This window comes from Lithobates pipiens, unplaced genomic scaffold (assembly GCF_037356315.1).
Source record: "Lithobates pipiens isolate NorthernLeopardFrog02 unplaced genomic scaffold, aLitPip1_a1.2 Scaffold_28, whole genome shotgun sequence".
NCBI lineage: Eukaryota > Metazoa > Chordata > Amphibia > Anura > Ranidae > Lithobates > Lithobates pipiens.
In genome coordinates, this window is record NW_027507789.1 from 125695339 (window position 1) to 125839517 (window position 144179).

Here is a 144179-nt window from a genome sequence, read left to right on the forward strand (position 1 = left end):
GGGAAAAGCGGTCAGTGCACCTTTTTCAGATATTCAACGTGAACAACATGGGAGCTAGGCATATGTTCCGTAATTGGGGCATATGAAGGGCAGTGGAAGGCCAAAGCATATAGCAAGGAATGACCGGGGCTATAATATTCATTTCCATTTCTGACCATCTATTTGGGGCCTTCCGGGAGGTCCAGGAGGTAAGAACTCTCAGGTGCGAGGCATAATAGTATTTAATGAAATCTGGGCCTCCCAGACCCCCTCTACTCCTCCGAGCCAGGACCACCATCCCTGCCAACCTGTGGGATGTGTTATTCCAAATAAAACGGAGGCTTCTCCTTTGAAGGGATTTCAACTGTGATATAGGGATCGCCACAGGTAAAGTTTCAAACAAATATAATAACTTAGGGAGGATAGACATTTTAAAGACGTTGATTCGGCCCAACAGGGATAGGGGGAGAGATGTCCAGTGTTTCAGCAAACAATTAATTTCCGAAAACGGGGGGAATTGGCCTTATATAAAGTATCATAGGAAGCAGTAAGGTGAACCCCCAGGTATTTAAGTGAGTGAGGACACCAGTGGTAATTATACTTACTTTGGAGCGAAGATAAAAGGGCTGGGGTTATGTTTACAGATAATGCTTTGGTTTTAGTATCATTAATTTTGAAACCCGAGAGGCTACTAAAAGTGGATAGTATGTGGTGAAGGTGTGGTAGGGATGTGTGCGGGTGGGGGAGAGTTAGGAGGACATCATCCGCGAATAAGGATAGTTTATATTCTGCGTTGCAGAGGCAAACTCCTTTAATATCTGGACATTCCCGTATAGCCGCAGCTAGGGGTTCCAGACTGAGAATAAAGAGCAATGGTGATAGAGGGCAACCCTGTCTCGTACCGTTGCTAAGGGAAAATGGATGGGACAGATGGGAGGAGAGTTGTACCTGTGAAGTGGGCTTCGAGTATAGGGCTCGGAGGGCGTGAATAAAGGGGCCTGAAAATCCAAAGCGGTTTAGTATCACAAACATAAATGGCCAGCTAAGGCGATCAAATGCGGAGGAGCGTTGCTCTGGTGATAGTTTTGGGAGGTGAATAGATGATAGGAAGGAGTCTAATCTGTCTTGTGGGAACTGATCTTGTGTGCCCGTGTTCAAGCAGTTGTAAAGGTTGTTATAATATTCTCTGAATACTCCGAACATGGTCTGAGGGCAGTGTGTTGGCGTGCCGTCTGATTGCAGTATATAATCAGGAATGGATAAAAAGGGCCGGGGCTTAAGTTTGTGGACAAGCATCCTATGTGGCTTGTCTGCAAACTCATAGAACCTTTGCTTAGACCATAACATTGACTTTGAAATTTTGTCTGTGTCTATAGCCTTAATGCGGTTGCGAATAGTAGTTACTGCACGCAAGCGTTCCACCGTAGAGGAGCAGAGTAACCTCGCCTCCGCCTCCTGCAGCTGGGCCACAAGCTCCACCCTCAGCCCGACAGAGTCCCGCTTCAGGCGTGAGCCGGCTGAGATGCACACCCCCTAAAAACTGCCTTGTGGGCTTCCCACGCAGTAGATATATCTGAAATGGAGCCTACATTGAGATGAAAAAACGCCTCCAATCTCTTGAGTAGTCTATCTTTGGTTTCAGCATGTCGCAATAGAGACTCATTCAGTCTCTAGTGGCAAGTTTTGGGTGATGCGGTATGGAGCGTCACATTGAGAGTAATGGGGGCGTGATCAGACCACATGATAGGCTCTATTTCAGAGGATATTATGCTGGGAAACAAGGGTGCAGTTATTAGAAAGTGGTCCAGTCGAGAATATAATTTATGCGGGGGGGGTGAAAACGGTATATTGGCGATGGGTGGGATGTTTTACTCTCCATGCATCAAAGAGATTGTGGGAGCGGATTAGTTTGCGAAAGGAGGTGGACAGTTTAAGAGTTTGGAGAGACGGGGTTTGTTGAAATAGTGATAATCTATCCCTACTAGGGGACACATATTGAAGTCCCAGCCTATGATTGCAAAAGGCTGAGAAAAGGAACACAGCCGATCCAATACTCTGGTGAGAAAGCCAATTTGTCCCGTATTAGGAGCATAAATATTAGTTAAGGTAAAGGAGGTGTTCAGAACAGTTCAGGAGTATAAACCGACCTCGGGGTCTAGGGTCGAAGCTAGGATCCGTATAGGGCATGATTGTTTAATCAAAATGGCTACTCCAGCCTTCCAAGACGGGTCGAAGGCCATAAAAACGGTAGGGTACAGCTTGGAGGCAAATTTAAATGAGCCCTCTGGGTGGAAGTGCGTCTCCTGAACCATTATCACATTTGAATTCCCGCAAGGCTAGCCAGCGTTTCATATGACGTCCTCCCAGAATTCCGCTCTCGCACGCCCCCTGGGGTGTGCACTCGAGAGCATCCGTGACCGCCGGGTCCACCTGGTGCATCACGGATCACGGTAAACGGCCGTTTATCGCGGTCGTTTACCACGTGATCGCTCCGTCAAATGACGGAGTGATCACTTGTAAACAAACCGGCGTTGATTCCTCCCTCCCCCTCTCTGTACCGATCGGTACAGCAGAGGGGGAAGAGATCGGTGTCAGCAGCGCTATGGGCTGCATCTGCAGTGCCCACATTGCTGCTCACCGAAAATTAACCCCTCAATTCCCTGCCATTACTCTGCAATACTCTGCATTACTCTGCAATACTCTGCATTACTCTGCATTACTCTGCAATACTCTGCAATACCCTGCAACACTGCAATACCCTGCAACACTCTGCAATACCCTGCAACGCTCTGCAACACCCGCCAATACCCTGCAACACTCTGAAACACCCGTCAATACCCTGCAACACTCTGCAAAGCTCTGCAAAGCTCTGCAACACCCTGCAACACTCTGCAATACCCTGCAACACTCTGCAACACCCGCCAATACCCTGCAACACTCTGCAACACCCGCTAATACCCTGCAACACTCTGCAATGCTCTGCAACACCCGCCAATACCCTGCAACACTCTGCAATGCTCTGCAACACCCGCCAATACCCTGCAACACCCGCCAATACCCTGCAACACTCTGCAATGCTCTGCAACACCTGCCAATACCCTGCAACACTCTGCAATGCTCTGCAACACCCGCCAATACCCTGCAACACTCTGCAATGCTCTGCAACACCCGCCAATACCCTGCAACACTCTGCAATGCTCTTCAACACCCGCCAATACCCTGCAACACTCTGCAATGCTCTGCAACACCCGCCAATACCCTGCAACACTCTGCAATGCTCTGCAACACCTGCCAATACCCTGCAACACTCTGCAATGCTCTGCAACACCCGCCAATACCCTGCAACACTCTGCAATGCTCTGCAACACCCGCCAATATCCTGCAATGCTCTGCAACGCAATACTCTGCAATGCCATACTCTGAGATACCCAGCCATACTCGGAGATACTCAGCCATGCCCAGCCATAGTCGGTGATACCCTGCAATACCCAGCCATAGACATCCCCCCCCTCCCGCCACCCTCCGGTGCTTCTACCGACTCGCCAATATGATCAAAGCCAGAATCTTTTTTTTTTTTCAGGCTTCCCAGCTTAGAGGTGAGATGCAGGGTCTTATTGACCCCATATCTCACTGTAAAGAGGACCTGTCATGCCATATTCCTATTACAAGGGATGTTTACATTGTGATCACAAGTGATCAAATCATTTATTTTTGGGGAAAAAAATGTCAAACTAAAATAAATAAAGTAAAATGAACAATAAATTTTTTTTTTTTAAAAGCGCCCCTGTCCCCATGTGCTCACATGCAGAAGCGAACGCATACGTAAGTCCCGCCCACATATGAAAACTGTGTTCAAACCACACATGTGAGGTATCGCTGCGAACGTTAGAGCGAGAGCAATAATTCTAGCCCTAGACCTCCTCTGTAACTCAAAACATATAACCAGTAAAAAAAATAAAATCGTCGCCTATGGGGATTTTTAAGTAGCGACGTTTGGCGCCATTCCACGAGCGTGTGCAATTTTGAAGAGTGACATGTTAGGTATCTATTTACTCAGTGTAACTTCATATTTCACATTATGCAAAAATTGGGCTAACTTTACTGTGTTTTTTTTTTTAAGCACAAAACAGTTTTTTTCCCAAAAAAAAGCATTTGAAAAATTGCTGCGCAAATACCATGCGAGGTAAAAAGTTGCAATGACCACCATTGTATTCTCCAGGGTGTTTGCTAAAAAAACATATATAATGTTTTGGGATTCTATGTAATTTTCTAGCAAATAAATGATGATTTTTACATGTAGGAGAGAAATGTCAGAATTGTCCTGGGTGCTCCAAAAAGCCTGATGGCGCTCCCTGCATGTTGGGCCTCTGTATGTGGCCACACTGTGTAAAAGTCTGACACATGTGGTATCGCCATACTCGGGAGTAATAGCAGAATGTGTTTTGGGGTGTAATTTGTGGTATGCATATGCTGTGTGTGAGAAATAAACTGATAATATGACAATTTTGTGAAAAAAAAAGTAAAAAAAATCTTGATTTTGCAAAGAATTGTGGGAAAAAATGACAACTTCAAAAAACTCACCATGCCTCTTACTAAATACCTTGGAATGTCTTCTTTCCAAAAAGGGGTCATTTGGGGGGTATTTGTACTTTTCGGGCATGTTAGGGTCTCAAGAATTGAAATAGGCCATCAGTACCTCAGGTGTGATCAATTTTCAGATATTGGCACCATAGCTTGTGGACTCTATAACTTTCACAAAGACCAAATAATATCCACCAATTTGTACTTATTTTTACCAAAGATATGTAGTAGTATACATTTTGGCCAAAATTTATGAAGAAAAAATTACTAATCTGCTAAATTTTATAACAGAAACAAAGAAAAATTAATTTTTTTTACAGAATTTTCGGTATTTTTTCTTTTATAGCGCAAAAAAAAAAAAAAACGAGCGGTGAATAAATACCACCAAAAGAAAGCTCCATTTGTGTGAAAAAAAGGACAAAAATTTTATATAGGTCCAGTATTGCATGACTGAGTAATTGTCATTCAAAATGTGAGAGCACCGAAATCTGAAAATTGGTCTGGTTATTAAGGGTGTTTAAGTGCCCAGTGGTCAAGTGGTTAAGATATTCAAGCCCTTAACATTACACAAAAATACTTTTAGAGCCATAATACATTCATGGAATAATTAGCAGATGATATTTGAACCTGGTACATGTGGTTGGAGTGCTCTGATCTAAGTAGGTCTGGAAGAGGCCTATACAGCATTTCCTAGTAACATAACATTGTATGTCAAGTTTACAACCTGCAGCGACATGAAAGAACCAGGACAGGTCAAAAAAGGACCTGGCAAAAACTTAATATTTTCATATTTCCGACTTTTCTAATTAACACATTTGTCTAAATTTGTTAAAAAAAACTCATTTGGATAAAAAAAATTCAAAGGCTAATATGACATTTATATCAGTCTCTGCCCTCAAGGAGCTTACAATCTAAGGTTCCTAACTCACATTCACAATAGGGCCAATTTACCTACAAATATGCATTTTTAGTGTGGGAGGAAATGAGAGTGCCTAGAGGAAATCCATGCAAGTACGATGAGAACAAGTAAACTCCATGCTGGTATATTCATGGTTGGGAGTTGGACCTATGCCCCTAGTTCTGTCAGGTAGAAGTGCAAACAGCTAAGCCTTTCTGCCTTATTCACACTATTTTCCCCTTGCTTCTTAGCCCTTGTACACACGGTCGGAGATTCTGTGTGTGGTCTGCATCAGACTGTTTCCATCGGAGTATCCGACGGACCAACTTTTCCAACTTGCCGGTAAAATTTTCCGACAAAATGCTCCGATCGGACATACTCCGATCATGTGTAGCCTACTCTGATGGACAAGGTGCCATGCGTGCTCACAATCAAAAGCGCTCGCTCAGGTAAAACTACTGCTCGTAATCGATATAGCACATTTGTCACACTGCAATGTTAAAAATTCTTTCATGAAGCGCATTCTCTTGTTCTTTACAATGCTGCAAGAATGAACTTCTTTTGATGCTCATAGTCACACACTTCTCCTTTATTCTTTTTACTCATTTCAGCAATACAATATTTTAAATCGTCACATCTACACATTTTTTTTTGGGGGGGGGGGGAATTTTGTGGTTGTTTTTTTTCATCAACATCTCCTTTTTTGACAGTTTGCTCATCTTTGCATTTTTTGGGGTGTGTTTTGTGTGTCAACTTACCACAACAACATTGTTATCTTTTTTGTATTTTCTTTTTCTTTTTTAATCTACAGGAGGTTGTTTAGTGTTGGTGCCCCTTGCTATTCATTTCACTTTGTTTTTTTGAAATGTACCTGCCTGCTCATAAAAAAACTGTCTTTTTTTAAGTCAAACACATACACAAGTATTTCTTCAAACAAAAAAAACTTTATTTAGGTGTCAGTAACAGATAAAGATGGAGGCAGCGATGGAGAAACTGGGGAGATTAGCGAAGCCTTTGGACCCCAGGGCACACATCAACTATTTAACCGCAAAAATTGGTGGCCTGAGGAGTACATGTCTGAGGGAGAGAAGTCTGGTCCTGAAGTCCAAGAAACCCGGAACAGCAGCAGATGACATCTATGTTCCCAGGCTGTGGTACTACAAGAGGCTGCATCTTCTGTCAGACCAGACTGAATCCAGGTAATCACACTTTGGTCTTCCTTCCACGCTTCCTTCCAGGCTGTGGCTGTGGTGCTGGAGGTGTGGCAGAAGGAGGAGGAGGAGGAGGGGCATGGGCCAAATCACACAAGTGTGTTGCTTGTGTGATTTGGCCCAACACACCCTTGTTGAGAGTGTGTATAATTAGCTCCTCACACAAGAGCTTTTGCCCCTCCTCCATTTTCTCCAGTTTGCACACAGCCAAGGCGGCAAAGGCCTCTTGATAGGTGGGGTTGGCTTTGAGGGCCGCTGAAGCCTCCCCGATCAGCCTCAGAGCCGACTCTTCCACATTCCCCCCCTTTCTCGCCCTTTTGCGTGGAAGGCGGAGGGGAGGGACCTGCCATTCTGTCAGGCTCCTCTGCCCACCCACCGCCTGGCTGCCGCTTACCCCTGCCTCCTCCTGGCTGCCACTTTCCACAGCCACCTCCTGGCTGCTGCAATCCACACCCTCCTCCTGGCTGATGTCTTCCTTTGTATGAAAAAGGGACATAGTTTTAGTTTTTGGTTCATCAAACACACACACAATTTTCACATCAAGACTGTTGCAAATTGTTAACCAATAGAAAAGACTATGATTCCGAGCCCAGCATTTTTCATTCTTGTCCCAAAGATTTTGGCCACTACTGTCTATTGATATGTGAAACACTTTCTAAAATCAGCAATTAGTGAGCACAAATCAAGTTAACATCATTCATTTTAACTCCCAAAATATGTAGAACAATACTATACCTGGCTCAAGCTGGGCTCCTCCGGTTCTTCCTGAGTGGAAAGCCCAGGTTGGGCGTCGGAAGACTCAGCGGGTGTGGAATGTAGCATAGGACGCGTGGAAGGAAGGGTAGAGAGGGATTCTCTGACCTCAGCCTGGTCTGACAGAAAATGCATCCTGTTATAATACCACAGCCTGGGGACATAAACGTCATCTGCTGCAGCTCCAGATTGCATGGACTTCAGCACCTTCTTCTTCTCCTTCAGATATGTACTCCTCAGGCCACCGATTTTCACTTTTAAATAGTGGATGTCTGCCCTGGGGACCACCGGCTTCACAAACTCAACCAGTTTCTCCATCGCTGCCTGCCTCTTTAGTCTGTTACTGTAATGAGGGTGCGTCGCTTGCCACAGGCAGGGCAGCTCCCTGTATTTATCGATGAACAGAGGGAGGAAACTGTGATCATTGAAACCGTCCATAATCTCTGCAAGACACAACACAAGACAAACCCTAATGTCAGGCTAAACTCCACGAATGCAGGCCTCAATCTAGAAGCAATATAGGCTAGTGATGTACCAAGTTCAAAGTTTTACCTTCATTTGCACGATCGTCGTGTCAGCTTCTCCCTCTGTTCACAGATCGTACGTACGACACCCATGTGTTGCGTTTTATATACAGTGCGCATGCGTGAAACTCCGCCCACCCCTGACGTTCTTTCTAGGCTATTCCCCACCCCTTCGCTTTCGGCGCAGTGGGGAGAGCACATGGTGGAAAGAACGCAGGTGCGCAATCAGAGTTCCACTAACGAGGAGGAGGGCGAGGAAAGCCCGGAGCCTGAAACGTCACGATCCTGGAGGAGAAGATTTAAGGCCTCAAATATGTCTTTTGGAGAGATGTTGGAGATGGTCGAAATATTGAAGAGGACCGACTATGATGGGAAGTATGGACCTTACCCAAACTCAAATATCAGAAAGGCCAAGATCATGACTAAAGTTGTGAAGAGTCTTCTTAAGAATTTTGGGGTACGCCGATCCAAGGATCAACTGAGAAAACGCTGGTCAGACCTGAAACTGAGGGAGCACGATCAATACAGAAGGATCAAGCGTGTTCTTCAAAAAATTAAGTAGTTGTCGTGTGTTCATATGATTATTCTTGCTTCCATACATGCTCCATGTGCTTTGATTTCATGTTGTGCAGTTTAAAATGGCCACTTTCAAGTTCATGGTTTCATTCGTTCGTAAGAAACATCGTTCTGCAGGTAAGCATTCCAGCTTTCGAAAGTGTCCACAATAATGTTCTCACCTTTGAACTAGGCCAAAAAAAACAATTGTACAACACTTCCAAGCAATGTTTCATATTCCTATTTCTGCCCTCTGTGTGCTAATTAATCTTTGTTTACATTCTCATAGGGGAGAGAAGACTCGGGAAGTCTGAGGACACCAGGGACCCCACCCCTCCCAAAGAAGGCGAAATTCCAACACCAGAAGCAGAGGAGCAGGAGGAGGAGGAAGGAGAGATCGTTGAAGTTGGACAAATTGTCACCACAACAGGTGAGTGTCGGAGACCACAGCTTCCGGTAAGCTCATCAATGTATGTCGGCATATTTATAATACATGGTGTGTTTTTTTGATTTTTTTTGTAGGTGACGTGGAAGAAGAATCACATTTTACCAGTGAAAGTGAAAGTCCTGATTGGGGAGATAATGGGGTGCAATCGGGATTTAGATAATATACAGCAAAACATCAATGATGTTCAAAATAAAATGAAGAACATCATTGATGTTTTGGGGAGAGTGTGAAACACCCCAAACTAGCTAGGGTTTTATTTTTGTGTTTTTAGACAAAAAATGTTGTCTTTTACAAAAATCCAAAATTGGAAGATGCACACAGTGTGTCAACATGCGCTATCTCCCATCATGGGGGGATCAATGTACGTGTTTTGTGGAAAGTGGCTGAGTTAAAGGGGTTGCAGCCCCAAAACATGTACATTGATCCCCCATGATGGGAGATAGCACATGTTGACACACTGTGTGCATCTTCCAAATTTGGCTTTTCCAGGGGTGACACCCCATGTGATGATGGCAATATCAGCCCAGTTTGTACATACTCATGTCTGATATTGTCTTCACTTTTCAAAGTTGAACTTTGTAAGTTCCTGTGTTCTGTATGTTACGCTTTGATACATGCCTGTTTACACAAAAACACCAAGTTACCCAAAAATGACCTAAAATAATGTTTTTGATACACAAAATATTTTGGTTTGTTGTAAAACCCTTTTCTAAACGCACATGTGAATGTGCTTTGATTAAAAAGTGAAATTATCAACAATGTGTGGCTTCCTTTTTCAATGCGCAATAGCAGTATTTGGAGTAAAACTGTTGTTTTGGGTGACAATGGGTGTTATTTACTAAAGGCAACTCCACTTTGCACTCCAAGTGCAGTTTCAGGTGTACTTTTTCAGTGCACTTGTAGTGCATAGAGGATGTGCCTTTAGTAAATAACACCCACAGTGATGTTTTAATTTTCAGAATCATGCCATTTTCCTGACCCCACATATTTCTGTCATGGTGCTGAAAATGAGCAAGATTTTGGTCAGTAATGCACTACATACATTAGTTAACAAAAACAAGGTGTGTGTGTGTAGCAGACCCACAACATAATAAGATTATCTGAAGAAGAGACTGTCCCCTCATCTCACTCTGAACTTGGGATTGCACTGTTGTAGAAAAAGGCACAACAACAAAAATCTAAAATTTACCTAGGAGACACCTAAAACCAAGCCAAGCAGTAAATGAAAACAAAGATTATTGTACTTTCCAAGAAAAATGTATTAAAAAAATGCCTCTCAGACATTGTCTGGCATATCAATGGCCCCCCTACCCACAAAGTACTCCATGTATTGGGTTCGGACCTCACGGGCGCTTTGGGGGGGGCAAGCCAGGACGAGCAGCTTCAAGGGCCGTGAGGTTCTCGTTTTCAAGCAAGTCTGCATCTTGGCCAACTGAGACTGCATAGTTTGCTAAATGTCTTTTTAAGAAATTGTGCAGAACACAGCAGGCAAGCACTATGTGATTTATTTTATATTCCACCATGTGGATAGGCGTTAAAAAAAGGCGGAAGCGGCTGGCCAGTATTCCAAAAGTGTTCTCCACCACTCTTCTGGCTCTGGCCAGCCGGAAATGAAAAATCCTCTGGTCCAGGGTGAGGGTCCTCATCGGGAAAGGCTGCATCAGATGGTTTGCCAGGGCAAACGCCTCATTCGCGACGAAGACGAACGGGAGTCCTTCCTGATTCTCCTCTGGGGGTGGCAAGCCCAGACTGCCACTCTGGAGACGCCAGTAGAATTCCATCCATGCGAACACTCCACCATCCGACATCCGCCCATTTTGCCCCACATCCACATACAAGAAGTCATAGGTCGCAGACACCACCGACAACATCACAATACTATTAAATCCCTTGTAGTTAAAATAGTAGGACCCCGAGTTGGGGGGTGGGACGATGCGGACATGTTTCCCATCAATTGCACCTCCACAATTGGGAAAGTCCCAAAGACTGGCAAAGTGGGAGGCCACAGTCTGCCATTCCTGTGGCGTTGAAGGAAACTGTGGAGTGAAACAAGACAAAAAATTTGTAATTTTGCAAATTACCATTGCAAGCAGAGTAGACATCCAACATTTTTGGCCAAGATCAGTATAACATTTTGGGAAATGAGTATTTAAATCCTAAAGTATAAGGTCCCCTTATCAGAGTAATCACCCCTACATCCCCCCTATCTGATGGGCCCTTGCTAAAAATGAGGGGGGGGATGTTTTGGACAGGTAACCCTCTCCACTTGATTGAGAGCTGAATGCCTAAATAATGCGTGATACTTTGGGAAGCCCCTCCTTACTTACACTATTGGCAGCCCACCGGACACGTAAGAAGTGTCATAATACCAACATTTTTAAAAAATGTAAGCACATTTTGACATTCTGCTATTATATATCAAGATAATAATAGGGGGGAAAAAAATTATAGCATTTGAAAGTATTGAGACAGGCCCTTGCACTACATGCTTTGGTGAACTCGTCCATAAATGTGACCATCAAAAAGGTAGGTAGAGTGTGTATTGGGTTTGGTAAAGTCACTCTGCATGAATTGAAGCACACACATAACATTTGTAGACATTTTAGGGGGTGTTTAGGGGAAAACAATACTATGGAGCTGACAAAAGACATTGGTAAGTGACTAGACTATAGTTTTATGGGTCCAGAAGAGCATGGTGGGGAAGTTAGTGAGGCAAATATGCATGAGGACAAAGGGGCAGAGCATATGAATTAGAGCATATTGCAATGATGGTAATTAGGGAATGAGGAAAGAAATACAAGACATTAGCAATCATTAAATACATAGAATGTGATTTTAAAGGATAAAACTTACCTTCATATAGTCCTTCTGCAGGACCTGAATGATGGCAGAACAGGTCTCTGGAATAATGATCCCCAGAGCCTGGGGGGAAATGCCTGTGGAGAACTTGAGGTCCTGAAGGCTTCTCCCTTTCACCAAGTAGCGCAACGTGGTGATGAGCCTCTGCTCCGGAGTGATGGCTTGCCGCATGCAGGTATCCTGCCTGGTGATATAAGGGGACAGCAAAGCCAGCAGATGGTGAAAAATGGGGTCCATCATCCGGAGATAATTCCTGAAATCATCAGGATTATTCTCCCGGATCTCACAGAGTAAAGGCATGTGCGAGAACTGGCCACGCTGGCGCAACCAATTGTTGGTCCACAAACGCCTCCCCTCCCTGTTCATGGACCGGGCTTGTGTCAAAGTAAGAACCCCAACACCAAGCCCCTGCACAGCACAAACCCTACGACGAGTACGTACACGAAAACGGTCGGCTAGTCAGAACAACAGAAAGCACTGATAAACAGCAATGCCTGAAAGAACGACCTGAATAGCAGAAGCAAGCAGACAATAAGCAATGCAAATCAAAGCGTATTATACCAAGATATAGTCCACAATGAGAAACAAATGCTTACTGACTACACGCACTGATTATCAGATACGCAAAGACAAGCAGAAACTAAAGAGCAGTACCGAACTGAAGCACAAATCTGAAAAGCGCGAATCGTCTCTCACCGAATTTCTACTAACACGCGATAGACACGAGATCATCAGAAGGAGCCCAAAGGGTGCCGGACGTGGTGCTGAACTTCCTTTTTCTAGTCCCGTCGTACGCGGCTTACGTCACCGCGTTTTTGGCAACCGGAAATTCCGACAACTTGGTCCAACCGTGTGTATGCAACATCACTTCTGGACCTCTTCCGGAATTAATCCGTCGGAATAACTCCGACGGATTTGGTTGTCGGAATCTCCGACTGTGTGTACAAGGGCTTAGAATTCCATTCTTTTTCCTCCAGTGCCTCAACTATTTGCCCATTTTCTCTCTCACCACTCTACTCTTTCTATTGGCTGTGTCACATTCTGCGCCCCCTTGCAGCTCTCATATACAATTGCTTTAACCACTCGTTTTGAGATTTTGGTGTTTACATGCTTAAAACATTTGTTTTGCTAGAAAATTATTTAGAACCCCAAACATTATTGTTTTTTTTCTAACACCCTAGAGAATAAAATGGCGGTCATTTCAATACTTTATTTCACACTGTATTTGCAAAGCGGTCTTACAAGCGCACTTTTTTAATAAAAAATAAGATAACAGGTAAATTAGCCCAATTTATTTTTATATTGTGAAAGATAATGTTATGCCGAGTAAGTTGATACCCAACATGTCAAGCGTAAAAATTGTGCCCGCGGAGGGTGTGGCCTGCGTGCAAACCGGATGGTCGCATAGATCAGGAGCTCTTGAGATTATTTGGCATCAGCGGCTCAAATCATCCCAACGGGACACGAAATTGCTCTCCCCAATAAGCAACTTACCTACAGACTACTCCCGCAGCATGTAAAGGAAGAGAAAGGAGCAGCGCAAGCCTCAGCACCTGACGGGCTTCTTTCCCCACAAGCAGCATGATAGTAGGCAAAATGGCCACCGGCCATTGTCTTCCCCGGAAGATAGAATAGCCAGCAATCCACCTAAGGCAAATTCAGGAAGCCACAATAACAGCTCCCCTGTCAGCACACAGCAGTTTTCTCCATCCCCCATATCTGGCAGCCCAGCTAAGGCTAAATTCAGAATGGATGGAGAGGGATACAGCAATCAGATCAGCCATGCCACTGACTCAGGGGAGACACATGAGCTGCCTGACTCGATTGAATCATTTCCAACCATGCATCAGCCTGTAGTTGATACTGTCTTGAAAGACATGCTGTTATCATTGAGAAGCTCACTGCAATCAGACATGGCCAAATGTATGCACAAATGTAATCAAGACATTCAGGCAGTGGAAGCACGTGTTGATCACATTGAGCACAATATGGGTGACTTTGCTGACACTATAAATGATTTGGTGGATCCACATGAAGAGAGGGAGGGTGACACAGAATGGATCAAGGCAAAGCTCGCAGATTTTGAGGACAGGAATGGGAGGAACAATTTAAAAATCAGGGGGATCCTTGAATCGATTCAGCAAGCTGATTTACGTGACTATGCCTTCTCACTGTTCAGAGCACTTATCCCTAATCTCTCTTACCTGGAACTAACCATTGAAAGAATTCACCGCCTACCTAAGCCATCCTTTCCTTCAGACCAAGTTCCCAGGGATGTAATATTACGCCTTCACTTTTATCATGCTAAGGAACAATTGATGACGGTAATGCGCAAAGGTGAGTCGATCCCTGCAAAATATCAAAAGCTACAGTTCTACGCAGACTTGTCTCAATATACCCTTCAAAAGAGGTAAAATCTGGGGAGCGGAGCCGGCGCAAGGAGTATTGACGTGGGAGTCCTTAGCTCCTCGCCACACAGGATAATCCTGCAGCTTTTACAGCGACTTTGAGCAAGAGTGGATGGCGGATTACACACCTGGGGCACCCGGGAGAGAGACCGATCATGTCACGGAGGAGAAGGGAGAGACCGCAGCCCGGTAAGATGACAGATTTTTTCAGCCACTCGGGCCTCTCGGACGGCCAAAATGCCGCTGTCGGCACACAGGGCTACCAGCACAACTACAGACAGCGCGGCGGATGGATGGGAGACAGTAAACAGACACAAGAACAGGCATAAACCACCACACACTGTATCCCAGTCCTCATCCAGCATGAATAGCCCTGTTAAAGTTAAACCAAAGCTTGCACAAGCAGATGAAGGAGACAGGGACATTGCTGCATTTCCAGCTTTAGATGACACACTAGAGTTCCAGGACGCCATTGCCGCATTTCCCAGTAACAACCAGCCTGTTATGGACTCCACTCTGAAAGACATGTTGGTCTCTCTTAGAAGTGCCATCCATACAGATATGCTACAACTCATGACACAGTGCAAAACGGAGGTGTCGGCAGTCAGCGATAGAGTTACCCATATAGAGAATAAAATGGGGGAATTTACAGATACATTTAACAACATGGTAGATGCTCATAATGAACATGATGATGACATATCGTGGCTCAAGGCAAAAGTTGCAGACCTGGAAGACCGTTCCAGAAGGAACAATATAAAAATAAGAGGTATTCCCGAGACGGTCAAACCCCAGGATCTGATGGTGTATCTAACCAACGTAATGCAGGAAATTTTGCCGGATGTATCTCTGGAGGAGTTAACTATTGATCGTATACACAGGCTACCAAAGCTGCCACATATTTCGGCTAAGCTCCCTAGGGACACCATAGCCAGGATACATTACTATAGAGTAAAAGAAAAGCTGATGCACTCTATAAGACGGGCAGAACAACCCCCTGACTGCCTACAAGGCCTGACATTCTTCCCTGACCTATCAGCCCACACTATGCAGAGGAGGCGTAACCTTCTGACCATCACTAAATCCCTCAGGAATAGTGATGGCCGAACGGTTCGCCCGGCGGTCGTTTCGCGGTGAATTTCGGCTGTTCGCGATTCGTCCGATCGGCGGACTATTGCCGCCATTCGCCCGGCGGACTTCCGTGTTTTCTGTGTAAAAGAACTTTGACCTATGATGACACATCCATCATGGGGTACAGGACAGCCAATTGAGACATTACAGCACATGGACACTTGGACATTCCCCCTAACTTATAAATACACCCGATCCGGCGGCCATTTTACATTCTTTCTTCTGTCACTATAGGGAGAGGTTGCTGTGTGGAGCAGGGAGAGATTGCAGTGACCCAAATCGCTAGCTATTTGGTACACAAAAGTTCTTTTCAGGACTGGTATAGGTGTTAGGTGTATATAGGTTTGCTGTGCTACTGATTGTTGCAGCAACCTGAGTATCTTTTGTCAGTTTAGAGAAAGGGACAGGACGGTGTGTCTGCTGTAGGGACAGTCAGTTTAGTCATTAGCTGTTACTATCAGGTCCACAAAAGTGCTATTCCAGTTATTGTTCCAGTAGCCTCTGTTTTGTCAGTTTATATAAGGACAGGCAGGAAGCAGTGTGTGAGGCAGTGAGGGTCAGTTTAATCAGTAGCTGTTACTATATTAGGTCCACAAAGGTTCGTTTCAGGACTGGTATCAGTGGTATGGTAATAGGCTTGTACACGTATAATATTCTTTCTTCCAAATATAGAAAGAATATTATACTTGACTGCTGCCCTTCTGCTGCAGTCTGCTAATCATTCACAACCTACTTGTTCCACAAAGGTCCTTATAAGGACTGGTAAGTTAATAACCTGGTGTAGGGTGCTATAGTACATAGGGTTGAGTGAGGTACAGTCTGCTATTCTATAAGGACTGGTATAGGTCCACAATACATAGGGTTGAGATGCACTACTGCTGACCGCTGCCCTATACTGCAGCAGTCCTTCATTGGTATAGGGACTGACGTACAGTCTGCTAATCAGTCACACCCTACTTGTTCCACAAAGGTCCTTATAAGGACTGGTAAGGTAATAACCTGGTGTAGGGTGCTATAGTACATAGGGTTGAGTGAGGTACAGTCTGCTATTCTATAAGGACTGGTATAGGTCCACAATACATAGGGTTGAGGTGCACTACTGCTGACCGCTGCCCTATACTGCAGCAGTCCTTCATCGGTATAGGGACTGACGTACAGTCTGCTAATCAGTCACACACAACCTACTTGTTCCACAAAGGTCCTTATAAGGACTGGTAAGGTATAGGGTACTACAGTACATAGGGTTGAGTGAGGTACAGTCTGCCATTCTATAAGGACTGGTATAGGTCCACAATACATAGGGTTGAGGTGCACTACTGCTGACCGCTGTCCTATACTGCAGCAGTCCTTCATCGGTATAGGGACTGACGTACAGTCTGCTAATCCGTCACACACAACCTACTTGTTCCACAAAGGTCCTTATAAGGACTTGTAAGGTATAGGGTACTACAGTACATAGGGTTGAGTGAGGTACAGTCTGCCATTCTATAAGGACTGGTATAGGTCCACAATACATAGGGTTGAGGTGCACTACTGCTGACCGCTGCCCTATACTGCAGCAGTCCTTCATCGGTATAGGGACTGACGTACAGTCTGCTAATCAGTCACACACAACCTACTTGTTCCACAAAGGTCCTTATAAGGACTGGTAAGGTATAGGGTACTACAGTACATAGGGTTGAGTGAGGTACAGTCTGCCATTCTATAAGGACTGGTATAGGTCCACAATACATAGGGTTGAGGTGCACTACTGCTGACCACTGCCCTATACTGCAGCAGTCCTTCATCGGTATAGGGACTGACGTACAGTCTGCTAATCAGTCACACACAACCTACTTGTTCCACAAAGGTCCTTATAAGGACTGGTAAGGTATAGGGTACTACAGTACATAGGGTTGAGTGAGGTACAGTCTGCCATTCCATAAGGGCTGGTATAGGTCCACAATACATAGGGTTGAGGTGCACTACTGCTGACCGCTGCCCTATACTGCAGCAGTCCTTCATCGGTATAGGGACTGAGAGTTTTGTCAAAGGGTCATTTAAAAAATGACAGGCAGAGGAAGAGGCAGGCCCTTCCGCAGGGTTGGTAGGGGTAGGGCAGCAGCAACAGGCTTGAGCCAAAGTGGGTAGTTGCAGAAGGTGCGTTCAATTACTTTAAAGGACGCACCAGACTTGGTTGAGTGGCTCACTCAGCCTTACTCTTCTGCACCCTCCTCATCCTCTCGATTTGCACCCTCTTCTTCACTCTCTGCTATGTGCACCCCCAAAGACACTACCACCAACAACACCACCACCACCACATACCTTCCACTTGAGTCACAGGAATTATTTTCCGATTTATATCAAGACATTTCTGATGCGCAGCCACTCTTGGTATTGGATCAGGAAGAGGAGGTAGCAACAACCGCTACTCAGCAGTCTGACGACAGTACCCAGATCAGCCCAAGGAGCCTGGTCTGCCAGTCAGACGTCTTATTTGCGATTGCCCGACGCAATGGAACTCAACCTTCTATATGCTTGATAGGCTGCTCCAGCAGAAACGTGCAGTTAACGTCTACCTGTATGAACTCTGTGGCAAAACAGGTTCTGGGGAGCTGGGGGTTTTTTCACCACGCCAGTGGCTGCTCATGCGCGACGCATGCAGACTTCTGCGCCCATTTGGGGAGATCACCAAACTGGTCAGTCGCAGCCATGGCACCATTAGTGACATGGTACCTTATGCCTTCTTTATGGAGCGTGCATTGCGTCGTGTCATTGATCAAGCTGTGGAGGAGCAGGAGCGGGAAGATGAGGAAGTCGCAATGCTGGATGAATTCCCGGGGGGGCTACTCTATTTGAGACAAGTCAACAACAGGAGTCTGAAGAGGAGTCAGAGGAGGATGGTGCCGGGGCGGATGAGGAGGAGCAAGAAGAACATGCTTTAAACCTTTCTGGGATCCCTGTTGTGCGTGGATGGGGAGAGGAGAATGAAGAGGACGACATTATCCTGGATGATGAGCAGGAGCCAGGCCATCGCACCACTTCCAGTTTAGTGCAAATGGGGGCCTTCATGCTCCAGTGTTTTAATAGGGACTCCTGTAAAAAGGGTCAAGGACCAGTACTGGGTGGCAACGTACTTAGACCCCCGGTACAAACACAAAATGGCGGAAATGTTACCGCCGTCACAGAGGGCTGGCAGAATGGAGCACTTCCAGGCCTTGCTTCGAGAATTGCTGCATTCTGCCTTTGCGTGCGCTGGCAGAGGAGCAATTCCCACTCCCAGAGAAGGAGTTGCGGGTACCAATCCAACAGCGCCTGCAAGAAGAGGCCGGTTTGAAGATGTGTTGGTGACTTCGGATATGAGGTCATTCTTTTAGCCGACCCATCGACAGGTGTCATCCGGATCCAGCATCAGGGAACGCCTAGACCGTCAGGTGTCCGACTACAGCGGGTTAACGGCCGATGTGGACGCTCTGAGGAGTGATAAACCCCTGGACTACTGGGTGGGCAGGCTTGACCTCTGGCCAGAGCTTGCCCAATTTGCAATCAAACTGTTGGCTTGCCCCTCATCCAGTGTCCTGTCCGAAAAGGACGTTCAGCGCAGCAGGGGGGATCGTGACCGTTAAGCGTACTCGCCTAGCTCACGACAGTGTTAACTACCTCACATTTCTAAAAATGAATGAGGCATGGATCTCGGAGGAATTCAACACATGTGACCAGTAGACCATGTATATGTCTATAAACAATTTTTTTAAACGAGCACAAAGACCTTCTTTCTTCATTTGGCTCACTTCCTTGTCCAAAAAAAGCAAACCGTACTATATGCCCGTACCCTCCTCTTTGAAGAGGTTGAGCAGTGTCATATTTCTACTGGGGCTGCTTATTATGAGGGGCTCCCACTCTCCCTGTGCTGTGCTGACATCCTCCTGGGGCTGTACCTCTGCTGTGCATATTATGCGGGGCTCCCACCATCCCTGTGCTGTGCTGACTTCCTCCTGGGGCTGTACCTCTGCTGTGCATATTTTGAGGTGCTCCCACCATCCCTGTGCTATGCTCATTATGAGGGGCTCCCACCATCCCTGTGCTGTGCTGACTTCCTCCTGGGGCTGCTTATTATGAGGGGCTCCCACCATCCCTGTGCTATGCTGACATCCTCCTGGGGCTGCTTATTATGAGGGGCTCCCACCATCCCTGTGCTGTGCTGACTTCCTCCTGGGGCTATACCTCTGCTGTGCATATTATGAGGGGCTCCCACCATCCCTGTGCTATGCTCATTATGAGGGGCTCCCACCATCCCTGTGCTATGCTCATTATGAGGGACTCCCACCATCCCTGTGCTATGCTCATTATGAGGGGCTCCCACCATCCCTGTGCTATGCTGACTTCCTCCTGGGGCTGCTTACAGTGCAGGTGTCAGTGCTGTATATCACGGTGCTGATGTCAGTACTCTCTATCACGGTGCTGCTGTCAGTGCTGTATATCACGTGCTGGTGTTAGTGCTTTATGTCACGCTGCTGATGTCAGTGCTCTCTATCACGGTGCTGGTGTCAGATGACTCTATCACGGTGCAGGTGTCATTGCTGTATGTCACGCTGCTGATGTCAGTGCTCTCTATCACGGTGCTGCTGTCAGTGCTGTATATCAGGGTGCTGGTGTTAGTGCTTTATGTCACGCTGCTGATGTCAGTGCTCTCTATCACAGTGCTGCTGTCAGTGCTGTATATCACGGTGCTGGTGTTAGTGCTTTATGTCACGCTGCTGATGTCAGTGCTCTCTATCACGGTGCTGTTGTCAGATGACTCTATCACGGTGCAGGTGTCATTGCTGTATGTCACGCTGCTGGTGATCATCTCCTGCACCCTCTTCTTTGCCTACCCTGGTCCCTGACCTTCCCTCTCCTCCATTGCCTTCATGTGCTCCACAGTCCTGAATTGTCACAACAATTTCCCATATAAAAAAAGAATGCTTGTAGTTGTCGATCCCAGATTCACCTCATACATGTGTTATGTCATTGGCCATGTGGTGGGACTATGTTTGCACAGCTATTAATTATTTTGTGGCTGTAAATTTGACCTGTAGGTTTGCGAAGTTTGCCTCCCATTGAAGTCAATGGGGCCCGCCGCGAACGTTCCGGTTCCCGAACTATCAGCCGCGTTCGCGGTCCGCGTTCGCGAAACGTCCCGTCGGAAGTTCGTCCATCACTACTCAGGAACCATAACATTCCTTATAGGTGGAACCACCCAGCAACGTTGGTGATTACCAAGGGCGAACAGGCGTTCCGCATAAATACATTGGAGGAAGGTTTGCGTCTGCTGGAGAAATGGAGGATCATTGTTCAGGACCCAACTAACTCAAAGACCCACCAGGACTTACCAGGAGTCCCCTACTGGCTGACATAAATCTTGGTACATTTTTGACAAAGGATAACTCTGCAACAACGCATTGTCTGCATCCTTTGGGTGCGGTTTTGTAAAGTGTTAACATTTCCTTTCTTTTGACAGCTTTCCAACGTGTGTAAGTGCGCAACTCCTATGAGTACGGTCAATACAGGTCCCAGTGTCACCAGCCCTCTGAGAATCCGAAACACTTGTTTATTGTCAGCAGGGTAAGGACAAGCCATTTATACTAGAGGGCGAAATTATCCCATAAACACAGTATAAGGTTAACTATCCCTAAATATGTCATTTAAGATATCCTCCCTAAATGTTAATGGCCTGAATAGTCCACAAAAGAGACACATGCTATGGAGGGAAGCCCATGCGCAGAGGTGTGACATCCTTTTTTTGCAGGAGACTCACTTTAAGGAAGGCAATCATCCAAAATTACCCCACAACCAATTTCCCAATTTCCCAATGTCTCTCTGTCAAATTCACCGACCAAAAAATGGAGAGTGGCTATTTTGATTTAAAGCAAACAGTTTTGTTTAAATATCTGGCCCATCAACAGGATACGGAAGGGAGGTATCTAACACTTACATGTGAAATCAACAATGTGAAATAGAACATAATTAACACTTATGCCCCTAACGCCAGACAAATTTGCTTCCTTAACAAGCTTGGGAAAAAAGTGCAAAAATTGTGCAATGGACATATCATTCTATGTGGGGACCTAAATGCAGTCCCTGACACACATTTAGATGTTTCCAGTTCTACGCCCAGAATGACTGGCAGACCTACTATAGCCAACTTTGCTAGCTCGGCTGGTTTATATGACGTGTGTAGGTGCCAGCATTCCACAGAAAGAGATTTCTCGTTCTTTTCGCAAGTTCATTTATCGTATTCCAGAATAGACTTATTTTTGGTGGACAAATTTCTACTACAACACATATCCCAGTCAGAGATTGGGACTATAACATTTACTGACCATGGGACTATAACATTTACTGACCATGCCCCTGTTTCGGGTGTGATCCCCAATTGTTTAAGGATCCTGTAATAGTGAAGGAGGTTGCCTCCTCATTGCAAGAATTTTTTGAGGTTAATGATACTGAGGATGTAAATCCATTTACTTTATGGAATGCGCATAAGGCATTCATTAGGGGTCTGTTAATCAAAAAAAGTGTAGGGCTGAGGAGGATGAGGAGGCAGCATATGGATGATATTCTGAAGGAGATAGCAGATTTAGAAGCCTTGAACAAAAAAATACCCTCACTGATCACTAGCAACAAACTTGTAGCGGCGCGAAATGAGTTGCGCACCATGCTACTGGCCCAACTCTCATGAAACATCCACAAACTTAAAGCCAATTTCTACACTAGGGATGAGCCGAACACCCCCCGGACTGAAAGTTTGCACAAATGTTAGAACCTTATTAATTACAATGGACTTGAACGTTCAAAATCTAAAGTGCTAATTATAACAACCAATATGCATGTTATTAGCCGAAAAAGGGTTTGGGGACCCGGGACCTGCCCCAGGGGACATGTATCAATGCAAAAAGAAGTTTTAAAAACTGAGGTTTTTTCTGGAGCAGTCATTTTAATGATGCATAAAGTGAAAAAAAAGTGAAATATTACTTTAAATATCGTACCTGGGGGGTGTCTAAAGTATGCCTGTGAAGTGGCACGTGTTTCCCATGTTTAGAACAGTCCCTGCACAAAATTACATTTGTAAAGGGAAAAAAAAGCCATTTAAAACTGCTTGCGGCTATTAAAGTATTAATTAAGTAATTATTAAGTAATGTCTTGTCCTGGCAATATGGAGGAAAATCTTTGAGAAAAATGGCATGGCTACCCCATCACCCCCCTACCCCAGCCCATTACCAGCCCCTTTTGGTCTTGTATGGATATTAAGGGGAACCCCGCACCCAAAATATGTTATGTTAATGTTAGGCAGATGCCTGTGTTGCACAAATGAACTACACAACACCAGCAATGAGGGGGAGTAGATTCAGGTGTATGCTGTGCAGGAGGCACACTATACCCAATGTAACAGCGCTAGGTTAGGAAGCAAAGCAAAGCTGACACTGTCCCTGCCTATCCTGCTCTCTCCCTGAACACTACACTCACTGTAACAGTGCTATCTAAAGAAGTAAAGCACAGCTGACACTGTCCCTGTCTATCCTTCTCTCTATGACCGCCGCAACACACTACACAAGACCGCTGCGCTGGCAGTCTTATATAGTGTGGGGCGTGTACTAAACCCCCTGAGCTATAATTGGCCACAGGCATCCAACCTATGGCCAATTATGGCTCTCCTCGCTGCCGGCGCTGTGATTGGCCAAGCATGCGGGGTCACAGTGCATGCTTGGCCAATCATCAGCCAGCAATGCACTGCAGCTGGCGCAGTGCATTGTGGGCCATTCGTATCACACGAATTTGATGCAAACGGCCCACAAAGTTCTGTTTTCGACGAACGGACGAACGGCCGATGTTCGATTCAAACATGGGTTTGAATCGAACACCGGGCTCATCCCTATTCTACACACATGGCAATAAGGCAGGGAGGCTTTTAGTCAACCAAATTAAAGACAGAGTACTCAAACAAAAAATACCTTACATATTCCACCAACAGAACAGCTCCAGACTCACCAACCCCAAAGAGATTTCTGATGCATTTAGTTTATATTACAGCAGCCTTTACAGTGGGGATCGAAATTTTGGGCACTCCAGGCAAAAATGTGCATTAATGTGCATAACGAAGCCAAGGAAAGATGGAAAAATCTACAAATGGCATCAAATTACAGATTAGACATTCTTATAATATGTCAAAAAAAGTTAGATTTTATTTCCATCATTTACACTTTCAAAATGACAGAAAACAAAAAAATAGCATGTGCAAAAGTTTGGGCACCCTGCAGAATTTATAGCATGCACTGCCCCCTTTGCAAAGCTAAAACCTGCCAGTGTCATGGATTGTTCTCAATCATCATCTGGGAAGACCAGGTGATGTCAATCTCAAAGGTTTTAAATGGCCAGACTCATCTGACCTTGCCCCAACAATCAGCACCATGGGTTCTTCTAAGCAGTTGTGTAGAAAACTGAAACTGAAAATAGTTGACGCTCACAAAGCTGGAGAAGGCTATAAGAAGATAGCAAAGCGTTTTCAGATGTCAATATCCTCTGTTCGGAATGTAATTAAGAAATGGCAGTCATCAGGAACAGTGGAGGTTAAAGCAAGATCTGGAAGACCAAGAAAAATATCAGACAGAACAGCTCGCGGGATTGTGAGAAAAGCAATTCAAATCCACGTTTGACTGCACGATCCCTCCAGAAAGATCTGGCAGACACTGGAGTTGTGGTACACTATTCCACTATAAAGAGATATAAAGAAATATTTGTACAAATATGGTCTTCATGGAAGAGTCATCAGAAGAAAACCTCTTCTACGTCCTCACCACAAAAATCAGTGTTTGAACTTTGCAAATGAACATCTAGACAAGCCTGAGGCATTTTGGAAACAAGTTCTGTGGACCGATGAGGTTAAAATAGAACTTTTTGGCCGGAATGAGCAAAGGTACATTTGGAGAAGAAAGGGCAGAGAATTTAATGAAAAGAACCACTGTCCAACTGTTAAGCATGGGGGTGGATCAATCATGCTTTGGGGTTGTATTGCAGCCAGTGGCACAGGGAACATTTCACGAGTAGAAAGAAAAATGGATTCAATAAAATTTCAGCAAATTTTGCATGGTAACTTGATGCCATCTGTGAAAAAGCTGAAGTTGAAGAGAGGATGGCTTCTACAAATGGATAATGATCCTAAACACACTTCAAAATCCACGGGGACTACATCAAGGCGTAAACTGAAGGTTTTGCCATGGCCTTCACAATCTCCTGACCTCAACGTGATTGAAAATCTATGGATAGACCTTAAAAGAGCAGTGGGTGACAGACAGCCCAGAAATCTCAAAGAACTGGAACACTTTTGTAAGGAAGAATGGGCAAAGATACCTCAAACAAGAATTGAAAGACTCTTGGCTGGCTACAAAAAGCTTTTACAAGCTATGATACTTGTAAAAGGGGGCAGTACAAGATATTAACTCTACAGGGTGCCCAAACTTTTGCAGAGGCAATTTTTTAGTTTTCTGTAATTTTGAAAGTGTAAATGATGGAAATAAAATCTGACTTTTTTTTGACATATTATAAGAATGTCTAATCTGTAATTTGATGCCATTTGGAGATTTTTCCATCTTTCCTTGGCTTCGTTATGCACATTAATATACATTTTTACCTGGGGTGCCCAAACTTTCGATCCCCACTGTACAACTTACAAGAGGACAACACTAACACCCAACCAACTTCTGAAGCAATAGAGAAGTTCCTTCAGAAAATGTAATTACCTACATTACAGCAAACACAACTAGAGGCGCTAAACGCTCCATTCTCACAACTGGAAATCCAAAAAACAGTAGAAACCTTACCCAAGAATAGGTAACCTGGCTGCGATGGGTACTCTTCGGAGTACTATCGGAGCTTCTCACATATCTTAGTTCCATTTATGCTAAGGGTGTTCCATGCAGCTGCCTCCTCTGCCTTATTTCCGCCCGAAATGTTGCTAGCGACTATAATTACCCTACCCAAACCGGGGGAAATAACCAGATAGAGTACAGAACTTCAGGCCCATATCAATGTGGACATGAAGGTGTATGCTAAACTATTGGCTAACAGGTTGGCTAAGCTCCTACCGAAGTTGGTGCAACCAGACCAGGTTGGGTTTGTTATGGTTAGGCAAGCAACAGATGCTACCAGGGGAGTGTTGAACCTGCTTCACTCGGCATCCGGTGGCAGACAGCCAGCGGTTCTCCTGTCACTGGATACAGAGAAAGCCTTCGACAAGATTCATTGGGGCTATCTCTCGGCGGTCCTGTCAAGGTTTGGATTTTCAGGCCAGATCTTCTCCGCCATTTCTGCTCTATACTCTAGCCCCTCGGCACATGTGTTCGCGAAGGGACTGTTTTCAAAACAGTTCCATATCACCAATGGGACAAAACAGGGGTGCCTGTTGTCACCCTGATCTTCACCCTCATGATGGAGCCACTGGGGGAGAGGATTAGGACCCACCCTCACATTGATGGTATTAATACCTGAAGAACTAAACATACCATAACTTTGTATGCAGATGATGTTATATTCTCTCTCACGAATACAGAACAATCCTTAAAAAACAATATATGAAGTATTGGAAAGTTTTAACAAAATTTCTTACTATAAAATTAATGCATCAAAGTCCAGCATATTGAGCATAGAGGTTCCACCTGATTTACAGAGTCGGATTCAAAATTCTCTACCATATGTGTGGTCAGACGGGACGATACAATATTTAGGAGTGAAGCTGTCTAGTTCCCTTTCACAACTCTACAAAAACTATTTTGATTGTTTTCATGTTTTGAGGGGGAGCTGTCCAGACTCAAGAAATATTATCTCTCATGGTCAGAAAGATTGGCAGCATATAAAATGTTTTTACTTTCCAAGTTGCTTTATCTTTTTAGAGCGCTTCCAATCCTCCTACCAGCAACATTCTATTATGCCGCGTACACACGATCAAACAATCCGGTGGAAAAGTCCGGCAAACTCAAGTCCGCCAAACAATCCCCCCGTGTGTAGCCTCCGGCATACTTTTTTGACCCGAAAGTACGGCGGACTTAGAATGCCGTGTTGCACTCCAATCTTCCCGCCGGACTCGCATTTCGGCGGACATTCCGGCCGTGTGTGTGCTAGTCCGCAGTACTTTTGAAATGAGCGGACTTTTCCCGCCCGGAGAAAAGTCCGCTCATTTCGAGCGGGTCTCCAGGTAGGCGGGGCCTACGAAGGAGACGTTGCGGGCCCCGCCACCTGGTATGAACTTAAAGGGGAACCCCAACGCCGAAAAAAAATCGGCGTGGGGGTCCCCCCAAGTCCACAACAGACCCTTGTCCGAGCACGCTACCCGGCCGGCCAGGAAAGGGGGGGCGAGCGAGCGCCCCCCCTCCTGAGCCGTACCAGGCTCCCTACCCATTCACCTGTAAAATAAAAGTACAAAAAAAACACAACACACAAAATAAAATACTTTATTGCACAGCTCCGGGGGTCTTCCGTCTTCGGGGGTCTTCTCGCCGGACTCCTCCGCTATCTTCTTGTAGCTCTTTTACTAGCAGAGGAGCCCAGCTTTCTTCCTCGCCGCCGGCCTCTTCTTCCGACTTCGGGGGTCTTGTCCCCCTCTTCGGTTCTTCTGCCGGGCCACCGCGCCTTCTTATAGCTCTTTTACAGGCGGTGGCCCGGTCTTCTGTCGCCGCTGTCGCCGCCTTCCGTTCTTCTTCTCCAGGAGATGTTGACTCGACGATCTCTCCGGCCGCAATGCCAGGGACGCCCTGCACTGCCACTTATATAGGGACAAGGGGCGGTGTCACATGGGTTTATGTCACATGGGTTGGTCACATGGGTTGATGTCACATGGCGACAGTCCCAGCATCCTCCGGGACTGTGACATTGTAAGGGGGCGGGGTCACCATGTGACACCAACCCATGTGACATAAACCCATGTGACACCGCCCCTTGTCCCTATATAAGTGGCAGCGCAGCGCGTCCCTGGCATTGCGGCCGGAGAGATCGTCGAGTCAACATCTCCTGGAGAAGAAGAAGAAGAACGGAAGGCGGCGACGGCGGCGACAGAAGACCGGGCCACCGCCTGTAAAAGAGCTATAAGAAGGCGCGGTGGTCCGGCAGAAGAACCGAAGAGGGGGACAAGACCCCCGAAGTCGGAAGAAGAGGCCGGCGGCGAGGAAGAAAGCCGGGCTCCTCCGCTAGTAAAAGAGCTACAAGAAGATAGCGGAGGAGTCCGGCGAGAAGACCCCCGAAGACGGAAGACCCCTGGAGCTGTGCAATAAAGTATTTTATCTTGTGTATTGTGTTTTTTTTGTACTTTTATTTTACAGGTGAATGGGTAGGGGTACATTGTACCCCATACTCATTCACATAGGGTGGGGGGCCGGTATCCGGGGGCCCCCTTATTAAAGGGGGCTCCCGGATTCCGATAAGCCCCCCGCCCGCAGACCCCGAAAGCAACGGCCAGAGTTGTCGGGAAGAGGCCCTTGTCCTCATCAACATGGGGACAAGGTGCTTTGGGGTGGGGGGGGCGCGCGGCCCCCCCTTCCCCAAGGCACCCCCCATGTTGAGGGCACACGGCCTGGTATGGCTCAGGAGGGGGGGGCGCTCGCTCGCCCCCCCTTTCCTGGCCGGCCGGGTAGCATGCTCGGACAAGGGTCTGTTGTGGACTTGGGGGGGACCCCCACGCCGATTTTTTTCGGCGTTGGGGTTCCCCTTTAAGTCCATACCAGGCGGCGGGGCCAGCGACGTCTCCTTCGCGGACTCCGCCTACCTGAAGACGCGCTCGAAATGAGCGGACTTTCCTCCGCGTGTGTGGGCGAGTCCGTTCATTTCAAAAGTAGGGCGGATAGTACAGCGGACTTAGTACGCCGTATTAGTCCGCTCAAAAAGTGCCGTGTGTGGGCAAGTAGCCCGTTCGGAAAGTCCGACGGACAGTCTGGCGGGAAGTCCGCCAGACTAAGTACGTCGGACATACCGACGTACTTTATGCCGCGTACACACGATCAAACAATCCGGTGGAAAAGTCCGGCAAACTCAAGTCCGCCAAACAATCCCCCCATGTGTAGCCTCCGGCATACTTTTTTGACCAGAAAGTACGGCGGACTTAGAATGCCGTGTTGCACTCCAATCTTCCCGGCGGACTCGCATTTCGGCGGACAATCCGGCCGTGTGTATGCCAGTCCGACGTACTTTTGAAATGAGCGGACTTTTCCCACCCTGAGAAAAGTCCGCTCATTTCGAGCGGGTCTGCAGGTAGGCGGGGCCCGCGAAGAAGACGTCGCTGGCCCCGCCGCCTGGTATGGACTTAAAGGGGAACCCCAACGCCGAAAAAAACCGGCGTGGGGGTCCCCCCAAGTCCACAACAGACCCTTGTCTGAGCACGCTACCCGGCCAGCCAGGAAAGAAACCCCTCCTGAGCCGTACCAGGCCGCATGCCCTCAACATGGGGGGTGCCTTGGGGAAGGGGGGCCGCGCAGCCCCCCCACCCCAAAGCACCTTGTCCCCATGTTGATGAGGACAAGGGCCTCTTCCCGACAACCCTGGCCGTTGGTTGTCGGGGTCTGCGGGCGGGGGGCTTATCGGAATCCGGGAGCCCCCTTTAATAAAGGGGCCCCCGGATACCGGCCCCCCACCCTATGTGAATGAGTATGGGGTACAATGTACCCCTACCCATTCACCTGTAAAATAAAAGTACAAAAAAAAACACAACACACGAGATAAAATACTTTATTGCCCAGCTCCGGGGGTCTTCCGTCTTCGGGGGTCTTCTCGCCGGACTCCTCCGCTATCTTCTTGTAGCTCTTTTACTAGCGGAGGAGCCCGGCTTTCTTCCTTGCCGCCGGCCTCTTCTTCCGACTTCGGGGGTCTTGTCCCCCTCTTCGGTTCTTCTGCCGGGCCACCGCGCCTTCTTATAGCTCTTTTACAAGCGGTGGCCCGGTCTTCTGTCGCCGCCACCACCGCCACCGCCTTCCGTTCTTCTTCTTCTTCTTCTTCTTCTCCAGGAGATGTTGACTCGACGATCTCTCCGGCCGCAATGCCAGGGACGCGCTGCACTGCCACTTATATAGGGACAAGGGGCGGTGTCACATGGGTTTATGTCACATGGGTTGATGTCACATGGCGACAGTCCCAGCATCCTCCGGGACTGTGACATCGTAAGGGGACGGGGTCACCATGTGACACCAACACATGTGACACCGCCCCTTGTCCCTATATAAGTGGCAGCACAGCGCGTCCCTGGCATTGCGGCCGGAGAGATCGTCGAGTCAACATCTCCTGGAGAAGAAGAAGAAGAAGAAGAACGGAAGGCGGCGGTGGCGGCGACAGAAGACCGGGCCACCGCCTGTAAAAGAGCTAGAAAAGGGCGCGGTGGCCCGGCAGAAGAACCGAAGAGGGGGACAAGACCCCCGAAGTCGGAAGAAGAGGTCGGCGGCGAAGAAGAATGCCTGGCTCCTCCTCTAGTAAAAGAGCTACAAGAAGATAGCGGAGGAGTCCGGCGAGAAGACCCCCGAAGACGGAAGACCCCCGGAGCTGTGCAATAAAATATTTTATCTCGTGTGTTGTGTTTTTTTTTGTACTTTTATTTTACAGGTGAATGGGTAGGGGTACATTGTACCCCATACTCATTCACATAGGGTGGGGGGCCGGTATCCGGGGGCCCCCTTATTAAAGGGGGCTCCCGCATTCCGATAAGCCCGCCGCCCGCAGACCCCGACAACCAACGGCCAGGGTTGTCGGGAAGAGGCCCTTGTCCTCATCAACATGGGGACAAGGTGCTTTGGGGTGGGGGGGCCGCATGGCCCCCCCCTTCCCCAAGGCACCCCCCATGTTGAGGGCACACGGCCCCTTTCCTGGCCGGCCGGGTAGCGTGCTCGGACAAGGGTCTGTTGTGGACTTGGGGGGACCCTCACGCCGATTTTTTTCGGCGTTGGGGTTCCCCTTTAAGTTCATACCAGGCAGCGGGGCCAGCGACGTCTCCTTCGCGGGCTCCGCCTACCTGGAGACGCGCTCGAAATGAGCGGACTTTCCTCCGCGTGTGTGGGAGAGTCCGTTCATTTCAAAAGTAGGGCGGATAGTACGGCGGACTTAGTCCGCCGTATTAGTCCGCTCAAAAAGTGCCGTGTGTGGGCAAGTAGCCCGTTCGGAAAGTCCGACGTACAATCTGGCGGGAAGTCCGCCAGACTAAGTACGTCGGACATACCGCTACGTGTGTACGTGGCTTAAGACTATGCAGCGCCAATTGGTTAAATTGATTTGGGAAGGTAAACCAGCAAGGTGTAACCTCAGCATTCTTATTAAACACAGACAGGTGGGGGGAATGGGGGTTCCGGAACTCAGAGACTATCACATGGCGGCAATCCTGGACCAACTCCGATTTTGGTTCCTCTTCCCAGAACAGAAATATTGGCACACTTGTGAGCAAGAACAAGTGAGACAGGGGGACTTAGCTGGGCTACTATATGCAACAGTAGTGGGTAATCCCAAACAGTATAGACAACATCCTGCCATCGAAGCTACCTTACAAGTCTGGTCCTATCAGAACAAAAATGGGTATAAACATACCAAGCTTAAAAAACTACCTATACCATTAACAACATTGACGTTTCTTACTCCAGACCTAAAAGTGAAACATTGGGGGAAGTATGGACTTGAATTTTTACACCAATTGACAGACGAGGGGAAAATGCATACGTTTGAGACACTACAAACTAACATATCCCTTCCAAAGACAGAATTCATGACCTATGCCAGAATAGCAAGTTTACTAACTAATGTGCAATCACATCATTTCCTACTTCCCAAGCATTTATGGGAATTGTGGCAGCTACAATCTGAGCATAAAAAAAGGAATAACAGGCATTTACAATATTCTCCATGGTAAATTACAGTTTGATATCTCAAAGCAATTGACTAAATGAGATGAGGAATTAAATGTAAAAATCTCCCCAGCCCAAAGGGTAAGAGCAGTCAAGTGTAATTATAAACATTCTAGATGCTCAAACTTTAGAGAGGCTGCACAGAAGATACATTTGAGATGGTATAGGACACCTTATACGATGGCAAAATATGTAGGCGGGGGCTCGAACACTTGCTGGAGAGGTTGTGGATAGGTAGGAAATTTAGCACACATTTTCTGGTTTTGTATCTCACTATGCAGCTTCTGGATAGAAATGGGCAAGTTGATAGCAAAGGTGAGGGGGATCCTAAATCCACTTAAATCAGAACAGGCCCTCTTGGGTGTAGATATGGACGTATACCCTCCTTTCTGACGCACTCTGGTGATACATGTCATATATGCGGCTAGATTAAGCATTGCACGTAAATGGAAATCTAATATCTCTCCATCAATAACGGAAGTGATCACTTTAGTTGATGACTCGTACTCTTACGAAAAAACTATTGCATATCAGGAAGGTAAACTGATGGTTTTCTGAAAAAGGTGGGCCTTATGGGACAAATTTCATAAGAAATATAAAGGTTACTGCCAGTAGGTTAAAAAATTAAATTATCATTAACTTGCTTTGTAACAATACTCAGGAGACACATCTTCATTCTTTATACTTGCTAAGGAAAATTATGCAAATAATTTTGCAAAACGGTAAGGAGACGGGAGTCTGCCTACTCCCATTAGTAATGCTTTCTCTTTTCTTGAGACCTGTTGTTTTTTTTTCGTTTCTTTGTCCATGCTATACATTGTCGTATTTAAGCCACTTCCAATATGGTGACCCAGATGCCTGATGAAGGAGCACGCATGCTCCGAACGCGTGCAACATAAACCATAACGAACGTCATCGCAGTGCGCCCCCAACGTACCAACGAATGGACCTCCCTGACGCTGCTACACAGGGCCGTGCGACGCTGGGAACCACCGGCGCCACCGGACGAGAGACACAGCCGAATGAGAAACCGCTTCTCCTCGGGAGCCCTGCGATGTCCCCCAGAGACCTTTCTAAAAACATGATGTGCCTGAAACTTTCTGGTAGAGAGTGAGTGTATAACTTTACAAATTAAATGTCTGTGAACTAAAAATACTGCACTTAGATTGGCGCTGTTTTTCTTCTGTTTATGGGCCTTGTGCTTTGTTTGCTCTTGGCCCAGCATGTAATTTCTCCTCATGCATTACATTGTTTTGTTTTTCTTCTTTTGTTCCTATTTTTTTCCTTTTCTTGTCCACAAAAGGCTCTCAATCTGGAGATTTGTGACCTGTGGAGCGGATCACTATACAGGAAGATCATTTAACATGGTTCACCGGGATTAGGGCATCAACTGCTTCAATAGTGAGTACATTCATGATTGTCTCATATTCACCTATTTTACAACATGCAATTCCAAAAGAGTGCCACAAGATGGTGCTATTTCCTCAAAAATGATTACCAACCAAATATTACAAACAGCTGTCTACCCTCCTAAAAATGGGTATAAAAATAATTTCCATTAACTCAAAAGGCCTTAATCATCCAGCAAAAAGGAGATCTTTATGGACTGAAGCCCTTTCTAACAAAGCTGATATAGTGTGTGCTCAGGAGACGCACTTCTCTGCAACAGCACCTCCAGCATGTTTCCATAAAAAATTTCCGTGTGTGTATACAGCCAATGCCCCTAATAAAACCAAAGGAGTGCTAATAATAATAAAGGACTCTGTTACTTTTACTCTCCATGAGCTAGTCAAAGATATCAAAGGCCGTTAAGTCATTCTTGTATGCGATATTGATTCCATCACATATACCATTGTTAATGTGTATTCGCCCCAACCAACATCAGATCTGCTTCTTTCACAAATTGATGAGAAAGACGAGGTCGCACCAAAAAGGGATGCTAATTACCGCTATATGCGGGGACTTTAACATAACCCTTGACCTGGTCGCGGACTCCCCTTCAGGGGTGAGGCGTTCAGGGTCATCTCTTTTACCCTCCATTCATAAGCAAGATCTGTTTAACGCTTGGAGGTGCCTGCATGCAGGAGAATGAGACTTTACCTTTTTTCATCGCATCATAAGGCATACTCACACATTGATTTGTTCTTGGTGGACCAGGGCACCCTGGTCAATGTGTCATCTGCAGACATCAATACTATTACATGGTCAGACCATGCATCCATCACGCTGACTCTGGGTGACACAGGGACCAGTGAAGTATCACCATTGTGGAGGTTAAACTCCTCTCTTTTACAACGGGCGGATCAATAATAGCAATGAGGTTGACAGAATTCTTTAAGCACAATGAATCCTCTGCGCAGGATGAATTTTTATTATGGAATGTCCACAAAGCATTCATACGGGGAATTCTCATTCAACTGGGAGTGAAAGCTAAGAGGCAGCAGCGCAAAAAAATAAAAGACCTAACAGATAAAATCTGAAACCAATAACAAATGAAAACCCTCTCCCACACTTTCTACCCAAATCAATCACTAAGATATGACCTGAGACTCCTCCTACTGGAAAACTTTGAAAAGGCATCCCAAAAACTAAAAATGACATATTATGCTACAGGGAACAAAGCCGGTAAAAATGTATCATGCCAAATTGAAGGCTTAAGACAAAAAACTAAGATCCCATACATAGTACAACCTATCACTAAAGACAAATTATAACATCTCTCAGGATCAACTTCTGGCCCTAAACCAACCATTCAGTACTAGTGAGATCTTGAAGGATATTGAATAGCTACCTCTCAACAAGTCTCCGGGTCCTGATGTATTTTCTGGAGACTATTATAAAACATTCACACAGATTCTGACTCCAAATTTGGAGCGAATCTTTAAGCCCTTGTACACACGGTTGGATATTCCGATGGACAATGTCCGATAGGACCGTGTTGTTGGATAATCCATCTGACTGTTTCCATCGGAACATCTGACGGACCAAGTTTTACAGCTTGGCTATAACATTTTCCGACAACATGATCCAATCGCGTCAGTTTCCGATCGTGTGTAGCCTAGTCCGACGGACAAGGTGCCACACATGCTCACAATAAAATTCGGAGACGGAATCGCTCACTCAGGTAAAACTACCGCTCATAATCGATATAGCACATTCGTCACGCTGCAATGTTAAAAATTCTTTCATGCAGCGCATTCTCTTTTTCTTTACAATGCTGTAAGAAGTTGTTTTGCCTTTCAGCAAAACAATATTTTAATTTGTCACATCTCCCCAATCATTTTTATTTTTTTCTTTAATTTTGTGGTTGTTTTTTTTATCACCATCTCCTTTTTTGACAGTTTGCTCATCTTTGCATTTTTTGGGGTGTGTTTTGTGTGTCAACTTACCAAAACACCATTATTATCTTTTTAATTTATTGTTTTCTTTTTTAATCTACAGGAGGATGTTTGGTGTTGGTGCCCCTTGTTATTTATTTGACTTTGTATTTTTGAAATGTACCTACCTACTCACAAATAAACTGTCCTTTTTGAAGTAAAACACATACGCAAGTATTTCTTCAACCAAAAAAACCTTTATTTAGGTGTCAAACAAATAAACAGGAAGGCAACGCTGGAGAAACAGGTCAATTTGGCGAAGCCTTTGGCCCCCAGGGCAGATATGAACTAATTTGAAAATGCAAAATTGGTGACCTGAGGAGTACATATCTCAGGGAGAGCAGTCTGGTCCAGAAGTCCTAGAGATCAGGAAGAGCAGATGCCATCTATGTCCCCAGGCTGTGGTCCTACAAGAGGTTGCATCTTCTGTCAGACCAGACTGAACCCAGGCCATCACTCTCTGGTCTTCCTTGGGCACTTCCCTCCAGGCTTCCTTCCAGGCTCCTGTAGTTGTGGCAGGAGGAGGAGAAGGAGGGCGATGGTCCACCTCCCGGCTGCCACTTGCCACAGCCTCCTCCCGGCTGAGGTCTTCCTGTATATGAAAATGGGACATAGTTTTAGTTTTTTGGTCATCAGTCACACAATTTTGTGCTCATGACTGTTGCAAATTGAATGTTGCCAAATAGAACAGACTATCATTCTGAGCCCAGCATTTTTCATTCTTGTCCCAAACATTTTTGGTCACTACTGTCTATTGATATGTAAACCACTTTGTTAAATCACAACTTACTGATCAATAATAACATCTAGCTAACATCATTAAATGTACGACAATAAATGTGTTCAACAATGCTATACCTGTCTCAAGCTGGGCCCCTCCACATGTTGCTGCCTGTAAGGCCCAGGTTGGACATCGGAAGCCTCAGCTGGGGGTGAAGGAAGCCTTGAAGGAAGACTGTAGAGTGGTGGCGTGTGTTCCCCCTTGCCTACCAGAAAATGCAGCCTCTCGTAGTACACCATCCTGGGGACATAAATGGCATCTGGATATCCTGATCTCAGGGAATCCTGGTGCTTCTTTCGCTCCCTGAGATACATACTCTTCAGGGCACCAATTTTAAACATCACATAGGTCATGTCTGCCGTGGGGACCATGATCTTCACCAAAGCAAGAAGTTTCTCCAGCGCTGCCTTCCTCTTTCTTCGGTTATTATAAAAGGGGTTGTTCTTCTGCCACAGGCAGGGCAGCTCCCTGAGCAGATCAATGAATAGCCCCATAAAATTTGAGTTCTTGAAGGGATCCATCTTGTCTGCAAGACACAACACAAGACAAACCCTAATAATAATAATGCCATGCTAGACTCTCCTAATCTTGTCCCAGCATAGGCCTATATAGAAGCAGTATAGGCTAGTGATGTACCAAGTTAAAAATTGTACCTTTGTTTGCATGATTGGCTCATCAGCTCCTCACTCTGCTCACAGATCGTACGCACGACGCACGCGTGTTGCGTTTTATATACAGTGCGCATGCGTGAAACTCCGCCCGCCCCTGACGTTCTTTCTAGACTATTCCCCGCCCCTTCTCTTTTGGCGCAGTGGGGAGAGCACATGGCGGAGAGAATGCAGGTGCGCAATCAGAGTTCCACTAACGAGGAGGAGGACGAGGAAAGCCCGGAGCCTGAAACGTACCAATCCTGGAGAAGAAAATTTAAGGCCTCAAATATGTCTTTTGGAGAGATGTTGGAGATGGTGGACATATTGAAGAGGACCGACTATGATGGGAAGTATGGACCTTACCCAAACCCAAATATCAGAAAGGCCAAGATCATGGTTAAAGTTGTGAAGAGTCTTCAGAAGAATTTTGGGGTACGACGATCCAAGGATCAACTGAGAAAACGCTGGTCAGACCTAAAACTGAGGGAGCACGAACAGTACAGAAGGATCAAGCGAGTTTTTCAAAAAAGTAAATAGTTGTCGTGTGTTCATATTATTATTATTGCTTGCATAATGCTCCATGTGCTTTGATTTATTGTTGTACGGTTTAAAATGGCCACTTTCAAGTTCATGGGTTCAATCATTCATACTAAACATCGTTCGCTAGCCCACTCCCAAAACTATGTTTTCCCAAATTACACTTCACTACATTTGTCCACACTGCAGGTAAGTATTCCAGCTTTAGAAGGTGTCCAAAATAATGTTCTCACCTTTGAACTCGGCCAAAAAACACAATTGTACCACACTTCCAAGCAATATTTCATATTCCTATTTCTGCCCTCTGTGTGCTAAGTATTCCTTTTTTACATTCTCATAGGGGAGAGAAGACTCGGGTCGTCTGAGGACACCAGGGACCCCACACCTCCCAAAGAAGGCGAAATTCCAACAGAAGCAGAGGAGGAGGAGGAGGAAGGAGAGATTGTTGAAGTTGGACAAATTGTCACCACAACAGGTGAGTGTCGGACACCACAGCTTCCAGTAAGCTAATCAATGTATGTTGGCATATTTATAATACACCGTGTGTTTATTTTTTTTTAGGTAATGTGGAAGAAGAATCACATTTTACCAGTGAAAGTGCCCAGATCCTCATTGGGGAGATAATGGGGTGCAATCGTGATTTCGAAAATATACAGAAAAACATCAATGATGTTCAACAGAAAATGAAGAACATCATTGATGTTTTGGGGAGAGTCTGAAACACCCCAAACTAGCTAGCTTTTTTTTTTAACAAAAAACTTTTGTATTTTCCAAAAAGCCAAATTTGGAAGATGCGCACAGTGTGTTAACATGTACTATCTCCCATCATGGGGGATCAATGTACGTGTTTTGTGGAAAGTGGCTGAGATGAAGTGGTTGCATCCCCAAAACATGTACATTGATACCCCATGATGGGAGATAGCACATGTTGACATTAGGCATGGGACCAGGAGGAAAATGGCCACTTTTGTATTGTGTGTGTATCTTCCTAGTTTGTACAAACTCATGTCTGATATTTTCTTCACTTTTCAAAGTTGAACTTTGTAAGTTCCTGTGTTCTGTATGTTATGCTTTGATACATGCCTGTTTACACAAAAACGCCAAGTTATAAAAATGTTACCCAAAATAATGTTTTCTATACACCAAATATGTTGGTTTGTTGTAAAACCCTTTTCTAAACGGACATGTGAATGTGCTTTGATTAAAAAGTTAAATGATCAACAATGTGTGGCTTCCTTTTTCAATGCGCAAAAGCAAAAGCAGTATTTGGAGTAAAGTTGTTGTTTTCTGTAGCAATGGGTGTTATTTACTAAAGGCAAATCCACTTTGCACTCCAAGTGCAGTTTCAGGTGCACTTTTGAAGTGCACTTGTAGTGCATAGTGGATGTGCCTGTAAATAACACCCACAGTGATGTTTACATTTCCCCAATCACGCCGTTTTCCTGACCCCCACATATTTCTGCCATGGTGCTGAAATTGAGCAATATTTTTGTCAGTAATGCACTACATACATTAGCAACAAAAACAAGGTGTGTGTTTAGCAGACCCACAACATAATAAGATTATCTGAAGAAGAGACTGTCACCCCATCTCGCTCAGAACTTGGGTTTGCACTGTTGTAGAAAAAGGCCCAAAAAAAAAAGCAAAAATACCTAGGAGACACCTTAAACAAAGCCAAGCAGTAAATAAAAACAAAGATTATTGTAGTTTCAAAGAAAAATTTATAAAAAAAATGCCTCTCAGACATTGTCTGGCAATCAATGCCCCCCCTACCCACAAAGTACTCCATGTATTGGGTTCTGACCTCGTGGGCGCTTTGGGGGGGGGGGGGCAAGTCAGGACAAGCAGCTTCAAGGGACGTGAGATTCTCATTTTCAGGCAAGTCTGCATCTGGACCAACTGAGACCACATAGTTAGCTGCATGTTTTTTCAAAAAATTGTGCAGAACACAGCAGGCAAGCACTATGTGATTTCGTTTATATTCCGCCATGTGGATTGGCGTCAAAAATAGGCAGAACCGGGCTGGCCAGTATTCCAAAAGTGTTCTCCAGGACTCTTCTGGCTCTGGCCAGCCAGAAATTAAAGATCCTCTGATCCGGGGTGAGGGTCCTCATCGGGAAAGGCCGCATCAGGTGGTTTGCCAGGGCAAATGCCTCATCCACGACAAAAACGAACGGGAGTTCTTCTACATTCTTCTCTGGGGGTGGCAAGCCCAGACTGCCACTCTGGAGACGCCAGTAGAATTCCGTCCGTGCGAACACTCCACCATCCGACACCCGCCCATTTTGCCCCACGTCCACATAAAGGAAGTCATAGGTCGCTGACACCACCGCCAACATCACGATACTATTAAACCCCTTGTAATTATAATAGTACGATCACGAGTTGGGGGGTGGGACAATGCGGACATGTTTCCCATCAATTGCACCTCCACAATTGGGAAAGTCCCAAAAATTAAAAAATGGAAGCACATTTTTACATTCTGCTATTACCTATCAAGATAATAATAGGAGAAAAAAAAACTAGAAACTGTAGCATTTGAAAGTATAGAGGCAGGCCCTTGCACTACATGCTTTGGTGAATTTGTCCATAAATCTGACCAGAAAAAAGGTAGGTAGAGTGGGTATTGGGTTTGGCAAAGTCAGCAGATAGAGGATTGCTATCAGCTGGCCTGGCAGTTGGGGGGGGGGGGGGGGGTTCCTAATGAGTTTGACCCAACCAAAAAAAATGGCACTCTGCATCAATTTAAGCACACACATAACATTTGTACACATTTTAGGGGGTGTTTAGGGGAAAGCAATACTATGGAGCTGACAAAATACATTGCTAAGTGACTAGACTATAGGTTTATGGCTCAAGAAGGGCATGCTGGGGAGGTTAGTAAAGGCAAATATGCATGAAGGACAAAAAAGGAACTTGAAAAGCTTCCAGCATGCATGAGGACAAAGGGGCACAGCATATCAATTAGAGCATATTGCAATCATGGTAATTAGGGAATGAAGAAAGAAATACAAGACATTAGCAATCATTAAATACATAGAATGTGATGTTAAAGGAGAAAACTTACCTTCATATAGTCCTTCTGCAGGACCTGAATGGCAGAACAGGAATAATGATTCCCAGAGCCTGGGGGGAGATACCTGTGGAGAACTTTAGGTCCTGAAGGCTTCTCCCTGTCGCCAAGTAGCGCAACGTGGTGATGAGCCTCTGTTCCGGAGTGATGGCTTGCCGCATGCAGGTATCCTGCCTGGTGATATAAGGGGACAGCAAAGCCAGAAGATGGTGAAAAACGGGGCCCGTCACCCGGAGATAATTCCTGAAATCATCAGGATTATTCTCCAAGATCTCACAGAGCAAAGGCATGTGCAAGAACTGGTCACGCTGGCGCAACCAATTCTTGGTCCACAAACTCCTCCTCGCCCTGTTCATGGACCGGGCTTGTGTCAAAGCTAAAAGCCCAACACCAAGCCCCTGCACAGCACAAACTCTACGACGAGTACGTACACGAAACATGGTTTAAAACGGTCGGCTGGTCAGAAGGGACAACAGAAAGCACCGATAAACAGCAATGCCTGAAAGAACAACCTGAAAAGCAGTAACAAGCAGACAATAAACAATGCAAATCAAAATGTACTATACCAAGATATAGTCCACAATGAGCAACAAATGCTTACTGACTACACGCACTGATAGTCAGATACGCACCGACAAGTACAAACTGAAGAGCATTAACAAACTGAAGCACAAATCTGAAAAGCGCGAATCGTCTCTCACCAAACTTCTACTGTCACATGATAAACACGAGATCAGCAGAAGGAGCCCAAAGGGTGCCGGACGTGGTGCTGAACTTTCCTTTTCTAGTCCCGTCGTATGCGGCGTACGTCACCGCGTTCTTTGCAACCGGAACTTCCGACAACTTAGTCCGACCATGTGTATGCGACACCACTTCCGGACCACTTCCGGACTAAATGCGTCGGAATTTATCCGACGGATTTGGTTGCCGGAATGTCCGACCGTGTGTACGGGGGCTAACAGTGCTGCTGCCTCGGCCTCCTTCCCTTCTGAAATGCTGAATGCTATAATTGTGATGTTACCGAAGCCAGGGAAGGATTCCATCTCACCCTCAAATTTTAGACCCATATCACTTCTAAATATTGATTTAAAAATATATGCCAAGATTGTTGCCTCTCGTTTGTTAGACATACTTCCCCTTATCATTAATCTAGACCAAATGGGCTTTGCTAAAAGACGGCAAACATCCGATGCTATCCGCAGAGTGACATCATTCATCTAGCTAGGGTGCACAAGAGGACTTCTCTGCTGCTGGCCTTTCGACCGCATACATTGGCAGTACCTCACCCAGGTCTTGCAGAGGTTTGGTTTCTCGGGTAATATCTTACATGCAATTCTAGCTCTATACTCCAATCCCTCTGCCCATGTCTTCACTTCTGGTGTACTATCTAAGCCCTTTAACATAACAAACAGCATAAGACAGGGGTGCCCGTTGTCCCCCCTATTCTTCAATCTCTTAATGGAACCCCTAGCCATTTATATTTGTACGCATCCTCAGATCACAGGATTTCCCATGCCCAACCATAACCACACAATCAATTTATTTTCAGATGATATTATAATGATTCTAACAGATGTGGAGACTTCCCTGGCTTTGGTTCACTAAACCTGTGTTTCTCAACTCCAGTCCTCAAGGCACCCCAACAGGCCATGTTTTCACCATTTTCCTCAGATGAAACAGCTGTTGTAATTACTAAGGCAGTGAAATTGATTAAATTATCTGTGCAAAATAATGGAAATCCTGAAAACATGACCTGTTGGGGCACTTTGAGACCTAGAGTTGAGAAACACTGCACTAGACTATTGAAATGTTCAGTAGGCTATCCTACTATAAGGTTAATGAAAGTACCCCGTAAGTCGTACATAATGGGACTTAGATAGATGCATCTGTGCAAGCTAGACTCAGTACAAGGTATCCATACATCTGGAAACAAGACAGGTTAAAATACCTAGCGGCACAAACTGTGGACTTTTTTGCAGCTAACTACACACTTTTCCTAGGCTTATTGAATAATAAGCTACAGAACTGTCTTGGACAGGTCGCTTAGCGGCATTTAAAATGATGATACTTCCTCAGCTGCTCTATTTATTCAGATCATTACCGATTCCAATTAGCAACTCTTTTTTTTTGTCAAAGCCCAGTCAATATTAAATAAATACCTCTGGCAGGGTAAAAAGGCAAGGTGCGCCTTTAAAAAATGTATTAAGTCCAAGGGTGCAGGTTGAATCGGCCACGTTATACTGAAGGATTACCACTCAACTGCAATCCTAGCACAAACCAGGGCGTGGTTCTCTCAAATACAAGGTCCCAGATGGTTAGAACTAGAACAGTCACAGATTCCTGGTAATAGTATGGATGACTTACTCCTATCTTGCAAACTCTTTCCACAGGACCCTCCACATCTATCACCCACAATTAAAGCTACCTTACACACATGGAAAAATGTCACTTCCCTAAACTTCTCAGACCACACTTTAAGACCTATACATCTTCCTGTTTCCAGACTATCTCTACTCACCCCCGACTTATACATAACTCACTGGCGGAACAAAGGCATTAAAACAGTAAATGATTTAATGTTAGGCCCATCTCCTAAAACATTTAGGATACTGCAATTAGAATTCCCTTTAGATGATAGTGACTATTACAGATACCTCCAAATAGTTCACTTCCTCCAAAAAACTCCTACATATGTAACAGCATTACCTTGGCGAGCTACACTTTACCTCACAAGCCATACCACTAATATCAAAAGAGTCTCACTGTTCTATTCCTTCATCAATGCTAAAAATACATTTGAAAAGTCATCTAGCATTAGGGCATGGGAACAGGACTTGAATGCTAGCTTTCTGAGGCCCAGTGGCAAAAAGCCCTACAAACCATCCTCAATGCGACTAAAAGTGCCAACTTATGGGAAACAACACACAAAATAATGTTGCGGTGGTATTTAACCCCTCACAAACTTTCAAAATGTAATTTACAAAACTCACCATATGAGTACGCTGCACCATGTCTTTTGGGAGTGCCCTTGTTATGGTCTAAAATATCCAACTATATCCAACTTTACCGGGGCAATTATCATCCCAACTGCAGCCATGGCGCTATTGTCAATAGGTATAGAAAACATCCCACCCTGCACTAGAACCATAATAACAAATATTCTTCTTGGCACGAGACTGGTAATCTTACGCCATTAGTTGGACGCTACACCCCCTAACTTTAGAGAAGTAATAGAAGCAATCAACACACATGCCACCTATGAGGTGATGTTTGCAGCAACTCAGGGTATCTACCCAAAAATAAACTTACAGTGGGCGAGTTGGAACACTTGGTACTCATCTGTGAAGTATTCACCTTGACTTGACTAGACTAGGTACTACTGATCCTCTTGTTTCTGCACCTTTTTATGTTGTTTATTACTTGTTTCCGTGTTTATATGTTATATGATGGTATATCTGTGACATGTATGAACCATTATGCAACACTTGAACTTGTATCACTTTGCATTCTGGAATGTCTAATGTATGACTTCATTTTATACCAATAAAAATGTATTGAAGTTAAAAATTGTGCCCGCTTGTGGAATGGCGACAAATGTTTATCCTTAACAATCTTCATGGATGACGTTTAAAAAAATTCTACAGGTTGCATATTTTGATCGAGGTAATACCTCACATGTGTGGTTTGAACACAGCTTTCATATGTGGGCGCTACTCATGTATGCGTCTGCTTCTGCGTGCGAAATCGCTTCTGCCCAGCAATTGTATGGAGACAGGTGTTGGCCATCTTCCCCTCACTTGTCTCCATACTGAGCTATCAAGAGGACGCAATCGCCTCCACCTCTGCCGACATCTACGGTAAGTGGCAGAAGGCACCGGATCGAGGCAGGAGGGGGTCCCTCTCCCACCACCGATAAAAGTGATCTTGTGGGAAATCCGCTGCAGGGACCACTTTTCACTTTTAGCGGACCGCCCGCTCAAGAAGGGGATACCAGGGTTATGGCAGCTAGCTGTTGCCATAACAACAATATCCTCCTTCAAACAGCCACCATAAAACTGTGGCGGGTGGTCAGTAAGTGGTTAAAGTCATATTAAGCCCATAACCAAATGCAATATATTGAAGCTTATCAGTCATTAGATGTGGTGGCTGCAATAGTTTCTTTGGCTTTTTAGGCTTTTTTTCCCTTTTTTTTACCTGGTGATCTGGTCAGTAACACACCTCCTGTATTAGTGTCCTACTCTGGATGAATGAGCATGGGGAGCACAGCAGACAGCAGCATGGTCAATCTGGGGGAGGGGAGTGTTAAATGTACTAGCAGATTTAAATACATTAACACATTGAAGCCAAACTCCAGCTAACACTTTATAATCAGTTATATCATTTTTTTCCTTTTGGGGATGAAGGTTTTACATAAAAAAACTGACCATTGCAAGCGCCTCTGTCAGTGGTAAGTGGTTTGTCTCATCCCTGTAACTTTATACATCTGCAGTATATACTTACCGGCTAGTTCAGCAGATGAAAATAAAGAAAAGAAAGCCTAAAAAAGTAATCAAAAATATAGATAGTGGCGCTAGAGGGATGTATTACAAAGCAAAGATGCTGACTCTGTACAGTGGAAATAGGAACAGAGGGGCACCAGGCTAAGTGCAGAATTAAAATCAATGGTTTAATAACGCTGGTTATGGAATCAATTTGCTATTTTTCTATTTTTTTAATTTTCTAATTTTCACATTTTCATATTTCTGAATTTTCTGATTTTTATATTTTAAAATGTTCATATTTTCTCATTTTCTATTTTTTTAATTCTTTAATTTCCAATTTTTAAAATTTTCTTATTTCCAAATTTTCTAGTTTTCTCATTTTCATTTTTGTGGATTTTAAAATTTTCGAATTTCTGGATTTTCTAATTTTTACATTTTCATACTTCCAAATTTTCATATTTTATAATTTTCTATTTTTTAATTTTCTAATTTTTACATTTTCTAATTTTCATATTTTCTAACTTTCATATTTCCGATTTTTTTAATTTTCTTATTTTCATATTTTCTCATTTTTTGAATTCTCTAGGTTTCATATTTCCGATTTTCCTAATTTTCATATTTTAGAATTTCCTCATTTTCATATTTTTTAGGTTTCTAATTTTCACATTTTCTAATTTTCACATTTTCATATTTCTGAATTTTCAAATTTTTATATTTTAAAATGTTAATTTTTTCAAATTTTCTATTTTTTTTAATTGTCATATTTTCTAGTTTTTTTATTTACTAGTTTTCATATTTATTAATTCTCTAATTTTCACATTTCTGAATTTTCTCATTTTCACATTTCCGAATTTTATCATTTTCTAATTTTCATATTTTCTTTTTTTTTTTAATTCTCTAGTTTTCATGTTTACGATTTTTCTAACTTTCATATTTTTGAATTTTCATATTTTCTAATTTTAAATTTTTTCGATTTTCTAATTTTCACATTTTCTAATTTTCACATTTTCTAATTTTCACATTTTCTAATTTTCATATTTTCTAACTTTCATATTTCCGATTTTTTTAATTTTCTAATTTTCATATTTTAGAATTTTTTAATTCTCTAGTTTTCATATTTCCAATTTTTCTAATTTTCATATTTTAGAATTTTCTCATTTTCATATTTTTTAGTTTTCTAATTTTCACATTTTCATATTTCTGAATCTTCTCATTTTTATATTTTAAAATGTAAAGTTTTTCAAATTTTCTATTTATTTTTACAATGTACCCCTACCCATTCACCTGTGAAAAAAAATGTACAAAAAAAACACAACACACAAGGGTTAAAATAGTTTATTGCACAGCTCCGGGGTCTTCCGTCTTCGGGGGTCTTCTCGCCAGACTCCTCCGCTATCTTCTGCTCTTTTGCTAGCTCTTTCAATAGCGGAGGAGCCCGGCTTTCTTCTTCGCCGCTGCCTGGGGGTCTTCTTCCAACTTCAGGGGTCTTGTTCCAGTGGCGCAGTGGCCCGGCAAGAAGAACCGAAGAGGGGGACAAGACCCCTGAAGTCGGAAGAAGACCCCCGGGCGGCGGAGAAGAAGAAAGCCGGGCTCCTCCGCTAGTGAAAGAGCTAGCAAAAGAGCAGAAGATAGCGGAGGAGTCCGGTGAGAAGACCCCCGAAGACGGAAGAAGGAAGGAGCTGTGCAATAAACTATTTTAACCCTTGTGTGTTGTGGTTTTTTTGTACATTTTTTTTCACAGGTGAATGGGTAGGGGTACATTGTCTTATTAAAGGCGGCTCCCGGATTCTGATAAGCCCCCCGCCCGCAGCCCCCGACAACCAACAGCCAGGGTTGTCGGGAAGAGGCCCTTGTTCTCATCAACATGAGGGCACGCGGCTCAGGAGGGGGGGCGCTCGCTCATCCCCACCCCCTTTCCTGGCCGGCCGGGTAGCATGCTCGGATAAGGGTCTGGTGTGGATCTGGGGGGGACCCCCACGCCGTTTTTTCGGCGTAGGGGGTTCCCCTTAGAATCCATACCAGACCTAAGGACCTGGTATGCTCTCGGAGGGGGAACCCACGCCAATTTTTTTTCATAAATTTGGCGTGGAGTTCCCTCTTCAGAGCTGATAATTCCGTGAGAGTCGCCTCCGTATAGACGGAGATCCGACTTGGAGGCGACCTCCATTGAAATCAATGGGTGCCAGTCGCCTACAAGTCAGATTGAAGTAGTAGAGGAACCTTTTCTGAAGTCGGAGCGACTTCAGTAGTGTGCATTAAGACGGCTCTCATTCACTTACATTGATTTTTACATGTTGTCCGACCTGAGGCGACTAGGGGCGACCTGAAGTCGGATCGCAGTCGCCCCTGTGTGAACTGGCTCTTAAGGAGTTTACAATCTAAGGTTCCTAACTCACATTCACAATAGGGACAATTTACTAATTACTTTTCCAATGTAGTAATGAGTTACTAACGCAATTACTTTTTGGGAGAAGTAATTTGTAACTTAACTAATTACTTTTTTAAAGTAAGATGACCAACACTGGTGTGCCAGGTATGCCTGGGCACACCCTAATCACTGTAGATTCCCCCTGTTTAGACCCCTGATATTTCACGAAAGCAGTGGCATAACTAGAACCTTCAGGGCCCCGATGCAAGAAACCATGAAGGGCCCCCCTGACAGGGCCCTTTACTCTGAGTTTGGTTGCGGAACAACAGGGCCCGGTTGCAAGTGGGTGGCTGCGTGTAAAGGAGCCAAGTTCTCCATTTCCCGCCGCTTCTCCACCTCTCCCTCCCATGGGCATTCAGCGGCTGCAGGAGGAAAATGGAGAGATGGGTTCCTCTATGTCGGTGTTTCTCAATCTTTTTCCAGTCAGGGCACCCTTGAAGTATACCCCTTGGTGAATGGGGCTGCACTCCAACCACCCTGCAACTATGTGCATTGCATGCAGTTGCAGCATAGTGATGATGCATTTAAGGGGTTGTAAACCCTCATGTTTTTTCACCTTAATCCATCCTATGCATTAAGGTGAAAAAACACCTGGCAGTCACCGGAACCCCCCCGTTTTACTTACCTGAGCCCTGGAACTTCACCAGGTGGAGATGCGCTCTTCCTTTGCCCGGGGTTCTCGTCTCCTGATTGGATAGATTGATAGCAGCTCAGCCATTGGCTCCCACTGCTATTAATCAAATCGAATGATGCGGACGTCGGGGGCGCCTGCAAGGTAACCCCCCCGGGAGAGTGCTTCTCCTAGGGGGTTGTCTGATAACAGGAGGAGCCACGAGAGCCTCCGAGGGACTCCAGAAGACGAAGTTCGGGGTCACTCTGTGCAAAACGAGCTGCACAGTGAAGGTAAGGTACTTTGAACAAGCAAGAAAAAAAAACAGTTCTGATTGTACACATATGGGGAAGGGCTGGGAAAAAAATCTATTTGAATCTTGAATCGAGTTGAGAGGTCAAATCAATAAAAATTTTCAGCAAATAGTTTTTTTTTTATTTTCTTTTTTTCACCAGGATCAGTGCTGACACAGCACAGCAGAATCGGATCGCATGGGTGTTCACACCATGCGATCCGATTCCTATCCGAGTTTGCAGATCGCACTGCGATATGCGAACTGATCTGGGGGTGTCATTAACATTTCACTGACACTCCCAGCAGTTCGCATAGGGCAGTGTGATGCGGGAACCCGCCGCGGATTCGTGGCGTTCCCGCATCGCTCCAGTGTGAACCCAGCCTAATAAGCGATCGTTTTTCTGATCGCTGTATTAGTGTCACTGAAAGACATTTTGTGCTCTACAAACTATTATTACCTTGTTTCTTCCCATAATTATCTAATTTATAAAACCCTACTAAGCACACTGATATAAAGTTACTTATGGAAACACACACATTGCTGCTAGTAAAACACTATCTTATTTATTTCCCAAGAAATTAGGAAAGCTAACATAAAGTAGTAAAAGGACATTACAATATCACGCAGCTTACAATCAGAACATATAATACAAGAATATGAAAGATACTTATCACAAGGTCCTCCTGCTGCATCGGCTAGGCTCAGACCAGGAGAGGGCCTTCACCATGAGGTTTAGGCCGGAGCCATCTCCCAAAGTAGGCCGAGTCACCACATGGCATGGTCTTACAGCAAACAGAGAAACATTGTCTGTGTGTGAGCCTTTTCATACAAACATACACACCCACTCGTAGCCACCCCCATTTGCCTTCCATCCAATAGATGTCGCCAAGAGGCATTCCTTCACATGTATGTTCATTCTTCAGGAAACATGCTGTATTGTCCACTATTGATCAGTGTCCCCAACGATGAGCCACCCAGCTTACTTTTACTCCCTTTGAAGCCTGCAACCACACACACATCACAGCAGGGGGGGGTCCGAGTCAAGCCATTGTTCTTCTGATTACAAAGCTTTCATGTGCTTCATTCATTTGAGGCTAAGTGGCTACCTCAACCATGAACAAATACCAGAAGTATTATATGAATTCAATCCAACATATTCCGCCTGAAAGGCCCATACCACCCCTCTTCAGACACGGTTCCTATTAAACAATCCATAACTGTCCTAACGTGTGTGGCTCCCCAACATGTGTTTCTGAACCAGTACCTATGGAACAGTCCTTAGCTGTGTAATGTGTTGTGGTTTTCAACATGTGCTTCAGAAACAGCTCCCGTGGAACAGTCCATAATGGTCTTACCGTATTGTGTTTTTCAACATGTGCAGAAACAGGTTCTATGGAGCAGTCCATAATTGTTTTACCGTGTGGTGCTTCCCAACACGTGCCGCTTTGCCACTGAGTGATACACCACCATCATTCTTCAGCGACAGCTTCCATGCCACCATTCTGGATATTCGGTATCTTCAGGACGGCAATACGGGCAGGGGGTGTCCATTCACTCACCAGCACACATTCAGAGTAACAGATCAACCAGCTTTCAAATACCGAGGAGGGCCTTTCTTGCCCATATTACTAGCCTACAATACCCATAGGTCACACTCTACCACAAAAATAAATCAACTTATTGCAATAATATATACATATGTATGTATTACGCACCCCGCTCCCAACCTCCTATAACCTTTTACTGTAAATACGGGTCGGGATTAGGCAGGCTTGCTCGCAGCGGCGTTGCAGGGCTCTGACTTGGCAGCAACGTCTCCAATTTGTACACAGAGAGCTCACCGTCAAATCGTCCCTCAACTTGCGTAGACAAATGGGAGACCCTTCTAGATAAATATCGCTTAACTACACATATAAGTTTACAACAATTACCAAACCCACACAATTCCACCCCTGTGCCTGGATTTCAGAGATCATGCCCATTGTATACCATGCACCTATACCTACGGTTAGGTTCAAGGAACCCTCTAGTTCCATGACTAACACTACACTGGTATTCTTTAGGACAAAGAAACAAACTCGCCTATGTCCTAAATAATACCTGGGTGCCTTCTTCCCAGCAATGATCTCTCCATCCAGAACACAGAGAGAAATAACTTCCCAACATTATTCGTTCATCCCCATGTATTGACCTGGCCTACAAAGGACATCATGGTCATGCTTCCGACAAAGGGAAATATCAACCTGCCTCCAGCGTTCATCTTCTCTGATCACATGTGTGATATAGCCTCAAATGCAACAAGATAGAATCCCCAGTCAGTAAGCTCATTGATGCCACCAAATATACAGACCAAGTCTGCACTTCTGTATATGAGAACATACAGCATAACACCTTTCACAATCCAACTTAGCACCACCCATACAGGCATTCGACCACTACTTTGGATTAGTGTAAGCAACGTGTTTTGGCAAAATCTTACTGAGCGGTGATGCTAACTCATCAGGCCACTGCCCCTCATACAGAGACGGTACAATCAGCTTGATGTTGGCTGATATTTCCACCTGCCACAGAGTGCGCGCCAGAGCCAATGACAGGTTTCTGTCCTCTCTACCAACCTTTCAACGTGGTTGACAAAATCCGGAGCCATTCTAATCTGAGTGTTTCTGTGACTTCATTGAATGTTATCAAGGATGCCACCAATCTCCCGGGGGAACAAAGTCACACTCCTTCTCTGAAGCTATGGCTGTGAGTTTGTTCCTCAGGAGGCTGATGTCCCCTCCATTAATAACACCCATCCCAGCTATTGTTCCCCCCCAATATAGTGCTGAATACATCCCTCCTCTTTCGGGTTACTCCTCAGAAATAAGCAACCTGCATTGACTTGATCGCATCTCTGGGAGTAAGTCACTGGTACAATAACCGCACTTGATTCAGTGTATACTCAGCACATATAGGGTGATAGGTTTTTGTCAACCACCGTGAGATGTTGCAGCACCATGTGGTGAAGTCCTACGGTACCCTGGTAGCCAGCGTTTGTTCCCTTTATTTTAACGGAGCATGCTCCTGTGTGTATTTACTGGCATTATCTGTGCAGGGTTTCAACTTCTCAGGTGAGACATCAACCAGGCGTATCTTCCCCATGTCTAGTTCTGGTGTCCCGCATGTCCAGTAACCGAAAGCTTCTCTCTAGGACCGCTAGGATTGAGACACCACCCCTACGAGGAAGTTTTCACCCCATTGATGTGTCACCTGGCACCCTTTAGTCTGACCAACAGCTACCTTATTATGCATAAGTGCCGGCGTGCCTCCTAGGTACCTGCACCATATTAACTCCGTTACATCAATACATGTCATACATTAAAACCTTTCTTCTTTCAATTCCTCCTTCCAACAAAAAAAACACATATTTTACATTTTCATGTTTTGACGGATTGGATGTGTCATAATTCTTCCCCAACCTCCAACCCATTGCACATGTATAAATAACATGTTTGCATTCATCAGGAGAGACTTCAGCAAAAATATTTCACAAGTTCTCTTGCTAGGCACAGTCTTTCAGATTCAGCATTAGCACCAAATTGTCCATACCAAAAAAAAACAGGTATTAATCTGAATCTTTCAAGTTTTTCCTTTTTTCCTCTCCTGATGTTTATCAGAACAAATTTGTGGTGTGGTGTGGCACAGACAAACTGCCAACCAGATGATCATCTGTGATCCATGTTCCAGAAGCCTCTCCAATTCTCGCTCCACCAGGATTCTGGAAGTGAAAAACAAGAGCAGTATCAAATTCTTATCCACAATATCTGCTCGCTTACCATGTTTACTTATAGTTCCCTCCTTGGAGCCCAGGACCTCAGTATTCCTGGCTTCTGCAACTCTGACCAAACTATCCAAACAACCATGACCTCTTTAGGCTAAACCCACTGTAAAATGGATCCCCATGGTATGATCAAAAATGTTTAAAACTGAACGTCAGTGTTGCTTATCAAAAACTTCAAATTTTACAAGCTACAAAGACAATGCATCTATCTGTATCTTTACGATATATGCACTACCCCCTTTCAGGTGACTGGTTCTAACTGAGGGCATTGTCAATTCCCCCCCTTTCAGGTGGACTAGACCTACTACTTTTCCACCTGAATAAAAATATAACTAAAATAGACGACTAAACCAATATCAAACAAAAAAAAAAATGTAGAGAAAAAAAAATAAAAAAAAATGTAGAAAAAATTAAAAATCTGGCCATGATCACACAAATAGCATGACAAGACAACCATCATACGACAAGACAACCATCATACAACAAAGACAAACACTCAACTTTTAGTTGACAACATCCATGGACTTTTCTCCTGAGGAGCGTGCTCATTCCAATCTGAAATACAATTAGTTAATGGGGAAAACGAAAAACAAAAACAAAACAAAGCATATGTATCTCATCACAACACTGTAGCTTCATTTATATCCTTTTTAGTACTATTTATTTTTCATTGTTTGCAAACAATTACTAACTAATGAGCTCATGGTACCATATGATAATCGATTATGCATTTACAATAACCTAACCCATGTTCTGCTATATTTTACCACTGTTGTTCTCACTTTGACAGACCTGCAAACAAACGCAAATGTTAGTATCTAAAGCCGTTTAACTTCTTCCTTGGTCTGTGGAAAAAAAAAACACAACGACAGTGATTACACACAATTATCATGACAATTGACTTTTTAAGTCCCCAAAGCCTTTCCCATTAATGCAATATAGTTGCCATACCTTTCTATACTACGCAGTGGTATTGGAAATCTTTGCCATATTACTCAAGAAAAATGTCAATGCCATTTGCGTCCAATTACATACAAGCCAAAATGGTAGATTAGCCCAGGGCGCAAATATTGGAATGTTCATCCAGTCTTGTTGCTGGCTGTGCTTAGGGTGTGGATTGTCATTTCTTATCTCTCCTTCAGCACTGTGTAATCTGTCCTGGCTGCTATCTCTCATATCAGGCCTTTGAGTTACGCTGTCCCTGTCCTGGGTGGGGGTTTTCATTGTAGATACCTGTACTTCTGGGGTTTCCTGTTCCATGCTAGCAATTTTAAGGGCTTTATGAAATCTATGTCTATGCCTATTCCATTTACTATGTCTGAACTTTCTCTGCCTTCCTGTACCTCTGCTTATTACGGATACATCTGCCTTTGACCCATACTCCCTTTCCCTGGACTCTTGACAGAAGTCTCTGAGAATATTGACAAAATTTTGGTAGGATCTAGCATTCCTCAGAGCCATTCTAGTGGGATAGCTTACATAACACTTATTGGCCATTGAGTATATGAAACTTGCATCGTCCTCCAATAAGTCAGGACAGTTGAACACTTTCATATACAATGCAAAATACTCACTGCAGAACAAAATTGGGTCATCTTCTCTCCTAAATTTAATTTGTTGCAAATCACTCATACCATTATCACGACTGTCCACAATACGCTGCAACTCTTTCCTCCGCACCTCTGCATCTGCTACGTTATCATTAACTTGTGCCGATAACTGACCTACCAAAGGTCCTGGTAGCCATGCTTTCAGAAGAGAGCATGCATCCTCATTACTCAAATGGAATTTAACTACTAGAGCTTCAAATTTATTGGACAGACTCATTGGTGATTCCAGGGCATTAAATTCACCCAAAATCTGGCACAAAGTAAGTCTCTCTTGGATTGTAATCAAACTCTCATTCTGCCTTGAAGCTATAGGTGCCATAGCAGACTGTGTTTCATCACGGCCCTTCTCCTCATTGATCGTGCAGATATCGGCCAATTGGCATGTTCCTTTGTGCTCATTGAGCGATACCATAACTTTCTCTGTAGTAAGAAGCTGGGAGCGTACATTTGCTAATTCTCTTTCTAAAGACATAACCAACTCTTCCATCTCTGACAGCTTCATTCGCAATGACTCTAAAACTTTGCTCTTCATATTACAGTCCATCCTGTAACTGTGGAGCTGTTCTTGTAGTTCACCGTTTCTCTCTGACAAATCTCCTGCTTTTGCCCGCAATTCATCCATCTCATCACTGGAGGCTGTTGCAATCTTTAGAAGGTTTTCACTGACTTTCGCTATGTCCTCACCCAGATGCCTCCTCTCTACTTCCCACTTCCCCCCCATTTGCTCAGATATAACTTTAATTCTGAGCAAAACCGCAATTTCATTAGCCAACTTTTCTTTCTTAACTTTTTTTAGCTGTTTGCCCGATAATCTGCTATTATGTTGCTGACACTGAGATAATATAACCTTATACTGGCTTTCAAGAGTTTCATCTGCACATGAATGGTAACTGGCAGAGGCATACTTTTTAACATATGTATACACAAGTTCCATTTCACAACCATACAATCCACACAATACACACTTCTATTTGTACTAACGTACCAACACTGCATTGAGTACTAAATCAAACTCAATTATCGTTAGCTCTTACAACTCACAAAAAACAAAAACAAATCGCTCTTCTAGCATTCACTATTCTTAATTCATTACCACTTTTACCTGATATCATTCAAAACAATTCAATTTTTGCCTATCCATAGTACAGACTCACCACACTTAATGTGGCATTATCAGTTGCCTTGTACCTGAGCACTTCTGTCCTGTAAGTTCTATGCAGCTTTTAGGATTGCCACATGTTATCTGGGGGGCCAAATGAAAGACATTTTGTGCTCTACAAACTATTATTACCTTGTTTCTTCCCATAATTATCTAATTTATAAAACCCTACTAAGCACACTGATATAAAGTTACTTTTGGAAACACACACATTGCTGCTAGTAAAACACTATCTTATTTATTTCCCAAGAAATTAGGAAAGCTAACATAAAGTAGTAAAAGGACATTACAATATCACGCAGCTTACAATCAGAACATATAATACAAGAATATGAAAGATACTTATCACAAGGTCCTCCTGCTGCATCGGCTAGGCTCAGACCAGGAGAGGGCCTTCACCATGAGGTTTAGGCCGGAGCCATCTCCCAAAGTAGGCCGAGTCACCACATGGCATGGTCTTACAGCAAACAGAGAAACATTGTCTGTGTGTGAGCCTTTTCATACAAACATACACACCCACTCGTAGCCACCCCCATTTGCCTTCCATCCAATAGATGTCGCCAAGAGGCATTCCTTCACATGTATGTTCATTCTTCAGGAAACATGCTGTATTGTCCACTATTGATCAGTGTCCCCAACGATGAGCCACCCAGCTTGCTTTTACTCCCTTTGAAGCCTGCAACCACACACACATCACAGCAGGGGGGGTCCGAGTCCAGCCATTGTTCTTCTGATTACAAAGCTTTCATGTGCTTCATTCATTTGAGGCTAAGTGGCTACCTCAACCATGAACAAATACCAGAAGTATTATATGAATTCAATCCAACAGTCACAGGTGACGCTAGTTAGGCAGGTAGGTATTTAGGTTCGCCGCAGCTTTTTATAGCACCAGGGACCCCCATATACTACCGCATAAAGCCCCCTAGTTAACCCTTTCACCAGTGATCACCATATAACTGTTACAGGTGACGCTGGTTGGTTAGTTATTTTTTTATAGTTTCAGGGCACCCGCCATTTATTACCTATTAAAGGTTTAACCCCCTGATCACCCGGCGGGTGATATAAGTTTGAGGGTCAGATAAGGTCTGCGTCGCCCCAGGCAGCGTCAGGTTAGTGCCAGTACCGCTAACACCCACGCACAAAGCATACACCTCCCTTAGTAATATAGTATCTGATCAGATCTATATTAGCGTCGCCAGCAGTTTAGGTTTCCCAAAACGCATTGTTAGCGGGATCAGCCAAGATACCTGCTAGCACCTGCGTTTAGCCCCTCCGCCAAGCCCAGCCCAGCCCACCCAAGTGCAGTATCAATCGATCACTGTCACTTACAAAACACAACACACATAACTGCAGCGTTCGCAGAGTCAGGCCTGATCCCTGCGATCGCTAACAGTTTTTTTTGTAGCGTTTTGATACAGTCGCTGACAGCCTAGGTGCTTTTTTACCTGTGAGTCTCACTAGTGTACCCCTAAATTTAGGGGTGTCTACTTTCCAAAATGGGGTCATTTGGGGGGGGGGGGGGTTTGTGCCATCTTGGCATTTTATGGCCTTCAAAACTGCGATAGGTAGTGAGGAGTAAAATCAAAAATTTACACCCTTAGAAATCCTGAAGGCAGTGCTTGGTTTTCGGGGCCCCGTACGTGGCTAGGCTCCCAAAAAATCCCACACATGTGGTATCCCCGTACTCAGGAGAAGCAGCAGAGTTTATTTTGGGGTGTCATTTCACATATGCCCATAGCATGTGTGAGCAATATATCATTTAGTGACAACTTTGTGAAAAAAAAAAAAAAGTTTGTAATATTCCCGCAACTTGTGGCAAAATATAAAATATTCCATGGACTCAACATGCCTCTCAGCAAATAGCTTGGGGTGTCTACTTTCTAAAATGGGGTCATTTGAGGGGTTTTGTGCCATCTTGGCATTTTATGGCCTTCAATACTGTAATAGGTAGTGAGGAGTGAAGTCAAAAATTTACGCCCTTAGAAAGCCTGAAGGCGGTGCTTGGTTTTCGGGGCCCCGTACGCGGCTAGGCTCCCAAAAAGTCCCACATATGTGGTATCCCCATACCCAGGAGAAGCAGCAGAATTTATTTTGGGGTGTCATTTCACATATGCCCATAGCATGTGTGAGCAATATATCATTTAGTGACAACTTTGTGGAAAAAATAAATAAAAGTTTGTAATTTTCCTGCAACTTGTGGCAAAATATAAAATATTCCATGGACTTAACATGCCTCTCAGCAAATAGCTTGGGGTGTCTACTTTCTAAAATGGGGTCATTTGTGGGTGTTTTGTGCCATCTTGGCATTTTATGGCCTTCAAAACTGTAATAGGTAGTGAGGAGTGAAGTCAAAAATTTACGCCCTTAGAAAGCCTGAAGGCGGTGCTTGGTTTTCGGGGCCCCGTACGCGGCTAGGCTCCCAAAAAGTCCCACATATGTGGTATCCCCGTACTCAGAAGAAGCAGCAGAATTTATTTTGGGGTGTCATTTCACATATGCCCATAGCATGTGTGAGCAATATATCATTTAGTGACAACTTTGTGAAAAAAATAAATAAATAAATAAAAGTTTGTAATTTTCCTGGAACTTGTGGCAAAATATAAAATATTCCATGGACTCAACATGCCTCTCAGCAAATAGCTTGGGGTGTCTACTTTCTAAAATGGGGTCATTTGTGGGTGTTTGTGTTTGTGAAGCAGCAGAATGTATTTTGGGGTACAATTCCACATATAACCATGGCATGTGTAAGCAATATATCATTTAGTGACAACTTTGTGTAAAAAAAAATAATAATTTTTTTTTTGTCATTATTCAATCGCTTGAGGCAAAAAAATAAAATATTCAATGGGCTCAACATGCCTCTTATCAATTTCCTTAGGGTGTCTACTTTCCAAAATGGGGTCATTTGGGGGGGTTTTGTACTGCCCTGCCATTTTAGCACCTCAAGAAATCATTAGCAGTCATAAACTAAAAGCTGCGTAAATTCCAGAAAACGTACCTTAGTTTGTAGATGTGACAACTTTTGCGCAAACCAATAAATATACAGTTATTGACTTTTTTTTTTACCAAAGACATGTGGCTGAATACATTTTGGCCTAAATGTATGACTAAAATTGAGTTTATTGGATTTTTCTAATAACAAAAAGTAGAAAATATCATTTTTTTTCAAAATTTGCGGTCTTTTTACGTTTATATCGCAAAAAATAAAAATCGCAGAGTCAGTCAAATACCTTTAAAAGAAAGCTCTATTTGTGGGAAAAAAAGGACGCAAATTTTGTTTGGGTACAACATTGCATGACCGCGCAATTACCAGTTAAAGCAGCGCAGTGCCAAATTGTAAAAAGACCTCTGGTCATTGACCATCAAAATGGTCCGGTCTGAAAGTGGTTAAACAAGCATCTCCCCATTCTTCCTAGTCACAGTGTCACTGATCTCTGCTCCCTGTGATTGGAGTAGAGATCAGTGATGTGTCACACACAGCCATGCCCCCCACAGTTAGATTCACGCTCCTAGGACACACTTAACCCCTACACTGCCACCTAGTGGTTAACCCGTTCACTGCCAGTGTCATTTAAACAGGAATCAGTGCATTTGTATAGCACTAATTGCTGTATAAATGACAATGGTCCAAAAAATGTGTCAAAAATGTCCAATGTGTCTGCCATAATGTCGCAGTTACGATAAAAATCGATGATCGCCGCCATTTAAAAAAATATATTAATAAAAATGCCATAAAACTATCCCCTATTTTGTAAACACTATAACTTTTGCGCAATCAAATCAATAATCACAATCAAAAAAATATGTAAAAGAATACGTATCGGCTTAAACTGAGGAAAGAAAATGTTTTTTTATATATTTTGAGAAGTAAAAAATAATGTGCTTTTTTCAAAATTGTTGCTCTTTTTTTGAGTATAGCGCAAAAAATAAAAACCACAGGGGTGATCAAATACCACCAAAAATAAAAAAAATAAAAAATAAAGTTTTATTTTTGGGAAAAAAGGGACGCCAATTTTGTTTGGGAGCCACGTTGCACGGCCGCACAACTGTCAGTTAAATCGACGCCGTGCCGAATCACAAAAACTGCTCTGGTCAGGAAGGGGGTAAATTCTTCTGCGGCTGAAGTGGTTAAGGATAGCAACCGCTTTATAAACTAAGGAACTTAAAGTTTTACGTTCAGAGGAAAATCTGTTTTTAGGCATAATAATGCTATAAAAATATTTTGTGTACAATTCATTACTTTCCCGTGCACAGAAGGTTGAAGTACAAATTATAACTCTGCTTTTTGACCTCTCCCTATGCACACTCTATCCCATATAAATAGTGCAATTTAACAGCTGCATACATTTGACATAATGTAACCTTACAAATCTTAACCTTTCTCAACATTTTATTCCCAGTGCAAAACACTTATAATTTCATTGGAACCCTTATTAAAACCAGTTCTTTGGGGTCATTGGGGAATGCCCCTTTGTCAATAGGAAGAATGTAACCCATACAGTGGTGGTCAGAATGCTGCCCTTACAGGCATCTAGAGAGTCCATCACACTTCCGGTGTCATGGGAGTAGCTGTCTATCTCCCAGGAGAGCATGCTTCTGTACTGCTTGTTCTGCCCCTCCCATCTAATCACTGAGAGCCTGGTGTTCCGACACCAGGGCTGCTGTGTCCCAGAAGAAGGAAGTGACAGATGGAACGCACCGGCGTGCATTCCATTCCACACTTAACAGTCATTCACTCTACACTATGCGGTTCAGTGCAGCCCATACAGCTTATTTGCATCCAGTATCATCGGCCACATGTAGCCACACTTGGTAGGTGGTCCTTTTTGGATATTTTACGCTAAAAAAATATGAGTCATATTTCTCTCATTTTCAATGTTTTGTTTTTGTTGTTTATGCATAATTGTGTTTGGCAGGTGCTATATTGTCAGTACTAGTTGATTATTTTATTATTGTTGATTATTTTATGGTAGCTGTTTCTGATAACTTTGCCTGATGTGTATAATGCATTAATTTTATTAATATTATCTTTTGTCACTGGTAGTATTACTGTCTATTTAATGCTCAGGAGTGTGGCCTATTCTTTCACCGCTCCCATTCCCACCCATCAATGGGAGGGGTCTCGTGATCTTGTGACAAGATCCATTTGTTATATTAAGTGTGTCAATGCAACATCAAAGATCGCCTCTGAGGAAGAGGGAATCTCCCTTGGAAATGGGACAGCCATATGGAAAGTTCTCCGGTGTGCTGGACACGGCCCCCTTGACCTGGCCGTTTTGTGTCCATTGTGGACTTTGAAATGCTTTTAGGATGACTTGTTTGTGAGTATATCTCCTTTCTTTTTATACCAGTAAACATGGCTTTGGTAAGGTGCAAGGTTTCTACAGACATCTGGAAAGATCAATAGTGGCTGTTGCTAGCTCTGCCAAAGATAATGGCCCTGAAGTTATGTAGGCACCCTCAAATAGGAAGTCAGTCAGGAATCCCTAGCAATCTCTCAAGGAATCTAGGGTTTCATGGAACCCTGGTTAAGAATGTCTGATACAGTGGCGTTGCGTCCATAAGAGTGCACGGACGTCACCACCCCCTCTATGACCAATGGATAGATTCATGCATAGCATGAATCTATCCATGGCTGCTGCTGCCACCCCCTATTCAGGCGCCTTGCCCCTTTTTGGGTGACGGGCATCTGAATTACAGCAGCGGGGAGTGTTTTTGAAGCATCTGATTAGAGCAATAGGCTCTGATAGGTGTCAACAAAAGTGACCTACAAGCATGCTTGGCACTCACTGTTCACCCAGGTGTGTTAGAACAGAATTAATATTCGCTTTCCTAACACTGAACTGCCTCTTTGCCAATCAGATGCCAATCTGTTACCCGTCACCTGATTGGCTGAAACAACAGGTGCTGTGATTGGATGCCTATCAGGAGAGAATGGGAGGGGACGCAAGGAGGACACCACTCCCCGCCATCACCCCATTGCCCCACTGAGACAGGGTAAGTGCCAGGCTGGGGAGATCACAGTGGCAGCATTCAATGGAACACTGGCAGCATTTGATGGCACAGTGGCTGCATTTGATGGGCACAATGGCTGCAATTGATGGGCACAGTGGTGGCATTTGATGGGCACAGTGGCTGCATCTGATGGCACAGTGGCTGCGTTTGATGGCACAGTGGCTGCAATTGATGGGCACAGTGGCTGCGTTTGATGGGCACAGTGAGGCTGCAATTGATGGGGTTTTGTTTCAGAATGTTTCAGTTTGTTTGCTCCCCCACCAAATATTTTGAGCACCAGCCACCACTGGCCTGATATTTTATTACATGTGCCATCATCACCCAACGGTCAATTTTTTTGTATACCTGAAGGAGGGTCTGTGCAGTGTCACCACGCAATTTCCTTCAGTGTTCTTGGGTCTAGGTGGACTAGGAAGAAAACTGCATTTCAGAGGGTATATCTCAATATTTGATGGTAATATCTGTTGGTGGAAAGCACAGCCGAGAAAGACACTTCATTACCAATATACAAATTTAGATTTTCACCCAGAGTTGGACTTAAACATTTTAAAACAAATACTGGATTTTGTTTCTTTTACAATGAAGATGTAATATGATTCCTATTTTTGTAACAGGTTGATGAATTGTCACACAACATTACTGCTTCATGAGCTGGCCATAATTCTGCTTTATATAAATAAAAGGAGACCACTATGTCATGTAAACACAATGACTTCACTTCCACAGCAGCAGTGGTGAAGAGGCGTATAGTTGCAGGCTATTTAACTTTGTTTCCAGATTGAAATTCTAGATGTTTGATTTTCAGCAAACTGTAATAACCCAGTCTAAAGCTGGCTCTGCTTCACTAAATATGGCCAAGTTTAAAAACAGATGCAAAATACAATATATATATATAGATGTGCACTACGGGAGAGACGCTGCAAAAACATTCAGTTACTTGACATAATACATAGTACTTGAAATAATCTAACTTCATTGTACTGTGTTTTCTTTTTATTTACTAACCGGTAAAGAACCAAAAAGATCAAAAGTAAATATTGTGTTTAAAGATATGTTCACCCCTTTACTCTGACCTTTTAATTTCAATACATTTTTATTGAGGTTATAAAAGTAACAAAATTTGCTAAAATACAGATAGTGCAACGACTGGCGCATGAACAATAAAAGACTATGAATATGCAGCATGGAGAGAGACTTGCAAATGTGTGGCATAACGTTGTCGAACAAAGCATTGAGTTTAACAGAATAACAGAATGAAAATGAGTATACAGCCATTGCATGTCAGTGATATCAATATTGCTCCATTAGAATGAGAAAAGATTAAGAGTGCTGGGATAGGTCATACCATTCATTCCATTTCTCCCATATGGGTTTAAAAACCTGTTTTTTACCAATAGATGAGGCAAAAGACAAGTTGTATGTGGCGTGGGTGTGGTTCATTAATGGATGGAAGGTGGGTGTCTCACCAATGTCTGATAAATGAGTCGCCAGTAGTATATGGATTATTGGGCCCCATGTTAATACTTTTAGAGGCAAGGTAGGTGGATTGGAGTGCAACCTGCCTTTGTTTTTTTAAATATACCGATCCCATTTCTTCCCAGGCTATGATGTGTGGCATTTTACTGAAATTATTCTTATTGTTAAACGCATTGTATAGTAAGGAGATTCCTTTGACTTTGGAATTAGGTGAGGTGAAGAATTGGAAAATTCTCCATGGCAGTGAGACATTAGGTGACTGAATTGAGCATAGGAAATATGATAGTTTCCAGTATGTGAAATATTCAGAGGGTGATATCCCGTATTCCAGTTGTAAGGCTCTGAATGTTTTAATGGCTGGGCCTATCATAATGTCATCCAGTAAACAAACCCCTTTAGATTCCCATTGTGCCACTGCCAAGTTGGGAATGATGTTTGCAATACTCATAATAGGTAGATGTATAGTAGTATTGGGCGAGTCCTCCAAGGGGTTATTTAATAAAAAGTGCCATGTCTGTATTGTAGCTCTGATAGTAGGAGATAACTTGTTATCGACTTTTTGTCGGAAGTGAATAATCATCAGTAGGTAGTAGTATAGATTGTTACCGGGGATTTGGTAGCTCTCCAGTAATGACCATGGTGTACAATAGGACTGTGGGAACCAGGCTTTCATTTGTGTCAACACAGAGGCCAGATAATACTCTCTAATAACCACCTGGCCTATTCAGCCTGCTCTTCTTGTTGACACCAGTTTGCTAAACGCACATCTGGCCTTTTTGCCTCTCCATATGTAATTATTAAGTAAGGATTGGACAGATTTTAAGAAAGATAATGGTACCAGTATGGGCATTGTTCTGAACAGATAGATTAATTGGGGAAGCATCACCATCTTGAAAGCAGCCAGTGTACCAGACCAGGACAATTCCAACTTTGCTAAATCCTGCAACTTAGCCCTTGTACACACGGTCGGAGATTCCGACAACCAAATCCGTCAGATTTTGTCCGACGGATCTTATCCGAAACTATTGCATACACACGGTCGGACAAAGTTGTCGGAAAATCCGATCTTTCAGAACGTGATGACGTAATTTAGTTACGATGGGACTACGTTCAGGCTAGTAGCCAATAGCTTTGATGTAGGAATTTGATCTGAGCATGCGTGGCACTTTGTCCGATCGGAATTCTCTACACATGATCGGAGTATGTCCGATCGGAGCATTTTGTCGGAAAATATTTCCGGCAAGTTGGAAAAGTTGGTCCGACGGATATTCCGACGGAAACAGTCCGATGCAGACCACGCACAGTCGGAATATCTGACAAAACGCTCCGATCAGACACATTCCGTCGGAATCTCCGATCGTGTGTACAAGGGCTTAGAATGCATCGTGTTCAAAAAGAAAGAGTAATTTTCTGCCATTAGTGAATTATCATCAGGTGTTAAGGTGATACCAAGGTATTTAATCCCCTCTCGTTGCCACACATAGGGGAAGAGATACTGTAGTTTTGTTTGTATAGGATTGGGGATATTCATGCCCAATATGTGTGACTTGGATTCATTAACCTTATAGTAACAGATACGATTAAACAACATTAGAGTTGAGTGCACCAAAGCCAGGGAAATTTCCACATTAGTTAACATCAGGATGATATCATCCACAAAAAGGCTGATTATATGGTTGGAATTCTGGACTTAGAAACCAGAAATCTGTGGGTGGGAGCGAATATAATATGTTAACGGTTCCATCAAGAGGTTAAAAATTAGTGGTGACAGGAGGCGCCCCTGGTGAGTGCCGTTAGAAATTGTAAATGGAGTAGAAAGCATCCATGAGGAGTAGACCTGAGCTGATGGATTTGTGAATAGTGTGCCATTATAGCGGTAAATATCAGACCTGCAAAACCAAAAGCCGTTGGGATTACCTGGCTGAAGTCCTACCAAACGCCTTCTCTGCATCCAAAGCAAGGATCAGGGAAGGCGTTTGTTGTAGTTTTGCTAGATGGATTATATTAATTATTATCCAGGTAGCGTCGGATGTTTGACGTCCCTTAATGAAACCGGATTGATCTGGGTGAATTAGAAGGGGAAGTCTATCTATCAGACGGTGGCCAATTCATTTTGCATATATTTTTAGGTCATTGTTTAAAAGGTAGATGGGCTTGAAGTTTTCTGGTGAAACTGCATTCTTCCCCAGCTTGGGCAAAGTTATGATCAAAGCTCTAAGCATTTCTGATGGGAAGGGCAAAGAGGCAGCTAATGCATTGTTAAATTTAACCACGTAGGGTAACAGAGTATTTTTAAACGTCTTGTAGTACTCCCCAGTAAAGCCATCCGAACCGGGTGCTTTGTTGTTTGGTAGTGAGTCTAATGCCGCATACACATGATCAAACTATCTGGCGGACAATCCGCCCATGTGTGGGCTCCCCAAAAGTCCGACAGACTTAGAAAGTAGTTTTGACTCAAAAATTGTCCGCTGGACTTTTGAAATGAACGGACTTTCCCGCACAGAGAGAAAAGTCCATTCATTTTGACCACGGCTCCAGGTAGCCGGGACTATCGCAGGAGGTCAATGTAGCCGCCTTCGGCGGCAAGATTGACATGTCGTTGGCCCCGTCACCTGGTATGGACTTAAAGGGGAAGCCCTACGCCAAAAAAACAGAGTCCATATCAGACCCTTATCCAAGCACGCAGCCCGGCCGGTCAGGAAAGGGGGTGGGGACGAGCGAGCGACCCCCTCCTGAGCCGTACCAGGCCGCGTGCCCTCAACATGGTGGGGTGCTTTGGGGAAGGGGGGCCACTCACCCCAAAGCACCTTGTCCCCAGGTTGATGAGGACAAGGGCCTCTTCCCGACAATCCTGGCCGTTGTTTGTCGGGGTCTGCGGGCGGGGCGCTTATCGGAATCCGGGAGCCCCCTTTAATAAGGTGGCCCCCAGATACCGGCCCCCACCCTATGTGAATGAGTATGGGGTACAATGTACCCCTACCCATTCACCTGTGAAAAAAAGTAAAAAAAAAAACACAAGGGTTTAATTTATTGCACAGCTCCGGGGGTCTTCTTCCGTCTTGGGGGGTCTTCTCACCGGACTCCTCCGCTATCTTCTGCTAGCTCTTTTACTAGTAGAGGAGCCCAGCTTTCTTCTTCATCGCCACCCGGGGGTCTCCTTCCGACTTCGGGGGTCTTGTCCCCCTCTTGTCCCGCTCTTCGGGGGTCTTGTCCCCCTCTTTGGTTCTTTTTGCCGGGCCTCCGCTTTATTACTTTAGCTCTTGTACTAGCGGTGGCCCGGTCTTCTGTCACCGCCGCCGCCTCTTCTTCCGACTTTGGAGGTCTTGTCCCCCTCTTCGGTTCTTCTTGCCGGGCCTCCGCTCCTTCTTCCAGCTCTTTTACTGGCGTGGCCCGGTCTTCTGTTGCCGCTGTCGTCGCCTTCTCTTCTTCTTTCTTGAGATGTTGACTCGATGCTGTCTCTGGCCGTAATGACAGGGAAATGTTGTGCGGCGACTTATATAGGGACAATGGGCGGGGTCACCGGGTGATGTCCCCGCCCATTGTCCCTATATAAGTCACCGTGCAACACGTCCCTGTCATTACGGCCAGAGACAGCGTAGAGTCAACTTCTCATGGAAGAAGAAGAGAAGGAGAGAAGGCGGAGACAGTGGCAACAGCTGGCCACCGCCAGAGCTGGAAGGAATAGTGGAGGCCCAGCAAGAAGAACCGAAGAGGGGGACAAGACCCCCGAAGTCGGAAGAAGAAGAGGCGGTGACAGAAGACCGGGCCACCGCTAGTAAAAGAGCTAAAGGAAGAAAGTGGAGGCCCAGCAAGAAGAAACAAAGAGGTGGACAAGACTCCCGAAGAGGGAGACAAGACCCCCCGAAGTCCGCCGGAAAAGTCCGGTTGTGTGTGGGCAGGTCCGCTCATTCGGAAAGTCTGGCGGACCTCCGCTTCAAAGTCCAGCGGTTTGTCCGGCGGACTAAGTGCGCCGAACAGTCTGATCGTATGTACGCAGCATTATACTTGTTGTATTATATATACTCTTACATATATATATATATGAAAGAGTGTAAATGGGGAATTTAATGTGGAGAGTTGGTCATGTGATAGTTATGGCAGCTTTACTTTTGGAAGGAATACTCTAATTATAACTGTGCATGGTTGGACAGTGTCGGGGTCTTTGTTTAAGTTGCAAAACGAGCTGTAATAGTCACTAAAAACATCAGCTATGGCCTGGGGGGTATACCTTGTCATTAGTAGATGGGTGATGTAAAAAAGGTATCCTAGTTTTCTGTCTCTGGCGCTTTAACTACTGCTAGTAGGAGAGATGTTTTGATTGCTTTTTATCTGAAAGTCATTTGCACCATGTCCCTTTATAGGGCAGAGCAATTGGGACTTTTAAGGTGTAAGACACACAAAATAATATATCAAAAATAATTTTATTTTATAAAAGTTAAAATCAACAAAATATAATCCATCCAAATAAGAAACCGTTACAGAATGTGCATAGTGACAAAATTCTCTACATTTCACCACTGGTTAGTAGCTTCCTCAGGAGATTTACATTTGTGAGGCACTGTCTACTGGAAGAAAAAACACAAATAAATACAATGAATGGTCTGTGATGTACACAAATTCATAAAATTATACACAAATACATCTATTCAATCCCAAAATTAGCTGGGGTCATAGCAACCAAACATACACCGGGAGCAAGTATTTACCTATATGGGAATGGATTAATAGCAAAATATATATGCCAGGATGAGACCGAGAGGTAAAAATTCAGGGGGAAACCCAGAAGATCCCAGAGAGGGTGGTACGTCAGGGCATACTCGAGCACTGAAGGATAATAGGGAATCCAAATCTATATACAGAGTTAAATGGGGAGAGCTTAATAAATAAGCCCAGGGAGTTTATATAAAGTAGCACAAGTAAATAAACAAAATAGAAATATATAAATATATAGATGGCACATATACCTCTAATCAGCTGAGTACTTCGTTTTATTGGCAGCATTACCGTCCACTAGTGATGGCCGAACGGTTCGCCCGGCGGTCGTTTCGCGGCGAATTTCCGACTTTCGCCGTCCGCGGGTTCGAACGCCTTTTTCCGTCGTTCGCCCCGGCGGACTTACGTGTTTAATGTATACAAGAACTTTAACCTTTCGTGACACGTTTATCATGTGTTACAGGACAACCAATTGAGACATGACAGCTCATGGACACTTGGACATTCCCCCTAACCTATAAATACACCCGATCCGGTGGCCATTTTACATTCTTTCTTCTGTCACTGTAGGGAAAGGATCCTGTGTGGAGTAGGGACAGAGAAAACGCTAGCTATTTGGTACACAAAAGTTCTTTTCAGGACTGGTATAGGTGTTAGGTCAGCAGCCTGAGTTTCTTTTGTCAGTTTAGATAAAGGGACAGAGCGCTGTATGCTGCTATTTTAGGGACAGCTCAGCCAGATTAGTCTTTCTTCATCATCATCATCATCATCATCATTAGCTGTTACTATCAGGTCCACAAAAGAGCTGTTCCAGCTAATCGTTCCAGCCTACTCTTTTTTGCCAATTTGTATAGGGACAGGCAGGAAGCAGTGTGTCAGGCAGTGAGGATAATTTTAAAGACTTGCTGTTACTATTAGTTCCACAAAGGTTCTTTTCAGGACTGGTATCAGTGGTACGGTAATAGGCTTGTACACGTATAATATTCTTTCTTCCAAATATAGAAAGAATATTATACTTGACTGCTGCCCTTCTGCTGCAGTCTGCTAATCATTCACAACTCACTTGTTCCACAAAGCTCTTTATCAGGACTGGTAACTTGGTCTGTCTAGGGTGCTACGGTACATAGGCTTGGGTGCGGTACAGTCTGCTGTTCTGTAAGGACCGCTATCGGTCCACAATAGATAGGGTTGCCGTGCACTACTGCTGACCGCTGCCCTATACTGCAGCAGTCCTTCAGCGGTATAGGGACTGACGCACAGTCTGCTAAACACTAATACACAACCTGCTTGGTCCACAAAAGTTCTTATAAGGACTGGTAACTTGGTATAGGGTGCTACGGTACATAGGCCTGAGTGCGTTACAGTCTGCTGTTCTGTAAGGACCGCTATCGGTCCACAATACATAGGGTTGACGTGCACTACTGCTGACCGCTGCCCTATACTGCAGCAGTCCTTCAGCGGTATAGGGACTGACGCACAGTCTGCTAAACACTAACACACAACCTGCTTGGTCCACAAAAGTTCTTATAAGGACTGGTAACTTGGTATAGGGTGCTACGGTACATAGGCCTGAGTGCAGTACAGTCTGCTGTTCTGTAAGGACTGCTATCGGTCCACAATACATAGGGTTGCCGTGCACTACTGCTGACCGCTGCCCTATACTGCAGCAGTCCTTCAGCGGTATAGGGACTGACGCACAGTCTGCTAAACACTAATACACAACCTGCTTGGTCCACAAAAGTTCTTATAAGGACTGGTAACTTGGTATAGGGTGCTACGGTACATAGGCCTGAGTGCGTTACAGTCTGCTGTTCTGTAAGGACCGCTATCGGTCCACAATACATAGGGTTGCCGTGCACTACTGCTGACCGCTGCCCTATACTGCAGCAGTCCTTCATTGGTATAGGGACTGACGTACAGTCTGCTAATCACTAACACACAACCTGCTTGGTCCACAAAAGTTCTTATAAGGACTGGTAACTTGGTATAGGGTGCTACGGTACATAGGCCTGAGTGCGTTACAGTCTGCTGTTCTGTAAGGACCGCTATCGGTCCACAATACATAGGGTTGCCGTGCACTACTGCTGACCGCTGCCCTATACTGCAGCAGTCCTTCATTGGTATAGGGACTGACGTACAGTCTGCTAATCACTAACACACAACCTGCTTGGTCCACAAAAGTTCTTATAAGGACTGGTAACTTGGTATAGGGTGCTACGGTACATAGGCCTGAGTGCGTTACAGTCTGCTGTTCTGTAAGGACCGCTATCGGTCCACAATACATAGGGTTGCCGTGCACTACTGCTGACCGCTGCCCTATACTGCAGCAGTCCTTCAGCGGTATAGGGACTGACGCACAGTCTGCTAAACACTAACACACAACCTGCTTGGTCCACAAAAGTTCTTATAAGGACTGGTAACTTGGTATAGGGTGCTACGGTACATAGGCCTGAGTGCAGTACAGTCTGCTGTTCTGTAAGGACCGCTATCGGTCCACAATACATAGGGTTGCCGTGCACTACTGCTGACCGCTGCCCTATACTGCAGCAGTCCTTCATTGGTATAGGGACTGACGTACAGTCTGCTAATCACTAACACACAACCTGCTTGGTCCACAAAAGTTCTTATAAGGACTGGTAACTTGGTATAGGGTGCTACGGTACATAGGCCTGAGTGCGTTACAGTCTGCTGTTCTGTAAGGACCGCTATCGGTCCACAATACATAGGGTTGCCGTGCACTACTGCTGACCGCTGCCCTATACTGCAGCAGTCCTTCATTGGTATAGGGACTGACGTACAGTCTGCTAATCACTAACACACAACCTGCTTGGTCCACAAAAGTTCTTATAAGGACTGGTAACTTGGTATAGGGTGCTACGGTACATAGGCCTGAGTGCGTTACAGTCTGCTGTTCTGTAAGGACCGCTATCGGTCCACAATACATAGGGTTGCCGTGCACTACTGCTGACCGCTGCCCTATACTGCAGCAGTCCTTCAGCGGTATAGGGACTGACGCACAGTCTGCTAAACACTAACACACAACCTGCTTGGTCCACAAAAGTTCTTATAAGGACTGGTAACTTGGTATAGGGTGCTACGGTACATAGGCCTGAGTGCAGTACAGTCTGCTGTTCTGTAAGGACCGCTATCGGTCCACAATACATAGGGTTGCCGTGCACTACTGCTGACCGCTGCCCTATACTGCAGCAGTCCTTCAGCGGTATAGGGACTGACGCACAGTCTGCTAAACACTAACACACAACCTGCTTGGTCCACAAAAGTTCTTATAAGGACTGGTAACTTGGTATAGGGTGCTACGGTACATAGGCCTGAGTGCGTTACAGTCTGCTGTTCTGTAAGGACCGCTATCGGTCCACAATACATAGGGTTGCCGTGCACTACTGCTGACCGCTGCCCTATACTGCAGCAGTCCTTCATTGGTATAGGGACTGACGTACAGTCTGCTAATCACTAACACACAACCTGCTTGGTCCACAAAAGTTCTTATAAGGACTGGTAACTTGGTATAGGGTGCTACGGTACATAGGCCTGAGTGCGTTACAGTCTGCTGTTCTGTAAGGACCGCTATCGGTCCACAATACATAGGGTTGCCGTGCACTACTGCTGACCGCTGCCCTATACTGCAGCAGTCCTTCATTGGTATAGGGACTGACGTACAGTCTGCTAATCACTAACACACAACCTGCTTGGTCCACAAAAGTTCTTATAAGGACTGGTAACTTGGTATAGGGTGCTACGGTACATAGGCCTGAGTGCGTTACAGTCTGCTGTTCTGTAAGGACCGCTATCGGTCCACAATACATAGGGTTGCCGTGCACTACTGCTGACCGCTGCCCTATACTGCAGCAGTCCTTCAGCGGTATAGGGACTGACGCACAGTCTGCTAAACACTAACACACAACCTGCTTGGTCCACAAAAGTTCTTATAAGGACTGGTAACTTGGTATAGGGTGCTACGGTACATAGGCCTGAGTGCAGTACAGTCTGCTGTTCTGTAAGGACCGCTATCGGTCCACAATACATAGGGTTGCCGTGCACTACTGCTGACCGCTGCCCTATACTGCAGCAGTCCTTCATTGGTATAGGGACTGACGTACAGTCTGCTAATCACTAACACACAACCTGCTTGGTCCACAAAAGTTCTTATAAGGACTGGTAACTTGGTATAGGGTGCTACGGTACATAGGCCTGAGTGCGTTACAGTCTGCTGTTCTGTAAGGACCGCTATCGGTCCACAATACATAGGGTTGCCGTGCACTACTGCTGACCGCTGCCCTATACTGCAGCAGTCCTTCATTGGTATAGGGACTGACGTACAGTCTGCTAATCACTAACACACAACCTGCTTGGTCCACAAAAGTTCTTATAAGGACTGGTAACTTGGTATAGGGTGCTACGGTACATAGGCCTGAGTGCGTTACAGTCTGCTGTTCTGTAAGGACCGCTATCGGTCCACAATACATAGGGTTGCCGTGCACTACTGCTGACCGCTGCCCTATACTGCAGCAGTCCTTCAGCGGTATAGGGACTGACGCACAGTCTGCTAAACACTAACACACAACCTGCTTGGTCCACAAAAGTTCTTATAAGGACTGGTAACTTGGTATAGGGTGCTACGGTACATAGGCCTGAGTGCAGTACAGTCTGCTGTTCTGTAAGGACCGCTATCGGTCCACAATACATAGGGTTGCCGTGCACTACTGCTGACCGCTGCCCTATACTGCAGCAGTCCTTCATTGGTATAGGGACTGACGTACAGTCTGCTAATCACTAACACACAACCTGCTTGGTCCACAAAAGTTCTTATAAGGACTGGTAACTTGGTATAGGGTGCTACGGTACATAGGCCTGAGTGCGTTACAGTCTGCTGTTCTGTAAGGACCGCTATCGGTCCACAATACATAGGGTTGCCGTGCACTACTGCTGACCGCTGCCCTATACTGCAGCAGTCCTTCATTGGTATAGGGACTGACGTACAGTCTGCTAATCACTAACACACAACCTGCTTGGTCCACAAAAGTTTTTATAAGGACTGGTAACTTGGTATAGGGTGCTACGGTACATAGGCCTGAGTGCAGTACAGTCTGCTGTTCTGTAAGGACCGCTATCGGTCCACAATACATAGGGTTGACGTGCACTACTGCTGACCGCTGCCCTATACTGCAGCAGTCCTTCATTGGTATAGGGACTGACGTACAGTCTGCTAATCACTAACACACAACCTGCTTGGTCCACAAAAGTTCTTATAAGGACTGGTAACTTGGTATAGGGTGCTACGGTACATAGGCCTGAGTGCAGTACAGTCTGCTGTTCTGTAAGGACCGCTATCGGTCCACAATACATAGGGTTGCCGTGCACTACTGCTGACCGCTGCCCTATACTGCAGCAGTCCTTCATTGGTATAGGGACTGACGTACAGTCTGCTAATCACTAACACACAACCTGCTTGGTCCACAAAAGTTCTTATAAGGACTGGTAACTTGGTATAGGGTGCTACGGTACATAGGCCTGAGTGCGTTACAGTCTGCTGTTCTGTAAGGACCGCTATCGGTCCACAATACATAGGGTTGCCGTGCACTACTGCTGACCGCTGCCCTATACTGCAGCAGTCCTTCATTGGTATAGGGACTGACGTACAGTCTGCTAATCACTAACACACAACCTGCTTGGTCCACAAAAGTTCTTATAAGGACTGGTAACTTGGTATAGGGTGCTACGGTACATAGGCCTGAGTGCGTTACAGTCTGCTGTTCTGTAAGGACCGCTATCGGTCCACAATACATAGGGTTGCCGTGCACTACTGCTGACCGCTGCCCTATACTGCAGCAGTCCTTCAGCGGTATAGGGACTGACGCACAGTCTGCTAAACACTAACACACAACCTGCTTGGTCCACAAAAGTTCTTATAAGGACTGGTAACTTGGTATAGGGTGCTACGGTACATAGGCCTGAGTGCAGTACAGTCTGCTGTTCTGTAAGGACCGCTATCGGTCCACAATACATAGGGTTGCCGTGCACTACTGCTGACCGCTGCCCTATACTGCAGCAGTCCTTCATTGGTATAGGGACTGACGTACAGTCTGCTAATCACTAACACACAACCTGCTTGGTCCACAAAAGTTCTTATAAGGACTGGTAACTTGGTATAGGGTGCTACGGTACATAGGCCTGAGTGCGTTACAGTCTGCTGTTCTGTAAGGACCGCTATCGGTCCACAATACATAGGGTTGCCGTGCACTACTGCTGACCGCTGCCCTATACTGCAGCAGTCCTTCATTGGTATAGGGACTGACGTACAGTCTGCTAATCACTAACACACAACCTGCTTGGTCCACAAAAGTTTTTATAAGGACTGGTAACTTGGTATAGGGTGCTACGGTACATAGGCCTGAGTGCAGTACAGTCTGCTGTTCTGTAAGGACCGCTATCGGTCCACAATACATAGGGTTGACGTGCACTACTGCTGACCGCTGCCCTATACTGCAGCAGTCCTTCATTGGTATAGGGACTGACGTACAGTCTGCTAATCACTAACACACAACCTGCTTGGTCCACAAAAGTTCTTATAAGGACTGGTAACTTGGTATAGGGTGCTACGGTACATAGGCCTGAGTGCAGTACAGTCTGCTGTTCTGTAAGGACCGCTATCGGTCCACAATACATAGGGTTGCCGTGCACTACTGCTGACCGCTGCCCTATACTGCAGCAGTCCTTCATTGGTATAGGGACTGACGTACAGTCTGCTAATCACTAACACACAACCTGCTTGGTCCACAAAAGTTTTTATAAGGACTGGTAACTTGGTATAGGGTGCTACGGTACATAGGCCTGAGTGCAGTACAGTCTGCTGTTCTGTAAGGACCGCTATCGGTCCACAATACATAGGGTTGACGTGCACTACTGCTGACCGCTGCCCTATACTGCAGCAGTCCTTCAGCGGTATAGGGACTAAGAGTTTTGTCACAGGGTGATTTAAAAAATGACAGGCAGAGGAAGAGGCAGGCCCTTCCGCAGGGGTGGTAGGGGTAGGGCAGGAGCAACAGCCTTGAGCCAAAGTGGGAAGTTGCAGAAGGTGCGTTCAATTACTTTAAAGGACGCACCAGACTTGGTTGAGTGGCTCACTCAGCCTTATTCTTCTGCACCCTCCTCATCCTCTCGATCTGCACCCTCTTCTTCACTCTCTGCTATGTGCACCCCCAAAGACACTACCACCAACAACACCACCACCACCACATACCTTCCGCTTGAGTGCAAATGGGGGCCTTCATGCTCCAGTGTTTTAATAGGGACCCCCGTATAAAAAGCATGAGGGTCAAGGACCAGTACTGGGTGGCAACGTACTTAGATCCCCGGTACAAACACAAAATGGCGGAAATGTTACCGCCGTCGCAGAGGGCTGTCAGAATGCAGCACTTCCAGGCCTTGCTTCGAGAAATGCTGCATTCTGCTTTTGCGTGCGCTGGCAGAGGAGCAATTCCCACTCCCAGAGAAGGATTTGCGGGTACCAATCCAACAGCGCCTGCAAGAAGAGGCCGGTTTGAAGATGTGTTGGTGACTTCGGATATGAGGTCATTCTTTCAGCCGACCCATCGACAGGTGTCATCCGGATCCAGCATCAGGGAACGCCTAGACCGTCAGGTGTCCGACTACATTGGGTTAACGGCCGATGTGGACGCTCTGAGGAGTGATGAACCCCTAGACTACTGGGTGGGCAGGCTTGACCTCTGGCCAGAGCTTGCCCAATTTGCAATCGAACTGTTGGCTTGCCCCTCATCCAGTGTCCTGTCCGAAAGGACGTTCAGCGCAGCAGGGGGGATTGTGACCGATAAGCGTACTCGCCTAGCTCACGACAGTGTTAACTACCTCACATTTCTAAAAATGAATGAGGCATGGATCTCGGAGGAATTCAACACATGTGATCAGTAGACCATGTATATGTCTATAAACAATTTTTGGAATCAAGCACACAGACCTTCTTAATTCATTTGGCTCACTTCCCTGACCCAAAAAAGCACACCGTACTATATGCCCCTACCCTCCTCTTTGAAGAGGTTGAGCGGTGTCATATTTCTACTGGGGCTGCTTATTATGAGGGGTTCCCACCATCCCTGTGCTGTGCTGACTTCCTCCTGGGTGTTCTTATTATGAGGGGCTCCCACCATCCCTGTGCTGTGCTGACTTCCTCCTGGGGGTTCTTATTATGAGGGGCTCCCACCATCCCTGTGCTGTGCTGACTTCCTCCTGGGGGTTCTTATTATGAGGGGATCACACCATCCCTGTGCTGTGCTGACTTCCTCCTGGGGCTGCTTACGGTGCTGCTGTCAGCGCTGTATGTCACGGAGCTGCTGTCAGCGCTGTATGTCACGGAGCTGCTGTCAGCGCTGTATGTCACGGAGCTGCTGTCAGCGCTGTATGTCACGGAGCTGCTGTCAGCGCTGTATGTCACGGAGCTGCTGTCAGCGCTGTATGTCACGGAGCTGCTGTCAGCGCTGTATGTCACGGAGCTGCTGTCAGCGCTGTATGTCACGGAGCTGCTGTCAGCGCTGTATGTCACGGTGCTGCTGTCAGCGCTGTATGTCACGGAGCTGCTGTCAGCGCTGTATGTCACGGAGCTGCTGTCAGTGCTGTATGTCACGGAGCTGCTGTCAGCGCTGTATGTCACGGAGCTGCTGTCAGCGCTGTATGTCACGGAGCTGCTGTCAGCGCTGTATGTCACGGTGCTGCTGTCAGCGCTGTATGTCACGGAGCTGCTGTCAGCGCTGTATGTCACGGAGCTGCTGTCAGTGCTGTATGTCACGGAGCTGCTGTCAGCGCTGTATGTCACGGAGCTGCTGTCAGCGCTGTATGTCACGGAGCTGCTGTCAGCGCTGTATGTCACGGTGCTGCTGTCAGCGCTGTATGTCACGGAGCTGCTGTCAGCGCTGTATGTCACGGAGCTGCTGTCAGCGCTGTATGTCACGGAGCTGCTGTCAGCGCTGTATGTCACGGAGCTGCTGTCAGCGCTGTATGTCACGGAGCTGCTGTCAGCGCTGTATGTCACGGTGCTGATGTCAGTGCTCTGTATTACGGTGCTGCTGTCAGTGCTCTGTATCTCCTGCACCCTCTTGTTTGCCTACCCTGGTCCCTGACCTTCCCTCTCCTCCATTGCCTTCATTAGCTCCATAGTCCTGAATTGTCAGAACAATTTCCCAAATAAAAAAAAAATGCTTGTAGTTATCGATCCCAAATTCACCTCATACATGTATTATGCTATTGTCCAGGTGGTGGGACTACGTGCTACCCCCTAATAATTACCCCGTGGCCGCAAATTCGACCTAAAGGTTTGCGAAATTCGCCTCCCATTGAAGTCAATGGAGCCCGCGGCGAACGGTCGTTTTCGCGAACGTTTGTGCCCGTTCGCGTTTCGCGTTCGCGAAACGTCCCGTCGGAAGTTCGTCCATCACTACCGTCCACCACTTTCTTGAAAGAAACAACTGAACATTCAAGAGCCCTCATATGGATTCACGGGACCTATAAGGAGTCAGTATCAAGTCAAAAGAGATGAGCAACTAATTCAAAGAGGCCCCCTAAGTGGATATAAAAGAGGCAAATCTACCTGTAGTCAGCTAAGTGGTGGGTTTAGTTGGCAGCATCACCAAACATCCCTTTCTTTAGAGAAACACCCCCGTATGGACTCACGGGACAGATAGGGAGTCAGTGTCAATTCAGAAAAACAAACAGATATTTTTTAAGAGAAGCCGCCATAAAGTTGAATAAACAAGTTACCTGGAACGGAAGATTCCAACAAAATCCTCCCTCTCTCGTAGTGGCCTTACTCTGAAATCCTTCATTGGTCTCTATAACTACCCAAATATACCAACCACGACACTACCTGCCTGGAGATTGCATGTTCTTCCTGTGTCTGCATGGGTTTCCTCCAGGAACTCTGGTTTCCTACCACACACCAAAGACATACTGGTAGGTTGATCGGCTTCTGTTTAAATTGGCCCTAGTATATGAATGTGAGTCAGGGACCTTAATTTGGAGAATTTTGTCACTATGCACATTCTGTAACTGTTTCTTGGAATATATTTTGTTGATTTTAACTTTTATAAAATACAATTATTTTTGATTTTTTTTTGTGTGTCTTGCACCTTAAAAGCCACAATTTCTCTGCCTTTGGTGTGTGCTAGTAGTTTCCCTGCCCTGTTTCCATAAGCATAATTGTCACATACCTGGTCCTGAAGCCGAAATTCTGAGAGGGCTTGGTGCCCCTGAAGGTGGTAACAGGGGACACAAAGCCTAAAGAAGCAGGGGTTGCCAGCTGTGCCACAGATGAAAGATGGTGATGTGGAAGTCCCTCTGCTGGTGAATCCCAGATGAGGTGTGCAGTAGGACCCAGGAGAGCTGTAGGTGCTGTAGACTGCACACAGCAGGAAGCAGGTTATAATGGCAAGTGAAGCAGGCTGGATACAATAGGTAAGTGATGCAAGCTGGAGCAACAAGTGAGTACTGTAGATAGTTACTGAAGGCTTGGTACAGCAGGTGGCACCAAGCGGACCCCAACAGACAAGGCATAGCAGAAGGCATAGTCAGGGATGGTAGCAGAGGTCAGGAAGCCAGTGTCAGCAGATCAGGTATTAGAATTGTAGTTAGGCAAGCCAGAGTCATACACAGGATGGGAGACAAGAGAAGATACATGTACAATCCGAGGTCAGAGCTGGCAGCGAGACAAGAGGTATCAAAGGGCAAGCCGGGTCAGTAACAGGTGATCAGAAATAGCAGCAAACACAGGAAACAGGAAGCTGAAGACCAGTCAGCAATGTCCATGTGCCACAGTCATCCTATTAAAGGCCTGAGGGAGCCAGGGTCTGACATGCATTGCGTGCGCTAACACACACACGTGTTTCCCGTGGCAAACATGCATTTACAATGTATTTATGTGGGTGCGCCCATATTGGGAATTGGCTATTGTGCCAGGTCTGCGGATAACTATCCTCTGGCTTGTTCCCTGACAGTGCCACCCCCTTATGGACAGCCTCCGGGTGCAAAAATAGGACACTTTCTCAGGGTTCTCTGAGTAACCTGGGGGCATGAATATTTTCCTCGGTCTCCCACAAATTTTCTTCAAGTTGGTATCCTTTCCACTTAACAAGATACTGAATATGTCTCCCTCATTTTCTCCAGGATTGCTTCCACCTTAAATTAAGCTTCCTCACCAACAGTAACTGGAAAACGATCTGGAACAGCAGGTTTAAGAAAAGGCACGTGAAAGTCCAGGTGGATCTTGTAAGCTTGGGGAAGAGTAAGTTTAAACGCCATGGGATTGATCATTTTTCTAATTACAAATGGTCTGATGAACCTCAGCTCCAACTTATGGGAGGGAAGGGGGAGATTTAAGTTGGCCTTAGAGAGCCAGACTTTGTCACCAACCTTAAGACCCCTTTCACACTGGGGCGTTTTTCAGGCGTTTTTCAGGTGCTTTAGCATTAAAAAAAGCGCCTGAAAGAAGCTGCAACTGCAATCCCAATGTAAAAGCCCGAGTGCTTTCACACTGAGGCGCTGCGCTGGCAGAGCGTTAAAAAAAGTCCTGCAAGCAGCTTCTTTGCAGCGCTTTTGGAGCGGTGAATACAACGCTCCTAAAGCGCCCCTTCCCATTGAAATCAATGGGAAGCGCCTGTAAAACGCCTGAAAAACACCTGAAAAACGCTATTGACAGCAGCGTTTTGTGGGCGCTTTTAACCCTTTATTTGGCCACTAGCAGGGGTTAAAAGCGCCTCAATAACGCTCGAAAAACGCTGGTAAAGCGCTGCTAGTTTAAGCAGCGCTTTACCAGCGTTTTTCGGGCGCTGACATTGTGAAAGGGCTCTTAAAGCACTTGGGCTTTCACATTGGGACTGCAGATGAGGCTTCTTTCAATCGCTTTACAGGCGCTTTTTTTAACGCTAAAGCGCTTGAAAAACGCCTGAAAAATGCCCCAGTGTGAAAGGGGTCTGAAGGTCGGGTTCTCCTTGTTCTTCTCATCATAGTATTTTTTTAAGTCATCCTGGGCCTTTTGTATTGCCTGCTGCAGGATTTGGTCCTGCAGAGATAGAGGTTAATCTGTCTTACACTGCGGGTACAGCGGTTTCTGGCAAGGGAAACAGGAAAAAGCATGGGTGAAAGCCATAATTAGCCCAGAATGGGGTTTGGTTAGTGGCTGCATGCACTGAGTTGTAGGCAAATTCAGCACAGGGGAGCAGAGATACCCAATTGTCTTGTGAGAAGGTGGAGAAACAACGAAGATACTGCACCAAGGTCTGGTTGGTCCTCTCTGTCTGACCATTGCTTTGTGGGTGGTAGGCTGAGGACAAGCAGCCATCAATATTTAAGGCTTTGCAAAGAGTTCTCCAAAATTTGGAGATGAACTGTACACATCTGTCTGACACAATGTTTCTGGGCAAGCCATGAAGTCTCACCATTTCTTTAATAAAAGTGTGAGCCATGCCTGCGGGAGAAGGCGTACCCACCATAGGCACAAATTGTGACATCTTAGACTAACTATAAAGTTCATGGACAACATTTTCCAGGACAAATCAGGAATTGGTAAGGGCCCAGGCTCTAGTGTTACTTCCCTTGTTGTGAAGGCACATTGTACAGGAGCCAACATAATCTACACAGTCCTGACTCAGGCCTGGCCACCAAAAAGATTGTTAGATAAGTCCATTGGTCTTGTGTACCCTGAAATGGCCTGCCAATTGGTGGTCATGACAAGCCTTCATGACTAGGATCCTTGCTTCCTGTGGTACGAAAATTTTGTAATTTTGCACAAAAAAATCATCTTGTTTCGTTAGGGAATGAACTTCAGACTCCAGACACAGAAGAAGCTTGCTGGATAGCTGGGGCAGGCCACTTCAGGGGTCTCTAGTAGGGATGATCTGAACACCCTTCTGTTAGGTTAGCAGCAGAACATGCGAACAGGCAAAAGATTCATCAGAACACACGAACACCGTTAAAGTCTATGGGACACAAACATGAATAATCAAAAGTGCTAATTTTAAAGGCTTATATGTAAGTTATTGTCATAGAAAGTCTTTGGGGACCCTTTTTTTAATACAGCCATCTTTAAATATCGTGTCTGGGGGGTGTCTATAGTATGCCTGTAAAATGGCGCATTTTTCCTGTGTTTAGAACAATACCACAGCAAAGTTACATTTCTAAAGGAAAAAAATGTCATTTAAAACTGATCGCAGTTGTAATGAATTGTTGGGTCTTAGCAATATAGATACAGATAATTGAAAAAAAAGAGCATGGGATCCCCTCCCATACATTACAAGGCCCTTTGGGTCTGGTATGAATATTAAGGGGAACCCCGAATAAAAAAAAAATCCATACCAGGCCTTTAGGTCTAATATGGAAATTAAGGGGAACCCTGCACCAATTTTTTTTAAAAAAAAAGGTGTAGGGGCCCCCTCAAAATCCATACCAGGCCCTTATCCAAGCTTACAACCTGGCAGGCGACAGGAAAATAAGTATATTCACGCAGCCCGACAGACCAAAAAAGAAAAAAAAAGCCACAACCAACCCACCTCCATGGGAGGCTCCCACCGTCTGATGCCTCTTTGCTGTGAAAGCTCTTATATAACTGAGGGAGGGGCCACCTGGTGACCCTGCCCCCTCTGATGCTGTGGGGACTTCCCCATGGCTTCCCTGTGGCGTCAGAGGGGGATGGGGTCACACGTTTATGTTACTGGGTGGCCCTGCCCCCTCTGACACCATGGGGAAGGCCTGCCTTCAGTTAAATAAGCTGGTCACAGCGAAGCCGTGTCAGACAGCGGGAGCCTCCCATGCGGGTCGGTTGTGGCTTTTTTTTTTTGGTCTGTTGGCGGCATGAACTTACTTTGTGGAACATTTTTATTTTTTTATTCTTTAACCGGTTCCCGACCAGCGCACGCCGATGTACGTCGGCAGAATGGCACGGGCAGGCATATTGGCGTACAGGTACGTCCAATGTTCAATGCCACCCTGCCGGTCGTGACCCCCTTGAGTCCGGTCGCGGGTCCCGCGGACTCGATCGCCACGGGAATACCCGCGATCGTCTCACGGGATGGCTGAATGGAGGAAATGCCATGTAAACAGCATTTCTCCATTCTGCCTAGCAACTAGTGACGCTGATCTCTGCTCCATGTGATTGGAGCAGAGATCAGTGTTCACTAAATGAAAGCCCAACCCCCCCACAGTTAGTAACACACCCCTAGGAACACGTAACCCCTACACTGCCATCCACTGGTTAACCCCTTCACTGCCAGTGTCACTTACACAGGAATCACTGCATTTATATAGCAGTGATTACTGTATAAATGACAATGGTCCCAAAAATGTGTCAAGAATGTCCGATGTGTCCTCCACAATGTCGCAGTCACAATAAAATTCACTGACCGCCACCATTACTAGTAAAAAAAAATAATAACAAATTATTAATAAAAATGCCATAAAACTATCCCTATTTTGTAATTTTTGCGCAAACCAATCAATAATCGCTTATTGCGATTTTTTTTACCAAAAATATGTAGAAGAATACATATCGGCCTAAACTGAGGGAAAAAAAATGTTTTTAATATATTTTTGGGGGATATTTATTATAACAAAAAGTAAAAAATAATGCGTTTTTTTCAAAATTGTAGCTCTATTTTTGTTTATAGCGCAACAAATAAAAACCGCAGGGGTGATCAAATACCACCAAAAGAAAGCTCTGTTTGTGGGGAAAAAAGGACGTCAATTTTATTTGGGAGCCAATTGTCAGTTAAAGCGGCGCAGTGCTGAAACGCAAAAAGTGGTCTGGTCTTTGACCAGCAAAATGGTCCGGTCTGTAAGTGGTTAATAAAGGACTTGTCCCAAGCTGTGTCTTGTCTTGTCTTTTTTATCATTTTGACACTTTTTTGTGAGATTGTAGGGGTACATTTGTACCACATTACCAATTCACACAGGGGAGGTCAGGATCTGGGGGTCCACTTGTTAAAGGGGGCTTCCAGATTCCGATAAGCCCCCGCCCGCAGACCCTCACAACCACTGGGCAAAGGGTTGTGGGGATGAGGCCCTTGTTCCCATCAACATGGGGACAAGGTGCTTGGGGGGCTACCACAAAGCACCATCCCCATGTTGAGGGCATGTGGCCTGGTACGGTTCAGGTGAGGGGGCACTCTCTCTCATTCCCCCTCTTTTCCTGTGGCCTGCCAGGTTGCGTGCTCTGATAAGGTTCCGGTAGGGATTTTGGGGGGACCCCTACACCATTTTTTTTCATTTTGGCGCAGGATTCCCCTTTAAATCCATACCAGACCTGCAGGGCCTGGTATGGATTTTGCGGGAGACCACTACACCATTTTTTTTTAAATTGCCGCAGAGTTCCCCTTAATTTCCATATCAGACCTGAAAGGCCTGGTATGGGTTTTAGGGGGACTCCTACATAGTTTTGTTTTTAAATTTTCATTCGGGGTTCCCCTTAATATTCATACAAGACCCAAAGGGCCATTATCTGTATCTATATTGGCGAGACCCTACAATTTATTACAGCTGCGATCAGTTTTGAATGACAATTTTTCCTTTAGAAATGCCAATTTGCTGTGGTACTGTTCTAAACATGGGGAAAATGTGCCACTTTACAAGCATACTATAGACACCAGCCAGGCATGATATTTAAAAGAATATTTCATTTTTATTGTTTCACTTTAAGCATTCAAAAAATCACTGCTCCCGAAAAAATGGTCTTTTAAAAAAAATTGCATTGATACATGTCCCCTGGGGCAGGACCCAGGTCCCCAAACACTTTTTATGACAATAACTTGCATATAAGCCTTTAAAATTAGCACTTTTGATTTTTCATGTTAGTGTTCATTAGACTCAAATTTGCAGAAAACATTGCATGTTGTTCACTGTTCGGCGAACACCTGATGTTCCAGTCGAACTAATGTTCGCCTGGAATATCAGGCTCATCCCTAGTCTCTAGGAACATTCATGAAAGTGCATCTGCTTTGCTGTTTTTAGACCCTGGCCGGTAAGTGATGTGAATCGGGAGAAAAACAAAGCCCATCCTGCTTGCCTGCTAAGGCATTTAACAGTCCTGAGATAGTCTAAATTTTTGTGATCCGTGAATATCATCACAGTATGGGCCGTTCCTTCCAAAACATACCACCTTTCTTCTGAAGCCATTTTGATAGCAAGTAGCTCCCGATCACCGACATCATAATTCTTCTCTGCTTGACTCTTGATTCTGATAAGAAAAAGCCACCAAATGAAACAAGCCTTTAGGTCCCGTATGCTGCGACAAGATTGCCCCAGTGGCGACCTTTGAGACATCTACTTCCAAGACAGATGCTCCAGTACTTTGGTCTAGGTGCCAAAGTACTGGAGCAGAGGTTAAAAGGGCCTTCAGTTTGTCAAAGGCCGTCTGAGCCTCCTGGGACCACTGGAATCGGGCATGTTGACGTGTGAGCTGGATAATGGGATCAATGATGGATGAGAACCCTTTAATGAATCTCCTGTAGAAATTGGCAAACCCCACAAATCTTTGGATCCCTTTTTTATCCACTGGGGCAGGCCATTCAAGGATAGAAGACACTTTGTGGGGGTCCATAGCGATACCATCAGTGATATAATCAACCCTAGGAACTGAATGGTTTGTTTTTCAAATTCTCATTTCTTCACCTTTGCATATAGTCCATGCTTCCTGAGGGTAGATAAGACTATCTGCAGCTATTTAAGAGATGCTGAGAAAATGAGGATGTCGTTGAGATAGACATTAAGGAAGTGATCCAGGAATTCTCCAAAGATGTCATTTACGAAGTGTTGGAAATTGGCTGGGGAATTGCATAGTCCGAAAGGCATTATAAGGTAATCAAAATGTCTGAAACTGTTTCGTAAAGCTATTTTCAACTCGCCTCCCACTCTAATTCGGACTAAGTTGTAGGCACCCCAGAGATCTAGTTTAGTGAAGATTTGAGCCACTCAAAATCTTTGAAAGAATTCAGGTATGAGAGGGTGTGGGCAGTGGTTTTTAATGGTAATCTTGTTTAACTCGCTGTAATCTACACAGGACCTGACAATATGGTCCTTCTTTTCAACAAAGAAGATTTCTGCTCCTGCAGGGGAAGAGGATGGATGGATAAATCCTTTATCCAGATTCTCATCTATGTAAAGTCATAAAGCCTCCAGCTCTTTTTCAGGTAAATGGAAAGATCTGACCAAATGGAATTTCTGCCCCTGGAAGCAGTTCTATTGGCAATCATAGGTTTGATGGGGGGGCAACACATCGGCTTTATTCCTACTGAACACATTCAGGAAGTCATGATAGCTGGTAGGTACATACTGACTGCTATCTGAAACTGGCTGCACAGTCAGTCAACTGGGAGAGTCCATTGGTTCAGGAACAATACAGTGTTGCTGGCAGTAGACTGAAGAGAACATGATCCACTCAATCTTGGAATTATGGGCCCGCAACCAGGGAATACCCAGTATCACCGGAAACATGAGGGAGTAGAGAACATCAAAACACAAGAACTCTTGATGTCCAGAGTCAGTAATTGTTAGAATGGGTTCAGTCTTTTGAGTGAATGGCCCTGACTTGGGAATGGTGCCATCTGCCAGGTGAATGGTAAGACTAAGTCTCTTAGGCCTCAGTGGAATCTGTAATTTCTGGGCTAATGTTAGATCCAGAAAACAACTGCAGGCGCCTGAATCAACTATGGCTCAGAACTTAGCTTCCCCTTCCGCCACCTGAATGATATGAGAAGGAGAGGATCCAGACAGAGGCATATGTGGGACGAGAGGACAGGAACTTACTGGGTCTCACAGGGCAGTTTAGAAGAAAATGTCCAGTACCGCCACAGTACAGGCAAAGGTTGGCTTGCCGGTGGCGCATCCTTTCTTTGGGCATCAGGCCGATCTGCATGGGTTCTCCCTCAGAAGATGCTTTAGTGGAGATAGGTGTAGCCATGGTTACTGGAGGGGGTCTGGGCATTACCTAAGTGGGTCCATGAGACTGAGTCTGTTCAGACCACCTCTCCCGTGATCAGCGGTAAAGCTGTATGGCCAGCTGTATAAGGTGTTCAAGGGTAGCAGAAGTTTCCACACAGGCCAGTTCATTTTTGAGTGCCTCAGATAAACCAAGCCGGAACTGGTATTTGAGTGCAGCTTCATTCCAGCCAGTATCTGCTGACTGTATAGACCTCCATGGGCCGGCGCCCTTGTTGGAGTGTGTGCAATGCTGCCTCAGCCATAGCCATTCGCTGGGGGTCATCATAAAGCTGTGACATGGCTTCAAAGAATGCTGAGACTGAGTCAATGACCGGGTTCTTTTGCTCCATAAGATAATGGGCCCAAGACTGTGGTTCATCTGTAAGCAAGGAGAAAATTAAACAGACTTTAATGATTTCAAGGGAGAAAGTCAGTGGTTACAGAGCTATGAATTTTCTTCGGTCCACCGGAGAAATGTTTTGGTATAGGAACCCTTAGTTTGGGTGGAGGCATCACTACTGTGGGTGTGACAGTGGTGCGTTCAGAGGCAGCAGAAGCTGGAGCAGAGGTCACATATACTGGGTTCTGGTCAGCAGGAGAGGATGTAGAGAGTATGCTCTGTAGATGACCTTCCAGTTGAAAATAACCTTCTTGTAGGTTCTTTACGGCTTGAGGGCTGCGACTTGTTGGCACAAAGCCTCCAGCAGAGATGCACCTCTGTCGACTTCAGACATTTTATGGCTGACTGGTACTGTCACGTACCTGGTCCGGAAGCCGACATGCTGAGAGGGCTCTCCTTGCAACTGAGTGCTTGGTGGCCCCGGTGGTGGTAACAGGGGACATGAAGCCCAAAGAAGCAAGGGTTGCCAGCTGTGCCACAGATGAGAGATGGTGATGTGGAAGTCTCTCTGCAGGTGAATCCCAGATGAGGTGTGCAGTAGGCCTAGGAGAGCTGTAGGTGGTGCAGACTGCACACAGCAGCAAGTAGGTTGCAATGGCAAGTGAAGCAGGCTGGATACAAAAGGTAAGTGATGCAAGCTGGAGCAACAAGTGAGTACTGTAGATAGTTACTGCAGGCTTGGTACAACAGGTAGGCACCAAGGACGGATCATAGCAGACAAGGCACAGCAGGAGGCATAGTCAGGAATGGTAGCAGCAGTCAGGAAGCCAGTGGTCAAGGGATCAGGTATTAGAGTCGTGGTTAGGCAAGCCAGGGTCATACACAGGATGGGAGACAAGAGAAGATATGTGTACAATCCAAGGTCAGAGCTGGCAGCGAGACAAGGGGTATCCAAGGGCAAGCCACGTCGGTAACAGGACTCCTCTTCTCTACCTGCCTCCTGTGTTTGACCTTGGCTTATTTAAGGACTGCCTCATCTGTCTGCCTTCCCATGTTTGACCCCGGCTAGTACTAAGGACTTGCTTCTACTGGATTACCTGTGTTTTACCCCGGCTAGTACTAAGGTTTTGCTTCTGCTGGATTACCTGTGTTTGACCCCGACTTTCTCCAAAAGACTCATCCTCAGTCTCTACTTCCTGATCTGTTGTGTTGGGGTCTCTGCTGGGCTTCTTACTCCAGATAGGTGCCAAGCCTACCACTGCACAGTGTACCAACTCTACCTGTGATCTTCACTAAAGTCTTATTTGACTGCCTTAAGGGAGCAAAGGTTTTCATGAAGCTTGATTTGAGAGGGACATACAATCTTATGAGGATTAAGGAGGACAACAAGTGGAAAACTGCGTTTATTACCAGAACAGGCCATTATGAGTACCTTGTAATGCCTTTTGACCTTTGTAACGCCCCGGCAGTTCTTCAGGAATTTTTTAACGATGTCCTCCAAGATTTGTTGCAGTTATGTGTGCTGGTTTATCTCAATGATATCCTCATATTTTCCAAGTCCCTGGAGAGCAGCCACACAGATGTCTGTCGTGTGCTTCAGAAACTAAGAGAGAACTTAGTGCTAAGACTGTTTTATGTGTACAAGAATGCTTTTGTTTGATTAAACCATGCTCCTTTAAGCTCCTCCCACTGCTAATACAATTTGGCCACATCCACCGTTCACCCAAGCATTACCACTCTCCTTGGGGCATCCAAAGGTGTCCCAGGTTTTTTACAATCCTATAGTATATACTACCAAAAAAAATAAAAATTGCCATGCATCGCTAAAGTGTTCGGGTTTGGCTTGAAGAAAAGGTGGCAAACCTAGTCAGACCACAGTGCACCCATGGATGATATGCCACTGGAATCTGTTTATTTATTTATTTTTGATCAACTGATGATTTTAAAAAGCTACCGTTTTATGCCAAGCTTAATTAAATTGGTTATGAAATATGAACAAGGCACATTCCTCTATATTGACTAGGGAGGATAACTTCAGCACCCAGCCTGTGATTGATCTCCTCAGTTCTATATGTTTTCTGTGTATTGTGTGTGTGGTGGGCTGTCCCTTCCCTCCAGCTCAGAGCTGCCCTCCCTGAGATCTGCAGTGTCACTTTAGATTCCCATAACCTGCTATTCAGAACTGAAAAATCCTGTGTAAATTTCAAATGCCGAGTGCCTCTAGAGGACATATACTGTAGCTACAGATAAACAAGTGAAATTTGGATTTTTTTGAAGATTTTTTTTATCTCTGTGTATCATCTGGTGCTAGTCATTTCACTGGATATACAGTATGAGAGGGTTTTCAACCACAATGTAAAACAAAACACATAATGCAAGGATCGTTGTTATGTTCTTTGTTTTACACAAATTTATTTACATTTAGATATGTAGTTTTTTAAATCCCCAGGCCACCAGAGCTCTGCCCCAATGCATATCTTTCACTTTAATAGTGCTCTGGGTGTTTGCTGCTCTCTTTGTTAACTTTTGTTTATGTTTTCAGGTTTTTTTTTTTGCTGCTTTTAATTTATTTGTTCTGCGTTTGTTTAATTTTTTTCCCAACCACATTATTTATTATCCTAAGCTCATTTCTTTTACATGTGTATTTGCATTAGTGGGGTTTTTTTTCATCTTTATTTTACTTTTTGTTTTTTGCTTTCAATGACTTACCCTTTGGTCCAGTCGTGCCTTATTCCATGGAATCTTTTTTATCCATTTCTTTTGTATTGTTGCTTTTCTTTTTTTGTGTGTGTGTGTGTCATTTTTTTGTTTAGACTATCTGTTTTAGCGTTCAATTTATCTTTTTTTTTTTAGTTTTTTTGATGCTTACTACTATATTCTCTTCTTCTGTATTTTGAGGTCATAGTAGCATTTTCCAAAATCCCTTGTATGACATGTCCAGTCTGGTGATGTAATACTTCCAGTTTCTAGTTCTGCCTCACTGGTTTCTTTATGCAAACTTCCCTATACGTTGGCTAGATAATTCCCAAGCTTACTTAGAAGTTTGAGATAGCAAAAAAAAAAAAAAACATCCATACTTACCTCCATGTTGTAGCATCGGTGTGATGCTGTAGCTATTCCATGCCAACTCTAAGGCCAACTCTAAAGCCGCATACACACGGGCGGACTGTCTGGCCTACTTAGTCCGCCGAAACACATTTCAGCGGACAGTCCGCTCGTGTGTGGGCTTCAGCGGACTTTTTCAGCGTGCAGTCTGGCGGACTAAGTATTTCGGAATGTTGGAAATACTGTCCGCTGGACACGCATTTCAGCAGACAGTCCGCCCATGTGTGTGCCAGTCCGCCGTACTTTTGAAATGAGCGGACTTTTCCCGCCCGGAGCGGGTCTCCCGGTAGGCGGGGCCCGCGACGGAGACGTCGCTGGCCCCGCCGCCTGGTATGGACTTAAAGGGGAACCCCAACGCCGAAAAAAATCGGCGTGGGGGTCCCCCCAAGTCCACAACAGACCCTTGTCCGAGCACGCTACCCGGCCGGCCAGGAAAGGGGGGCGAGCGAGCGCCCCCCCTCCTGAGCCGTACCAGGCCGCGTGCCCTCAACATGGGGGGTGCCTTGGGGAAGGGGGGGGGCCGCGCGGCCCCCCCACCCCAAAGCACCTTGTCCCCATGTTGATGAGGACAAGGGCCTCTTCCCGACAACCCTGGCCGTTGGTTGTCGGGGTCTGCGGGCGGGGGGCTTATCGGAATCCGGGAGCCCCCTTTAATAAGGGGGCCCCCGGATACCGGCCCCCCACCCTATGTGAATGAGTATGGGGTACAATGTACCCCTACCCATTCACCTGTGAAAAAAAGTACAAAAAAAACACAACACAGGGTTAAAATATTTTATTGCACAGCTCCGGGGGTCTTCCGTCTTCGGGGGTCTTCTCGCCGGACTCCTCCGCTATCTTCTTGTAGCTCTTTTGCTAGCGGAGGAGTCCGGCTTTCTTCCTCGCTGCCGGCCTCTTCTCCCGACTTCGGGGGTCTTGTCCCCCTCTTCGGTTCTTCTGCCGGGCCACCGCGCCTTCTTATAGCTCTTTTACAGGCGGTGGCCCGGTCTTCTGTCGCCGCCTTCCGTTCTTCTTCTTCTTCTCCTTCTTCTCCAGGAGATGTTGCCTCGACGATCTCTCCGGCCGGAATGCCAGAGCCGCGCTGCGCGGCCACTTATATAGTGACAATGGGGCGGTGTCACATGGCTTTATGTCACATGGGTTGGTGTCACATGGTGACCCCGCCCCCTTACGATGTCATAGTCCCCATGTGACATCAACCCATGTGACCAACCCATGTGACATAAAGCCATGTGACACCGCCCCATTGCCGATTTTTTTCGGCGTTGGGGTTCCCCTTTAAGTCCATTCCAGGCGGCGGGGTCAGCGACGTCTCCTTCGCGGGCCCCGCCTACCTGGAGACGCGCTCAAAATGAGCGGACTTTCCTCCGCGTGTGTGGGCGAGTCCGTTCATTTCAAAAGTAGGGCGGATAGTATGGCGGACTTAGTCCGCCGCATTAGTCCGCTCAAAAAGTGCCGTGTGTGGGCAAGTCCGTTCATTCGAAAGTATGACGGACTGTCCGTCGGATTGTCTGACGGACTAAGTTGGCCAGTCAGTCCGCCCGTGTATACGCGGCTTAAGACCAAGAACTGCGGGATGACATGACCACTGATCACTCAGTTCTTGGTCAGCTCTGAGCAGAGAGTGGTGACTGTCAGTCACCGCTCTGCTCCACCAGCCCTCAGTGGATTTCAGGGCTGGGGAGGGGACAGGCTTGGCTGGCACTGGCTCACAGCCGTGTGCTGAAAGGTGAAGCAAGATGTAAATCAGATAGTGGGATAAATCCTGACAATATTGTTGGTGTCCTTCCAAAGCCTGAAGTGGCTCTGTCCTGCTAATTGATGCAAGCTATAAAATGCTATAAGTTGTTAAAAAACGAACAAAAATTTTCCAAGCACAATTACCAGTTAGCCTGCAAAAAAAAAAAAAAAATGTCCCTTCTAACAATGTAATGTCATTTAATGTAAGTACATTAAAAACTGAGATTTTAGTTGCACACCATTGCAAATATATGTGGCAGCTGCAGTGCTGAGCCAAGGCTCATCTGTATACTGCAGTCCTGACTCTGTATTTGAGGGTCTCCAAGTTGAACATATATAGCAGTGGATAAATTAAAGGGCAGGCATTTCTGGAGGGAGCCCACCCCTCCTTAAAGTACCCAAACTCACAGACACACCTGGGGCTTTGCAAAGGTCTTATTGGGCAAGTTGGCCCGGCAAAAGGTTAAAGTGATTGTAACCCTAAAAAAGTCATGCTCCTATCTCGTTAGGCCCAAGGTATAGCCCAGTACTTTTGCCATGTCAATTGTCCCTTTCTGTATTGTACAATACCTGGCTGATCCTCCCTGTTCCTGCCTCCCTCTCTGTAAACTGGCCACGTTTATCATGGCAGCTAATCCCTGATAGCTTGGTCAGTTTACATGCCTCCATCATCCAGCCATCTCCTCAGCATTTCTGCACTTCCCCCCTCCCTCTCTTCTTGTCCCTTCTGTAGTCCTTGTGATAGCAGATCTCCTCCCCGCCCCTCCCCTCTCCTCCTGCCTAGATGGAGCAATGCTATTCCCCTGAAGGTACTCCTCCCCTCCTCTTTGTTAACCAGTTCCTATACAGGCCAATTCTGACATTTCTCCCCTACATTTAAAAATCAGTGCTAGAAAATGTACATGACTAGTGTATAACATATATGCATTTTGCTACCAACCTATACTCCACTTACCTCCCCATTATATAATAAATAAGACCATACCACTTTTGGAGTAAAATAGGCCGTAGCAGCCATAAATTTATTAAACTGTATAAAATATCCAAAAATATATAACTCTTTAACCACTTCCCACCCGGCCAATGCACATATACAGCCGGGTGGGAGCCGTCTACTCCTGATAGGACATTCAGGAACGTCCATCAGAAGGAGCGGGATCGCGCGCGCAGCGGCTCGCTCCCGATGCGCCCGTGTCACCCAGACACGGCGCATCTCAGATCGGCAGGAGGGCTCTGTGATTGGCCCTCCTGATCACATGACGTCCGTGTCCAATCACGGCCGTCATGTGATGTAAACAAACAGCCGGTTGCTAGGCAATCGGCTCTCCTCTCACACGGAAGTCATCGATGAGGAGAGGAGAGCAGATCGCTGCAGCCGGCTGATGATCAGTGAGTATGAGCTGTTTTTTACAGCTTTTTACTCACTGATCACCAGTCTAGTGTACACACAAATCACCACACAGTAAACACACCAGACAGTATAAACACAATGTCCCCACACATGTCCCCAAAACATACATGTTCCCAAATAATAAAAACACATGTCCCTAATAATAAAAACATGTCCCCCACATATGTCCCACTAAAATCACATGTCCCAATGATTATCTGCACACATATGTACATGATCATTTGCGTACATATGTCCGTGATCACACAAACACATTATTATACACTTAACGGAATTTTTTTTACCAAAAACATGTAGCAGAATACATTTTGGCTTAAATTTATGACAAAATTCGATTTTATTGGATTTCTTTTAAAATAGAAAAAAGAAAATATTGTTTTTTTTTCCAAATTTCCGCTTTTTTGCGCTTATATCGCAAAAAATAAAAAACGGAGTCGTGAATAAATACCACCAAAATAAAGCTCTATTTGTGCGAACAAAATGATAAAAATTTTATTTGGGTACAGTGTAGCATGACTGCGCAATTGTCACTGAAAGCGCTAGAGCGCTGAAAGCTGAAAATTGGGCTGGGAAGGAAGGGGGTGAAAGTGCCCTGTATTGAAGTGGTTAACCACTTCAATACAGGGCACTTAAACACCTTCCTGCCCAGACCAATTTTGAGCTTTCAGCGCTGTCGCACTTTGAATGACAATTGCGCGGTCATGCTACACTGTACCCAAATGAAATTTTTATCATTTTTTTCCCACAAATAGAGCTTTCTTTTGGTGGTATTTGATCACCTCTACGGTTTTTATTTTTTGCGCTACAAATAAAAAAATACCGAAAATTTTGAAAAAAAAAATGTTTTTTTTTGTTTCAGTTTCAAAACTTTGTAAATAAGTACGTTTTCTCCTTCACTGATGGGCACTGATGGGGCTACACTGATGGGCACTGATAAGGTGGCACTGATGGGCACCAATGTGGCACCAATGAAGTGGCACTGATAGGCGGCACTGATGGGCGACACGGATGGGCGACACGGACGGACACTGATAGGTGGCACAAATTGGCACTGATAGCTGGCACAGATGGGCGGCACGGATGGGCGGCACGGATGGGCATGGATAGGCGGCACAGGTGGGCATGGATAGGCGGCACAGGTGGGCACTCATAGGCGGCACAGGTGGGCACTCATAGGCGGCACAGGTGGGCACTCAGGCGGCACAGGTGGGCACTCAGGCGGCACAGGTGGGCACTCATAGGCGGCATCGGTGTTATAGTAATGGATGCCAATCAGTGCCAAACAATAATGCATGCCAATCAGTGATGCCCATTGTGGCCACTGATTGGCATCCATTATGGGCACTGATTGGCACCCATTGTGCTGACTGGCACCCTGGTGGTCTAGGGAGGATTATGGATTTTTATTACCTTTTCCCTGGTGGTCTAGTGGTGTCCCTGGTGGTCCAGTGTGGGCATCCTCGGGGGGGCTGTGCTGATAATCGATCAGCACAGACCCCCCCTGTCAGAGGAGCAGCCGATCGGCTCTCCTCTACTCGCGTCTGACAGACGCGAGTGAGGGAAAGCCGATCACCGGCTCTTCCCATTTACACTGTGATCAGCCGTGATTGGACACGGCTGATCACATGGTAAAGAGTCTCCGTCGGAGACTCTTTACCGAGATCGTAGTTGCCGGGTGTCAGACTGACACCCCGCAACAACGATCGCCGCGATGCGCGCCCCCGGGGACGCGCAGCGGCTCATAATCCTAATCACGTCATATGACGTCCGGTTAGGATTATGAAACCACTTTGCCGCCGTCAATTTGTAATAGGGCGGGCGGCAAGTGGTTAAATAACATAAACCATAATAAAAACAGTAACAAAACAATAAAATCAGTTATGATGAAAACATCAGCTCCCCCTAGTGTTGGTCTTTGCAGGTACACCAATAACCCTCAGGTTATATCCAAAAATTATGACACTGCGGTCCCTCTGACGTGGGTTATTGGGCCTCAAGCCGACAGGCTGACTCAGAGACACCCACCTAACGCAATGCCCCCATAACCAATTACCAGATAACCTCCGTTAACTGGAGTACCACCCACAGGACCCGTACCACCGACAGATCCTGACTCTTCATTCAGAACTCTCTTCCTCACCCACAAAGACCAAACACCAGCCACAGCTAACAAGGGTAACCCCCTTACCCTTGGGAGCCCCGCCACACACGCAACGCTCGCTGCGCTCCATCCTGTATCCCCAGTGCCCACAGATCAGTCCCCACATCATTAAGGTGCACTCCATCCTTCTTCCAGTACCGCCAAGTTTCAAATTCCAACTCCAGATGTCTGATCCCCAAACCTCCATGCTGTATCACAAACCTGCTGATACCCCTGTTTATTTTGCGTCTGGCCCTGTTCACACCCTCCACCGACCTGGCCATCCTCCAAGACTGACGAGCCACCATGTCGGACCACACGATGATAGTGTCCGGATAAGACATACGCAGCCGCAGTATGTCAAACTTCATGTCCCGTGTGATATCCAACATGGACCTAAGTCGTTGCCCCCCCACATGTAAAATCAAAACATCTGGAGGCCGGTCCCGCCGTGCAAAACGGTGAACCTCCGATACCATTCTGCTCCATAACATACCCGGAAACCCCAACCAACGAACACAGGCTTCTCGGTTGGAAAACCCCAGCTGCCGCCCGTTAGGCCAGACATCTGCCCTTCTGGCCCCCCAGCAAACATATGAGTGGCTCAAAATCCGGATCAGGCACTGCACCGCATCTGGAATAAAAGAAAGACAAACGTGCCACCATGACCATCCAAAACAACTTTAACCCCAACTCCACATATCCTGAGCCCTCCAAAAACCAAACTGCCATCACAACAGGTGAGGGCGGACATACAGTCTAAACCTCCTGGATTCCCACCGCCCAATAGGGATGAGCTTCGAGTTCGAGTCGAACTCATGTTCTACTCGAACATTGCCTGTTCGCCTGTTCAGCGAACAGTGAACAATTTGGGCTGTTCGCAGCAAATTCGAAAAGCCGGAACACCCTATACAAGTCTATGGGAGAAATATAAAGTGCTAATTTTAAATAAAGGAATTTTTCAAAAGTGTATTTGTCTTATTTAACCATTTTGACACTTTCTTTGTGAAATGGTAGGGGTACTTTTGTACCCCCTTACCATTTCAAACGGGGGGGCGGGATCTGGGGGTCCCCTTGTTAAAGGGGGCTTCCAGATTCTGATAAGCCCCCCGCCCGCAGACCCTCACAACCAACGGCCAGGGTTGTGAGGATGAGGCCCTTGTCCTCATCAACATGGGGACAAGGTGCTTTGAGGGGTCACAGACCCCCAAAGCATCCTCCCAATGTTGAGGGTATGTGGCCTGGTACGGTTCAGGAGGGAGGGGGGGCCGCTCTCTCGTCCCCCCCTCTTTTCCTGCGGCCTGCCAGGTTGTGTGCTCGGATAAAGGGTCTGATATGGATTTTTAGGGGGACCCCCACGTCAATTTTTTTTTAAATTTGATGCGGGGTTCCCCTTAATATCCATATCAGACCTGAAGGGTCTGGTTATGGATATTTAGGGGGACCCCCACGTCAATTTTTTTTTTTAATTTGACACGGGGTTCCCCTTAATATCCATGTCAGACCTGAAGGGCCTGGTAATTGAATTTAGGGGAACCCCCACGCTTTTTTTTTTTTTTTATCAATGAATGAATGAATTGTCGGCTAATGCAGAGAACACTCATTGAGTGTTCTCTGTATTACGGGACCCGACAATAGCCGCAAGTGATTTTAAAAGACTTTTTTTCCTGCACAAATGACACTTTGTGCAGGGACAGTTCTAAGCAGCAGAAACATGCGCCCCTTCACAGGCATACTATAGATACCCCCCAGCTACGAAATTTAAAGGAATATTACACTTTTATTGTTTCACTTTAATCATTATTAAAATCACTGCTCCTGAAAAAACGGCCGTTTTTAAAACTTTTTTTTGCATTGATCCATGTCCCCTGGGGCAGGACCCAGGTCCCCAAACACTTTTTAGGACAGTAACCTGCATATTACCCTTTAAAATGAGCACTTTAGATTGTGAACGTTCGAGTCCCATAGACTTTAATAGGGTTCTAAAGTTCACACGAAGTTTAGGTCTGTTCGCAGGTTCTGGTGCGAACCGAACAGGGGGGTGTTCGGCTCATCCCTACCGCCCAATGTGTTTTACTGCTTCCTCGTCCAAACCGGACCTAGCCGCTTCAGTCGCTGCCCCTATCCTGAACGAATGAGAAGAGAAACCTTTGTCCTCCAAACCCATACCCCGTAAACACTTCCGGAAAACAGCGACAAACTGAAATTTGGACAGCGGGGACCCATCCTCATGCAGTAATAATGAACCTGTAAACCCCGGTCTGTGATCCAAAAACCCCCTAACCGCCACCACTGGACATAAATCCGATCCCGGCAAGGGGTAGACGTACACCATCTTACCCCTACCCGCTTGATCCGTTTTTGATCTCCGCAGTAGCACCGAAACCCCGTCTGCAGCGCACTGGACGTCCTGGAACTCAATGCCCCCTTGGACTTTCTTAGACGGGCTAACCAATTCCCCAATTCTAAACGCCCCAAAAAACGCCAACAGAAAAGCCGCCCTGAATAAACCCAGCTCATAGGTCGAGGAGCAAACCCCCACCAACTGCTCCAGAATGCCCCCCAGGATCGCAAAAGACACAGGTCTCCTAGCATCCTTCCGCCCAACCAAATTCTTGTAGCCTTTTATCGCCTGGCGCACCCAAAAATCCTTGGTAAAATCCGGAAGCCCCTGCCATTTGAACAGAAATGTCAAACCTGCCATTTTCTTGCTCACTGCAGCCCCTGAGGCTCTCTCCTCCATCTGTCTAGATAGGTAATACAGCACCATCCAGTGAACTACCGGGCCCTTGGGATCCTCACCCAAACCCTGAACGAAAACCCCCCATTCCTCCCATACCTTACCATCTGCTCTCCATGTGGGTTCGCTCACCGACTTCCTAATCCATCCCGTGAGTCGCCCAATGCAATCGTCCACAACCAGTCGGGACAGGGCACTCCATGTTGCTCCGCGGCTGGTGCCAACTCCCGGAACCTGTCCCACTGAAAGCGAGACAATGCATCAGCAATCACGTTCTCCACACCTGGCAAGTGCACCGCATAAATGAAGATATTCAGCTGCAAACACCGTAAAACCAGGTGTTGCAGTAGCTTAATGACCGGAGGGGACGATGTAGATACTCTGTTGATCACCTGAACCACCCCCAGGTTATCACCATGGAACCATGGAACCGAACCTTCCTGTCCCCCAGAGCTCCATCGCCAGCAGCACCGGAAACAATTCCAGCAGCACCAGATTTTTGGTGAACCCAGCATCCACCCACGACTTCGGCCAGGGGCCCGCACTCCAGCAGCCCTGGAAAAAAGCTCCGAAACCTCATGCCCCCGCCGCATCGGTGAATAATTCCATATCAAAATTACTCACCGGTCCAGACATCCACAAACCCCTTCCGTTAAAGGCCTCCAGGAAACGGTGCCAAATCCGCAGATCATCCCTATGCACTTTAAGCAGCCGCACATAGTGCACAGGTGACCGCACACCTGCCGTGCTCGCCGACAGCCGCCGACAAAACACCCTACCCATTGGAAGAATTCTACAGGCAAAGTTTCCCCAACAGTGATTGTAGAACCTTAAGCTGCACCTTGCGCTTGTCCAACAGTCCCTGAATGACGATCCACAAGCTTGTCCTCCGGCAACCTGCATTCCATCGCTTCAGAATCCAACACAATACCCAGAAAGGTGATGACCTTCCTGGGCCCTTCCGTCTTGTCGGGTGCCAACAGGATGCCGAACCGTTCCGCTACGTGTTCCAGCGTCGCCAGCAACACCCCGCACACTCTGGAATCCGGCGGACCCACGCAGAGAAAGTCATCCAAATAATGGATAACAGAGTTCAGCCCTGCGACATCCCGCACCACCGATTCCACAAATGAGCTAAATGTTTCAAACACCGCGCACGAAATGGAGCACCCCATGGGGAGGCAACGGTCAACATAAAACATGTTGTCCCAATGACACCCCAACAACCGAAAACTTTCGGGATGAACGGGGAGCAACCGAAAAGCCGACTCAATGTCTGTTTTCGCCATCAGTGCCCCCAGCCCATATCGGCGGACCCAACTCACTGCCGCATCAAAGGACGTGTAGCTAACTGTACACTCCTCAGGATCAATGGCATCATTGACCGACCCCCCTTTCGGAAAAGACAAGTGGTGAATTAGCCGAAATTTCTGTGGTTCCTTCTTTGGAACCACCCCCAAAGGAGAAACCACAAGATCAGGGAAAGGTGCCACCAGAAAAGGGCCTCCCATCCGTCCCAACTCTACCTCCTTACGCAGCTTCATAGAAACCACGTCATAATGCAGCAAGGGCGACTTCAGGTTCCGCGGTACCGGCGGGACCACCTCTAACCTACCCAGTATCCGAAACCCCTCTGTGAAACCCTCCTCCAATAGGCATGCTGCCTTCCTATCCGGATACCTACCGAGAAACGGTCGCATCCTTTCCACCATTACTGGCGTCCTCCCTCTTTTGCGCAGCATCTCCAGATCTGTTCCTGCCCTGTTTAAAACAGCGTGACAATGGGTGCGTTCCCCCGCAGCTGGAACACTCGTGCTTGTACCGACAGGATCCGCCGAACTTACAGGAGCCCTCGTTGAACTGCCAACACGTTCCCTTCTTTCTACTGGCCGATTGTCCGGGAGCGGAAGATCCACCGGCCCCCCTCCCTGAAAAAACTGGCCCAGTGCCCTCACCGACGTCATCAGGCGCATCCACAGACTAATGTCCTTGTGGTCCCATCTCAGCGACGGCCGCACCGCTCTCCGCTGGCGAAACTGTTCATCGTATCTCAGCCACGCGGTTCCCCCTACACTCGGTAAGCTTCCCCAACCGAGTCCATGTAACAGAAAAGAGCCCAGCAATGCTCAGCGTTCTTTTCACCAATCACACTCGCCATGATGGCGAATGCCTGCAGCCAATTCGCAAAGGTCCTCGGTATCAGTCTGTACTGCCGCTTCTCCTCGTCGTCTTTTTTAGTATCATCCGGCTTGACCCTGTCCAGGTTGAACTTCTCTAGTGGTAGTAGTGAAAATATCTCCACATACTCACCCTTCCATATTTTCTCCCGTACCTCCGGCTTCAAATGAGCCCCCAACGGCCCTTTAAAGCAGACATACACCTCGCATTTCGAAGAGTCCGCCAAACGCACAATGTCTTGTCTAGTAGAGGACTCGCTCCCGCTCGATGCCTTAATGGGCACTGGCGGTTCCTGCCCCGTGGGCCCAGCCACTGCCGGGACAACCACCCCTTGGGCACCGACCACCGCTCCCGTGCCTTTTGCGACACCCCCAGACACCCCGCCAGAAGGGACCCACGCCGCCGCCGGGCCAGCAGCAGCCCTCTCCTGGTGCTCAAACCTGCCCACCAGCTCCTTGATCCCAGCCAGAAAACCCAACAGCCCACTTTCTGCCCTGACAGCCCCACCTGTCCCCAAACCCCCCTGCTCCACCACCTCCTGTGTACCCGCACTCACAGCACCACCGGCACCCAACGAAACAACCCCCCCACCAATAGGTAAACTTAAAGGGTACTCACCGGGCTGCACAGGAGCGATCCCACCATCTGATTTCTCGGACACCCTAGCAGGGATTGGACTTCTCGGAACCTCCTCCTCCGATCCAGACACCTCACCCTCCGACCTGTGACCGGACATCAGCGTATCCTCTCCAGACAGCCCACCAGGGGACACGGCCCTGGCTGCCGAGGGTAAAACAGCCGACCTGGCCTGCCGCCGTGCTGCTTACCCGCCAGTGGATTTTTGCGTTGCCTTTGTAGGGCCGGTGCGGACCACCTCAGCCCCGTCCGATCGACCACCAATCGCCGACGCCAGTCTCTGTCCCTCCTCACCCGACCTGGTGATGCTAGCCTGGGGGGGTGGACCCACCCCCGCGGCCTGAGATCTCCCCCGCTGAGGTCCAAACCCTGCATGTTCCACGCTGGGTGGGGGGGCTGCATCCGCTCCTACTGCTCTCCTATGGGGCCCAGAAGCTCCTGTAGATCCCCCTTCCAGACTGCTCCTCTGTCCCAGCCTCCTTGGGGATGGGCTCCTCAGTCTCCCCCCTCCAGTCCTGGTGGCTCTCTTCGCCGGGGGGCCCGATGGAGCCCTCCCCGGACTGCTGGCATCAGCCCTCCCTCTCCTGGGGGGTTCAGGTGAAAACCTGGATGGGGGCCTAGAGGCGATTCAGTTCGCATTGTGCGCTATATAAGTATTTCATTCATTCATTTCATTCATTCATTCATTCAGGGAGATGTGCTAGTGCTGCCCTACATTGAGGTGGGTCTCACATGGCAAACACGTGACTATAGTAAACGTTGGTCTATATGTGAATATCATGTAATTTGTCGTATGAACAATATATAAATGCTATTATTTTTTTCAGATGAGTGCTATATGGTTTTCATAGCCCTGATGAAGAAAATCTTTGCGAAATGCGTTGGTGTAAGAAGACCCAATATATCAATACTCATCATTCAAGTGTACAAACATAAAACAGTGGGATTTATTAGCATCATTGCTTTTACACATTCAGATGCACATGTATTATGTGATGTCTTTAATGTTTTTCTATGGAATATACTGAAAGATTTTATAATATTGATTCTTGTGCTCCTTCTGTGGCCTGTATAGTCTGATATCTATGTGCTCCTTTTTCTATATATACAACATGGATGATGACCATGCATTTCACAATATTCTATGTATGCTAGATAATAAAATGGTGGGAAAGAGCCGCCAGAGGGGGACCCGATGCGTGTATCTCCCTCTCCCCCCTCCTGCCATTTCCATGGTCTGTGTGAAGACATTCCTCTCTCCGCTCCTGCCCTCCTCTCCTGAAACAGCAGAGGCATATAAGCCCCTCCCACTAGAATCTCTTTCTGCTTGGGAGAAAGACCTGAGAACTCCATTTGACTGCACAGAAGCACTGCTGGGAAGAGGAATTTCGATTATCCCTTTCATGCCTGAACCTATTTCAGACATTTGCTGCTTACACGTTAAAATCAGTATTTTTTGCTGGAAAATTACTTAGAACACCCAAATATATATATTGTGACCTGGGGGACAGGTAGCAGGTATAAAGCTCCCTGGGATGAGCTGTTTCTCAGGCACAGATACCAAGTCCAGAAATGAAGTGACCAACAGTGCTGTGTTTATTTGTGGTATATACAAGTCCATATACAGGTGCTGTACAGTGCTCCAGAAAACAAAACAAAGGGCAAAGTAGCAAAACACAAAACCTAGCCGTGTCACGGCTCTAGCTATACAGTCTGCAGGCTCTCACTACCAGGCTGAACAAGCCTAACGTTTGTCAGTCTCTACAAAGGACTGCTTAACAGGTTTTACCAACCTTACTCTCTTCACAAACAAACTTTGTGTGAATGTCCCAGGCAGAGAGCAAAGGCTCAGGTGAGCTTAAATTAGCCTTGAGAAGAGGACCAAGACCTGAACTGGACCATGGATCACAGATTCCTGAATGTGTATGAGAGGAGTCTGGGAGAGGTATAAACCCCGAACAGGACTTTTCCGGGCTCTCTCTGGGACACTCTGCTACATATCCCCCCCCCTTGTTTCAACCCCAGGGTTGGAACACCTGTGGCCCAACAGGAGTGAACACGGGACAGGGCATCTACATTTCCCATCTCAACACCTGGCCTGTGTTTCACGGTGAAGGAGTAATCCTGTAGAGCCAAAAACCACCGGTTCACCCGTCTATTAGTCTCCTTCTTTTGGGCCATCCATTTCAGGGGAGCATGGTCAGTTACTAACTCAAACTGGCGCCCTAACAAATAGTATCTGAGCGCATCCACGGCCCACTTTATGGCTAAACATTCCTTTTCAATGACTGCATACTTTTTCTCATGGTCATTGAGCTTTTTGCTTAGGTACACCACAGGGTGTTCTTCCCCATTGTGTACCTGTGATAGTACTGCCCCGATGCCAACATCAAGACGCATCCGTCTGAACCAAAAAATCTTTGGAGAAATCGGGGGAGTACAGTACTGGCTGTGCACAAAGAGCCTTCTTCAGGACTTGGAAAGACTCCTCTGCTATTGAGGACCACTTCACCATTACAGAGTCTTTACCTTTCGTCAGGTCTTTCAGAGGGGCAGCTATAGTTGCAAAATGTGGAATAAATCTTCTATAATACCCCGCAATGCCAAGAAAGGCCCTGACCTGCTTCTTGTTGCAGGATGTGGCCACTCCTGGATGGCTTCTATTTTACTCACTTGTGGTTTTATGACACCACGCCAATAGTGTAGCCCAAATATTTGGCTTCCTCTAGACCAATGGCACATTTTTTTGGATTTGCCGTAAAACCGTCTTTGAAGAGAGAATCAAGGGCAGCCTGGACAGGAGGCAAGTGAGACTCCCAGTCAGCGCTATATACCACTATGTCATCTAAATAGGCTGCTGCATATCGTCGGTTGGGTCTTAGGGTCCTGTCCATGGCCCTCTGAAATGTTGCGGGGGCATTTTGCAACCCAAAAGGCATTTTTTTATATTGAAATGAACCCTCCAGGGGTCACAAATGCAGTTTTCTCTTTGGCGCTATCAGTCAGGGGTATTTGCCAATAGCCGTTTGTCAAGTCCAAAGTGGTAATATAGCGAGCTTTGCCAAGTTGGTCTATAAGTTCGTCTACTCTGGGCATTGGGTATGTGTCAAACTTTGTCACTGCATTAAGTTTCCTGAAGTCATTACAGAACCTCGAAGTGCCATCCGGCTTTGGGATTAACACGATGGGGCTAGACCAATCACTATTGGATTCCTCAATAACATCCAGTTCCAACATTCTTTTAACTTCATTGCTGATGTCTTTTCTCCTCGCTTCAGGGATTCTGTATGGTTTGAGCTTGACACGTACCCCAGGTTCAGTAACAATATCATGCTGAACTGCTGAAGTCATGCCAGGTAACTCTAAAAAATTCTCTCTATTCCTTATCAGGAACTCTCTAGCTTCCTGTTTTTGGGAACATGACAAGGTATCAGAAATTGTGACCTCAGGGATCAGAGGGGACTCAGTGCCCTTAGGCATTACCGGGAGGGATCTCGCAGTTAACGTCAGTCTATCCTTCCAGGGCTTTAACGGGTTTACATGGTAAACCTGCTCGGGCTTCCTTTTTCCTGGTTGATACACCTTGTAGTTGACTTCCCCAATTCTTTCAATTACTTCAAAGGGACCCTGCCACTTAGCCAGGAACTTGCTCTCAACAGTAGGAACCAACACCAGGACCCTGTCACCAGGTGAGAAAACCCGGAGTTGCGACCCCCTGTTGTATATTCTCCATTGGGCTGCCTGGGCCTGCAGTAAGTGTTCTTTTACCATCGGCATGATTGCTGCAATCCTCTCCTGCATTTGAGCGATGTGCTCAATGACACGTTTATGGGGTGTCTGCTCCCCCTCCCAAGTTTGTTTGGCTATGTCTAAAAGTCCCCGAGGGTGTCTCCCATAAAGCAACTCAAATGGAAAGTACCCGTAGAGGACTGGGGAACCTCCCTGATGGCAAACATCAAGTATAGGATTCAGGAAGTCCCAGTTTTTCCCATCCTTGTCAACAACCTTTTTTAACATGTTCTTTAACGTCTTATTGAAGCGTTCCACCAAGCCATCCATTTGAGGATGGTGCACTGAGGTTCGCAACTGTGTCACCTTAAACAACTTGCACAGCTCCGTAGTTATTCGCGACATAAATGGGGTGCCCTGGTCTGTAAGGACTTCTTTAGGGATGCCCACCCGACTGAATACCATAAACAGCTCCTTGGCAATGTTTTTAGCAGAAGCGGTGCGTAAGGGAACCTCTTCAGGATAACGGGTAGCATAATCCATGATTACTAGGATATGCTGATGACCCCGGGCAGACTTGGGGAGTGGACCCACAAGGTCCATGGCAATCCTCTCAAAGGGCACTTCAATAATGGGTAATGGCACTAAAGGACTTCGGAAGTGGGGTAGTGGGGCTGACATCTGACACACAGGACAGGATTGACAATAATTCTCAATATCTTTCTGTACCCCGGGCCAGTAAAACCTACGCAAAACCCTTTCAGTATAGTTTTTTTCAACCACTAAATGGCCTCTTAGCAAGTGCCCATGGGCAAGTTCCAACACCACCCGTCTGTATGGCTTAGGGACCACCAATTGTTCAACCACTTCATCATTCATTTTACATATACGATCTAGTAAATCCTTACTGCTGCTGAAATAAGGAAAACAGGGCCTGTCCCCTGGTTCGACAGGTATCTCATTAATCACTATTACATTTTCCCAGGCCCTGGCAAGGGTCTGGTCTTTTCTTTGCTCAGTACCAAAATGTTCTTTGTGCACGTTAAGGTCAGTAAACTCCAACATAGGCTTGGATTCAGCAGACGGCTGTCCAGCTCTACTGGTGGTGGGGACTTCCTCAGACTCCTTCAGTTCTCCTGCCATAACCGATAGAGGAAAACATGGGGAGTCCTGAAAGGAATCCCCTGTACCCACTTTGTCAGTAGTGGCCAGGAGTTCTGGCTCTGCCACTGAGTCAGGCACTGCGACCGGATCGGGACGATCCCACAGTTCCCAAAACTTAGCGAAGTCCCTACCAATGATGGCCCTGTGCACCAAGTTGGGGACAAGTCCAACCTGATGGGTCACCGTACCTAAGCAAGTTTTAAACTGAACAGTGGTTATAGGGTACTCCCTGGTATCCCCATGAATACAGGTCACAGCAATTTTTTTAGCATGACAATTCACAGGTTCAATCATTTCAGCTGTAACCAAAGTCACTAGACTTCCAGAGTCCAACAAGGCTGTAATAGACTTATCATTAACAGTCATTTGGCACATTGGTTTTCCCATATTTGGCGTTGCAGCGCATGAAACAGCTGCAAACATAGACTGTCTCCTAATGGAAAAATCAGACTGCATCGGTTCATCTGTCAATGGACAATTTGCTGCAACATGTCCCAGTTCTTGGCAACGAAAACAGCTGACGTTTCCCCAATTAGGTTTGCTGACGGGCAATGGCTTCCCTTGTTTGGGACGCCAAACTTCAGTCCTGGCAAAAAAATTCCTCCCCCCTATTTCCTTGACATCTTTACACCACCACTTCCCCTGGAACAGTCTTACCGGTTGCCTGGGGAGACCGTGGCTTTGGGTGGAAAGTCCGCACAGTTGTAGGGGTGGTGACCAGGTTTTCTGCAGCAAAGTACCTTTCAGCGAGTTCCACCAGGTTGTCCGCCGATTTGGGGTCTCCTTGACTCACCCACTTCTGCAGGGCAATTGGTAGTGACCTCAGGAACCGGTCCATGACCACACGCTCTACTATTTGTGGCCCAGACAGGGACTCCGGCTGTAACCATTTTTTCACCAGGTTGAATTAGGTCGAACATCTGCGATCTTGGGGGCTTCTCCCCTTGAAAAAAACAGCTGTGGACCCGCTGTGCTCGAACTGCCAAAGTGACACCAAGTCGTGCTAGGATTTCCCGTTTGACCTTTTCATAGTCTTCCGCTTCTGCTGATTCCAAATCATAGTAGGCCTTCTGCGATTCTCCAGAAAGCAGGGGAGCAACCAGTCCTGCCCACTGGGTTTTAGGCAAACCTTCCCTCTCAGCGGTCCGTTCAAACGTTAGCAGAAAGGCCTCTGGATCATCATCTGTAGTCATCTTAGAAAGAAAGCGACCCACATGGATGGCTGAGGGCTTGTCTCCAACATCAATTTTAGCAGGTGACCGCTGTGCTAGCGTCTTCACAACCTCCATCAAGGTTTTCCTATCCGCTTTGGCATCAGTGGCTAGCTGTTCAAACAGCCTCTGCGATTGCTCCTGTGCGATAGCATTAGCTTGCTGTAATGCAGCATTAATTGCAGCATTTGTTTGCTCCTGTACAGCACTAATCTGTTGGAACAGTGCCTTGGTTTGCTCCTGTGCGATAGCATTAGCTTGCTGTAGTGCAGCATTTGTTTCCTGCTGTGCAGCATTTGCTTGCTGTTGTGCAGCGTTGAGTACAGCGTTTGTTTTCTGCTGTGCAGCGTTGGATATCATCAATTCTTTTAGGATTTCCTCCATGTTTTAGTCACTCTAGGTACTGGCCTTTTAAGTAGTAACTTACTACAGCTGGTCGCAGCCTCCACCATATGTGACCTGGGGGACAGGTAGCAGGTATAAAGCTCCCTGGGATGAGCTGTTTCTCAGGCACAGATACCAAGTCCTGAAATGAAGTGACCAACAGTGCTGTGTTTATTTGTGGTATATACAAGTCCATATACAGGTGCTGTACAGTGCTCCAGAAAACAAAACAAAGGGCAAAGTAGCAAAACACAAAACCTAGCCGTGTCACGGCTCTAGCTATACAGTCTGCAGGCTCTCACTACCAGGCTGAACAAGCCTAACGCTTGTCAGTCTCTACAAAGGACTGCTTAACAGGTTTTACCAACCTTACTCTCTTCACAGACAAACTTTGTGTGAATGTCCCAGGCAGAGAGCAAAGGCTGTCTGCTCAGGTGAGCTTAAATTAGCCTGGGGAAGAGGACCAAGACCCGAACTGGATCATGGATCACAGATTCCTGAATGTGTATGAGGAGTCTGGGAGAGGTATAAACCCCCGAACAGGACTTTTCTTGGCTCTCTCTGGGACGCTCTGCTACAATATATATATATATATATATATATATATATATATATATATATATATATATATATATATATATTTATATATATTTAGCAGAGACCCTATAGAATAAAATAGTGTCTTTCAAAATCTTTCAAAATGGTGTCTTTCAAAATCTTTCAAACACATTTTTTGGTGAAAAAATACACTTTCATGAATTAAAAAAGAACTAAATAGTAAAGTTAGCCTAATTTTTTGTATAATGTAAAAGATGATGTTACGCCGAGTAAATAGATACATAACATGTCATGCTTTGAAATTGTGCACACTCGTGGAATGGCGACAAACTACGGTACCTAAAAATCTTCATAGGTGACGTTTTACAAAAAGTAACTGTTATCAGGTTACAGTTATAGAGAAGGTATTTCACTAGAATTGTTGCTCTCACTCTGACGATCATGGCAATGCCTCACATGTATGATTTGAACAGCGTTTACATTTGCGGGTGCGACTTACGCATGTGTTTTCTTTGTTGCACGAACACGCAGGGATGGGGTGCTTTAATTTTATTTTATTTTTTTCTTCTTTACTTATTTTTTTTTTTACATTGTCCCTTCAAAAGAAATAAAAAATCTGATCACTTTTATTGCTGTCACATGTAATGTAAACATCCCTTGTGAAAGTAATAGGCGATTACAGGTACTCTTTATGGAGGATTGGGGGTCCTTTGCCCTTAACCACTTGCTTACTGGGCACTTAAACCCCCCTCAGTCCCAGACCAATTTTCAGCTTTCAGCGCTGATGCACTTTGAATGACAATTGCGCGGGCATACAACACTGTACCCAAATGAAATTTTTATCATTTTTTTCCCACAAATAGAGCTTTCTTTTGGTGGTATTTAGTTACAGCTCGGAGTTTTATTTTTTGCTAAACAAACAAAAAAAGATGCAAAAAAAAAAAAAATCATGTTTTAATAGTTTGTTATAAAATTTTGCAAACGGGTCATTTTTCTCCTTCATTGAAGTGCGCTGATTAGGCGGCACTGATAGGCTGCATTGGTGGGCACTGATGGGCTGCATTGGTGGGCACTGATGGGCTGCATTGGTGGGCACTGATAGGCTGCACTGGTGGGCACTGATAGGCATAGTTAAGGCGGCACTAATAGGCACAGATAAGGCGGCACCGATGGGCACAGATAAGGCGGCACTGATGGGCAAAGATGGGCACAGATAAGATGGCACGGATGGGTGGCACGGATAAGTGGCACGGATGGGTGGCACGGATGGGCACTGATAGGTACCACAGATAGATGGGACTGATGGGCACTGATAGGTGGCACTGATAGGTGGCACTGCTGGGCACTGATGGGCGGCACTGCTGGGCACTGATGGGCGGCACTGCTGGGCACTGATGGGCGGCACTGGGGTGCAGCACCTTTGAGGCAGATTTTGGGTGGCACTGTGGGTGGCACTGTGGGTGGCACTGTGGGCACTGCTGGGTGGCACTGTGGGCACTGCTGGGTGGCACTGTGGGCACTATGGGCACTGCTGGGTGGCACTGACAGGGGGGCACTTACTTTATTTCAGGATGGCACTGCGGGTGGCAGGTGGGCACTGGCAGGGGGCAGGTGTCCTTTTAAATTGCTGGCCGTGATCGGGACTGATGTCCCGAACACGGCCGCCGGCGATCGGCTTTTTTTTTTTCTCCTCGCGCTGTCAGCGCGAGGAGGAATACTAGCCGATTACCGGCTCCGTTTTAGCACATGATCAGCTGTCATTGGCTGACAGCTGATCACGTGATAAGGGGTCGGGATCGACCCCTTACACGGATCGGTGATCAGGCGAGTCTCACGGACTCGCCGATCACAGAGCGCGCCGCGCGCGCCCCTCAGGGGGCGCGCAGGCCGCTCGTATCCGGGATGACGTCAATAGACGTAGTCCCGGAAATGTGGGTCCGCGCTATTGCCGTCATTTTGCAATAGCGCGGTACCCAAGTGGTTAAAAGTATTCAGATCACCAAATTTGGCGATTCTAAATACTGTCACTTTTTTTAAATCAGCACTATTGGCAGCCGAGTAAACCAGAAGTGACGTGTTATTAGAGAAATTAGATTCTTATTTTATAATCATTTAATGAATGCTTGCATGAGATTATTTAGAAGTAGTAGATTTTCATATTAACCAATATATATTATTCCGTAGATATACTTTAGATGACCTCTCTGCTTCATGCTGATATTTTTACTGGGTGAAAATCCATTAGAATAGATTTTAAGTTATATAGAATTGTTTAGAGTCCTTGAAATGCATATAAATCGTAGAGATACGATAAGAACATCTTTTACAGGTGGTTTAGAAATAATTATGTGGAATATGGGAAAGTTATGTACAATACATTCAATTTAATGGGATAAAACAACTGGTGCATGTATATATATGTGTATGTATATATATATATATATATATATATATATATATATATATATATATATATATATATATATATATTTACTATGTAGATAATTCAGTTTGTGAAACTAATATATCTATAGATGCACATAGAATTGTATAGTGAGAAACAAGACATAACACATAATGGTGGGGTTATTGAAAGTTAATTCTCCAAAAGTTGTAAATCTGTCTTATCAGGACAAGGAGGGTTTGATTTAACACAGCTGGGTGCCATACTGGCTCTACACATGTATTTTTAATTGGATAAAACCAGTTATAAATCACTTTAATGAACATATAGGAATCCTGGGAATTAATACATTTGTCTGGTTGTAGAACAGGTGTCAGATTTATGGTTAGTTACATTGACGTAGATCTTAGCGACCAATCATATCTAGGAGAGATGGCTAAGATAAGGCTTGTAAAAGGGTATATAAATGCAGGTTCGACAATTGTTAGACAAGTCAGACAGGAGCTCATAAGGCTGAACTCTATGTATGCTGCCCTATTGCGCGGGTCATAGAAGTCAGAACCAGTGGGCAATTATCTGTTCAGATAGGTGTCTATCAGGCTGACTGTTTGTCTATGCAGCCCTATTGCAAGGGTGACAGGCAGTCAGAACCAATAGGCAAATATCTGTCCTTTTGTTGTAACTTGTCTCCTCATATAAGTCAAATAAAGGAAACTTCTTAACTTGATCCAGAGTGTGGTCACGGATGAATTTCGCTCACACGTTGTGACGTCGCTTCTGGGATTTTACATCGGAGACCCGATCAGAGAAAAATCCGGCTTTGTTCGGGTCTCAGCCCAGCCAGTGGACATGCCAGCTGGTGGCTCGGGTCTCCCAGAGGGACAGGAGGACCAGAAAGAGCTGTGGAAGGTGTCCCCTCCCGCTCCTTTAATATAATCAAAAACAGCAACTTTGATCGTGTAATATATTTGTGAACTCCTTCCCTGGGAATGTACTTTCAGCGTCAGTCACTTGGTAATGAAATAAGGCTTGAGGCCTATGTGTACGCTATTCAATTGAACTGAACTGAACTGAACTACCGGTCCCAGCAACACTATGCGATCAGTCTTAATGTGTGAATTGTGGTACAAAACTCCTGGGCAACAGCCCTCTCACCACACCAAACCCAGATGGATGGATGCCTCCACTCAGATGATCTCTGTCCTGCTGCCAGTCAGCTCCGCAATGCTGCACGCTCCACATGATGACTGGGACCTCCGCCTGGCTCCATCGAATGCTCTGGATCTTGCGGTCAGATCACACTGCTTCTCCGGCACACAGTGATGAGGCTCTTTCTGTAATTGCTGTTCCGCTTCACGCTATGTAGGCAGCTGCTCTTCCAAAAGCCCACACACAGATCCCTAGATCCCTGTAGGCAGGCCACACGCCCCAGCAGAAGGAGAAAGAAAATGGCTGTGCTGAGCCTTTTATTACCTACCCAGCATGCAGTTCAACCACTCAGTGTTCATGGGTAGGTGAGTGGGCATTGTGGGTAGGTGAGTCCTTTCACAAAAGTAAACAGTTAAGTCACTTCCTGTTTAGCTGTTATGAGAAAGTTAAAACAAGTCTCTTTCCTTATACCAGGAGAGGGAGCCAAATACCAATCTATTAATAGCACGACATGGCAAAAATACCAGCGCTACACTAGTCTTTGCTGTTCAAGGAGTGTGGAGAATAGGGCACTCTGGATAACAAGGAGCATTTAACAAACAGTACATGACTGGCTCTTAAAATGTGATTAATGCACCACAGCAGCACTTCAGGAGAGGGACGCACACTCTATAAGAAAAACAGAGAAGGCGCTTCTAAGTGCAGTAATAAAATACTGTAATGATTAGTGTGATAGACTCACCCGGGACAGAGGCTTTTGGAGGGGACTGAATACTGGCCTCTTTCATACCGACTATGGGCCCTGGCATTTGAGGGAGCTACAAGCCTTTAGGAAGATATTCTGTTGTGTAATGCAAAAGGACATTACTAAGGAGGCCATGATGGTCTCTGCCAGCTTGTGACTCAGTGGACAGATGTATGTGAAAGGAATGCTGATAAATGAAATCTGGAAAGCCTGGGTCTTTCACCCAATAGTTTACTGTCTCATTTTGTTGTGTACTCTTTGCTGGGTTGTTTGGGGTGTGGCTGTTTTCTAGTGTTCTATTGTGTCTATCTGACTTGGATATTATGGGATGTGTATGTAGACCGCATAACCGCATAACGATTGGAAAGCTGAGTTAACCAGGCTGGTCCAGGTGGAGATACAGTTAGACGAGAGCTACAGAGACCTTCACTGGTATGTAGCCCAAGTGTGCCGTGGACAGCGGACGATACCTCAACAGAAGGCTTTTGTTATGTCGGCCTTGGACTGTTATTAGAGAGGCTGTCACAGGACCCTGACTTTGGGAATGATTTGGAGTGACGTTTGGAAGAAAACTCAGAATACAGAGAACGGATGCTGAATATCTTGGAAGTTCCCTGAGCACTAGAAGATTCAGAGTTTCTAGACAATCAGGAATGGTAGTTGGAGATTGCCTACAGACAGCTGCTAGATTCTGCTCAGCAACGGGTCTGGGCCCCCTTTGCATGGGACTATCAGGAACTACCAGCTGAGAACTCTGAAATCCTGGCTAAAGAGTTGGCAATGTGACAAAGTAACAGTGTGCTTTGCCAACCTGTCCCTATGCTATGGACTCTGGACGTGGAGGTCTTATGGTGGATGCAGCAAGTGCTGACTGACCTTGATGATCCTGTTTCTGCATGGGGTGATCTTGACTGGAGGGATGTGTCTGTTCAGCAGCTGGATGAGGCCACGGGAGATGGAGTAGTCGACTCATCTCTCCAGCCACAGAATGTATGGATTTAATTGACCATTCATCAGAGGATGTTATAGATTATGAGTCACCTGCCAAAGTGTTGGAACTGGGCCCAAGTGCAGCCAAATCGTGCCCTGGATTTTCAGCAATTTCAGAGACTTGTGATTTAATTGACTTTTCTGCTGAGGAAGAACAACCCAGTGAGCCTCCAGCAAAAGAGCTAGCATCAGGGCAGAACATTACAGAGCTCTGCCCAGCACCAACAGGCACCATCTGTTGAGTTACAAGGAACTTACCCAGCTGAAGCACTGGCCACTGGACAGAGGGTCCAAGATCTCTGCCCCAAATCTGTAGCAGTTCTGGAGACTCAGGGTGAGAAGGTGGCGGTCACTTCCCAGCAGCAGATCAGGATACAGGGGGAGAAGGTATGGAAGGTGTTTGTTGTCCCTCCCCAACAGTGGGCCAGGGTGGAGGAAGCAGTCTTTCCACAGCAAAAATCTGTGCACCTGGGAGACAATACTAGAGACATGTTTTCCCAACAGCCAGATGAGGGAATGGAAGAGGAAGCAGCCGACTCACCTCCCCAATGGCAGCTACACAGTTTGGGAGTGGAGTAAACCAGCCTTCTGCCCCAACAGTTAGCCAGAGCGGAGGATGTGGAGTCCCCAGCAGAAGTGCTGGCAACAGGGCAGAGTGCTACCAACCTCTACCCAGCACCGGCAACAACCGTGGAGTTCCAGGGAGCTGGGGCAGTCAACAAGCTGATATAGTAAAGCTTCTACTCCCAGCTGAATCACTGGCAACAGGGCTGGCCTCTGCCTAGCACCTACAGTGTCTCTACAGCTTCACAAAGCTGGGGTGATTGGCCAATCTGCCCAGTAGCAGACCAAGCCCTGGAATGTTAAAAACCACCCAGCTGAAGAGCTGGCACCCGAACAGAAAGTAAACAACCTCTGCCCCACACCTACTGAGGTCAACTATTCCTTACAGCCAAGAATGAAGATCATGCAGATGTGAGTTCACTCTGCCCGACTAACATATGCCCAGACCAGGTGGAGGACTGGGACCTTGTTAGTAGACTTTTGATGGGGGAGAAATGTGTTCGACTCACCCAAGACAGGGGCTTTTGGAGGGGACTGAATGCTGGCCTACCAACTATGGACCCTGAGATTTGAGGGCACTACAAGCATTTAGGAAGATATTCTGTTGAGTAATGCAAAAGGAAATTATTAAGTAGGCCATGATGGTCTCTGCCAGCTTGGGACAGATATATGCTGATTAATGAGATCTGGGTCTTTCACCCAATAGTTTGTCTCATTTTGTTGTGTACTCTTTGCTGGGTCGTTTGGAGTGTGGCTGTATTCCAATGTCCTATTGTGTCTGTCTGCCTTGGATATTATTATGGGATGTGTATGTAGATTAGCTGTGAGATTGTTGGGGTTGAATTCCTCCAACAGCTCTCACTGCTGATTGGACAGTCTACCCTTCCCAGAATGCAAAGGGGGGGGTTGTCCAGAGTATTGCCTGTGTACCTGTGTTTTCAATAAACAGTCCATTTTCAGCAACCAAATGAGTATTGTCTTGTTTTGTTGGTTGTTAGCAGCAGGTGGAATACCTGATATCTATATTCAGACTGGGAGGAAGCGGTATATGTCAAAAGCACTCAAGCGGAGCGTGGGACATTCCATTACAACAAGGAAGGGTTAAAAACACTTTCAAGATGGAGGTGAAAAACAGGCATATAAATGAATCCATAACATCCAGATGGATGCCTCCTGGTAGTAAAGACAGCTGCTGGTGGAAATTCCAGGGGTTGGAAAACACTGTGTCTCTGATCCATGATGGAGAGCCGTGCTGTCAGGCAAGCATGGAAAACATGCAACGCAGGCAACTGGAAGTGACGTCAGAGTGGGCCCACTTTTATCGCTTCCGGTTGCCTGCGTTCCATTAAAGTGTTTTATTATTGCACGTAGAAGCACCTTCTGCCTAGTCTTTGCTGTGGCAGATCTTATTGGTGACTACAGATTAACTAAACTGCCCTGGGTTTGGTTTGAGCAGTTTGAATGGATGTTTGAAATCAATGGGAGCAAAATTTGTCAAATTAAAATTGACCATTTTCTAATAGGTAAGGGGGTGACAGAAAAAATGCCTGCTTGCCCTGGGTTTGCACTGCCCTGTGGTACTTGTACCAGTACAAAAAAAATCCATTTGACCAGGAGCAGTGGTTTTAAGTGCTTAATTGAAACATTAAAATGTCTAATTCCTTTAAATAACATGCCTTGGGTGTCCTAATACTGCCTGAGAAGGGGCACAGCTTTGTGGTGTACAGGACGTACTTCAGTAGCACTGCCATTTACAAAATAAAAAGTGTTTTAAAATTGCCAACAAATGACATGTAATTGACAGCAAATGTCTGCTATGTATTTTGGGGAACTTTGGAGGGGTCTGTATGCTGTTTTGTTTATTTATAAATGTCACTTTTGATGTAGCACATCTTAGAGCAAAAATGAAAAAAAAAAACATTTGTGTAGCATCCCCAAAATATATACCACCCCCCCCCCAAATATATACCAGAATCTGGTATTAATTTAAAGGGATTTCTCCCTAAAAACGCATATCAAACCCTTAACCTGAGCATGCAGCCTGGCTGGCCAGGATAGTGGAAGGATGTGCATGCAGCTTCCCCTTGACAAACCATACCAGCCCACATACTGTACTCTCACCATGGGGGACCACATCCCCCAACATGACTGAGTAAGGGGTACATAATAAAGATGCAACCTTTATTTAAAAAAAAAAATCCCCAAAAAAGTCCCCTATCATAAATCCATTTTCAATCATGATGCCCATAACCTCTCTGAAAAGAAAAAACCTGATGACAGCTACAGATGGTACCACTAGCCGAATGACAGCTCCCTGAGCTGTCATCAGTTATAAGGTACTGTAAGAGGCAGGGGTAGGAGCAACATCATTGCCCATGTAAGCAATGTCAGTGGTTGCTAAGGACACGGCAGGTGCAAGCACCTTGCATGTCCTTAGCAACCATTGACAGCAGGAAGCTGTTTTGTTTGTCCATGCTGAGTACCCTAAACATTTGGACAAATGTCCAACAGCCGTTATTTGGTCTGAACTTATGTTGCAATCAAAAACTGAGCTTATCCCTACTGGTGAAATGAATATAGGGGAATATGTTATGTGTGCCAGGGCAGACCTTAACCCTTCCTGCGTTTGTAGTGGTCCTACATTTGAATTATTGTTTATACAAAAAAAATAAACTGTAATTTCTGGAAATGTAAGTACTTTTAATAGTAAGTCGGACCTATCTGTTATGTAAATGTTTACAAGCTGTCAGCTATATGGGGCTTAAGCCATTTTACTGTTAAATATAGTGTATGCTTCAGAAGAAACTGTGCAGCTACTGTACATTACATTGTGAAGTGTATGCCAGAATATTCCATTAGTGGAGCCTTTCAAGTCTGGCTCTGCAGCTGCAAGTTGGGGGAAAACTGAGAGCATGACCTAACGTTACTCTCACTAAACATCTGTTAATATAATGTTAGCTCAGACGCTTCTGGCCAAGGATAGATGAGTTTTTTTTTCTTTATTAAGAAAAGTTCGGATTTAGAATAAGGTAAACCTGAACCGAATCCATTATATCAGGGAACAAAGGAAAACAAAATAATCTTGTGAAACAATATTAAAGTTTCCCCTTACCTTCTGTGTTTAACCCATTATTCTGTTTTTCTTTCTAGTATAGGAAATAACAGATTTTTAATTGTATAGTTCTATAGAGATAACAATAGATGAGGCGCTTCCATTCGAATATTCTGATACATGTCAATGTAGATTTAAATCCAAAATGCAAATTTTTGAAGATAACAGCATAATCTAACAGCATAATCTAGATAGAATAGGGCAGGGTTTTTTATTCCTTTAGGATATTCTATATGAAGCTTGTATAAAAGCCCCTTTTTATTTATAATAAATAACAAAGTGCATTGAATACTATATAAATTAATATAATACATTTTAAAGTGAATATATAGTAGTTTATATTATTTATGGTGGGGATCAAAAGGGTTTTCTTTTTTTTTCAAAGAGATTTTATTGAGAAGAAAAGAAAAAAATACAAACTTTACAGATATAGCAAGTTTAGGGTGTAAATATGAAGTTTGAATGGACACTTTGAACAACAATGTCTTATAACAGATACTCATAGGAAAGCTGTGTGATGTTTTATCTTGTGGTATCAATTCTCAGATAAGGTATATTGATAATTAAATAGAAACAGCTGCACCAAATTAAACTGGTAATTTTACCTTCCCAGCGGTTACCAAAATACCCCCCAGCAGTTACCAAAATAGGTCTACCTCTATAAAACGCTCCTCAGACTAATGCCACGTATGCAAGACCTGACTTTCCAGCAGACTAGGTCCGGCGGTCTTCCCAATGGACTTCCGGAGGAGGTCCGACTGACTTTCCGAACGAGTGGACTTGCACACACACACGAACAGACTTTCCGGCAGACTAGGTCTGACTGACTTCCCGATGGACTTTCAGTGGAGTACTGGCGGACTTTCAGAATGAACGGACTTGCCCACACACAGACTAAAGTCCGTTCATTTTTTTTTTTTTGTAAATATTTTATTATAACTTTTCCTTATTCAAAAATTTTATTGACAACAAGCAGAAAATACAAATGATACAGTCACTGTTACAATCGTTTTCGTAGGAAAAACACTGTTAGCAGAGCATTTGTACAGGAAGATAGGGGGGATAAAGGCAATATATAAAAATATATATAGAATATAGAACGCTTTGACACTCAATAGGAAGCAAAAACCAAAAATCGGTAGCAATGTTGACATCATAGGGTTATAGGCCCAATTTATATTGAAACAGCCAATGAGAAAAGAGACTCTGCCCGAGCAAGCTGGGCAACAGTAACGGAGATGTAAAGAGTAATGTGTGCTACATCATCAATAAAGTTTAAAGAATGGAAAGAAAGGTGTGAAAAGTAGTAGTCAAGAGAGGAAAAGGAGGAAAGGGAGCGAAAAAGGAAAGGAGAGAGAAAAATAGAGATAAAAGATGGAAAGGAAAGTGGGGTAAAGAGGGAGTAAGTACTGGCCAGGTGGCCCACAAGTGCTGTGGGAGCTGGAAACCTCCCCCCCCCCCGAGTCTTGGAAGAAAAAATCAGGGCTCCAGGAGGCGTTTATCAAAGTCATGGGGAAGATAGTGATCTGACCATGGGTGCCAAATTTTAAGGTGTTGGGGAATTTTGTCTAATATTGTAGTCTCAATTTTACTGTGAATCATGGCTTGGGTAACTCTACATTTAACTTCTGCTATATGTAAAAGTGGTGTCTTCCAAGCTTTCGCAATGGTCTGCTTGGCGGCCGTGATAAGTTGAAGGAGGAGTCGCAAAGTCCGTTCATTTTGAACGTGACTCCAGGTACGACGGGACTAGAAAGGGATGTCAATCTTGCAGCTTTCATTGGCGAGATTGACACCTTGCGAGCCCCACCGCCTGGTATGGATTTTAAGGGGAACCCCCTAAGCTGAAAAAAAAGCATGGGGGTCACTCCAAAGTCCATACCAGACCCTTATCCGAGCACACAGCCTGGCCAGTCAGGAAAGAGGGTGGGGACGAGCGGGCGCCCCCCCGATCCGTACCAGGCCGCATGCCCTCAACATGGGGGGGTGGGTGCTTTGGGGAGGTGATGCTCCCTGCAGGCCCCACACCCCGAAGCACCTTGTCCCCATGTTGATGAGAACAAGGGCCTCTTCCCGACAACCCTGGCCGTTGGTTGTCGGAGTCTGCGGGCGGGGGTCTTATCATAATCCGGTAACCCCCTTTAATAAGGGAGCCCCCAGATCCCGGCCCCCCACCCTATGTGAATGAGTATGGGGTACATCGTACCCCTACCCATTCACCTGGGGGAAAAAGCGTCAATAAAAAAACACACTACACAGGTTTTTAAAGTAGTTTATTAGGCAGCTCCGGGGTCTTCTTCCGACTTCGGTGGTCTCTTTCGACTTCTCAGTGTTTTTTTTAAATATATATATATATATATATATATATATATATATATATGTATGTATTGTGACAGAGCGAGGCTCTGTCCCTATGAAATTAGAGGTAAAGGAGACACAGAGTTTGCATATCTGCGGACTGCAGGACTACAGAGTGTAGAGTTTAAATGGAGAAAACTGCTCTGTCAGTTTTCTCCAGGTTTTGCTAGCTCCAGATGGGATTCTGTCGTTTGGAGATCCCTGAGAGTTATGGGTGGGACGGGATCTCCAACCCTGTGTCCGGGTCTTGAGGCTAGCGAGCAGGGTGTGTGCCCAGCTGCACACAGCCCATATAACGAGGGGATTTGTGTAGGATGGTGGTGTGTGAGCAGCTTGCTGCTTGAAGCTGTGCATGTCCAAAGCTGTGTGAAGGACTTGAAGCTGTGTGCGTCCAAGGAGCCGTGTGCTGTGTGTCGAAGGGTTGGAAGCTGTGTGCGTCCAAGCAGTTTGTTGGACGGGGCAAGTACCTATAGTAGCAGTACTGCTGAAGAGTAGCCAGGTGGGCTAGCATTTTCGTTCTGATTTTGCTGTATTTAATTTAAGCTTGGACCCCTGCGTGGGATTACTGGATGGACTAATATTTTGTTTTCTTCTAATAAACGTGGGCTACCAGGCCCTTAACCATACACGCCTGACTGATGTGGACTAAAAAATGCATCTACCAATTGAGCTAATCACCCCAATGTCACAAGTGGTGCTCGAATGCGGGCATGTAGACGGTGGAATCCGGGTCCTTGCTCCATGGTGAGTCGCATCAGGAACTACTGCTAGCTGTGTGTGGCAGCCAGGCGAACAGCATTGCGTATACGTTTATTTGATGGACTGTGTTGCATGCGGGTTGTGTACCTGTGAAGGAAGAATCAAACATCAGATTTTTTTTTTTTTTTCTCTTTCTCTGCTGAGAACTGTTACAAGCTGCTGTGTGCATGTGATTGCAAGGATGGGACGGTCAAAGCAAAAAAAGGAAGCAATTTTTGCTAAAGCCAGGGAGCGGCTATTGTGGCTAGAGGGTATTTCACCACATGCCCCAGCCACACCAGAGAATTTGTCTGAGTCTGACATCGCTGTGATCTGGGGTAAATTGATCATGTCACCCCGAGTTAAAGGAGAAGTGAAAGAGGATGTTGTTCCTGGCAGCCTGAGCCCAAAGGTGCCACAGCATGACGCAAGGAGGCCTCTGCGCTGCATTAGTTGTAGTGAGTGGGGACATGCTGTTGCCCATTGCCCCTTGTCACAGGAATGTTTGTGGAATAACCAAGCTGGATGGGAGGTTGATGAATTCTGGAGCTCATCTACTAATGATTGTGATCAGCTGTGTCCTCAGAAGTGGTATCCAATGGCAACGAGTGAGAGCCAGTCATGGAGGAGATGCCAAGAAGTGAGCTCAGCATGGCCTGAGAAGATGTCTCCACCTTGTAGGACCAGTAAAAAGGGGCCAGTGACATGTGAGACAGCGAATGAATGGTTCAAGCGGAATCGCAAAGAGTCGGGTGCACTGCAAGGGGCTGAGATCTTGGCCTCTGACTATGTGCAACCCATGCTGCCTACAGAGGAGGTGGGAGACTTCCTTGTAAGATTTGAAAAAGTTGCTGTAAAGAGAAAATGGCCTAGGGACCGGTGGCCAAAACTGCTGCAAACCTTATTGCGGATAGAGTTCCGGTCGGTTTACCATTTGATGGATGGGGACCAGGATGACTACAGCAAGTTTAAAGAGGAAATCCTTCTTAGAGGAGAGTTCCATCGTATCACGGGCCGCCAGCAATGCTCCAGGACGGGAGAAGTGTCGCCGGAAGACCTAGGATTTGGAAATCCAGAGAAACGTAAAGTTTTCTGTCATGGCCGCTTAGGCAAAGGGGTCAGTCCAGAAAGGAGAGTACATCAGCTTGAATCCTGCATGAGTTATAGCCAACCAGCTTTGGAGCGCAAGTCTGCAGTTACCCCTATCAACAAGGATCTTGTGTTACCTACAGGGGGCGTCAGTGGGTCCAGAAAGGCTGCAGATTTGCTCCATGGCCACATGGGGGAGTCAGCCTATGGAGACACCACACCAGTGAGACAACGCACTCAAGTGAAGGCTATGACATCAGCTGCAGGAACTGGTAAGACTGTTTCAGTTTATGATGCTGAACCCAGTGAAGTGGGAGTATGTCCAGTGGGGAGATCCGCAGTACAAATGGACATAGACTTTTTGCATTGTGCTACCCAGAGCAGTGGGGAGGCGCAGCGTAAAGCCCAACTAGACACAGGGCTAAAGACTGAAAAGGACATGGGGACTCTGCATATGCCTGCTATGATCCAGCAGATGGCTGGGAAAATTGAGCTAGGGGTGACCAAAACAGTGCTGGTACCATGTTCCCTAGTGACAGCTGCTGCAGGGTTGCCCAGGGAAACTTCCAAGGAGCTTGCAGTGTTGGAGCAGAGAGTTTCCCAGGTCAGCTATGGAGCTGCCCAAATAGGCAAAAGTGCCCCTTTACAGAGAGCGGGTGCTGTGAAGAGTTGCTCAGAGGTTATGGTGGCTCATAGACAACCCACAAAAGCAGTAGCTATGTCAACACATAATGAGAATATTGATGGTCATGCTGACAATAATGTTGGCCAATGTGATGTGATTGGTGATTATAATGCTGAAAAATGTGTTTCCTGTAATGTTACGACTGAGCCACACAGTGAGAGAGTGTGGGCGCAGCCCCACAACCCTACGTGTAGCCCAGTAGGCAAGGGGTTAATTCAGCCTGCAAAAGTTGAGGGTACAAAGCTGAATGTGTCTGTAGTGCCACCAGAAAAAGGTGTTCAAAATGGTGTGCTGCACCAAGCTTTAGGTGAAGCATCACCCCAATGCAACGTTGATAAAAGTGTGGTGTTACAAAATGATGTATATAGAAGTGAGGAATGTGCAGTTAAAGCTAATGAATCCCAGGTTTCTGTGCGGCTTTCTACAGCAGGTGATGCAACGCTGTGGAACACCCATGGTGGAACCACAATGGACTGGGACAGCTGGGCCAAACAATTGCTAGCCATGCTGGGTAAGGCTAACTTAAGTAACAAGGGTGTGGACACAACTGCTATGCCAGACAGGGGGATCGCAGAGCCGCTGGTGGTTGAGGGCGTCCTGGTCCCTGCAAAGGTTGCTGCCCTCCCTTCTGAAGAAACAGGTCAGGGCACTGGCATCGCGGATGTGTTGTCCACAGCTCCACAGCTAAATGATATTGAGTATCAAAGTGATAGTGTGACTTGTAATGACCTGCAGAGGCTCACCAACACTGGTGCAGAATGGATAAGTGTGAGACATGTGTCTGACAGCTCTCCAGGGGAACAACAGGCCGTGATGATGAGTACCTCCAAGGAGGATGAGGTCTCTTCAAATGTCTCACCCTCTCAACCTGCAGTCGCTGAGCCCCTCCATGTCTTGGACAGGGTAGAAGACCCTAGAAAGTTCTGGTGTTTAGACATGGGATGTTTAGAGATGACCGAAACCTTACTGGAAATGCTAGAGTTGGTAAAAATGAACTCGCTGTATACTTGGGTATCTCCACCGCAGTTGGACCAGGTGGTGCTGCGTAGCACCAATGGGTGGAGCCAGGTGGTACAGGCAGTGCTGGGAAACCATGACCAACAGTGGAATTGGTGGGACCAATGGTTAACCATTTGACACAGGATCTCCAGATTCTCTGTGAGCGTACTTCTAGTTATTGATTGGTATGGAAGGCACGCGAGAGAACTGCTTGAGATATCAGAGGTCTCTCCGTCTGGGGCGGTGACTAGAAAAATCTCTGCTGGTGTGGTCCAAGGTGCGGCGGAGCAGTGGTCAGTAGAGGGCGCAGATACTGCCTTACCCGCTAGGCCTCATGAGAAGGAAGGGCCCAGAATGGACTCAGCAGTAGCAGAGATGCTTTCTGTCACTGGCCCAGGGGTACAAGTTAAGGTGCCCGGAGACACTATGGGAGAAAGTGTTAATGTTGGTTGCCGTAACAATGTAATGTGTACACCTGGAAAAAATGGTTTATGCTTGGGTCAGGGTAGTTTGTTAGAACAGGTACCCATGGAGTGTTTGACAATGGGTGAGGTGGAGCTGTGCTATGGTCCCGTCGGACGTAGTCCCTCCTCAGGTCTTCTTCTAACAAACACTGAATTGGAAAGCACTGATGATATGGAAAGCTGTGATCTGTTAAGAGTTCGTTCTGTAAACAATGATTTGGTTGCAGTGGGTACCAAGAAAAACTGTTTTGAACCTGAAATACCGATGGTGAAGGGTAAAATGGGTATTTGTAAGTTGAAAGGAGGGCTCAAGGAAGGCAGAGTTCCCCCAAGAAAAGTGAATAAGCCCAGGGACCCCAAAAGAAGAGGAAGGCTGAGTATAGGACAATAGAGGAACCTGTTAAGATCCAGGGGGGAATGTTCCTGGAAGCACACCCGGAAAAAGGGTTGGGCCTACGTGGCTGACAGCCAGCACAGAGGTGTCCCAACCATCATGATGGGTGCTGGTGTTCCTCCCTCTGGATCGAAACAAAGGGGGGAGATATGTGACAGAGCGAGGCTCTGTCCCTATGAAATTAGAGGTAAAGGAGACACAAAGTTTGCATATCTGCGGACTGCAGGACTACAGAGTGTAGAGTTTAAATGGAGAAAACTGCTCTGTCAGTTTTCTCCAGGTTTTGCTAGCTCCAGATGGGATTCTGTAGTTTGGAGATCCCTGAGAGTTATGGGTGGGACGGGATCTCCAACCCTGTGTCCGGGTCTTGAGGCTAGCGAGCAGGGTGTGTGCCCAGCTGCACAAAGCCCATATAACGAGGGGATTTGTGTAGGATGGTGGTGTGTGAGCAGCTTGCTGCTTGAAGCTGTGCATGTCCAAAGCTGTGTGAAGGACTTGAAGCTGTGTGCGTCCAAGGAGCCGTGTGCTGTGTGTCGAATGGTTGGAAGCTGTGTGCGTCCAAGCAGTTTGTTGGACGGGGCAAGTACCTATAGTAGCAGTACTGCTGAAGAGTAGCCAGGTGGGCTAGCATTTTCGTTCTGATTTTGCTGTATTTAATTTAAGCTTGGACCCCTGCGTGGGATTACTGGATGGACTAATATTTTGTTTTCTTCTAATAAACGTGGGCTACCAGGCCCTTAACCATACACGCCTGACTGATGTGGACTAAAAAATGCATCTACCAATTGAGCTAATCACCCCAATGTCACAGTATGTACAGTGGTGTGAAAAAGTGTTTGCCCCCTTCCTCATTTCCTGTTCCTTTGCATGTTTGTCACACTTAAGTGTTTCGGAACATCAAACCAATTTAAACAATAGTCAAGGACAACACAAGTAAACACAAAATGCAATTTGTAAATGAAGGTGTTTATTATTAAAGGTGAAAAAAAATCCAAACCATCATGGCCCTGTGTGAAAAAGTGATTGCCCCCTAAACCTAATAACTGGTTGGGCCACCCTTAGCAGCAACAACTGCAACCAAGCGTTTGCGATAACGTGCAATGAGGCTTTTACAGCGTCCTGGAGGAATTTTGGCCCACTCATCTTTGCAGAATTGTCCTAATTCAGTTACATTAGAGGGTTTTCGAGCATGAACGGCCTTTTTAAGGTCATACCACAACATCTCAATAGGATTCAGGTCAGGACTTTGGCTAGGCCACTCCAAAGTCTTCATTTTGTTTTTCTTCAGCCATTCGGTGGTGGACTTGCTGGTGTGTTTAGGATCATTGTCCTGCTGCAGAACCCAAGTTCGTTTCAGCTTGAGTACATGAACAGATGGTCGGACATTCTCCTTCAGGATCTCTTGGTAGACAGCAGAATTCATAGTTCCTTTTATCACGGCAAGTCTTCCAGGTCCTGAAGCAGCAAAACAGCCCCAGACCATCACACTACCACCACCATATTTTACTGTTGGTATAATGTTCTTTTTATGAAATGCAGTGTTCCTTCTATGCCAGATATACTTGGACACACACCTTCCAAAGAGTTCCACTTTTGTCTCATCGGTCCACAGAATGTTGTCCCAAAAGTCTTGGGGATCATCAAGATGTGTTGTGGAGAAATTTAGACGAGCTTTGATGTTCTTTTTGCTCAGCAGTGGTTTTCTCCTTGGAACTCTGCCATGCAGGCCATTTTTGCCCAGTCTTTTCCTGATGGTGGAGGCATGAACGCTGACCTTAACTGAGGCAAGTGAGGCCTGCAGTTCCTTGGACGTTGTTGTGGGGTCTTTTGTGACCTCTTGGATGAGTCGTCGCTGCGCTCTTGGGGTAATTTTGGGCGGCCGGCCACTCCTGGGAAGGTTCACCACTGTTCCATGTCTTCGCCATTTGTGGATAATGGCTCTCACTGTGGTTCGCTGGATTCCCAAAGCTTTGGAAATGGCTTTATAACCCTTTCCAGACTGATAGATCTCAATTACTTTCTTTCTCAATTGTTCCTGAATTTCTTTGGGTCTCGACATGATGTGTAGCTTTTAAGGATCTTCTGGTGGACCTTACTGTGTCAAGCAGCTCCTATTTAAGTGATGCCTTGATTGTGAACAGGTGTGGCAATAATCAGGCCTGGGTGTGGCTAGAGAAATTGAACTCAGGTGTGGACAACCACAGTTATAGTATGTTTTAACAAGGGGGGCAATCACTTTTTCACACAGGGCCATGATGGTTTGGATTTTTTTTCACCTTTAATAATAAACACCTTCATTTACAAATTGCATTTTGTGTTTACTTGTGTTGTCCTTGACTATTGTTTAAATTGGTTTGATGTTCCGAAACACTTAAGTGTGACAAACATGCAAAGGAACAGGAAATGAGGAAGGGGGCAAACACTTTTTCACACCACTGTATGTATGTATGTATATATATATATATATATATATATATATATATATATATATATATATATATATAATATATCATCAGAATGTAATACCAAAAACAGTCAAATCTCTGGATTAATCAATTTGCTAAAAAGAACTGTGTATATAATTATATAATTGCAATCAAGGCTCTTTAACAATCAATGTGCTTTGAAACTCTAATATTGTGCCAAAAATAAAAGTGCTCTAGGACATATGTGTGAGTCCTTCTTTTATCTACTTTCAATTCCTATTCCAATTCCTACTTTCAATTCCTATGTATCAGAATTCATTGGCACATGCGCACTGAAGAAATGGCTCATTAGTGCCATTGCTTCAGCTAGTGTGCTGTTACTGGTGGCTCAGGCATGCATGCACGGGAGTGTTGTCATCGCGGCTCCGGACAATCACAGCACCGGAGCCCGCGATACATGGAAGTAACTCCGGGATCGATGTCGCCAGCCGGAGCAGTGTACGCGGACTCCTGCGGGGGCTTCGATCTAAGGTGAGTACCGTATTTCATAATGAGCTAGAATGCTATGCATACTAGCTCATTATGCCTTTGTCTTGCAGGTATTTTTTTTTTTTTTTTTTTTTTTTTTTACTGGGTTTACAACCACATTAAGGATGTCTGTTTTGGACGAAACATTTTGAGGTGTGGTTACTGCATGTAATGTCTCTTCCAGTTTCTGATTCTGGGTTTGTGGAACACACACTGGCTTCAAGGATAGGCATGTAAGGAGGCGGCGATCCCACTACAGGAATAAGCTTTTATCCCTTAGTGCCTAAAATGTGTGGCACTGGATTATGTGAGTGCAATTGTTTTATATGTTTATTTTATTTAAATGTATTTATTTAATTCATTTATTTGTTAATTTAATTTATTTTATATCCTTACATGGTTCTGACATTTATGGAAGGAATCAACTGAAGCATGTATATGGATATTTACGTTTCTCTGCTGGCTTGAAAGTACTCACCTTAAAGTGGTGATGGACCTCTTTTACTAGAAGGTCATTTGTTTCTGGTGAGTCATCCAAACGACAGATTCTGAGCACTGGAGCATTTTATTTGTCATTGGCTGAAGCATTCTGGCACTTTGTTAAATTGATATTACATTTTAATTTATTAAATGTACTCTTACACTAGCAAGGTGAGCCATATTCCATATTTACCACCTACCTGGTAAACTGGTTTTACGGGTCCCTTGGGCAATATGTCTCGGGTATCTCTTCATCCTCAGAATTCCCTAGACACACAGAAATGTACCAAGTGCTAAAAAAACATTTTGTCAGTGCCTAAGGCTAGGTTCACAGCCACAGATGCCACTGACCATGTGTACATTTCTGCACGTTTACGGTACAAAGTAAGGTCCGTTGGCGTGGACCATAGGGTGAGTACATAGATTGAAAACTGGCTACAGGCGCGAGTTCAGAGGGTAGTGATAAATGATTGGGGGTGGAAAGTAGGGTCCCCCAGGGTTCTGTTCTGGGACCAATCCTATTTAATTTATTCATAAATGACCTGGAGGGTGGGATAAACAGTTCAATCTCTGTATTTGCGGACAATACTAAGCTAAGCAGGGCAATAACTTCTCTGCGGGATGTGGAAACTTTGCAAGAAGATCTGAACATATTAATGTGGTGGGCAACTACATTGCAAATGAGGTTTAATGTAGAATCATTTTAAATAATGCATTTGGGTGGCAAAAATATGAAGGTAATCTACTCAATAGGGGGAGGTCCTCTTGGGGAATCTAGGATAGAAAAGGACCTGGGGGTCCTAGTAGATGATAGGCTCAGCAATGGCATGCAATGCCAAGCTGCTGCTAGCAAAGCAAACAGAATACTGGCATGAATTAACTCCAAAGATAAAACAATAATTTTCCCACTCTACAAGATTCTGGATTCCCACTCTACACCTAGAGTATTCTTTCCATTTTTGTGCACCAGTCCTCAGGAAGGATGTGCTGAAACTGGAGAGAGTCCAGAGAAGGGCAACAAAACTAATAAAGAGTCTGGAGGATATTAGTTATGAGGAAAGGTTACGAGCACTGAACTTATTCTCTCTGGTGAAGAGACGCTTGAGAGGGGATATGATTTCAATGTACAAATACCATACTGGTGACCCCACAATAGGGATAAAACTTTTCCATCAAAGGGAATTTAATAAGACACACAGCCATTCACAAAAATTAGAAGAAATGTGGTTTAACCTTAAACTGCTTAGAGAGTCTTTTACTGTAAGAGTGGTTAGGATGTGGAATTCTCTACCACAGGCAGTGGTTTCAGGAGGGGCATCGATAATTTCAAAAAACTATTAGATAGGCACCTGAACAATCACAACATACAGAGATATACTTTACAATGTAATACTGACATAAAATCACGCACATAGGTTGGACTTGATGGACTTGTGTCTTTTTTTAACTTTGCCTACTATGTAACTATGTAACCCAGCCAATCTTTGGAGCGGTGGTTGGAGAACCCAGAAATAGCCTGAAGCACCATATTTATGGATCCTGGGTGAGCTCTGCTGGAGGAGCCCCCTGTCTGAGGGGCTCTGCCCTTCTGGGCAGTCTGCTTAGATGCTGTGTGGGGATCATAGCGGTCCAAACTATAGCTTAGGATGTGGTGCCTGCTCCCTAAAGTCTAGGGTTTCCTGTTTTCTTTTTGGTCTGGAGAAGCAATTTGGAGTATTCTAGGTGGAGACTGGATGGAAGACTGTCTCTGCTAAACTCTACACCCCTGTCCTGCCCTGCTCAATATTGGGCCCCCAACCCCCCTGCTCACCTTCTGCACCCTCACCCCCCCCCCCCTCACCTCTGCATCCGCTTCCTCTACTCATATCTGTAATCCACACCTCCTCTGGACCTCAGACCTCCCCATTTCTGCTTGCCACACCCCAAATCCCCTTTTGGCTCACCTTTGCACCCCACTCACTGTGCTAACCCCTACATCCCTTCCTTGCCCTGCTTTCCTCTTTGCTCACCAGAACCTCAGGGCAGATGTGTGCAGCATCCACGGGGTTGTGCTGGCCAAAATGATCACACTAGCTGTCTGGTGAGGCACTGCTGCAGTAAACCAGGAGTAAACTTTGCTGGAAGGCAGAAGGCAGTCTGAACCCAGGGCACTCAGTAGTATAATTACTTGTCTTCGCCCGGAACTTCCTATGCATCAACTGCGAGGTGCTCTAATTCCTGACACAGTGATCCCCTGCCAGATGCCACTGCAGTAGCTGGTATTTCTCCCTGCTGGCTGTCTGCAAATAAAGATAGAGGAATCGAGAACTTGTTCCAGCCTTCCACTCCAGGATAATGCACAGATCTGCAGGGCTCTGGAACTAGGTCGGGATAGATAGAAGGTATGCTTTCACCATTCCTATCCAAATTTTACATCAGCAGTAAAAATACAAAAAATACCCCAAGATTGTTTTATTGAGCCAGTGAGAGGAGAAGAAAATGCCATGTGCTTGGCGGTGTGTGTTCTAGTGGGCATACAGGCCCAACTAATACCAGTGACTCCAGCGGGGGTAGCGCTACACACAGTCCACATCACAGAGAGTTCCAGTGTAAAAAAAAAATGCTTTTTCCTAAAGGGCCTAAAGGGCTCTGTTTTCAGCCTTAAGCATCAATAAAATGTTTGACCTTTTTCCATTGGAACTTTCCATGATGTGGACTATCTATCTCTAATATCCTATTAGTAGTAAGCTGGCAGAAGCTGGAGGCAGGCTTTGGAGCCCTGCAGTCTGTTTGATTGGGATATAGAGATTAAGTACTTCTCTTGGATTCTATACTGTATTAAAATACTGGTTCAACACTCTCCATAGAGATATGAAAAGTGAAAATTGAATGATTCAGCAGCTCAAACCAGGAGACTGTATATTAAAATATGTTGAGGAAATATGATGAAATATCAAACTGTGCTGAAAAGATTATTTTTTAACACATTTCCACAAATTTAGGTTGATACAGAGGGTAAATTTTAGCCAGATGCCAGACTAAATATTTTTTTAGAGAACACTTCTATGATTTTAAAATATACAAATAAAAAAGTGGCAAGATAAATAGCAAGGTGTGTTTCTGTTCAATCAATTGCAAGCTAATCAGCTCTTACAATATTAAATCTTATCATGTACTGTGTTTCAATCAAATTAACGAAAAAGGTCAAATGTGTGTAATGTATTATTTCACATCTCTCTGGATAGTAAAATGTTCTAAGGAATCAAAATCAAGTACCATAAATTATTTTGTTAGTTGTAAAAAATGTGTAACTTATTTAACAAAACACAAAGCCACAGGTTTAAATACAGTATGGAAATGAACATACAGTAAATGTTTTCAGCCTGCAGTTTGCATACTGTATTTATTCAAAAAAATCTTTTTTTATACAAAACATGTTAACACATTTAAAAAACATGAATTGATAGGAAAACATCTGCAAAATATGGTTGACATTTTTTAATGGACTCTTATTAAAATGACCATTCTGCAGTTATTGCAGTCCACCACTAGATGTCAGACCTGCCAACCAATTGTTAGAAATCTGATGAAAAACTTCCATAAGGAATCTAAAGCCCTGTACACACTATCAGATTGTCTGCTGAGTTTTTCCTTTAGATTTACCAAAACCATATAATATGAGGTCAAACCTTAGGAGTTTCAATGTGTATGCAATCAGGCAGGCCCTTCTACTACATGATTTTGGTAAATCTGAAGGAAAAACTCATCAGAAATCTGATAGTGTGTATGGGGCTTAAAGCATAGTGCATTCATTGATTGGCATCCTCATAAAGCTTACTGCTAAAGAAGAAAGAAAATGTTACTAATTAAAAATGCAGAACTGTTTAGATCTAAACTAACCTAATACAATTTTGTCTGGAAGACGGTATGATTGTTAACTTGCTATGAGTTACTATGACTACGTGTGAGTTTATCATGATTGATGTGAATCTGTATTACTGGATGAAGTGATTGAGAATGGATTTCACTATGGGGCAGTTTTTGTTTGTTTTTTTGTCAAAAAGTGTGGCGTCATTATTTATCCACATTCTATGCATTCAACTATGTAACCCTTATTCATTTACATTGGGGGAAATGAAGCCAGTATCTTGGTGCCTACTTTTTGTTGAAGGTTTCAGATTTCAACAAGCCTCCCACCTGCAGATCCCCATAACCACAGGGGCAAAGTTGTGGGGAAGAGGCCCTTGTTCTCATAAACATGGAGTCAAGGTACCGTTGAGGTTGTGTGGTCTGGTATTATTTAGAAAGGCAGAAAACACACTTGGCTCCCTCTATTTCCCCACCTGCCAGGCTGCATGCTCGAATAAGGGTCTGGTGTGAATTTTTGGGGGAGACCTCATGCCTTTGTTCTTTTTTTATTTATGGGATTCCCCTTAACCTCTATACCAGGCATAAGGGTCAGGAATGTATTTCAGAGGGAACGCCACATTTTTATTTTGTCTGGGGGTCCCCTGTTAACATCTATATCAGACCTTCATCTAGCAGTGGCATTAAGGGTGCACGAGCGCCACTCCCTCTCTCTAGCCACCCCCTCTATGACCAATGGATAGATTCTCTCTAGCAGAGCCCTGATTAGCAGTAAAAAATAACAGAGATTCTAATCATTCACTGCTCTTTTCAAAACTAAAGAAAAAAAAAAGAGAGGTTTTGGGTACAGTAGATACAGTGGCGGCTGTCAGCTACATCCATGCTGTGCATGCTGAACATAGCTTCTCTTCATCTCCACAAGTGCCGTCCATCCAGGAGTACAAAAAAACAGCTAATTCACATGAAAAGAGCCAGTGGTGGCTGGTGAGTTGGCGGGTCTTCTCCTCCAGCCATGCTCTCCGCTCTCCTCTCTCCTCCTCCTCCGCCTAAGTGTCCTGGCATTTTGGCCAATCGGAAAAACGGGTCTCATAACCCACTTCATGATTGGCCAGGAGGAGGATTAGTGTGAGAATAGTGAATATTCATTCGCTTTTGTCATACAACTGGGTGGGCTCAGAGCACAGTGCTCTGTGCCCCAAGCCCACCCTTTTTAAAGACTGTTAGAGCCTCTGGCTCAAATCACGCACTTTAAAAAGAAAAACCCCCCATTGGAATCCATAGTCCAGCGTCCCTGTATGTAGATCAGAGGGCCAGATACATGGATGGGGGGAGGCACCTGTGCGCCCCCTATGGAGGGCCCGCCACTAAGTAGTAATTGTCAAATTCTGGCAATATAGATAAAAATCATTTAAAAAAATTGCCATGGTCCCCCCCGTCCATTACCAAGCCCTGGTCTGGTATGGATATTAAGGGGAACCCTGTGCCAAAATGTAAAAAAAAATGTGAGGGGGGTCCCCCCAAAATCCATACCAGGCCTGTCACGTACCTGAAAATAGAGCCTGATATGCAGCGGATGGCCTTTCTTACATCTCTGACTTGAGGCCCCCCGGTAAAGCAGACAGGGAGCACAGGAGTGCAGAGTCGCACGACTGCCTGATTGGTAGGAGACCATGGAATCTGAAACAGCTCTAGGAGGAGCGGTAGCTCAGTAGGATTCCCCAGGCAGAAGAGAGGGATGGTACAGGCAGGTCGGGTCATATACTGGCAGACATGTCAGGTGCAGATGAGGAGGCAGAAGGATAGTCAGGATACAGACAGGTCGGTAATGGGTTGACAGTGAGGTAGCAGAAGGAGCAGGCAGGTGCGGTGGTCAGACAAGCCAAGTCGGGTGCAGGCGGATAGCAGGAATCGTCAGAGGCAAGACAGGTCGGGTAACAGGAACAGGTAACAAGATGCAGGTAGCAGGAACACACGGGAACGCTGTAGAACAGACAGCACCAAATCTGGCAGTGTTTAAATAGGCTGTTGGGCGCCAAAGCTGTTATCGGGTGCACGCGCGCGGACACGCGTGCTAATGCGCGCACGGGCGGCAATCTGAAAGGTCTTGGATTCTCATGGCGCGCACAATGCACCGGAGGTGTTCGTATTCTTCGGCTGCCATCTTGGATATTGGCTAGCCTTTCCTGACATTGCCCCCCCCAACAGGCAGCCTCCGGATGCCCAATCTGGCCACCCTGTCTGGGTGAGTCCTCTGGAAGGTTTGGATAAGTTCTTGGGCATGAATACTGGTTTCTGGCTCCCATGAGTTGTCCTCCGGGCCTTATCCTCTCCACTTAATCAGGTATTGAACCTGATTCCTCCTTCTCCTGCAATCTAAGATCGCCTCTACCTCAAATTAATCTTCACCGTCTACCACCACAGGTTCGGGTGGACCTGTATTCCGATCTGGAAATGGATTAGGAACAGTAGGCTTCAGTAAGGAAATGTGAAACACCGGATGGGTCCTGAAGGCATCAGGTAGCTCAAGTTCATAAGCAACATTGTTGATCCGCCTCTTTACCGGGAACAGCCCTACAAATTTGGGACCTAATTTCCTTGAAGGACAGGCTAGTTTTAGGTTTGTAGTGGCTAACCAGACTTGGTCACATTGATTCAGGATCAACTCCCCTCTCCTCTTCTTGTCGAAGATCTCTTTGGTGTAAGCCTGGGTCTTGGCCATCGTCACCTGTAACAGCTTATTGTTGGAGTTAAAGAAGTCCATCGTCTCAAGTACAGCAGGTACGGGACATTCCAGAATATTGTTATACAGAAAGGAGGGGTGAAAGCCATAGTTGGCGAAAAAGGGGGATTGTTTCGTGGCTGAGTGAACAGAGTTATTGTAGGAGAACTCGGCCAGGGCAATTAGGGACACCCAGTCATTTTGTGAAAAAGATGAAAAGCAGCGTAGATATTGTTCAAGGGTTTGGTTGGTTCTTTCTGTTTGTCCGTTTGTTTGCAGGTGATAGGCTGAAGAAAATTAGAGTTTGATTCCAAGAGATTCGCATAAAGCCTTCCAAAATCTGGAGGTGAACTGGACCCCTCTGTCAGAGATTATATTTGCTTGAACCCCATGAAGTCTTATAACTTCCCTGATAAATGTCCATGCAGTCTCTTGTGCAGAGGGGGTGCCCTTCATAGGGAGGAAGTGGGCCATCTTGGATAACCGATCGACAATCACGAAGATAGTACTGTAGTATTCAGATGGAGGCAGATGGAGGCAGATTGAGATCATTCTCCAAGGTCTGTCCGGTACTGGTAACGGTTTCAGCAGACCCCAAGCCCTCGACTTGCTGCTCTTGTTGTGGGTACAAGTAGTACAGGATTCCACTTTTCCTACAGTCTTTCGCCAACCTGGGCCACCAGAATGTTCGCTGCACAAGTTACGAGGTTTTGCTAATGCCAAAATGCCCGGCAAGCATGTGGTCATGGCACAGACTCATGGTGGCTGTTCGTAGACCCTCCAGTACGAAGATCTCATCCTCGTACCAGAGTAGCCCTTCCCCTGCCCGTAAGGTGGTCCAGGGTTGTGCGGAAACCCCCACTGAGGCTTACTTTTTTTTTCCCCCTTTTTTTTTTTAATCTTTATTTAAATTTTTCTCCATACAAAAAGTATAAAACACAATATACATATATGTGCACCCTACTCCCCCCCCCCCCCCCCCCATAGCCCTACTACCTCATCATATTTCTTCATTAATTTAAACAGTTTCCATTGTTCCCATTTCTTTCGGAATTTATTTTTTCCACTCTCCTCATCCTCTTCCCATCCCTCCAATCTATACATATCCTCTACTTTTCCTATCCATTCCCTCAGTTTTGGGGCTTCTACCTGTCTCCAATTTTTTGGGATCAAGCTCTTTGTTACATTTATTACATTTCCTATGAGGGCCTCTTTATACTTTTGGGTTGGGGTGTCTGTACCATGAAAGAGACATGTCCATGGGTTTTCTAGTACCTGAGTTCCTGTTATTATTTTTATTAAAGTTAGTATTTCTCTCCAGTACTTTCTAATTTTTGGGCATTCCCACCAGATGTGTACCGCACTCCCTTGCTGTCCACACCCTCTCCAGCACGTCCCAAGTTGCTCTTCCTGGTCTCTCCTCATCATGTCTGGTGTCCTATACCACCTAGTAAGACTTTTGTAATTCATTTCTATTGTGTTAAGATTTTTAGATGTCCCGTGTGTTAGGTGCAATATTTGTTATATATTCTGTTTCTCCCCTCGTGGCCCTATTTCTTCTTCCCATTTTTTTATAAATATAGGTACCTCCGTCTCATCCATTTCTCCCAGCATCTTATATATCTGTGAGATATTTACTCTTATTATTTTCCCTTCACACATCCGCTCTAAGACGTTAAGATCTTCTCCACTTCTCAATGGTTGTGGCAATGATGAGACAAAATGTCTGAACTGGAGGTACCGCCATCCATCTATATCCATATACTTCTGTAGTGTTTCTAACGTGTTTATTTTACCCGCATTTATTATGTGCCTCAATTGAATATCTTCTCTTCTAATCCAATGTCCTCCCATAGTGCTCTTCCCCGGTGGAAATAAGTTGTTTTCTTTTAATGCCATTAATGGGGAGTTGTATTTCCACTTAATAATGTTTGTGAATTCCATCCCATATTCTAAAAACGTTTTTTGTGAGTGCAAGTGTTGTTGGTCCAAGTGATCTGTGTTTTAGGGGTATCCAGATTTCCTTTCCTAATCGTGTCTCTGCAGAACTGTGTTCTATTGCCACCCATCTCTTTTCATTATCTAATTTTGTCCACTCCACCACCCGTGTTAATACTATAGATTCGTAATATTTCTTAAAATCCGGTACTTTTAAACCTCCCCTCTCTTTTCCCAGTTGTAATACCTTTAAGGCTATTCTAGGCTTCTTATTTTTCCAAATGAGCTTGGTTATTAAATGTTTAATAGTATTGAAATATACTGGAGGGATATATATTGGTAACATCTGTAACTTGTATAATATTTTTGGTTGTATGATCATCTTCAGGGCATTTATCCGGCCAAACCAGGACAATGGTTTCATCATTATTTTTTTCGTGTTTTCTCTTACTTCATCCAGTAGGGGGATATAGTTTATCTCATAGAATTTCTTTAATGAGGTTGCCAACTTTATACCTAGATATTTAATTTCCTTCTTACATAGGAAGGGAAATTCACCCTTAATATCCCGTTCTTCCCCACTGCTCGTATTGACATTTAACACCTCTGTTTTTTTTAGTTTATTTTAAAGTTTGATAAATCTCCATACTGCTTGATACTCTTTACCAAATTTGGCATGGAGATTCTAGGTTTCGTCACGTAAAATAGGACATCGTCCACAAATGCAGCTACCTTATGTATCTCTTCCCCGTGCTCAATTCCTCCTATATCAGGGTTTTTCCTCACTGTCTCCAACAGTGGTTCTAAAGTCAACACGAACAGTATGGGTGAAAGTGGGCAGCCCTGTCTAGTCCCATTGTGCATTCTGAAGGGGTCAGACAAATTACCATTTACCCTTACCACTGCCATTGGACACTCATAAAGTGTCTTTATCCAACTCAGGATTCGGGTACCAAATCCCATTTCTTTCAGCGTGCCCAACATGAATCCCCAGTCTACTCGGTCGAAAGCTTTTTCTGCATCTATTGACAGAAGCAGACTGGAGATTCTGCTCTCTTGGGCTTTCTGGAGAAGCAATAGTGTCCTCACTCCATTATCCCTTCCCTCTCGGCCCCCCACAATCCCTACTTGGTCTGGGTGGACCAAGTTTGGGACAAATTTTTTCATTCTAGTAGCTAATATTTTTGCAAATAATTTTATGCCAGTATTTAACAATGAAATTGGTCTATAGTTTGAACATATCATACCCTCACTCCCTTCTTTCAATATTGTAGAAATAATTGCTAGAGAGGCTTCCTTACCCAAACCATGTTTTATACCTAGGCCATTAAAATATGCACATAACCTTGGTGACAAAATGCCCTGAATTTCTTATAATATTCTATTATATAACCGTCCGGGCCCGGGCTTTTCCCTCCTGTTGTTTCTTTTATTGCTTGGTTTACTTCGAATACTGTTATAGGGGACTCCAATTCCTGTACTATTTCCTGTGATAATGTAGGGACCTTGGTGTTTATTATATATTCTTTGATTTTCCCCTTTCTGATGTTCTCTTGTTGTTCTGTCTCCTTTTTTCTAACCCAATATAATTGCTCGTAGTATTCTCTAAATACCTCCGCTATATCTTTAGTCTTATACTTAATCTCATTATTTTTATCTAATATTTTCTCAATATAATTTTTTGCTTTCTTTTTTCCTCAGTATCCTAGCTAAGCTCTTACCATTCTTGTTTCCCAACATATATCGCTCTTTCGCTATTTTATGGTATTCTCTCCTTACTTCTTGCTCTATTATTTCCTCTAGCTCTAGTTTTTTAATAGCTAAATTCCGTTGTAACACCTGTGTCTGTCCTTTTCCATTTTGTTTCTCTATTTTGTGTTTTAATTCTAATCTTCAAATTTCTTCTCTTAATTCCTTTACCTTATTATTCCTTTCTTTTTTTCTTTTTGCCCCAAGGGAAATATATATTCCTCTTATGTAAGCCTTATGGGCCTCCCATAATATGTTCTACGCCATCTCATCCTTCCCATTTGAGGCAAAAAAAAATTCCAACTCCTTTCTTATTGTTTCCTCTCCTTCTAGGTCTAATAAATCTTTATTGAGTTTCCAGGTAAACTGAGGTTTCTTTACCTCTGGGATTTTAATTCTCATAGTTACGGGTGCGTGGTCTGACAGGGTCCTAATTCCGATGTCCGTATCCACCACTTCCTCCAGTAGCTGGTGTTCCACCAGCCAATAATCTATCCTGGTGTACGTCCCATGCACAGGAGAGTAGAACGAATAATCTAGTTTCTTCGGATATTGTATCCTCCACACATCTATCAGCAGAAACTCTGCCATCTGTTGTTTAATTCTGTTCCGCTGTCCGTTCCCCGTCTCCTGTGCATGGGACGTACTATCCAGTCTCGGGTTCATCGGAAAATTCAGGTCTCCTGCCACAATCACCCTCCCCTCCTTAAAATCCCAGAGTTTTCTCAGTATCTTTCTCAGATATATTATTGGGTTCTTGTTTGGGCTATATATGTTTGCCAAGGTATATTTTGTTCCCCATAATTTCCCCTTTAAAAACAGGAACCTCCCTTCCGGGTCTCCCATCCTACCCTCTACCTTGAATTGTATATCCCGGCCCAGCCCAACCGCTACCCCCCTTGTTCTACTTGAAATTGAATCTCCATAGAACCATGTTGGGTACCTTGGGGAATACAGTCTTATTTTTCTTTCATGAGTTAAGTGCGTTTCCTGTAAAAACACAACCTCTGCATTAAGTTGCTCCAATTCTCTTAATATCTTAAACCTTTTGTTTACTGCGTTCAAGCCCCTCACATTATACGACACACAATTTACTATTATCATACTAGAACCCGGATAAAGCCCTTTTTACATGGGATCTTGAGCTATAGGTTATTCTCTTCCCTCCCCTCCCCCCCTCTCCCCTCCCACCCCCCCCCCCCCCATGGCCCATCTCCGGACCTCGTGTCTCGAACCTGGATATATCCCCATCCTGGTATCTGCACCTCCTCCCCTGAGGTGGAGACCCAACCCGGAGCCCCGTATCCATCCCCCCCTCCCCGGGTCCTAAGGACCGGGGGGAAGAGGGTGGAGCGGACCTTCCTGGAGAGACCCTTCCCTAATCCCCCCCCACCCCCCCCCCCACAGAAGAACTCCTCCACCATTTTCACTATCAATATACTTCTGTAACTTCAAAGCGGTCTTTTTAATATATCTTCCTTCCCTCCCCCCCCCCCGCACCCCCGTCACCCCCCCTCCCCGACATCTCCTCCCTTATCAACCCTTCATACACTTTTGCCATTGGAATCTGTAGGTTTTTACAAAAGTCCTGTACTTCTTCTAAGAATCTCAACCTTGTTGTCTTCCCCTCCTTATGAACTATCAGTGCTGCAGGGAACCCCCAGCTATATCTGATGTTTAGTTCTCTTAGTTGGTACAAAAATGGTTTGAGCTTTCTTCTTCTTATTAAGGTTTCTGCTGATAGGTCCGCAAACACTTGTAAAGTCTTTTGTTCATACTGTGGGGGGGTCCCTTCCTTAGGTTATTCCATATTTTTTCTTTATCTGAGTACTCATGAAACTTGATAAGCACATCCCGTGGCGTGTCCTCTTTTAGTCCAGGTGGTTTCCTTACTCTGTGTACTCTATCTATTTTTATCTTTTCAGCCTCTCCTCTCTCTAATAAGGGGGTAAGTATCTCCTTCATCTTTTCCTCAAGGTTTTCTCCATTTTGTTCTGGTATAGCCCTTATCCTTAAATTTTGGCGCCCGTTTTGATTTTCTTGCGCTTCCATTTTATAATAACATTCCCTTTGATGCATTTGCAGCTCTTTCATTTGTGTTTTTAACCCAGCTATCTGCAGTGTTTGTCTCTCCGTTATCTCTTCCATCTCTTCTACCCTCTTTAACAGGTGTCCCAGGTCCATACGTACGTTAGAAACCTTACTTTTAATCAAGTTTTCCATTCTCTCAAACATTGCTAACATATCCAGTTTAGTGGGCATTAGGGATTCACTTCTCGGGTCTTCCCCCTCTGTGATTTCCATCTCTATTCCCATGCTCTCCTGCATCTTCTCTCCTTGGGCCCCCTTTAATTTAGCTGCCTCTTTTCTTGCACCTTTAGTTGTCTGGGCTGTTTTTTTTCCATACTTGGGCTTCTGGTATTCCCTTCTTTAGTTAGATATTTCTGAATTGAGCTTGCGTTTGTACTCGAGTTTAAGCTCTCTCAGGGGGTTTTGGGTTCTGTTACTTTTTGGGATCGGCCTTTCATTTTCCTTTTGGGCTTACTTTCTCCTCTTGCCTCCCCAAATAATTGGCTCTCAGAAATGTATAGTATCTTTCCTCCTTCCCCACCCCCTTCCGTTGTTTTTTTTGTTATTTACAGAAAAGAGCCTCTCTTCCATGGGACCAAGCCATCTCTTTAAAAATCAAGGGACCCTGTACCTTATATTTGTGCAGGGATATTTGTGCAGGGATATTTGTGCAGGGATATTTGTGCAGGGATAATATAATGCGGGTGTCTGCACTCAGGTTACACATATATGTCTTAAGTCACAATACTTATCTCATGCGATGTACAACTTTAAGCCATCTCTTTTAACCGTTAAAATATGTTTAGTGGAAGGTACTTCAGGGGAGCCTTTCCCCATCAATCAGTTGTCAACCAGTTTTCCACTCCTTTCACTTCCGCCTTTTACACGGGTACTTTCAAAAAGATAGCAATGATGTAAACCTTTTTTTTTTTTTCCTCCTGGGTATTATTTAATAGCAGTTCCTTTTACCCCACAGATTCCATCACTTTATCCATTCATATCTGCTGTGCACATTAACTGTAAAGACATTATCACTCTCTCTGTATTCCTTTAAGAAAGAGAAAAAAAAAAGACGTTCCTTTACCTCACTGTCCATGTCCCAACAGCCTGTTCTGTCCCATCAGTTAATAAATGGATGGTCAATGAATGATCCTGTCTGACTGTCACCACCAAATGCAGCCTATGGAGCTCATCCAAGGGGGGGGGGACTCAGGAGGCAGGGCAAAGAGGGGGGGCGGGAGGTCTCGGTCTCTATGCAATCACTGCAGTTCACTATCCCATTCAGCTTCAGCTCCTCTCATCCAGGGAAGGGGGGGGGCTGCTCTCACCAGCCTGCTCTCACCAGCCTCCGTCCGTCCCGTTGTGGTGCTCCTCTCGTCCGGGGGCGCTCTCACCCGCCTCCACCACTCCCCTTCCTAGCTGAAGTTCACTCCGTGCGGGGGGGGTAGATTGTCTTAGCGGGGGGGGCCTCCGCGCTGTGTCCCCGGCCATCCAGCTCATCCACAGCCGCAGATACCGGTCTCTCCTCGGCCCTCACAGACGTGCCGTGTCAGGCTCCTCCCCCAGCATTCTGACGTCACATCCTGCTGGACGTTCACTGAGGCTTACTTGATCTGGGTCATTAAGTCCCCTTGCAGAAGAAGGAAGTTCCCCGAAGATAGAATCGTATCTGCGGGGAACGTTTCTTGAGACTTGCTGAACATGTGTGATCGTGCGTCAGGCTTTATGTTCTTTGATCTGGGTCTATATGTCAGATGAAATGTAAATTTAGAAAAGAAAAGTGCCCATCTGGCCTGCCAGGGTCTCAGTCTTTTGTTGTCCTTAAGCATTCTAGATTTTTGTGGTCTGTATAGATTAAGATTGGGTGCGGAGATATCTCCATTCCTCTAAGGCCGCTTTGATTGCTAGAAGTTCAGGATCCCGACGTCATAGTTCCTTTCTGCGCTTGTCAATTTACGAGAAAAGAATGCCACCGGGTGCAGCAGAGCCTTAGGACCCCGTCTTTGGGACAGAATAGCTCAGACTGCTGTTTCCGAGGTGTCCACTTCTAGAACATAGGGCAGGGCCGAGTCGGGGTGCTTCAAAACAGATGCGGAAGTGAACAGCTTCTTTAGTGCATCGAAGGCAGCCTGAGCCTCTGGGGACCACCGGAACTTAGAACCCTGTTTGGTGAGTTGTGTAATAGGGGCAATGATTGCCGAGAACCCCCGAATGAATTTTTGGTAGACGTTTGCGAAACCTATGAAGCGTTGGATGCCCTTCTTGTCACTGGGAGTGGGCCAGTCTAGGATAGCTGTGACCTTCTGGGGGTCCATCTTGATACGCTCGGTGGATATGAGCAGGCCCATTAATTGGATGCTCTGGCGTTCAAACTCGCACTTCTTGGGCTTGGCGTATAGTCCATGTTGCCAAAGGTGAGTTAGTACACTTCCGATATGTCTGCAGTGGTTGTCTAAGGAGGAAGTAAAAATTTGTATGTCATCAAGATATACAATAACAAACAAGTCCAGGAAATCTCGGAAGACGTCATTAATGAAGTGCTGGAAGGTGGCGGGTGAGTTGCATAGTCCGAAGGGCATTGCGAGATACTCGAAATGCCCAAAACATGTGTGGAAAGCAGTCTTCCATTCATCGCCTTCTCGAATGCGCACTAGATTATACGCGCCCCGAAGATCCAGCTTTGAGAATATGGTGGCAGAACCAAGTCTCTGAAAAAGCTTGGGTACTAGTAGAAGCGGATAATGGTTCTTAACCATAACTTTATTGAGCTCCCGGTAATCTACACAGGGCCACAAAGAGTGGTCTTTCTTTTCCATGAAGAAAAATCCTGCCCCCGCCGGGGATGTGGAAGGGTGGATGAACCCTTCCTTAAGGTTATTGATGTAGTCTTTTAGGGCTACCAGCTTACATTTGGACAGGGGAAAGATTCTCCAAAAAGGAACGTTGACTCCAGGGAGGAGTTCTATTGGACAGTCATAAGACCGATGAGGAGGGAGGGTCTCTGCCCCTTTCTTGCTAAATACATCTAGGAAGTAGGGATGAGCCGAACACCCCCGGTTCGGTTCGCACCAGAACTTACGAACGGACTTAAAATTCGTACGAACTTTAGAACCCCATTGAAGTCTATGGGACTCGAACGTTCGTAACTAAAAGTGCTAATTTTAATGGCTAATATGCAAGATACTGTCCTAAAAAGGGTTTGGGGACCTGGCTCCTGCCCCAGGGGACATGGGTCAATGCCTAAAATGTTTTTAAAAATGGCCGTTTTGGCGGGAGCACTGATTTTAATGACGATTAAAGTGGGAAAAAAATGTGAAATATTCCTTTAAATATCGTGCCTGAGGGGTGTCTATAGTATGCCTGTGAAGTGCCACGTGTTTCTTTTGTTTAGAACAGTCCCTGCACAAAATGACATTTAATGGAAATAACGTCATTTAAAACTGCTTGCGGTTTTAATGTTATATCTGGTTCCGGCAATATGGATGAAAATCATTGAGAAAAATAGCATGGGTAGCCCCCCTGCCCATTACCAGCCCCTTTGGGTCTTGTACGGATATTAAGGGGAACCCCGTACCCTTATTGAAAAAAGGAAATACGCGTGGCCCCCAGGCCCTATATACTCAGAACAGCAGTATACAGGCGGTGCAAACAAGACAGGGACTGTGTAGGTTTGTTGTGTTAAGTAGAATCTGTTTGTAATTTTCAACTGGTACATTTTTAAAGTGTAGCTCCAGTCAAAAAATCAATTTTTAAGCTTTTTGGAAAACATAGGGAAGGGTTATCACCCCTGTATAATTTGTTTTGCCGTCCGTCTTTTTTCATCTCACTTCCTGTTGTCTCCTTCCGTTTGCAAGTAGGAGACGTTTGTAAGTTGGATGTTTGAAAGTAGGGCCTGCCCTATATGCTCTGCAGAAATGGCGTAAACAAGGTGTTGGTGTTGCCACAACACTGTAAGCCCTCAAAGTGACTCTTGGTGGGTGCTGGAGCGCCCTGCTGTGAACGATTATATCAAGAATTGTAATTACATGCCATTGTTGAACAGTGGTAGAAAAATTGGGCCTTTGGTGGTTGTGGTGCTGGTGCTGGTGCCACAACACTATAAGTCCTCACAGTTACTCTCGGTGGGCACAGGAACGGGCCCTGCTGTGAAATATTATATCAAGAATTGTAATTACATGCCCCTGTTAAACAGGGGCGGAAAAATTGGGCCTTAGGTGCTGGTGCCAAGACACTGTAACCTCTCCCATATACTCTAGTTGTAGTGCAGGAATGAGCCCGGCTGCAAAGCATTGCATCAAAAATTGTAATTAAACGCCCCTGTTAAACAGGGGCTGAAAAATTGGGCCTTAGGCACTGGTGCTGGTGCCACGACACTGCAACCTCTCCCATATACTCTAGTTGTGGTGCAGGAATGAGCCCTGCTACAAAGCATTGCATCAAAAATTGTAATTAAACGCCCCTGTTAAACAAGGGCTGAAAAATTGGGCTGGTGGCACTGGTGCTGGTGCCACGACACTGCAACCTCTCCCATATACTCTAGTTGTAGTGCAGGAATGAGCCTGGCTGCAAAACATTGCATCAAAAATTGTAATTGAACGCCCCTGTTAAACAGGGGCTGAAAAATTGGGCCTAAGGCAATAGTGCTGGTGCCACGACACTGCAACCTCTCCCATATACTTTAGTTGTGGTGCAGGAATGAGCCCTGCTACAAAGCATTGCATCAAAAATTTTAATTAAACGCCCCTGTTAAACAAGGGCTGAAAAATTGGGCCTTAGGCACTGGTGCTGGTGCCACGACACTGCAACCTCTCCCATATACTCTAGTTGTGGTGCAGGAATGAGCCCTGCTGCAAAGCATTGCATCAAAAATTGTAATTAAACGGCTCTGTTAAACAGGGGCTGAAAAATTGGGCTGGTGGCATCACCCAGAACCAAAAATGTTCTTCCAACATATCAGCGGAGGAGGAAGAGGATAGACAATCAACATAACAGGACAGTCACTCAGCATCAGCATAGGCAGTCTTGAAGGGAAGTGATATTTAAAAAAATATATTTGGTTACATCAGCTTCAGGTGCTTGGTAGCTGTGGGTGATCCAAGACTGATTCATCTTGATGAAGGTCAGTCGATCAACTGAGTCGGTGGACAGGCGCACCCTGTGATTGGTAACAAAGCCACCAGCAGCACTGAAGGTGCGTTCCGAAAGAACGCTGGATGCAGGACAGGCCAGTAGCTCAATTGCATACTGTGCAAGCTCTGACCAGTGATCCATCCTCAAGACCCAGTAAGCCAGAGGATTTTCGGTGGGGAAGGTGTCCAAGTCTGACCTTGCCCCTAGGTATTCCTGCACCATGTAAATCAGACGCTGGTGATGGTTGCTGGAACCGATCATACCTTGGGGCTGCGGACTAAAACATTGTCTGAACGCATCCGTCAGACGGCCACCTTCTCCACCGCTCCTTCTGACCGATGCCTTAGCAACACGTTGTCCAGGACCAGGAGTTTGTAACCTCCCAGTCTCTGGGAACGCGTTGCACAGACCTTTCTGCAAGGCCTCCCGGAGATGTCTCATCCTCTGCTCCCTCTGCGACGGCAAGATAAGGTCGGCAACCTTACCCTTGTACCGTGGATCAAGGAGAGTGGCCAGCCAGTAATGGTCCCTCTCCTTGATCCGAAGAATACGAGGATTCTTCCGCAGGCTTTGCAGGATCAGGGAGGTCATGCAGCGTAGGTTAGCTGAGGCATTTGGTCCGGAGTCCTCTGGGTCACTAAGGACAACATGATCCGCAGCTACCTCCTCCCAGCCACGTACAAGTCCACGGGTTTCTTGGGACTGTAAATCATCCCTACAAGACTGCTGCTACTGCTGATGCTGAGTGCCAGCCTCCACCTCCATGCTGACACAATCATCCTCCTCCTCCTCCTCCTCCTCATCCTCCTCCTCATCCTCTTCCTGTGTGATGGGTGGCACAGCAGGAACACTGTCTGGATAAAGGGGGCCTTGAGAGGCAACGAAGTCCTCCTCTTCCTGCCTCTGTTCTGCCTCAAGTGCCCTGTCCATTATTCCACGCAGCGTATGCTCCAAGAGGTGGACAAGAGCTACAGTTTCACTGATGCATGCACTGTCACTGCTCACCATCCTTGTGGCCTCCTCAAACGGTGACAGGACAGTGCATGCATCCCTGATCATGCTCCACTGGCGTGGTGAGAAAAAACCGAGCTCCCCTGACCCTGTCCTGGTGCCCCTAGTCGCACAGGTACTCATTGATGGCCCTCTGCTGCATGTGCAGCCGCTGCAGCATGGCCAACGTTGAGTTCCACCTGGTGGGCATGTCACATATAAGGCGGTTCTTGGGCAGGTTCAACTCCTTTTGGAGCTCAGCCAGCCGAGCACAGGCATTAAATGATCGGCGGAAATGCACACAGACTTTCCTGGCCTGCTTCAGGACATCCTGTAAGCCTGGGTACCTGCCCAAGAACCGCTGCACCACCAGGTTAAGAACGTGAGGCACACAGGGCACATGGGTCAGTTGTCCCTGTCGGAGGGCGGAGAGGAGGTTGGTGCCATTGTGGCAAACCACCATTCCTGGCTTAAGCTGGCATGGCATCAACCACCTCTCAGTCTGCCCCTGCAGAGCTGACAAAACATCTGCCCCAGTGTGGCTCCTGTCCCCCAAACAAACCAGCGCAAGCACGGCATGGCATCGTTTTGCCTGCGTACTTGCGTAGCCCCTGGAACGCCTACGGAGCACGACAGAGCACTGGAAGAGGCCATGGAGGAAGAAGAAGAGGAGGGGGTGGAGGAGAGAGGTGTGTCACAACCAATAGTAGCATTTTGGAGGCGTGGTGGTGGAACAACCTCCAACACTACTGCACCTTGTCCTGCATCCTTCCCAACTGCCAGAAGAGTGACCCAATGGGCCGTGAAAGACAGGTAACGTCCCTGTCCATGCCTGCTGGACCATGAGTCAGCGGTAATATGCACCTTACCACTGACCGCCCTGTCCAGCGAGGTAAGGGCATTGCCTTTCACATGCCGGTAGAATCGCCTTCCGTGAGAAAAAGTGGCGTTTGGGGACCTGCCACTGAGGAACCACACATTGTACAAACTCACGGAAGGGGGCCGAGTCTACCAACTGAAAAGGCAGCAGTTGAAGTGCTA